General features: G+C 35.9%; 4 protein-coding genes and 1 pseudogene across 22 annotated transcripts; 2 read left to right on the top strand and 3 right to left on the bottom strand.

Annotated features, from left to right (window-relative positions):
• Positions 1 to 19,089: 19,089 nt before the first annotated feature.
• LOC18426352 (heat stress transcription factor A-4c) lies at positions 19,090 to 50,891 on the top strand. Its single transcript, XM_006833005.4, has 2 exons — positions 19,090 to 19,429; positions 49,524 to 50,891. The coding sequence occupies exons 1-2, from the start codon at positions 19,211 to 19,213 to the stop codon at positions 50,733 to 50,735; spliced, it is 1,431 nt and encodes a 476-aa protein (XP_006833068.3). The 5' UTR covers positions 19,090 to 19,210; the 3' UTR covers positions 50,736 to 50,891.
• Positions 50,892 to 61,869: 10,978 nt separating this feature from the next.
• LOC18426350 (gamma-glutamyl hydrolase 2) lies at positions 61,870 to 99,421 on the top strand. 18 transcript variants are annotated; one of them, XR_016054563.1, is made up of 11 exons: positions 61,870 to 62,597; positions 69,627 to 69,713; positions 77,815 to 77,904; positions 78,722 to 78,816; positions 81,775 to 81,835; positions 82,796 to 82,885; positions 83,048 to 83,110; positions 90,511 to 90,555; positions 97,957 to 98,055; positions 98,820 to 98,912; positions 99,117 to 99,421. XR_016054563.1 is itself a non-coding variant. In XM_088865335.1 (11 exons), exons 1-11 carry the CDS (start codon positions 62,151 to 62,153, stop codon positions 99,148 to 99,150), a joined length of 1,194 nt encoding a protein of 397 aa, XP_088721461.1. In that variant the 5' UTR covers positions 61,870 to 62,150; the 3' UTR covers positions 99,151 to 99,421. The 18 variants fall into 18 exon arrangements, 10 of the variants coding, with proteins under 10 accessions (XP_088721461.1, XP_006833066.2, XP_088721474.1 ...); XM_088865335.1 differs by having other exon boundaries at positions 97,967 to 98,055; XM_088865392.1 differs by having other exon boundaries at positions 62,053 to 62,597; positions 78,722 to 78,833; positions 97,967 to 98,055.
• Positions 99,422 to 100,369: 948 nt separating this feature from the next.
• Positions 100,370 to 102,678, bottom strand: LOC110006571 (uncharacterized). The gene is made up of 2 exons (XM_020662445.2): positions 101,562 to 102,678; positions 100,370 to 101,395 (listed from the first exon to the last, which is right to left on the bottom strand). Exons 1-2 carry the CDS (start codon positions 102,529 to 102,531, stop codon positions 100,479 to 100,481), a joined length of 1,887 nt encoding a protein of 628 aa, XP_020518104.2. The 5' UTR covers positions 102,532 to 102,678; the 3' UTR covers positions 100,370 to 100,478.
• Positions 102,679 to 105,853: 3,175 nt separating this feature from the next.
• Positions 105,854 to 114,918, bottom strand: LOC18426349 (pre-mRNA splicing factor SR-like 1; annotated as a pseudogene). The gene is made up of 4 exons (XR_016040220.1): positions 114,823 to 114,918; positions 113,322 to 113,402; positions 110,783 to 110,854; positions 105,854 to 106,505 (listed from the first exon to the last, which is right to left on the bottom strand). The product of XR_016040220.1 is annotated as a pre-mRNA splicing factor SR-like 1 (transcript).
• LOC110006570 (uncharacterized) lies at positions 114,504 to 117,583 on the bottom strand. Its single transcript, XM_020662444.2, has one exon. It carries the CDS (start codon positions 117,395 to 117,397, stop codon positions 114,959 to 114,961), a length of 2,439 nt encoding a protein of 812 aa, XP_020518103.2. The 5' UTR covers positions 117,398 to 117,583; the 3' UTR covers positions 114,504 to 114,958.
• Positions 117,584 to 144,179: the final 26,596 nt, after the last annotated feature.

Consider the following 144,179-nt stretch of genomic DNA (forward strand, 5'->3'; position numbering starts at 1 on the left):
CAAAAATATGAAGATGTAGATCTCGATATAAAAGATGACGCAAATAACCCAAAAGAGGTAGATCTTGATACAAAAGATGATATTAATAACCCAAAAGAGGTAGATCTTGATACAAAAGATGATGCCAATAACCCAAATGTGCCAGAAATTTTAAAAATCAATTATGAAGAAGATGATATGTGTGATGCAGTATTCAAAATCCAACACGAGATTCTAGTATTCTACTTCGAGGTAAGCACAAAGCATTTGATAAATTGGTTTATTGAAGAAATTGAAGGAAAAATATCAAGGAGAATGGTGGAATTTCATCACCAACTTTTGAGAATGCCTTTAAAAGATTTGAGTTCCATATGCTCGAGGTCGACCGTCTCCCAACCCGGGGAGAATGATGTAGAAAGATATTTGAAAAATTCAAAATTTTAGTTTTATTAATATTTTTTCCTTTTTTTTCTTATGAATAAAAAGTGTGCTAGGCTAAGTTAGGTGGAAGGATTTTTATGCGTGAGTTTTAATAGGGGCATGAGTTGTCACCCAAGAATGCCTATATTTCAATTTAGAAAATAAGTTATCTTTTAAGATAAGTAGAAATTATTTTTTATTATTTCTTAGAAAGAGAAGATAACATCATATTTAGAGAGATAGATGAAGATAGAGATATGTGTGGGGGAGATAGAGAAGAAATTTATGTGGAAGTTGAAGAGAGATACGGGAGGGAGATGGAGAAGATATTGGAATTGAGTAAAATTAATCTTGTGAAAAGATCTTTTTGAAGTGGATTACCTTGGAGACTTTGAGATAGGTTATATTCTCTCAACTTTTTTTACTTTATATTTTTATTTTTCGGGTTTATTATTTCTATATGCATCAATTTTTTAAGCCGTAAAACTTTCCTAAGCAATACCTCACAAACTAAGGTTTTTATGAGAGCATAATACACTTAAGGTTTCTTGAACCCCTTAGGGTATCCCACTGTTAGCGTTTCTTGAACCCTTTAAGGTATTCCACTGTATAGCACCTCCTCATGATCTAATCCAAGACTCAGTGTGCCCCTATCTCTCAATCTTATACAGTGGTGCATGCCACCACTATGTCTTTATGAGGTGACGTGGCCACCTAGAGAGAGAGAGAGAGAGAGAGAGAGAGAGAGATGAGATAAGAGAGTGAGTGGGTTGTGGAGGTGAGAGAGAGAAAGATAGGCTAGAAAAAATTGTGTAGAGAACGAGGGGGTTCCCTCCTTATCTAAGTCTAAAGGGCCTTAGGTATACCTATCCAAAATTGTGACTCATCATAACCAATAAGATTTAAGAAATATGTGGGAACGAGGATTAGATCTAAGTTATTTATCTCATAAATCAGTCATCATGATCTAAGGAGGAATTCTATGAACTTAATCCCCAGAATCTTTAACTCATACCCACTTTTAGTTAAAATATGTTAAGACCAATCTAAAATAATTTTCAAGAATTTTTTTATCTCTTACAAAATTGTAGGAAGTTAAAAATATAATATAGCAAAAATTTTGTACTAACCCCCAATTTTCACTTCAATTTCATATTAGCCCCTTCCCACATTTTTCTTTCGAATGGCATAAATTGTTGGGAAAACAAAACACCCCATAGTCCCATCTCTCTCATCTTTTTTCACTTTTTTATCATAAAATTACCATCAACAATTTTGTACTACCAAACATGGGCTTCTAATTTCCCTTTTCTCTTTTGTTTCACATCCTACCCATTTCTTCACCCCCCACTCTCTCTTATCTCTCCCTCTCTCTCACCATGGGTCACTCACGTGAGCTGGTAACTCTCTCTCTTTCTTTGTTTCTCTTCCCCATGGGCTCCTACCTCTCTCTCTTTCTCTCTATCTCTCTTCCCCATGGGCTCCTCTCTCTCTCTCTCTCTCTCTCTCTCTCTCTCAATACCCAGGTCCATATACTATCATAATACCAATATCTCTATTCCAAGTTATTTTATGTATACATTTAGGTTTTAGTCTTGGATTTATACGTCTTTTGGATTTATTCAAGATTTGAACTCAACTTGTCAAAGAACATTGTAAGCTAGGCTATGGAAAATGTTTTAGATGTGCTTTGAACCTATATTATTTTAGCATTTAATAGCCTCTTAGATGAGGAAGTAGGAATCCCAAAAGTTGGATCGCACCAGGAACGTGTACTTATCAAACTAAAAACAAAATAGGCGAAAATACAAGCCATAATAGAAAGGGTGGCAACCCGGTGCTGGTCCCACCTACGCAGGGTCTCAGAAGGGGTGAGCTGAAAACGGTCATAACCTTTGGTTTTTTATGCACAAAATGGCCACTATCAAGACTCGAACCAGCACTCTTGTGCTGGCTACCTGAGCGTTTTACCATCACACCCGAGAGTGGAAGCCATAATATGAAAAATAAAGAATGAAACACACATACCACAAGAACACAAATATTTACGTTGTTCATCCCATAACAGCTACATCCACAGGCACGACAAATTGAAATCCATATTACCAATGAAAGTTACATCACATATTTTGAAACATAGAACTACCTCTCTAACCCTTGACAAAACCCAGTCGAGGAATACCCTTTTAGACCTATTCTCTTGATCAACACCACTACTAATCTATCATCTCTATTCCACAGCTAAACCAATGTTCCTGAAGGGAACATTGAGAGCAACCAAGACTTTTTATCACAAAAAATGGAAGCCATTCAAAATATTCATGAGATATCATAGTAGTGTTTCTCTATATAGGAAGCTTCATTCTCTCTAAGGGGAAGCCTTGCCTCTCATGCACAAGAGGCCCTTGCCTCTCTCTTTAGAGGAAGCAACATTTCCCATATGGTGACTCAAATAGAGCATACATATTTTTTCATCTTTCATCCCATATATAAGGTTATGAATCCAAACAAAATACAAAATTTTGTATAGATGTTACATATATCTCAAAAACAAAGAGATATCCCTAAGAGTCTTAATTTATTTTGATTTCTATTTCTTTTAAAAACTCATCAATATCAATCTCAATCCTATATAATATAGAATTTATTTATATGGGTGATTTTGGATATCACTATATCCAACAAATTGGATCATGATGGATTGCAAAGAGAAGGAGATACATGAACTCTACCATAGTATTTTTTGATGAAGGAAGATGTTTGATATTTACTTTTTTGTGGAACCAGTTGATGTTAAAAACTGTATTTCTGTATATTTGGGCATTAAGCTCCCATGGAAGATTATTTCATAATACTGCAGAGAACTCTCTCTTTATTGATTAATTAAGAATATACAAGACCTGGATAAATATACAGCTTGTAACAGTTAAAGATAAATACTAATGATTATGGATAGACATCACCTAAACTTATCAAGAGATATGTATCCATGCAGATGCATATCTGTACTGATATGTATCAGTATGATACATATTCTAATCTTATCAAGAGATATATTGATATGTAGCCATAATGATGTATCAATCGATATTAACACGAGATATCCATGTCCTAACACTCCCCATCAAATTAAAGATACATTGATATAAAGCAGCTGGAGTTTAAATAATGCTAAGTTGCCAAAAACGAATAGTGATCTTTAGATTGCTCGGGCAACAAACATATATAGCTTGAACAACAAGCACATAAAAGTGGTAGATCTCAGGAGCAGACGACCTCAAGAACATCCGGGATCGAGTAGCGAAAAACTCCATCAACAATAGAGCCTAGGAAACATTCGGGATAGAGTAACGAAAAACTCGATCAACAGACATGATCCAATAGCAGAAAATACGATCATTAAACATGATGGAGTAACGAAAAACTTCATCATTCAATAGAATTGAGCAACGAAAGAACTCAATCATTAAACGTAAGTATCCATAACATACAAGATCAAGTAAACCTCACACAAGATTGAGTAACTAAAAACTCCATCATCCAATAGGATTGAGTAACAAAAAACTCAATCATCAAACATGATCAAGTAACGAAAAACTTAATCATCAATTCTGGATCGAGAAACTCGATCATTAAACAGGAGGAATTTGGAATAGCCAACAAAACTCGATTTGGATATGAGACCGATTCAACAGCTCGCAGACTAGAAGATGCATAATCGAGTAACGAAAAGCTCGATAAAAAAATATCATTCCAAAGAGGTGTTTTAAGTTGATAGAGAACATACATGATCGAGTAACGAAAAACTCGATGAAAAAAAATCATTCCAGATGGGTCTTTTTAGGTTGACGGAAATGGTCAATGACAATATCATATCAGAGTGGCTGGTGAAACTCAGATGGATCTAAAACCTGAGATCAAGATCCATAAGCAAAAGAAGGAGAGGAGCAACCAACTCTCTCTTTCTCTAGTGAGAAGACCTCTTAAACTGTGACTCATGGCATTGGGGTCAAGCCAATTTCAAGGAGAAGTCTTTGACATAGCGGCCCTTACCTTATTACTCCCACCAACTATCTCTCAAATCTACTCGACCTTGTTTTCATGACCAACACCAGAAAATTTGTTATCCGCATCTTTAAGTTTATGCTTGAGTCGTTGCTTCCGACTTGAGGCACTTAGTTCTTCTTGCTTAGTGAGAGAGGGAGGAGACCCTGCGTAGATGGGACCAGCACCGGATTGCCACCCTTGCTATTATGGCTTGTATAAACGGTCATAACCTTTGGTTTTTTATGCACAAAATGGCCACTCTCAAGACTCGAACCAGCACTCTTGTGCTGGCTACTCGAGCGTTTTACCATCACACTCGAGAGTGTAAGCCATAATATGAGAAATAAAGAATGAAACACACATACCACAAGAACACAAAGATTTACGTTGTTCATCCCATAACAGCTACATCCACAGGCACGACAAACTGAAATCCATATTACCAATGAAAGTTACATCACATATTTTGAAACATAGAACTACCTCTCTAACCCACAACAAAACCAAGTCGAGGAATACCCTTTTAGACCTATTCTCTCGATCAATACCACTGCTAATCTATCATCTCTATTCCACAGCTAAACCAATGTTCATGAAGAGAACATTGAGAGCAACCAAGACTTTCTATCACTAAAAAGGGAAGCTATTCAAAATCTTCGGGAGACATCATAGTAGTGTTTCTCTTTATAGGAAGCTTCATTCTCTCTAAGGGGAAGCCTTGCCTCTCATGCACAAGAGGCCTCTGCCTCTCTCTTTTGAGGAAGCAACATTTCCCATATGGTGACTCAAATAGAGCATACATATTCTTTCATCTTTCATCCCATATATAAGGTTATGAATCCAAACAAAATACAAAATTTTATATATATGTTACATATATCTCAAAAACCAAGAGATATACCTAAGAGTCTTAATCTGTTTTTATTTCTATTTCTTTTAAAAACTTATAGATATCAATCTCAATCCTACATAATAGAGAATTTATTTATATGGGTGATTTTGGATATCACTATATCCAACAGATTGGATCATGATGGATTGCAAAGAGAAGGAGATGCATGAACTCTACCATAGTATTTTTTGATGAAGGAAGATGTTTGATACTTATTTTCTTGTGAACCAGTTGTGTTAGAAACTGTATTTCTGTATATTTGAGCATTAAGCTCCCATGGAAGATTATTTCATAATACTGCAGAGAACTCTCTCTTTATTGATTAATTCAGAATATACCAGACCCTGGATAAATATACAGCTTGTAACAGTTAAAGATAAATACTAATGATTATGGATAGACATCACCTAAACTTATCAAGAGATACGTATCCATGCAGATGCATATCGGTACTGATATGTATCAATATGATACATATCCTAGTCTTATCAAGAGATATTTTGATATGTATCCATAATGATGTATCAATCAATATTAACACGAGATATCCATGTCCTAACACTCCCCATCAAATTAAAGATACATTGACACAAAGCAGCTGGAGTTTAAATAATGCTAAGTTGCCAAAAATGAATAGTGATCTTTAGATTGCTCGGACAACAAACATATATAGCTTGAACAACAAACACATAAAAGTGGTAGATCTCAAGATCGGACGACCTCAAGAACATCCGGGTTCGAGTTGCAAAAAACTCTATCAACAATAGAGCCTCAGGAGCATTCGGGATAGAGTAATGAAAAAGTCGATCAACAGACATGATCCAATAGCAGAAAATACGATCATTAAACATGATGGAGTAACGAAAAACTCCATCATTCAATTGGATTGAGCAACAAAAGAACTCAATCATTAAACGTAAGTATCCATAACATACAAGATCAAGTAAGCCTCACACAAGATTGAGTAACTAAAAACTCCATCATCCAATAGGATTGAGTAACAAAAAGCCCAATCATCAAACATGATCAAGTAACGAAAAACTTAATCATCAATTCTGGATCGAGAAACTCGATCATTAAACAGGAGGCACTTGGAATAGCCAACAAAACTCGATTTGGAAATGAGATCGATTCAACAGCTCGCAGACTAGAAGATTCATAATCGAGTAACAAAAAGCTCGATAAAAAAATATCATTCCAAAAGGGGTGTTTTTAGGTTGATAGAGAACGTACATGATCGAGTAACGAAAAACTTGATAAAAAAATCATTCCAGATGGGTCTTTTTAGGTTGACGGAGATGGTCAATAACAATATCATATCAGAGTGGCTGGTGAGACTCAGATGGATCTAAAACCTGAGATCAAGATCCATAAGCAAAAGAAGGAGAGGAGCAACCAACTCTCTCTTTCTCTAGTGAGAAGACCTCTCAAACTGTGACTCATGGCAGTGGGGTCAAGCCAATCTCGAGGAGAAGTCTTTGACATAGCGGCACTTACCTTATTACTCCCACCAACTATCTCTCTAATCTGCTCGACCTTGTTTTCCATACCAAAACCAAAAAATTTATTATCAACATCTTTAAGTTTATGCTTGAGTCCTTGCTTCCGCCTTGAGGCACTTAGTTCTTCTTGCTTAGTGAGAGAGGGAGGAGACCCTGCGTAGGTGGGACCAGCATCGGGTTGCCACCCTTTCTATTATGGCTTGTATAAACAGTCATAACATTTGGTTTTTTATATACAAAATGGCTACTCTCAAGACTCGAACCAGTACTCTTGTGCTCGCTACTCGAACATTTTACCATCACACCCGAGAGTGGAAGCCATAATATGAAAAATAAAGAATGAAACACACATACCACAAGAACACAAAGATTTACGTTGTTCATCCCATAACAGCTACATCCACAGGCACGACAAATTGAAATCCATATTACCAATGAAAGTTACATCACATATTTTGAAACATAGAACTACCTCTCTAACCCTCGACAAAACCTAGTCTAGGAATACCCTTTTAGACCTATTCTCTTGATCAACACCACTACTAATCTATCATCTCTATTCCACAGCTAAACCAATGTTCATGAAGAGAACATTGAGAGCAACCAAGACTTTCTATCACAAAAAAGAGAAGCCATTCAAAATCTTCATGAGACATCATAGTAGTGTTTCTCTATATAGGAAGCTTCATTCTCTCTAAGAGGAAGCATTGCCTCTCATGCACAAGAGGCCCCTGCCTCTCTCTTTAGAGGAAGCAACATTTCCCATTTCTTCACCCCCCACTCTCTCTTATCTCTCCCTCTCTCTCACAATGGGTCACTCACGTGAGATGGTAACTCTCTCTCTTTCTTTGTCTCTCTTCCCCATGGGCTCCTACCTCTCTCTCTTTCTCTCTATCTCTCTTCCCCATGGGCTGCTCTCTCTCTCTCTCTCTCTCTCTCTCTCAATACCCAGATCCATATACTATCATAATACCAATATCTCTATTCCAAGTTATTTTATGTATACATTTAGGTTTTAGTCTTGGATTTATACGTCTTTTGGATTTATTCAAGATTTGAACTCAACTTGTCAAAGAACATTGTAAGCTAGGCTATGGAAAATGTTTTAGATGTGCTTTGAACCTATATTATTTTAGCATTTAATAGCCTCTTAGATGAGGAAGTAGGAATCCCAAAAGTTGGATCGCACTAGGATCGTGTACTTATCAAACTAAAAACAAAATAGGCTAAAATACAAGCCATAATAGAAAGGGTGGCAACCCGGTGCTGGTCCCACCTACGCAGGTTCTCGGAAGGGGTGAGCTGAAAACGGTCATAACCTTTGGTTTTTTATGCACAAAATGGCCACTCTCAAGACTCGAACCAGCACTCTTGTGCTGGCTACCTGAGCGTTTTACCATCACACCCGAGAGTGGAAGCCATAATATGAAAAATAAAGAATGAAACACACATATCACAAGAACACAAAGATTTACGTTGTTCATCCCATAACAGCTACATCCACAGGCACGACAAAGTGAAATCCATATTACCAATGAAAGTTACATCACATATTTTGAAACATAGAACTACCTCTCTAACCCTCGACAAAACCCAGTCGAAGAATACCCTTTTAGACCTATTCTCTTGATCAACACCACTACTAATCTATCATCTCTATTCCACAACTAAACCAATGTTCATGAAGAGAACATTGAGAGCAACCAAGACTTTCTATCACAAAAAAGGGAAGCCATTCAAAATCTTCATGAGACATCATAATAGTGTTTCTCTATATAGGAAGCTTCATTCTCTCTAAGGGGAAGCCTTGCCTCTCATGCACAAGAGGCCCTTGCCTCTCTCTTTAGAGGAAGCAACATTTCCCATATGGTGACTCAAGTAGAGCATACATATTTTTTCATCTTTCATCCCATATATAAGGTTATGAATCCAAACAAAATACAAAATTTTGTATAGATGTTACATATATCTAAAAAACAAAGAGATATCCGTAAGAGTCTTAATCTATTTTGATTTCTATTTCTTTTAAAAACTTATCAATATCAATCTCAATCCTATATAATATAGAATTTATTTATATGGGTGATTTTGGATATCAATATATCCAACAAATTGGATGATGATGGATTGCAAAGAGAAGGAGATGCATGAACTCTACCATTGTACTTTTTGATGAAGGAAGATGTTTGATATTTACTTTTTTGTGGAACCAGTTGATGTTAGAAACTGTATTTCTGTATATTTGGGCATTAAGCTCCCATGGAAGATTATTTCATAATACTGCGGAGAACTCTCTCTTTATTGATTAATTAAGAATATACCAGACCCTAAATAAATATACAGCTTGTAACAGTTAAAGATAAATACTAATGATTATGGATAGACATCACTTAAACTTATCAAAAGATATGTATCCATGCAAATGCATATCCGTATTGATATGTATCAGTATAATACATATCCTAATCTTGTCAAGAGATATATTGAGATGTATCCATAATGATGTATCAATCAATATTTACACGAGATATCCATGTTCTAACACTCCCCATCAAATTAAAGATACATTGACACAAAGCAGCTGGAGTTTAAATAATGCTAAGTTGCCAAAAATGAATAGTGATCTTTAGATTGCTCGGACAACAAACATATATTGCTTGAACAACAAGCACATAAAAGTAGTAGATCTCAGGAGCAGACGACCTCAAGAACATTCGGGATCGAGTAGCAAAAAACTCCCTCAACAATAGAGCCTCAGAAACATTCGGGATAGAGTAACGAAAAACTCGATCAATAGACATGATCCAATAGCAGAAAATACGATCATTAAACATGATGGAGTAACGAAAAACTCCATCATTAAATAGTATTGAGCAACGAAAGAACTCAATCATTAAACGTAAGTATCCATAACATACAACCAAACTCGATTTGGATATGAGACCTATTCAACAGCTCACAGACTAGAAGATGCATAATTGAGTAACGAAAAGCTCGATAAAAAAATATCATTTCAAAGGGGTATTTTTAGGTTGATAGAGAACTTACATGATCGAGTAACGAAAAACTCGATAAAAAAAATCATTCCAGATGGGTCTCTTTAGGTTGACGGAGATGGTCAATGACAATATCATATCTAAGTGGTTGGTGAGACTCCGATGGATCTAAAACCTGAGATCAAGATCCATAAGCAAAAGAAGGAGAGGAGCAACCTACTCTCTCTTTCTCTAGTGAGAAGACCTCTCAAACTGTGACTCATGACAGTGGGGTCAAGCCAATCTCGAGGAGAAGTCTTTGACATAGCGGCACTTACCTTATTACTCCCACCAACTATCTCACAAATCTGCTCGACCTTGTTTTCCATACCAACACCAGAAAATTTATTATCAACATCTTTAAGTTTATGCTTGAGTCGTTGCTTCCGCCTTGAGGCACTTAGTTCTTCTTGCTTAGTGAGAGAGGGAGGAGCGCAGTGTGGACCCAAGTATATCTTCTCTTTCTTGTTTATCTTTAGAGATGAAGGCTTTGAATCACTTGTAGTAGGTTCATCCGGCTCACTCAACTCCTTTTGTCCCAATCACAAGCTTGGAATCCCAAAACTATTTTCATCTCATTCATCTTCTTCAATGGGAAAAGGGGCATGGGCAGAAGATGGATCCATTCGGTGCAGAAGCTCATAGATTTATTGCATACAAGGCAAAGGCCCAACACTTGCAGAGCTCTCACACCCTAGTATCAAAACCTCGCCTTTGGGATAAGCCTCAGGTATCCGAAATACAGGTAATGTTGTTTCGCTCTCTCTCTTCTTCTAAGCTCTCTCTTCAACTTGCAAACTTGCACCATCAGAAGCAAACTTGTTGCTTTGCAAATTAAACGAAACTTATTAAGACACTTGTTGCTTTGCAAACTTGTAGAGCAGGTGGAAAACTTGCACCATGAGAAGCAAACAAAGCAAAACTGGAAGCAAATTTTGTCATGGTATTTGCCGAGCAAACCAGAGCTTTCGAACAATCCAATAGTAGGGTACTAAAATTCCTGACCTCAAATCTGAGGTTAGGGTATCAAGGTTTTAGAGGGCATTTTTCAGATGCAGATTTAGAGGAGGGTTTCAGATTCGGCTCACCAAGTGTCTGGCATCAGAGGAGAGTATGACCGCAATAGTTTACCTAGGTTTCGATGCTAGATGAACAAAGACACACAATCAGATTGAGGGCCTCACTGATAAGAGAAACTGGAAACAGAAGCTCGATGCTTGAGAGACGAAAGTGGTTTTGGGAATAGAAAAATTAACACACAAACCTGGGTTTTCGTTTTTTTTCAGGTTGCGGTAATTTTGGAGCGCAATGATAAGAAACGAAGGACGAAAAAAATGGTAAAGTTACTGAATATGCTTCAAAAGCTTCAGACATCGAACATGATCTGAATACCTAAATAGAGGATTAGTTTATTGCAATGGAAGCGCTTTATGAGGGCAGTGGTCAACACATAAAGTTATATGAGGTTAATGGGGAGAACATGATGGGGAGAAACAATGTGTTAAGATGAGAGAGAAAGTAACCAAAAAGATTGCTTCAAGAGAAAACAATAGATGGTATGAAAAAATCGAGAAGGAAGCAAGAGGTGGCTCACTCCAAGAGATGGAATGATAAAAAAATTCCGATGCAAGAAATGTAAGCAAAATACCATATCAGAAAATACAATGAAGGAACTTTTTGCTCAAAGAATACCTTATTGGAAAGAGAACAAGTACTTGAGTAACCAGATTTTTGCAAGATTGTAGATTTCTGAAAATTGTTTCCGGTGGAGTCACAAAAAATTGTAGATTCCTGAGTCACAAAAAATCGATCGATATTGAACCTCGCTCTAATACCATGTTAGAAATTATATTTTTGTATATTTGGCCCTTAGGCCCCCATGGAAGATTCTTTCATAATATTGTAGAGAACTCTTTCTTTATTGATTAATTAAGAATATATAAGACTCCGTATAAATATACGGCTAGTAATAGTTAAAGATAAATACCAATGGTTATGGATAGATACCACCTAATCTTATCAAGATATATGTATCCATACATATGCATATCCATACTGATATGTATCAGTATGATACATGTCCTAATATTATCAAGAGATATACTGATATGTATCCATAATATGTATTAATCAATACTAACATGAGATATCCATATCCTAACAGTTGATACCTCCTTTGGTATCACTTTTTGTCGTTTAAGAAGCCCGAGATCATATCTCGGTTGTGTACATCTTCTTATTAGACATGTATCCGCCTCATCATCTTATTTCATAGATTTACATAATACGCTGCTTTCATCCATTTGGAGATCAATTAAAAATCGAATGAGCGTGGATTTGTCATTAGCTCTTTAGCTTTCTCCAACTCGTGTATCAATTCCTTTGTGTGCAAAGCTATATTAAAGCAACTTTGCACACTCTTGAATCCATTTCTAATGTCTCAGTGGGTTGTTACGTAGATGAATTTATATTGAGAGAAAATAAGAATTACAAACAAACTTAAATGGGTTTTAGAAAGTGGGTTTGAAGAGAAAGAGGGATTGGGTAGAGAGATATGGAGAGAGAGGGATCCATTATTGGAAGAAAAGAGGGGTTAGGGCATAAGAGAGAGTGAAAGGGGGATCCATCGTAGGGAGAAAAGAGAGGGGTTAGGGCATGATAGAGAGAGAGATAGAGCACTAGCTCTTATGAGTGAGGAGAGAGAAAGATCACTAACTCTTGTAAGTGACCCACAGTGAGGACGGGTGAGAAAGGGGAGAGAGAAGATGTCCTCATCTGAGATAAGGAGAGAATAGTTGGCCCACTACCCTTGCCCATTACATGAGAGAGAGAGAGATCAAGATGAGAGAGAAGGGGGTGAAGAAATGGGTTAGTGTGTGGTGCCAAGAAATACAATACGAGTAATTAGAGGTCGTCCCTGTTTGGTATATGCAATATTATTGATGACAATTTTATGATAAAAATGTGAAAAAAGAGGGGAAAGATGGGATGGGGGAGGGGGGGAGGGATGCTATGAAATGCTTGCAACAAATTTTATGGCATCCCAAAGAAAAATATGGGAAGGGGCTAACATGAAATTGAAGAGAAACTTGGGGGTTAGTACAAAATGTTTTTTAAAATATATGGTCAAATTTACAGATAATATTTTAAATAACCAACTCCCAGATAACAAGGGCAAAATATCATTTTCAAAAAAAAATTGGGAAAATTATAGATACCCTCCCAAAATCAACTATGTAGACATCCTACCCCCAATACTTTTTGTACCACATTGTTCTTTATTGTATTCACCCATCAGTAAAAATAAAATAAAATTTTGGACAAAAATATCCTTTTCAATAGTTTTTCCTATATTTTGTATTTTTTACGTTTTAGGTATCTCCTCTCTCTAGATGCCTTAACTCTCTCTCTTTGTCCGCAAACTCTCTCTCTACTGAAATCTCACTTTTTCTCCTACCCAAAATCTCTCTCTTTTAGAATATTTTTCACTCTCACTATATACCTGTAATCTCTCTCTGAGAACATCTTATTCTCTGTCTCTCTATGCCCAAAATCACTCTCTCTATGAGAATATCTCTTGCTCTTTCTCCCTCTCTACAAAATCTTTCTAAAATCTCTTGTAGGTTATTTTTTTTATCTCACTCTCTCCCAAAATCTCTCTTTGTCCCAATCTCTTGTCCTATTCCCCCCCTCCTTCTCTCTTGAAATATCTCTGTACATTTTTCTGCTCTCTGTCTCTGTCAATGTCTCATCCTATTTTCTCCTCTCTCTCCATAAATCTCTCTGTCCATTTTTTTGCTCCCTCTCTACCAAAAACTCAGCCCATTATTTTCTTTGTCTCTCTTGAAATATCTCTCTGTCCATTTTTTTTGCTCTCTCTCTCTCTCTCCCCCCCCCCCCCCCCCCCCCCCCCCCCCCCGATTAGTTCTGGTTATTGTCACTTCAATTATAACAAATACTAAGCTATTCTCAAATATTTTCTGGTCTTACTCATATTACTTACATCATTTGGAAGGTTTTTATTTGGTTGCTTACTATGTATTGATGCTTGGATGTTATGGCATTGATACATTTTTATGCAAATTGTTCGTCATGCTTCTTTCGACTGAAACAAGATTGAATCTGCTACATAAATTGGCATTCTTGAAAGTGCTACACTTGGTTTTAACATTGTTGTCATTAGTATACAAAGGCAGCTATATTCTTTGAATTTTAGTTATTTGATGATTAAAACTGTGAAATACATCTTTGATAAATAGAATGAAAAATGAAAGCGCTACCATTTGTAAGTTAAATGAATCTATGTTTAACAGGCTGGTGATTCTTCATCCAAAGTGTTACCATTTGTTTGTAATGGAAGCTGCCTATGTTAAGCCAGGTGGTCTGGCACAATTATGTACCAGACCTAAAAAGTTTTGGTGTTGAGCCACAAAAAGATTTCGGTCCGACACCCAGTATGTTGGACTGGTTAGTGTTCCACAAGTAATGCGGTCTAGCACATTAGGTGCCGGACCGGTGAGTATTTTAGAAGATTAAGCCTATATAATGTGGTTTCGCACTCATTGTACTAGACCGGTTAAATATTTCAGAGTCTAGAAATAGAGAAAAAGGGAGAGAGGGTGGGCAGAGAGAGAGAAGGCAAGTAGAGAGAGGGAGAGAGGGCGAGTGGAGAGAGTGATGGTGGTTAGAGAGAGGGAGAAAGAGAGAGGGCAAGTAGAGAGAAAGAGAGAGAGAAAGTTTTGCCATAACAACATGTGACTCCAAAAACATAGGGGAAAGGAAAATAAAAGGGCATTTTAGTCTTAAATTTTTTGACTGGGGGTAAATATAAGATAAAACAATGTTGGGGTCTAGCGTATGGTACAAAAAGTATTAGTGGTAGGATTTGCAAAGTTGATTTTGAGGGTATCTATAATTTTTCCAATAGTTTTTTACTAATAAAGTAAAACACTTGTCAAAATTAATAAATAAAGACGAGAGGACGGGTGAGGATTGGGCCCCATGGGCTCCATGCCCTACACATGTGGGCGTGGTATTCATGTATGCTGGATTCAAAGGCCCCCACGTGTTTCACTCCGCCCCTCTACAGTTTTAGAATTCTGAAACGCCCTCTCTAGGTTCTTTATTGCTAAAATTAAATTAAAAAATTTCTAAAATTCATAAAACATTCATTTCACTTAAAAACATAATATCTAGAAGTGAATTGGTACTAATAGACCAAAATAACTGACTGCTAGGATAATCCAATTGACATAATAATTGTGATCCTTGACTATCTTCTCAAACCACCCAAACGAGACCCATTAACTATAGTTTCATGCAAATGCTCACAATTGGCTAGTCAAAGTTGGATAATAAATTGTAGAACCACATTCATATAATGTAGATTACATGTTTCTCTTAAGTGCAAATAACATGCAAACATCGCTATAGTGCAAGAGGGACTACCTCTATACATATGCACACATAAATCTTCTATAGGTGGCTTCCTTGTAATGTAACTGCCATGTGTACAAGTCATTTAGAAGTTTATTGATATTTTAGCTATTGCTCTTACATGTATACATCCCACACACAGGAAACCATTAACCTCTTCTCACCTACACACTACCCATAAGCATCTCTTCGACCTCAATAAGGGATGATTTTTTTAAAGCCTTTTTTGTAGTGTCATATGCTCACGGGGTAAGAGTTTGTATATGACTAATACTGTATATAGCCTAACACTAGGTCAGTCAACTAACATGCACACTCGCATTATTTTGTATAGTCCATTAGAATTCTTATTTACAGATTCTCAAGGATTTTAAAGGCCACAATACCCCTATAGCCTTAGGTAGGTTTTAGGTTTCGGATTTTCATAATAATTTCAAGAAAACTTGAGATTTGTGATATTTATTATGTTATTTTTATTTTTTTGGTTATTGGTTGACATAAGTAGGGTTTAGATAATCTTCAATAATGTTTGCATTTATTTATTTTTAGAATAAAGAAAATTAGAAGATTTTTTGTAAATTAAAAATTTAGAAACTTGTTTTGTTCTAGGTTGAATTGGGTAGTTTTAGATAGTTTTATATTTGTATTCATTTAAAAAAATTTGTCTTGATTTGGGATTTCCCTAATAAGTTTTGAGAATATGCTAATTTTCTATAAATATAATTGTTTTTGGTTTTCTAGTCTCTCTTAGGTAGAGTATTGTTAATTTTTAAATAGCAACTATATTTATTTTATTTTATATGTCTCTATATGGGGTTTCCTTGAATAATTTTGAGAAAAATTGAGTTCTTTTATGGATATTCTGTTAATATTTTTCTTATAAATTTATAATTTACGTTTTATTTTTTGGGAAAAGTTTATTTAAGGTTGCAACCTTAAAATGTAGAATCCCAGATGCAACTCAAAAATCTATCGGAAAGGATGTTTTAATGTTGAAAAACCCTCTAATTGATCATCTCGACATCGAGATGTATGAATATTAAAAAAAAATGTTTTTGAATACCAAAAAATAGTGCATCTTGCAACACATTATCTAGACCGTCCATTTTCAAGTTTTTCATATGTTTATAGATCTACTTGATTTTAACCATTTTTGGAGTTTAAAATTTTCTAATTAGATATAAAAATAGTTTTTAAGATAATCCTAAAAACTTTTTACAACAAAATTACATGTTATGATAAAATTTGGAGGTGCGCTTTAATTGGATTGTTTAAGGTTGCAATCTTACAGAAACGCACCCTTATGTTTTCTTTTCTATTTTTAGATTAATTGTACTTTAAATTGTGAAATGACTGTGTAGCACTCATAAAACAACCAAACTCTCGGTATTCACACCTTTCCTATTACTTCATCAAAATATATAATGATTCATCATTTCTTTTATAAATATACTCAGCTTATTGTTTAGCATTTTTAATTTTTTTTTCCATTTCAGTGGTGCAAAACTCATCGAACTGGTATGAGTCGATTGACTGAACGGGTCGATTACGATATGGTGGGTGACCGATTTGGCCATCCAATCTAGTTTTTAAACTTGATTATGGATTAGAGATAAATTTGATCTCAAAATATCAGTTCTCTCTAAAAACCGCCGACAGTGCCAACAGTGCTTTATACACCAAAACAAATTTAAAGGCTAAATCATACTAATCGAGCTAGAAATTAGACTTAAATCATACTAATTGAGCTAGAAATTAGACTTAAAATAGGAAAGAAATAGCTAACTAAAATAAAAGAGGAAAAATAGTTACTTGGAAAAGCAATCCAAGTAAGGTGCACTTCCAAAAGTTATCATAAGAAACAATTTTCGTGTCAAAATTTTCTTAAGATGGCCTTATCATCGATTTTATTCTTTAATTATGAATTTTTAAACTCTAAAAATAATTCAAATCAAGTAGATCTATAAACACATGGAAATCTTGAAAATGGACGGTATAGACAATGTGTTATAAGATGCACTATTTTCGGGGACTCATTTTTTTTTTTTCAAATATTCATACATCTCGATGTCAGGATGATCAATTAGAGGGTTTGCCAATATCAAAACAACATTTTTTCAATTAATTTTTGTTGTGCATCTTAATTCTACATTTTAAGATTACAACCTTATATTAACTTTTTCATTTAGATTTTGAACTAGATAGTTAAACAATTATCTAGCAGTGTTGAATTCTTAGATCTAGGGTTTCTATGAATTCTATGGCTTCCGTGATTTCTAGGGCTTTGAGATTACAAAGAGAGTTAGGTTCCTTGGTCTAGGTGTTCATACATTTCTTTTTGGGTTGCATTTGTTCCACATGAATCTAATAAGATTCAGATCCATTTCTATCATGTTTAGGATTCAGGACAATTCCAAGGCTATCTTAGGTCTACGAACTCTATTTTGGATATGTTTAGTTAATTTGGGATTGAATATGGATAACAACACTTGTTTTCATGTGGGTTGGACTGCATTTCTACAATGGTAACTAACGGTCCAAAATGTTTTATTTAATATAATTATTATTTTTAATTTTTAAAATTTATTTATTTTTTCATATTCATGATCTCCATGTTAAAGATTATATATTTTATAAAGGGTGTGGTTTCTACGGGGTTGCAACCTTAAACAATCCAATTAAGGCGCACATCCAAATTTTATCATAACATGTAATTTTGGTGTAAAAAATACTTAGGATTATATGAAATTCTATTTTTTTATATTTAATTGTAAATTTTTAAACTCAAAAAATATTTAAAATCAAGTAGATCTATAAACATATGAATATTAAAAATGAATGGTCTAGATTTGCAATATGCACTATTTCTAAGACTCAAAATATTTTTTTTTTCATATTCATACATCTCGATGTTGATATGATCAATCGGAGGGTTTTTCAATACTAAAACAACCTTTTTTGATGGATTTTTGAGGTGCATCTTTATTTCTACATTTTAACCTTGCAACCTTATATAAACTTTTTTTAAATTAAGATCAAATTATTTTTAAAAACTATATTTATTGCCAAACCCTTATATGCGGGCTGGCCTCGTGCTAACCGTATCCTTTGGATAATCCTACATGTTCTAGGATGAATTTAGGTTAGACTTGGTGGCTATGGAATATTCTCCAAAGATTTTAGGGATTATGGACTACTGGACTATGGTGCACAAAGGTCTACTTAGCTAGTACGGTCCCTAATGTGTAGAAGGATCAATTTTCATGCAAAATGGACCCGATGGCATGACTATATACGCCGTTCAACAAGGATAAAGTATCCATCTTTAGGTGTGTCATCTAAAAACAAAACTAGAATTATTATTTCTAAATTTTAAAAATTATTTATTTTTTCATATTCATGATCTGCATGAGAAGATTGCATGTACTTAAAAATTAAGTCCAAAAATCCATCACAAAACTTGTTTTTATCAACAAGCCCATATTTGTACACCTATGTGCTTGGCCATGGTAACCGGGTCTTTCCAGAAAAAAAAAAAAAAAAAAAAAAAAAAAAGAAAAAAAGAAAAAAAAAAAAGAAAAGAGAAAAAACCACCACGCGTTCAGACCGTTCCAAATGCCGAAATGGCAAATTCCAGCGTACACAGAGAGAGAAGGGACACAGTGAGGTCTTAAGTTTAGGGAGAGGGGAGAGACAAGGAGTTTTAATTTTAGTGTAATCAATGGGCTTCCGATTCGAACGGATCAGTGAATTATGCCAGAGAATGAGAATGGCTCGAATGTTTCTTTGTTGTTAAAAGAGAGAGGGAGAACGGTTCAGTGAATTCTGCCAGCTTGGATGTTTCTTTGTTGTTAAAAGAGAGAGGGAGAGAGTTCTAGGGTTTTTATTTAGCGGGGATTATGGATGGGGCTCAGGCTCCTGGTACCAATGCCCCTGCACCTTTCCTCTCAAAGACTTATGATATGGTGGATGATTCAACAACAGATTCAATAGTGTCATGGAGTTCATCAAATAACAGTTTCATCGTATGGAGCCCTCCTGAATTTGCCAGAGATTTGCTCCCCAAATACTTCAAGCACAATAATTTCTCCAGTTTCGTTCGCCAACTTAACACTTATGTGAGCTCTCCCCCTCTTTCTTTTTACTTCCCCTTGTTCTCGTAAGGCTGAAAAACCATATTATTTTTCCTTTTGAATATGTGAAAATAATTCTGGATTGGAGCTTAGTTTTATTCACAAAATCAATCATATGTGCGAATAAGTTCTATTCACAAAATCAACAGACGTGTGGATTTGATTTTCTGTTGAGTTCCATATAGAAAACAATAGCCGATTTGGGGTTGGGTTCTTTACTGCCGGTATAGATTTGGCTGATTTTATTAAGTTATTGCCTGTCGAGGAGGTCTTAGTTGGGAAGATTTTTAGTTGATTTTATTAAATTATTGCCTGCCGAGGAGGTCTTAGCTGGGAAGATTTTTAGTTCATTTGTTTTGATCATTTTGAGCTGGTTGCCTTGGATGAGTTTTGGAACATGGGAAGTGTTTATTTATAGATAAATTTTCTCCTATCTTCTTCACTCTTTGGAAGTATTGAAAGGAGAAATGATGCTTTTATCTTGGATTATGATGGGGTTTTGCTAAACAGAGGACAATTTCTTCTGTGGTTACAATTCACAATCACCTTATCTTGCGTTCTATCCTCATTAATTGTGATAATTTTTAGTGGGTTTTTCGTAGGAAAGAAAGGGTAAACACAAAATTATCAAATACTGATTTTTTTAGCTGCAAGTACTGATTTTTTTAGCTGCAAGGATGCTGGCTATCTATCATTAAATCATTATGTTAAATTATACTAGAGATTATACTGACTACCATTAAGCATAAACTTATTGTCAGTGGTAATATTCGTAACCGTTGTTATTTGATAAATTATTTCATACTGTGATGGGTGAAGATCCCTTATCTAAATAAGGTGGCAGCTTCAATTCATTCTGACACCTGTACTTGTACGCCATACGGGATACAGTGGGGATATAACTGAGCTGTACACTGCTTGTTACTTTGAAGTTAAGACAATATTTTGAGTCTGCAATATTTATCTTAACTTATCCAAAATTACTTATTATCTTCAATATAACCTAGCTAATACTAAGGATCATGGGCAAATATCATAATACCTATTGAGGATGATGAATGCTTACTTTGTTATTCTCCTTGTTAATTATCTAAGCTAGGTCATATTTCAGGTAGAAATTAGAATAATTACATTGTGATTATATATACTTGTAGATTTACGTGCACGTGTAAGAAGAAAAAGGAAAATAAAAAAACTATACTCAAAAGAAAAAAAATCAATACTACTGTTTGATTATACAAATACACATGAACATTCATCTAGAACTTAGGCTTCTATCCATGTTTCTCTCTCTACATGTCCTGTTAATTTTTGTCATCAGCTCAAAGTGCCATCTAAATAGGAGAATAATGCTATTAGGAAAAGATTTGACTTATCTTCATTCTAAAATGGATAAATTAACCCCATTATCTCCTAGTGAAATCCCTGGGAAATGGGATTGGGCACAAGACTTAGCCATCTATCATTCATGGAGGTGGCTCTTACATCCAAGAACCCATTAAGTTAATTTCCAAAATCAAGCATGTGGTCCCTCGTATAAGGATCCTTTCGTCAACATGTGCCAAAACTACATTAAATAATAGAAATTTCTCTGTCTTTGTTAGGAAAATCATATATTTAGAAATGGCGCTCTCTCTCCACACAAATATTTTTTGATATATATCTCTTGAGAACTCCTTTAGATAGAGACTTACCTGTAACCCTACATGATCTGCCTTAAATATGTGTTTGCAGATCCTAAAATATAACACATGAAATCTAGCGATTGGGACAACGCAATAGGAAATTAATGTACGATGCAAACAATTGTAAACTTCTTGGAAAACGTTTATATAAGGTTCTAACCTTAAAATGTTGAATTAAGTTGCACCTCAAAAGTCCATCATAGAAGGTTGTTTTGATGTTGGAAAGCCCTCTAAATGATCATCTCAACATCGAGATATATGAATATGAGAAGAACAAAAAAGATTTTGAGTCCTAAAAATAGTGTATCTTGCAACAAATTATCTAGACCATCTATTTTCAAGATTTTCAAATGTTTATAGGTCTATTTGATTTGAACCACTTTTGGAGTTGAAGATTTTATTTTTAGAGATGAAAATAGGTTCTCAAGCCATCCTATAAATTTTTGACTCCAAAATAAAAATTTATGATATGATTTGGAGGTGCGCTTTAATTTGATTGTTGAAGGTTGCAACCTTATACAAACCGTACCTTTTTTTTTTACATTATAAAATGTTAGGTAAAAGCTTTGTACGTATTTACTATTTCAATGTAAACTATTTTTACATGGCGTGGTAATGTTATTTACCATATTTGGAATAAATATTTTTACATGGTATTTTATTTGTGGAATAAAGCATAAAGTCCTTCCTCATGGAAGCATAATTAAGCGGTTTTTTATACACTTTAATATGTTTTTAGAAACTTAGTATAGCATATCTCTTTCAATTTGGGAGCATCTATCTTTAGGTCACCACACAAATATTTTTCTTTCTATTGAGAGAGAAACTCCTCAAAAGTCTCCTACGAAGTAGGCTCTATCCACACCTCTTTCCCTCTCTCCCTTCCCAAAAAGCTCCCTCACCATCAAATATATGGGTGTGTCTCTATATAAGACTATCCTAAAAACACGGGATCTAATGGTTTAAAACATAGAAAAGTACCCCATACAGACTATTATAACTTTTCTCTATTTTTAGGGTACTTACCCTATGTTCTCTCTAGAGATAAGGACCATTTTATTCTTGTAACATGTATCCACCTCTTAACTCTAGCTTAATAATATAGTGTCTGTGTATCTATATATATATATATCTTTATCAAACCCAATGACCATTTTAAAGCCTTCTTGTTCAAGATACATCTTTATCAGACCCAATGACCATTTTAAAGCCTTCTTGTTCAAGATACATCCCAAAACAAGGTTTTTTCTCATGTCCTCCGGACCTTTTGGCTGATCTTTTGTTTATATACCACTGCATATATGACGTGATTATATTTTAAGGTTCCTAGTTGCTGCACTGAGCCAGTGTCCTCCAGTTGTCTTCAATATGATCAAATCTAGATTGCAAGCTGAAATCATTAGGTTAGTGCGTGTGGGCTTCAAGACCTGAGCCTCGTGTGAAGGATTTGTTAAGGGAGATTAAAGGGAAGGCTCCCATGGTCGAGGGTGATCGTATGCACATGGTCGTTGTGCGGCGAAATAATTGAGTTTTTCGACATTGTTGCATGTTTAATTGCCTTTTGGTTGCCTGTGTTAGGGGAAGCAGCAGGTGTAAAGTTTTCTGACCTTGAAATGTTGCCTGGTTTAAGTCTGTGGGCCCCCTAATGTCAACTATTCCTTATATGGTAAAGATCTGACCTTGCCATTAATTGAAGGGATTAAGTAGGAAGAGAGAGAAAGAGTGGGAGGTAGAGAGAGAAGGAGAAATGGCAAAGTGAGGAGCTAGGGAGGGTTATTTGAAATGGCTCCTTTTGATGAATGACAGTGTGCCTTATTCCTTTTTGTACATTTAGCTTGTATTTTCTTTTTATAAGCAATAAAATTTAGTTGCTTTGCTAAAAAAAGGTTCTTCATAAAATTCGATATTAACGTGTTAAACACTATTCGTTCGCAAAGCTCAGTGGTGTTCGCACTTGTGGCAAGCGTTATGCACCGTGCGATTTGCTCTACATTCCCCCAAACATGCACTCACACTGATTAATTTGAAAAACCAAATTAATCTCAAGCCCTAAAATAGTATATTATTGTATTGTATTATCTGGACCATCTATTTTCAAGTGTTTGCAGATATATATATATATATATATATATATATATATATATATATATATATATATATATATATATATATATATATATATATATAATCATTATGTTAGCCTACAAGCTAAATTGTGCAAAGCTACCCTCCCATTCTTGTTCTCTGTGTTAGGTGTGTTCTTTTAGGGCCAGTTTTTTGGAGATCCCCCTAAAAGCATCAGATGAACGATTTCGAATAAAATGGAAAGTTGAGCATGCATCATATTCTCTCTTCAAAAAACCATATTTTACGGGTTTTGTTTACAATTGTTTTTCATGGGGACATTTGCTATGGTCAAGAGGATGTGTGGGTAAACAAACAAAACCCTAAAACAATACAACTAATACCGAAATTTTTTTTTTTTTTTGGGGGGGTGGGGGTAGGTAGTAGGTGAATGATAGCTTAATCTTCTTCCAATATGTGGTGTGTGCGCAAGCTCACATTTGCATGCATGTGCACATGGTATGTGCGTGTGGGTGGGTGGGTGGGCGTGCTTCTGTTCATGCGCGTGTGTGTGGTTGGGCGTGCTTGTGTTCATGCGCGTGCGTGTGGGTGGGCGTGCGTGTCTATTTTTGTAGCATTGAAATTTTTTGCACTGTAATCTAGAACATGGATAATCCCACTTGATTCCTTTGAGCTGCACTCTGAATGTCTTAATCATTGAATGTAAGAGGGTGTGTGTGTGTGTGTTTGTATTAGTTCTTGTCTATTTTATTGAATTTTTTGTATTTTAAGTTAGAACCCGTACAATCCATTTTTACATTTAGTGTCTTAATTTGTTGAACGTAATGTTCTCACTAATCCTTTTCTATGCTTAGTAATTGTTATTGGGATATTATAGACTTGGAAATATGTCGCGATTTAGCTTCTTTTTACACTGAATTTATCCAAAATTTACTGAATTTAATAATTAAAATTACATATTTTGGTAAACTAAAGATTGTATTTTAAGAATGGTAATGCATGAATTTTAGTTTTGTAAAATAATTATCTAGAAAATATAAATGTGAAAACATGAAAATGTTAATAAGTATGTCATGAGAAGATAAATATGATAATTATATTGCCCATATTTGGTTTTTAAAGTAATAAATGTTGAGAATTGATTCTCCAACATAATATATATGGCCGAAAATTTTACTTTTAGATATAAAGTTCAGGATCTTTGGGTATGTTATAAGTACCTATCAAAATGGGAAAGAAAAGATATTTTAGCGCTAGTTATTGTTTATCAATACCTATCATAGTTTTGGCAAGTAATTATATTCACAACTCAAAGGCTTTTCTTAGGCATTGACATTAATGCCACGATTGGAGGCCCTAAAATGTCACGATAATTTCAAATGTATTGGAATTGAACTGGAGTTTTGATTGGAGCAGATATAGCAATAAATACTTGGTATAATCATTTTTCTGGGTTAAATCTTTATCTTTTGGTTTTGTGATGTTTATTGTGTTCCCATCTTATCTTATTTATGGTTTGAACATGTCAGATAGGATCCCTGTACCCATATCTGTGTCCTGGAGTTTGTGGAAAGCTGAGTCATATCTCCATTTTCATATCTGTCCTGTATTAACTGAGATTGAAGCTTGATTGTTATTCTTTTTTTTTTCAATGAATAATTCAGATTGAAGCTTTTAAAACCTAGACTATTATTCTATAGCAGTTCCTGGAATTCAATGTAACCACTTTTGATTTCTTGTAACTGTTGGGTGGAAATTTTGTTTTAATCCTTTTGTGTGACAAGGATGATTGCTAAAGTATCTTGTGTGTTTTTGGTGCCTCTTAATGGTTGGTTGTTTTGATGGATTATTATTTACTGCAAAAGAATAAGTGAGATTGGCATAGGAGCTTATTTGGAAGGTCTGGTGGTGGTTCCATGCTGGTAGTGGATACAAAACTCCGGCAAACAATCTTGTGGGTACCAAGGTTAGAAGTATAGTCATGTAGCTTGTGGGGTAAGTTAGGAGTAGCAATGAGCATCACCCTACTGTAGAGAGACTTCAAAGATTTGTATCTCATGAGAAGTAATCCCATATTCTCAATGAAAAAGCGTCCTTGTAGATACCTGTTCATATACGAAGCATCTAAAGCTTGCTCCTTAGGGACGTTGCCAGTTTATAGCTTTTGTAGTCTAGCAAGGGCCAAGGACAACCCCAATACCTCTTCATAGATCTACCCTGGAAAAAGGGCTATTACATTTGAAACAAAGTTGGTAGATTGCTTACTCATGTTGGGGCTAGTCACTAGTGATTTAAGTAATTTTAGTGAAAACATAAATGTGACTGGATTTTCCTGTATACTGCGATGGAGCTTCAATTGGGTTTGAAGGAATGATTCTGTAATAGCATCAAAGAACATAGTTCATATCCTGTTTGGTCGAGTAGTCGTTACTTCTTATGTGGTTGGATTTTAATGTACACCGGTTGCTCTTTGCTTCAGAATAATTGTAATTTTGGTGATCCATTTTGAATAGATTGTTTTATTATTTGTTTGAAGGCTTTGACTTGGTTAATGAGGTACTCAGTTTGTATTTGCAATTTTGGAAAGGTGAAGGTCTCCCCTTAATCATGCTTGATTCTTGTGTTAATTGGTAAATTGTTTTTGTATTCTTTCATGTTTTTAAGGATTTATGGATATTTTAAATTGACTCTTCATCTTTATCTCACCAAGTTTGATGAATTATCAATAGAAATAGTAACTTATTACAAAAGAAGATTTCCTTGAATCTCCGCTTTAAAGCTTCAGTTGGTCTTTCCCTAATCATTTGTGTTACATCTCAGAGTATGTTATTTATTTTATTTTGGCACTGGTAACTGTATTTCATAAGTAAAAGCAGTAAATGCATGTTTAAGGGAAGTATAAAAGAATACCAGACCAAAAAAATAAAATTAGGGAGATGTTGACAGAACATCTCAAATGGATAAAGGTATGAAATTTGCATATGAGAACTGCAAGTGGCAACCTTGTTCTTGGCTAGTGAGTCTATAGCCCCTTACCTTCTCTAGGGACACTTCTATAAGAAACTGAAAGTAAGTCTCTTAGCTGAAAGGATTTTGACAAAGATACTACTGAAGTGCTATGTAATTGGGGCTTCATGGTCGTTCCTTTTGGTTACAATAAGGGCGGGTCTCTTGAGGAATCCCCCTGGTGCTGGTTTTCTTGGAAACTTGGAGAAAGTGACAACTGGTGGCTTGAAGGCACATAAGGATTGAGGGAGGAATTGAATGAGGATGGGAATTCCTAGGTTGAGGCCGGACTGCACAACGCAAGCCAACACAAGCAGAACGCTTCTTCGCCGCAGAGTGAGATCAGATCAGGAGGAGGAAGCAATGGCACTCGGAGCTGCACCTCATCGATATGCTACACTATGCTCACTCTCCACGGTAGACAAAGATAGATGTAGGACAAGTGCTCACCCACTCAAACACAAGCAGAGCGATACACCACACTCCACTCACCGCAGCTGATGAGAAAGAGTGCAGCTACACTCACAGTCAGCAGGGAAGGATCAATGCGACGGCTAGGCCAGGACAAGTATCGAGGAAGCCTTAGAAGCAAGGATGTATGGACCTAATAAATGCAACAACACAAACACAATCTAGCGGAACTACTTACAAAACTGCGATCAATTAGGCGGAATAGCTGAAGGTAGTTGTACCACCTTGTCCTAGGCTAGTGAGTCTATAGGCCCTTACCTTCTCTAGGGACACTTCTTAAGAAACTGAAACTAAGTTGCTCAACTCAAAGGCTTTTGACAAAGATACTATTGAAGTGCTATGTAATTGGGGCTTCATGGTTGTTCCTTTTGGTTACAATAAGGGCGGGTCTCTTGAGGAATCCTCCTGGTGCTGGTTTACTTGGAAACTTGGAGAAAGTGAAAACTGGTGGCTTAAAAGCTGGGAACCCCTATTTGGTAACATGTCTGATTTCCCTGGTGCTGGGAGTCTGAGTGATAATTATCATTATCGGAATATTAATGATGGGGGGCTTTTATTAGGCATTATTGCATCTATCTCTTCTTGTGAATCTAGCGAATAATTATTGGTACTTTAATATACTAAATTAAATGCATTTATTATGAAATAAATTCTTACTGAGATTGATGAATTTGAAATCAAAGTAAACATCATAAGAAAATATAAATATATTAAAATTTTTGTAAATTTACGTTGAAATATAGTTTTTAATGTAAATCAAAATTAAAATATCAAAAGTTGTTACCCACCTTAACAACTTTAACTAGAATAGTGGAATGCTCGTGCTTTGCACGTGTTTAAATGTGCTAAGCATCAAAACACTAAAAGCTTTTTAAATTGAAATTTTATTAAATTAATAAATAAATATCGATAGAGCACATATGCCTAGATCAAGAAGCATATTTGTATGTCCATCTAATCAATAATGGATCCAGTGGTACCAATAGCATTACCAAATAATTAACAATAATAACAAAATTATAAATGAATGCAATGCTAAATGAGCGGATGCGTTTATAGAAATGCACAAAACCTCTACTATAAGGACAAAAATAAATTACAAAACAACAATAACGTTGGATGTTTAAAGGTACGAGAGACGCTCATGAGATCAGTTCTCTTATAAAGTTTCTCTTTAAGAACTTTTTTTTGGTTGGTCGAGGGATGGGTATCGAACTTGGAATATAGTGTTCCAATCATGAATAGCTAACCTCTTAAGCCCAAGCACAATTCGATTTCTCTACCAACTTATCGCTTCTTCCATTGTATATTTCTAAATAAACTTATCCCTTTAAGGGAACTATATCTTAAATAGGAAAAGTTTATATAGAGCCTAGGCTCTAAACAATCAAATTAGTGCCTACCTCAAAACTTTCACTAGAAGATGTTGTTTTGATGCCCAAAGATCATCAAATTGATCATCTTGACATCAAGATGTATGGACATGAGAAAATTTTGGATTTCAAGTTTTGGAAATAGTGCATCTTGTAACGCATTTTTTGGACTGTCAATTTTCAAGATTTTCATAGATCTGCGATCTACACTATTTTTGAAGCTTTAAATTTTATAACTAAAGATGAAAATATAATTTAAGGCTATCACAAAACTTTCCAGTATTGAAACCATATTTCTCGACACTATTTGAAGGTGGGCTGAAATTTGATTATTTAGAGCCTCGGTCTATAAAAACCGCACGCATCTAACATATCTCCCCTATATATTTGAATATATAAACAAAAATTTGTCCTACAATCTATCCCTCATATTTTGTCTAAAGACAAAATACATAATATATCACGATCTCTCCCTCTCATCTTTATTTTGAATTACTACTCCAGCCTTAAACTCCCCAAGCCGAAACTTGCGCTCTTAACCACTTACCTTAGACCCTCTATTACTATAAAATTCTTTTTCAATGAAATATATGCTGCCGCCTTTGTTCTCTCTAGAATAGGGTTGTGGAGAATAAAGGGATATATGGAATCCCAATTCCTGTTTGATATGATTCGATCAGGTCTTGAATAATCAGAAACCCTCCCCCTTTTTTTAATTCCCACACAAACAATTTGTGTCTTCCTTGATCATTATTCATTGAGAAGTCAAAAATATATTGCTCTTTGACATGAGATTGAACATTTATTTGATCTTGATCCTTGTGAAGCGAAAAAGGTACTATACTAGATCTGCATGGACTTCTCGGTAATACCCGTAAATGACTTGTTTTGGGTAAGAGATGAACATTAATGCATCTCTCCCTTTGAGTCAGAATAAATATGTTTTTGAACCTTCTCCTTTAAAGTGGATGTTCCAGCTCGAATCTCAGCAATCACTTGTTATGATTCTACATATTGATCATCTTGAACCAAAAGAAAATTTTTTGGTGGAATATTCACTAGAAATTCTTTGGATTTAAAGATAATTAAATAAAATAAACGACTTTCTTGAAAGTTACCTAGTCGGAAGAGCCCTCTGGGGATCCTAGTCTTGTATCAGTTTCGATATCTTAGAAGACGAAGAGAGTGCGTAGACTCATTAAAAAATACAGGAGTGTCCCATAAGTAATTGAGCGTGAGCCAAATGAATCAAAAGACTCATGTTCGGTTGGGGAATAGATCATAGAAGTTGTGAGCGGTGCAATGCATGGAGATTGGAAGGAACACCAACGATGAAAGAACTATGCTACGCTGACACCGACACCGAGAGACGAAAGCTAAGGGAGCGAATGGTATTAGATACCCTAGTAGTCGCAACCGTAAATGATGGATACTTGGCACTTTGTGTAGGAGCCATTTGATAATCATTTATTCAAAGATATAATGACAAAAAATCCAAAGAAATATTTATCCCTTAGTAGAAATAAGCTCACTTTGGAAAAAAAAATAGTCGTTTGAATTATGAATATATCTTTTAGAAATTATTTTTGAGCCCGGTCACGAAGTCTGAATAAAAAAATAAGTATGAATCAAAATTCAAAAATTTCTTTATCTGTCCCATATAAAAGAGTTTCTTTTCCAGATACTAGATTGAATATCCGACTGAGAACCTTTTGGTTTTTAGGGACTTCGGTGAATCATTGTGGTTTTAATATGAATCTAAGCTTTGAAATGATTTGTAGGGTCTCAACAAGAGAATTCCTATCAATTATATGGTACTTAGTAAATTTGTATTACGCACCAAAACGAAAAAAACAAATCAAATAGGGTAAGAGAACATTCAAGAGGCCTGTAACGATTGACATAAAGACAAGATGCGCCAACTTGATATTTTGGCATTATACACCTCAAATCCCCTTATTCTTGCAACACATGCCCACTCTTTAATTATGACATAACAATATAAAGTACAAATATAATTGATACAAAATAAATACATTACAATAATATTAAAACTATATTTGAAAACAAAAACTATATTCGAAAACATGGTTCAAATTCAAACAATGTTAAAAAAAAAGGATTGCCCAGCGCCTAAGCAGTCCAGAAGGCCTGGGTTCATTGCCCAGGCCTAGGCGGTCAAACTGGGCGGTAGTCCTTGGGCAGCCGCCTAGGCGTTACGGAACCCGGCTAAGCAGGCGCCCAACTCCCAGCCTTGGGCCGCCACCCAGGGCCTGTGCCCCCACTTAGGGGCGAAAATTTTTTTTTGTTTTTTTCTATTGCTTTTTTTTGAAACATATAGGCTTTTAAGGATGAGTTTTAGGTTCATTTGAAATCTAAACCCACAAGAACCCATTTTAGAGAGAAAGAAACTTCAAAGAAACTAAATTTTGTGATTTTCATTGGATTGATTGTTTCTCAAAGTTATGAAAAACGGATCCAAACATCACCCAGGTAGATTAGATTTAGTTTTGGAGTTTTGTGGTCCTATTACAGGGTGTTTTTGATTATTTTAGTATCTGAAAATATCTCAGAGGTGGGAGTTTTGAGTTCGAGCAATCAAAGTAAGTGCAAAGTTTTATTTTTTAGATTGGTTGCTTTATTTTAAGATGTCTTTTTCAGGATCTAGTCGAAGTGGAGATCCGGGTTGGAAATATGGATATTACCCGAGTCCAAATGACAAAAATTGTATTAAATGCAATTATTATGAAAAAATACAAAAGGGGGCATAAACCGGTTTAAGAAACATCTTGCTGGAATTAAGGGGAATGTTGCCTCTTGTAAAATGTTCCTGAAGCTATCAGAGAGGAGATTAAGCACTATATGAGTTATGTAAGACAAAAATAGGAGCAAAATCCTTGTCATTTGAATAGATCTATTTCTGCTTCTTCTAGAAGAAGTGATCCGGGTTGGAAGTATGGTTATAACCCAAAACTAAACGATAAAAATTGTATAAAGTGTAATTTTTTGTGAAAAAGATACCAATGGGGGTATTAACCGATTCAAGAAACACCTTGCTGGTATTAAAAGGAATGTTGCTTCTTGTAAAAAAGTTCCTGAAGCTATTTGGGATGAGATTAGACAATTTCTGAATTTAAAAGAATAAAAAAATGATGAAAATGAGCCTTGTTCTATGGAAATATCTTCTCCAGGTTCTTCTAGAAGTGGTGATCCAGGTTGGAAGCATGATTATAACCTGAATCCGAATGACAAAAATTGTATTAAATGTAATTATTATGGAAAGGAATCAAAGGATACTAATGGGCCATTTACCGGTTTAAAAAACACCTTGCCGGTATTAAGGGGGAGGTTGCCTCGTGTAAAAATGTTCTTGATGCTACCAGGGAGGAGATTATACAATATTTGAATTCAGAGAGCACAAAAAGATAGAAAATAGTAGAGCAGCCAAGACTCATAGGGCCTCATCTGCACATACTAGTAAGAGAGAGGTAGAAGAAGAGGAGGATGAAGATGCAGATTCAAAAGAAACAGAGGAGGACGAGCGTTATATTGAAGAGAGAGATGACTCTGATGATGATGACCTCGAATCTGATGCATATGATGAGGCTTATCCTATTCCTTCTGATGATGATGATGACTGAAGACTCTTGGTGTTGAGTGTTGACTGTTGTGTCTTAGACTGTAGTTTGTATATTTTCTGAATTTCTGTCTATTTTCTTTTTCTTAGTTTTAGTTTCTACTTTCTAGTTTCTAGTTCTACCATCTAACTTTTGTGTGTACAATCTACAGTGTATCAGACTATTAGTGTATGCTTGTATGGTTTTACTGTTTTAGGCTTTTAGCATTGTATCAAAATATGGATTATGGTCTTATGGATTATCAAAATTCTTTTCTCGACTTCTGTCTTTTTGTTTTCAACTGGGATTCTAGTCAAATGGGTTATCAAAATTCTTATGGATTATCAAAATTCTTATGGATTATGGTTATATGGATTATCAAAATTCTTATGGATTATTAGAATTAGACTTTTTTTTTTTTTCAACTGGGCGGCCCAGGTTCTGGATGCCTGCCTAGGTGCTGGGCTTCCTGGACCCCCTTGGCCGCCTGGGTGCCGCCTAGCACTTTTTGAAACTATTGAATTCAAATATCATTGAAGTAGAGATCCAGATTCACATTTGAGTTTCTTTATAATAATAAAATTTATAAATATCAAATTACTATATGTTACTAGTAAAATAATTATAACTAATCAAAATAATTAATTAATATTGTATGCAGAACTATATAATTATAAATATTAATCAATGTTCAAGAAAACGAGTGCGGCTGCCCATGGGCAGGGGGTCCAATTGCCTAGGTGGCCATTGTGTATGAAGTTTTTTTTTTTTTTGGGGGGGGCATGTGGCAGGGGGAATCTAATTACTTATAAACTAAAATTTACATGTTTAAAAATATAAAACTTTAAAATTTCTTAAAATTTGACATCCATTAGCCATTTAAGTAAAAATACAAAGTCACATAACATAAATGTACATCTATAAGCATTTCACACATTACTTGAAACTTTAAAATTTATAAATTCAACTTCAACACATTCTATTACCTAAAAGAATTCAATACATTTCAGAGTTCCAAAATTCAAAGTTCCAATCTACAAACTTGACATTACAAAGAATTATATCATGAACGCAAAAAGGGCTCAATTGGGTTTCATTATTACTTCCAACAATGTTATCTCTTGTCTCTTGGATGAGGATGATGATGATGCCATGCCATCATCTTCAAGATCATCTACCTCTGATACATATCGTTCTTCTCATTGGTCTCTTCTGAGTCTTGTAGCTCTGGCTCCTCTTTCTCGTCCCTCACTCTTTTAAGTTGTCTCGTCCTCTTGGACTTCTACCCCTTCCTTTGAGATTGGGACCCTTTCCTTTGAGATCGAGACCCCCTCCTTTGAGATTGGGATCATGTGGTCCTCAAGGGTTCCAACTGGGTTCCCATAGCTTGCCTCACTTGATTTCATGTCAAGTCCTCTCTAGCATGTACAAAATCCTCATCTTCAGACTCGATCACCCACTCACATGAATCATCCAACCCTTTAACTTCAATAGGATCGATGGAATCTCGATTCATGCAACGGTCCCTCACTTCTTGATTGTACTAAACATACATGACGTTGTTCAGTCTCTTTTGCTTTTGTCTGTTTGGTGTATATCTGTTTCATAAATCATAATGCATAAATAGCTTAGAATCTAAATAAATTTACGTTATAAAAAACTTGGAAATTAGGTTAGGATAAGACATTACCAGATTAAAAGAACTAAAAATTGCGGTTGCATCTGGATGAGCTATATGTCGAACTTAGTATTCATATAGCCATTTGTTGCAAGTGCTTAGCACTTGACCCATGGCTGGTCCACCATGTACCTACATCACAATATTACATTATAAAAAATTAAATAATAAAGAATATAATAAAATTGTCTTAAACTCTTAACAAAGAATATAATGTAGCTTACCCGCCTTGAGAGTTTTCCTTTACCTTATGGTAAATTCAGTGCCAAGTGATCCCATTGCCATTCTATACTTCTCTACATCTATTGACACTTGGTCTTGCTCTTGTAAAGTTGGTACGAGTCTAACCACACAAGTATTGATTGCATCTATAAAAGAACTTTGAGTTTCAATCTGCGGATTATTATAAATATAAGCAGGGTTTAGATAGTAGCCTGCCAAGTGGGCGGGCCTTCAAGCTTTGAGTCCCACCTACCTCCTACAACATCCAAAATAGGCTCATAGAACTTTTCATTTCTATCGAAATTTGCCTAATCTCCTCCTTGGCAACTTCCATAGCCTTGTAAATATGACTCATAGGTGGCTCTATTTCTCTATCCACTGAGCGCAAAACTTCAACAAGTGGCTCGTAGGCTGTAATGGACAACCAACTTTCTTCCAACAGCTTCTTGATATGATAATATCAACTCATCAGAAACGACACACTTCATTTGGTTCCACTTTTCAGAAACAAACATTTTTCTTAAATTAAACATTTTTTTAAAATTATCTTTTTTGCTCTAAAGCGACTTCAAGCACAAATAAGAGGTGGCAAGTCTATTCCCCTGTGGTCTCACCAACTCATTCTCACAAAAATTCCTCATCAAATCCAAGGCACGTGTGTGGTTGTAAATGAAACCTCTGACTGTCTTGGCATTCCTCGTAGCTAATGCCCCTACTGCTTTCGTATCAATGGTCTCGAACATGCGGTCAACGCAATGTGCTGCATGAAGTCCAAATATGTGAGGCATTCTTTTCTCAAGCTCCCTACCAGCTATCATATTATGGGTAGCATGTCAGTAACCATCTGAACTACATGATACTCCCCACCTACTCTATGCATTTCTCCACCAACTCCAAAATGAATGAAGCATCATGTTCTTTATCAGATGCATCAATTGCGTGCAAAAACATTGTTTCCAATGGACAATTTACCGTCAAATTTATTAAGCTCCTACGCCCATCCATCAGTCATTATGGTAACCCCAAACCTATCCCGAACATCCCTATGAGTCGTGAAATGCTTATCAGTCAGTTCTACCTTGTTTTTCAGTAGAGGGCCCTTGAACTCGTATGAGGCAGGAACTGCATATCCAGGCCCAAATTGGCACATTGCACCATGGGTTGGAAGCTCGTCAATGTAGTGGCATTGAAAGAGATGCCTGCTTGAAAAGTCCACGTGGCCACATATTGATCTACTCTTTCTTTTCTTTCATTTTTTAGTTGGCTATCAATTGTAGTTTGGCACTTTCCTCGAGCAATAATTGTAGGATCAGAGGGGCAAAGTAAGTATCCATAGGCCTTACATTTTGTGGCCTACTATGGCCGATCTCGACTTCTGTCATTGGCTTAGCCTTATTTTCATACTCCTTTTCCTCTTCTCTTTGTATTTTCGCTTAAATGGCTAATGGATTTCAAATTTTGGGCAATTTTACAGTTTTATATTTTTAAACATGTTAATTTGTCCATAAGTAATTAGAATGCATAATTGAAAACCCACACCCGCACTTTTCTCACCCCACCCCACTTCCTCCCTCCGGAAAACAAAAAACATTGGCTTCCTTGTGCCGAGGAGGTCACCCAGGCAGTTGCCTCCTGGGTGACCGTTTCTATCTTCTTGAACCTTATTTGGGCTTATCCTATATGCTACCTTGTTTGATAGGCTAGACTCAAGAACAAGGTCTATGTGATGTTGGATGTCTTGCATTGGGGACAATGCCTTTGCAAGCTCATTTGGGATGACACCATGATAGTCTCTCATTAATGGCTCCAATTCTGGTGGAACCGAATTGGTAGGCTGCTCCTCCACAAGAATCACTGCATGCAACATATTGGCCTCCATACATAATTTTCTATAATCTAGGTCTCCCCTATCTCCTTCATATACTTCTTTCATCTATTTGAATATGTGAAAGTACATGTGATGGTGATGATGGTGGTGAAGAGGTGGAAGAGGATTTTTCAGGTGAAAAATATAATGGAGGACAATGTTTCGTAGTTGAACCGATCTTCGATGAAGAAAAAGATGAAGAATTAGGAGAATCGATAGGTGAGGTTGCTGGTTTGATCAACAAATCTAATGCTCATTGCGAAGATGCTTTCTTGATTTGTTTTAGGATTGAGCCAAGGCAATTACAACAGGGCTATGTGGCTAAACTGAGGCAATTGCAGCATGTTAATGTGGCTAAACCGACGCAAATCCAGCAAGCTTTTGTGGGTGAACCGAACGTATATCATAATTACTCAATCAAGATACAATGACCCTTACTTCAAGGTGTTCTCAAAAGAGTTTATGTGCTTCTGAACTATGTTTTAAAGCCTCAGCCTCAATGCACGTTCATTATGTTTTCGTTGAGGTTACAACCCACAGGTCCTAGGATTTGGAGCATAATATTTGGGGTGAAGAAGTTTGGGGGACTAACACAAAATTTGTCTTAGCACATTTTAAAACTCGAGGAGGAGTTTTCTCCTACTATGGGAGTCTGATGCAGGACAAGATGCTTCTAATTTTTTAACTTTTCTCATTAAATTTTAGGGGATGTATTTTTGGGATTATCTAGGGTCTATTTTTAGGGTTTTTAAATTTCTTTATGGGATATAGGGCTTTCTTATATTTTTTAGGATTTAAGAGTTGTTTAGAGAAGTAATTTGAGTTTGCATGAAATTGCTCCTTTTAAAAAGGACACGAATTTTATTTTAATTGTGACCTTTATTTCGTTTATAATTATTTTAATTAGGACTGATCGAGAAGTTTAGGGAGACGGAAGGAGACCTCCACATGGCCTTTATTGATTTAGAGAAAGAATACAACAAGGTCCCTAGGGACTTAATTTGAGGGATGTTGGAAAAGAAATGAGTCTCTAGAAGATATATGGACGTAGTGAGAGATATGTATGTGGGGACGCGACCTAGTGTGAGGACAAGACAAGTGAGTTTTAAGTTTTTAGTGACAGGCTTACATCAGGGGCTAGCGTTGAGCCCATATCTCTTTATTTTGGTTATGGACGAGTTAACTAAGCATCTACAAGATGAAGTACTATGGTGTATGTTGTTCGCAAGTGATATAATTTTGATTGATGAGACTAGAAGCCGCGTCGATATAAAATTAGAACTTTGGAGGGATGTCTTAGAATCTAAAGGTTTTAAAATTAGTTGTGCTAAGACATAATATAGGAATGCAAGTTTTGTAATAATAGGAGTAGAAACAAGGAAGTAGTTAAGAATGATGACCAAGAAATACTTAAAAGAAATTATTTTGATATCCTGGGTCAATAATCCAAGAGAATGGAGAGATTAAGGAAGATGTAATGCAGAGAATTAGAGTTGGGAAAGCAAAGTGGAGTGTACATCCGAAGTTTTATGTGATTGCTGCATGCCGATGAAACTTAAGGGGAAGCTTTATAGGACACTTGTAAGACCAGCCATGCTTACAGGATGGAATGTTGCGCAGTCAAGAAATAACATATCCAATAGGTGGTAAGACATGAAATGAGATGAGGATATTGAGATGGATGAGTGGCAAGACATGAAATGATAAAATTTGGAATCAATACATACGAGGGAAAGTGGATCCAATAGGTGGTAAGATGAGGGAAAATAGACTTAGTTGGGTTGGCCATGTGCAGTGTAGACCTAATACAATACCGGTTAGGAAGGGGAATTGGTTTGAGTTTTAAAAGGTAAGGGGAAGGCCCGAATGGACTTGGATGGAAATAATGAGAAGAAATATTGTAACTTATGGTATGTCTGAGGGTATGGTGGCTATGGCTCTTGATAGAGCAGAATGGTGGAACATGATTTTTGTAGTCAAACCCAAATAGTTGGGATAAGGCTTGGATGATGATGATGATGATTATGATTTCAATTAGAATTAGGATTTCTTGAGCTCTAAGTTAGTACTTTTATGATAAGTGAGGGTTTTGTATTTCCTTGAATTTTTGTGAATTCTGCAAAGCCATTGAAGCTAGGCTTGTTAGCTTCCTTTAAATTCGAATCAATTCATCAATTTTTTTTAATGAAATCTTTGTGTTTTCCTCGTACGAATTTGCATGAGAGAGAGAGAGAGAGAGAGAGAGAGAGAGAGAGAGAGGCTCTGGCTCTAGGTTTTACCCACTAGTCTTTGGGTAGACCCTAGGGTTCGTGCTACCCTTTTACTGAGAGAGAGATAGAGAGAGGCTCTTGCTCTAGGGTTTACCCACATGGGACTAGCCAATGGGGGTAGGCCCTAGTTCATGCTGCCCTTGTATTTAATGTGATATGCGTTTGCCCAAAAACATATGGTATAATTTGAGTTTGGTGTTTGTATAAGTATTCCCAACCTTTCTAGGGAAGCTGCAGCTTACCCTTGAGGGTGGGATGCAGCTTTCCCCATCAAAATACTGAAGTGGGGAAAGTGGGGGTCAGGACTTTCCCCTCTTTCCTGTAGCTCTCCCCCGAAACAAATGTGAGAAAGTTAGTCATTGGGAAAGTTGGGGCTTTCCCATTTATCAAACACTACCTTAGTGAATTGCTGTTCACCACAATAGGCTGTGAGAGGAACTCGGAGAATTGCTTTAAGCCTAAGGGTTATGATCTAGCCTTTGCCTTGTTGGAGTTGCATATCTCAAATTTCCCTTGAAGGCTTTCAGGAACGCGCCCACCTTGACTCTCTTGAGAGAGGCCTCCTATCCTTTTCAAAACAGTGTCATGGAAGGAGCTGGCTGGATGCTTTTGCCAACATATCATGGTTCCAGAAAAGAATGACTTTCTGAAGGTGATTGTCATTTCAATCTTAAATTAGATCCTTTTCTTTTGTGCCCTAAAATTTTTTCCTCATAAGGTCCCAAGAAATGATTGAACCTTTCTTCTTGATTTTGTAGTGACAGACCACCAACAGCAGTTCCTCTTCTGAAATGCATTCCTTGTAAATAGTGAGGTGAAAAATCATTAAAAGGGAGCTTCTTTTCCTTTTAGATCCTTTAGTAAATAGCGAGGTGAAAAATCTTTCAGAGGGAGCTGCCCTAGTCTAGAATGGTTATAGGGACTAACTCACTAATAAAGATGCTAGCAACTTGAAAATCACCCAATTAATGCAGAGAGCCTCTACCAAGAAACTCCAAACTGATCTGACAAATCTTCCTTTGGTTAAGGTGATGGTAATCCTCATGGTGTACGACGCAAGTATAAGGGAAATGGAATCATGGATGTTGATAAGTGGCCCATGATGGGAAGCTTCGCTATACAAGCCCACCAACCAAAAGCCTAATTCTTTCACGAAGTGCCTGGGAATTGAAACTCAGCGAATAGGTGATGGTCTAGCTCATGTAGACCCCGAAATGAGGTGAAAATACTCAATGTAGAAAGCACCCTTTCTGTTCCTGTTGCTCAAGCCAGAATCAATTACTGGGATAGACGCACTAAACCCACTTAGCTTGCAACTAAGCTTAACAATCTCTACATCCTCAAGAATTAGCAGACACACGAGTATCACACTACCTTGCCCCTTGACTTAACGGTTAGATACCAAAGCAAAGGGGTCTGAAGAATCCTCGAGGTCAGGAGAAAAACTCGTAGAGGTCACTACTGGCAGTTACACTTTAACTCTGAATATTATCTTGCTTCCAATATCTATCCAAAATACAATGCGCTTGCTTAACTTCTACACCCGAATAATCCCCCCAAACTTACTAATTCCATAATTTTCACTTGACACCTCATGTGTCCCCAAAACTTATCACTTGCCTCATTTTTCAGATGTTATATTGTCAATTGGTTAGCTACTTCTACCTTTCAGAAGCTATCATTAATACAAGGATATATTTGCAAGCAACGGATAATTAGTTCGCTCAGAATTATGGGTGCACATGCTCTATCCACTTTCCAGAGAACTGCAAGTGATGAAATGAATTTGAGATCTGATACGTGATGAGTTTTTCATGATAGTCTGCTCCCTAGACAGATATACATTTTGACTTGGTGTTATTACTACTCGTGCTAATTCTCAGATGGTCTGCTTCCTTGAGGATTTACCTTAATTCTCAGATGTTAAAGAGTGCTTCCTTGATCAAAATTAGGGAATCGAGCCACCAATTACATCAATATACCTGCCTTAAAGCTTCTCACAATGTGCAATTCCCAATTTTACCTGATCTCATGCATAATGATGAAAGTGTTACCAAGAAATCACTGTTACTCACTGTGGACATAACCCAATAATTGGAGGTAGTGCATGATCCCTCTCCAAGATCGTTCCCCAACTTCATACTCCAACTTAGGTGCACCTCCTATTTATTTGGATTCACCTAATCATTTAGCATTTGCCTGTACGAATGTAATTGCAACTATGTGCTGGATCGATGGTTTAGAAATGCCAATAAATGTAACAATTTGGATCTGATGACAAATATTTTGGTTAACAAGATAATAGTCATTTTCACGTTATTGTCTTTTATGGAAATTATGAATCATTTTTTGATACAGCTAAATTTCATTCTGGTTTTTTTAGTTCTATTTCCATAGGACTTAAGAAAAAGATGATTCATTTGTTTAGTGTGATGGGTCGTGGTGATAATCAATCATCATGTTATAATATATGGTTGGACAATATTGGACTTTTGTATCTCATGTTTGAGTATGATTTGATTTTCTTGTTATGCAGCACAAAGTAAAGACACACCAGTTTGGATAGTAAATAGGGCTAGAAAATCAATAGAGAGTAACATGGAAGCTAAATAAGCTTCAAAGGAGAAAAGTCTCTCTACACTGATAAAATCTGCAAAATTACTCTCTAAACTCTTACAGAGTTTCAAATAGGCACTCTTATAAACCCAAAAATATAATAAAATGCCAACCTACCCCAGCTGATTAATAAATTCTAAACAATTCTCAAAAGCTCCACAGTCCACACCACCCCTAATTAAAAATCCTGGAAATTCCCTTGTGAACAGTAACTTTGACCAGTAAATAAATGCTAGAGATGACATCAACATCAACATGATGTTAGGAGGACTGCATCAATCTCCCTGGTTAGAAGAAGAACTCGCCCTCGAGTTCTGGACGATATATTGCTTCCAGTTGTCAGGATCTACCTTTTGGAACTCCTCCGAAATCTTTGAATCTTTTGCTTCAGATATATCTTTCCAGTGCACAAGGTAATGTGTATACGATCCATGCCTTGTGCTAATTATCTTGGTATCAAGCACAAGATAATGTGTATATGATCCATGCCTCATGCTAATTATCTTGGTATCAAGCACATAATTAATCACTTTCGTTTCAAGTTCTAGCGAGTGGTCCTGCCAATCAATCTCCATCTCTTCGTCATTCTCATCATGATAATCATAATACCATTAATGTTGAATCTCGGTAAAATATCCTAAGCTGCCTGAAGCTTGACTTTGTATGCTTTCTCTCCCAATCTCTTCATAACACAACAAGGCCCAGTGCGCCTAACCTTCAACTTATGGACTATGGTACTGCCCCGATGAAATCTCTCTTTCCTTAGGTAAGACTATAACTAGATCACCCTCATTAAATTCTTTTGCGGTGTTTGTATTGATTGTTACTCTCTTGGTAATGTGTTGTGTTCCCCTTAAGCTTTTTTATGACCTTCAACTGGATGTCTCGATTGTGTTTTGCCCAAGCCTCTGTGTCATTACTAACTCGCTCCATATCAAGCAAATTCACCGGAGCCAATCCCTCCTTTGCATTCCTGCCGTAAACTACTTGAAAAGGTGATCACCCTGTGATTCTTTTTCTAGCACTGTTATATGCGAACTCCATTTGAGACAAGTAAAAATCCCACTGTTGTAGTCATCCTCTCAAACAGTGCAAAAGATTGTCCAAAGTCCTATTAACTACCCTCATCTGACCATTTATTTGATTGCAGCTCTGCCCCCATCTTTTGCCACAAGGTCCTCCAAAAGTGGCTCTTTAAGCGCATATATTGAATTATAACGTCCAATTACCATGAAGGTAACGTCCAATTACCATGAAGCTATAAAATGCATCATCTTCAAGTAACCTCCAATTACCATGGAGGTAGAGTCCATTCCCTGGGCTGTTTGTCCATGCATCTTTCTAGGGCTGTTGTGGTACCGGTAATGGAGTGTACAACCCAGTGCTCTGAGTCCTTCCTTTTGCGAGCTGGCATATATGGCAACATCCTTCCTCAGTCGCTGCCAAAAATAATTGTCCTCCACCAAAGCTAAAGTACGGTCTCTGCCAAAGTGAGCTCCTAGTCCACCACCATGCAATTCAGAAAGTATCTTCAACTTCAAGGAGCCATCTGGTATGCAGAGGCGATTCCCCTGAAAAGAAAACCATCATGCAACCTATCCAACAATTTCAGCGAAATATGTGTCAGTAGCATATTGTTGCGGGATCGTTTCAAAGTCCACAACTGATGATGGAAGAACACTCAACACCATGGATCTCCTGCTCAATGCTATGCTACTTGATTTTGACTTCCCGCCTTATGCTAGATTACAAATGTGAATTCTTGCAAGTGTGAATCCCATTTGGCATGCCTTCAATTCAAACTTAAGAGTACCCGGGAACCTCAAGGCATCATGATCGAAATACAATACAATCTCCCGCTGAGTCAAATAGCTCCTCTAGTGCCTGCACTAGCGCTTAGAATTCCAAATCACATGTTGAATATTGTGACTTACAGTTACTTAACTTTTTACTAAAGAAAGCAACAGGTCTATTAACTCAGAGCAACATGGGATACATCACAACCCACCTGATAAACTTTGTCACAATTTGGCAAAGCCAAGATGATGATGAGGCCTATGTAATCTTTTCTTTAGTCAGCTGGAAGCTATCATTGGCTACATCTCATCCAAACAAAGTTGCCTTTTATCATATGATCTATAACGGGGCTACCAAACTGAATTTTTTTTTAATGAACTGCCGATACGACATAGCTAGCCCGTGAAAACTTCGTACATCCCCAAAGTCGGTGTGGGCCAGTCAATGATTGCTTGAACCTTAATCGATCCACTCTAGTCCCATCAGTAGATAGCACATAACCCAAGAAGACAAGACTATCTGCCAAGAAAGACCAATTCTTAAGATTGATAAATAACTTTTCTGCCTGTAAGATTGCCATAATCTACGGCAAATGAATCAAATGTTACTCAGTTGTACTGCTGTAAATAAAAATATTATTAAAATATACTAAACAAACTTCCCTATGAATAGTTTGGGAACTCCATTTGTAACCTGCATAAGGGTACTGGTACGTTAGACAAGCCAAAAGGCATCCCTAACAATTCATATAGCCCCTCTAGATTCTTGAATGTTGTTCTTCATTCATCTTCCACTTTAATTCTGATATGATGCTACTGCTTCGTAAGTCGAAATTAAAGAACACATTAGATCTGGATAACATGCCCAACATATCATCTAAGCAGGGTGTAAGGAATCTATGCTTGATTGTGATCTTGTTCATGGCCCTGCTGTCCACACATATTCGCCAGGCGCTGTCTTTCTTGGGAGCCAATAGTGCTGGGACAACACTAGGACATAATCTCTTATGAATCAACCCCTTGGCTAATAGGTCTGAAAACTTGCCTATGTAGCTCATCATGCTCATAGGGACTCATGCGGTAGTGTGGTAGATTTAGTAAACTCAGTGTTTCAAAAAGCGCTAGGCGGCATCTAGGCAGTCGGGGGGGTCCAGGCCGCCCAATGCCCAGGCAGGCGTCCAGAACCTGGGCAGTCTAGTAGAATTTTTTTTTTTTTTGGGTTTTCTCTCTCAAAAATAGCCTCAAATGGGTTTTAGGTTTCAAATGAACCTAAAACCCACAATTTTGCCCCTTGAGTATTAAAAAAATGACCCAAAAATACCCTCGAGGAGCCGCATTTCCGCCCCTAGGTGAGGCACAGGCCTTGGGCTGGCGCCAGGGCGGGTGCCTTGGCGGGTTCAGGCGGGCGCTTAGGCGGGTTACCGGGTGCCTAGGAGGGTTCAGGTGGGCGCCTAGGCGGGTTCCCGGACGCTTAGGCGGGCGCCCAGGGATATCCGCCTAGTTTGGCCGCCTAGGCCTGGGCGATGCGCCCAGGCCTTCTGGACTGCTTAGGCACTGGGCGGTCCGCTTTTTAAAACTATGAGTAAACTAGTTCTAGGAACCAAGTCTTTGAGTTCTGGATATCTCTCATGGGAGGTAACCCACTGGCTAATTCTTACAGGGCATCAAAGCCTGAAATTCATCAAAAAGCAATTCTTACAGGGCATCAAAGCCTGGAATTCATCAAAAAGCAGCTTAACTGCCTCATTCCCCACCTCAACACCACATTTTCCTTCATTATTAAGAGAAACATAATCCCTTTTTCACTATCTTCAGCCAAACAACTATGCATGGACAAAAGAACTTCTTTCTCTTCCACTTTAACGCTCTGTTTATCTTTGTCTCTTAAAGGGTGTAATTTCACATTGACACCATCCTTGTTAAACGAATATGTATTGTTCGGGCAATCATGAATCATGAAATTGTAGTACTGCCAAGGACTACCCAACAGCAAGTGAAAGGCGTTCGTCGGTAATGCGTTTACACCATATAGGGTTGTCACACTGTTTACTGATAGAAAAAAGAAACCAAACAACTAGAATCAATAGGAGCTCCGATACCTTGTTTGAATATCTTATAGGGTTTGGGTTGCTTCTCCTTCTTCAACTTACAATTTGTTCACCATCTCTTGGAAAGCAATGTTCCCTCAGCCCCCCGCTATCAATAACGATCGTGCATACCTTTCTTGCACTATGCATCTTGTGTGAACAATGTCAGTGTGCAGCCATGGCTCAACAACAACCATGCAGCTAACATGGATCGAATCACTAAGAGCTTGCCATTATCAGAGGTATGTGTCCTCTTCACTTCCCTCGATGTTAGCCTCACTCCCATTGTCAATGTGCACACTTTCCTCCTCATTACCCTCCATGTCTTCCCCTTGTAAGTGTACACTTGCTTGGCACTTCCGGCAATCATAAGACCTATGTCCTGGCTTGCCACACTTGAAGCATGTTGCTGATTTACTACTGTTTTGGGGGCACTTGTTCTATGATAGGCCTGCATTGGTAGGTTTGTTGCTTAAATCAATCTCCTTCCTCACCACAAGACTAATTAGAACTTTGCCCCACTGCCTCCTTGGACTTTGTAGTGGCTGTTCCCTTATCTATAAAGCAATTGGGCCCAGATCTGCACAACTGGGTCTCAGCTTTGAAAGTGAGCTTATATGCCTGATCCAAAGTAAATATCTGATGCATAGACACCTAACCTTATATCGCACCGCACAATCAACTGGTCATCAGTCTCCCAAATATCATTCCGACACAACAATTGATATAAAGCTTTTGTATAATCCTACATTGAACCATCTTTCCGCTGTAAATGGACTCGCTGGTAAAGATCTTGCATTTGATCTGTGGGCTGAAATTTTCCCTTCAAATACCTCTTCGTCTTCTCCTAATTTTGGATCTCTTGCTATCCTTTTCTTGTGCGATCAGCCTATATTTACTGCCACAACAACAAATCATGTCCATTCAATCTAGTACCAATGAATTGTAACTTTTTATGCTGTGCCATATCCTTCCACTGAAAAAATTGATCGACATTTTCAAGCTAGCTAAGGAAGTCATCTCCCTGTGGAATCAGGAGCATCAACCTTAATACTTCATTTAGAGCCTTCAAGCACATAGACCAATAGATCCTTGAATGGTATAGGGTCTCTTTCGTGTGACAATGTGATCTTAGGCTATCTGAGTCTGAATCATAGTTGTTAGAAAAGATTCTGAATCCACATTGTTTTAGGAATCGGAATTGCAGAATCGTGGCCGGCTAGAAGATTCATGTTTTCTTAATCGACGATTGTCGAAGAGGAATCATGAGAAACGAGATTCCTATTTTATAAGAATCGATATTCGACCAAAATGAAATCGAGATCGCTACCTAGATGGTATCGAGATTCCCAGCTCTATGGAATTGAGTTTCTGACCTTTTTGGAATTGAACAGTATGGAATGAAGATTCCTTTATTTATGGAATCGAGATTCCAACATCTTTGGAGTCGAGAGTCCTAGGCATTCCGAATTGGGAATCATACTAGCTTGGAATCGAGATCGACCTAAATTGGAATCGATATTGTTAACAGTTTGGATTCGAGTTTCGACCCATGTGGCGATCGAGATTTGTAACCCCTTTATAATCAAGCATCAAGCAGGTACATTGATAGAGATTATAGAGATTCTGACATTAAATGATAGCTAAAGATTACATATTGTGTGTCATTAAAAAATAAAACATACAACGCCTTTGATACACAACTGTACACATTAATGGGATTAAACACTAGGGGTGGGTGTATGTGACAGCTGGCTTTGGAGACAATCGTCTCCACTCCCATTTCCAAATAGCTCATATTTGAACTATGGGAGACAATTGTCTTCAGTCCAATTTCTAAATAATTCAAGTCTAAAACCATAAATATTTAATGTGCACCTGAAATTTTAGTATTTGATTTTTAGGTATTAGGATTCAAGAATAAAATGAGATCGAGATTCTATGATGGTGGAAGCGAGATTCGATGTTTCATTAACTTGTGGTTTCTTGCATCTACGAACTATGGTGCTTGATGTTTAGGAATCTGGATTCGAGAACAATCGAGTTGAGTATCATTACATGTGGAATCCAGATTGAACAAGTGAAGAATCGAGATTCAACAAATGCGAAATCAAGAATCAATAATAATAGAAGTGAGATTCTTTAAAAATATTAATAAAAAGTTAAACAGTTTTAAAAAAAAGTATTCCTTACTTCACAGAAATGGGTTTTGTGAACATTCCTTGTCGAAACCACATAATTGGGTTCCATATTATTATCGCGACCTTGGATGAGAGATTCTAGTAACTATGGTCTGAATCATCCTCGGAATTCAGATTTGGTCTGTGTCCTAAACCCGGGGACACACATAATCACCTCTGCATTCATTGCTTTACTGATGCAAATCTAGGGTGATGTCTTTGATATGGGGCCCATATGCAGCCAATGTGTAGAATCTTTGATGACCAATCTCCAAGTCTGCCATCTTGAGTCCAACTCCTGCACCTCAACGACAACCTCCTCTTACATAACTTCTTCCTCGCAACCCTTGTGCAACCATCCTTGTGTTTTCAAGGAAACTTAATGTCATGGTGTGAGAAGAAAATTGATATGCTCTGATACCTATTGTTGCGGCTAGTGTTTTGGATCCCGACTATTTCTAATAGGGGTGGCCATGGATCAAGTTGGGGTTCGGGTCGACTGCACCCTTCACCCGACCCAATTAGGTTTCACTTGGACCCAGACCTGACCCGAAGCCAGGTCGGGTCCAAGTGACTCAGACCCAAACCTAACTTGGATCCAGGTCGAGTCCAAGTCATTTCGACTCAAACCCAGACCCAACCTGGACCTGGATCTAGAAATTAAAAAAAATAAAATTTTTATTTTATATATTATTGTGCATATATATATATATATATATGTATATATATATATATATTCTAAACTAGGTCGTGTTGGGTTGACTTGGACCCAGCCTGACCCAACCCGATAGGGTCCATGCCGGACCCGGCCACTACTCGGACCCAGTTCGAGTCAACCTGCTATGTTGGCGGGTCGACCCGACTCGATTGCCACCCTTGATTTCCGATCGGGATGGGAACTAGTAGAGACTGAACCAGTTCTGGTGTGGTATGGGTCCCGGCTTGGTTCCCCCCCTAAAATCCCCCTTACATATATTAAACTTATCTAATGTTTTCATAAGGCCCCTCTAAATCTCCACCGTATAAACCCAATTTTATTTTTTATTTTATTTCATTTATTTTTTAATGTTTTCTAGATCATTGATTCAAACCAATCGAGATCTGATCCGAATTGTATATGCAGTGATCCAACACGGATTTGTGGGTGAATGATCCTTCCGTCCCATTGATCAGTGTTTTGACACTAGCTGGAGCACAAAGTAAAGACAAGCCAATTTGAGCAGGAAATAGGGCTAGAAAATGCATAGATTCAGTAATATCGAAGTGAAGAAGTTTTAATGGAGGAAAGTCTCTCTATAATGATAAAATCAGCAAAACCTCGAACCTCTTTACAAAGTTTTAAGTAGCCACTCTTCGAAACCCTAAATTAGAATAGAACACCCAACTACTACTAATTAATCCAAACAATTCTCAAAAGCTTCACATCGCCCCTAAACAATATTAAAAATCCTAGAAATGCCTTTGTGCAGAATAACCTATGAGCAGAATGATGTCAGCATGACAGCAGCAGGACTGCATCTTGTTTACATGTGCTTCCACATATCCCCCATGTCATGTTCTCTCTGTTGAAGAGCACAATTGCTCTTGTTCAAGAAGGTGACATGGATTCTTTATTATACTGCCTCCACATTGGCCCATTCATTGAGTTTTGGAGATTATTGGCCTTTTGGAAGTGAAAGTCTCTACACTGGTGGGAGATCACTTTGATTAAGTCCACTGTATGGAATTTTCCTTTTGCCTATTTATTTCTCATCAATCTATAAAATATTGATTGCCTTTGAAGGGACTTCTTTTGGAGAAAAGTGAGACGGCTCCAAATTTTCACCTGGTTGGAGATATGCTACCTGAAGTAGTTGGATGGACTTGGCATCACGCAGGATGCTGACTTGGCCTTTGGGTTTGGGCAAATGATCTGGGAGCTTGTGCTAATTTGGGTTTCATGCCCATGACTGTGTTGTGAAATCCTTGAACTGTCCAACTAGGCCCTCAAGCATCTGGAGGGGTGTGGGTGGTGTTTCAAAGGAGTTCCTTAAAGATCTTAGAGTTTTAAGTTCATCGTTGGAGACTGTAAGTGCCTTAGATTTTGGAGCATGCTTGGGGCAGCCGAAGTTCCTTCTTTTGATGTATTTATATGGCTTTGGTGGAGCATGCTTGGGGGGGGGTCTTTTTTCCTTGTCATCCTATGGCCAGATGAACAACATGAGATCATTTATAAGATTCTTACTTGGATTTCTAGTTCTTCAATCCCTAACTTGTTTTACTTGAGAACTCTCACCCCATTGAGGTAGTCCTATAGGAGGTTCACTTATCCCCTCACGTGATTAGGTGGAACTCCAATGACACAATGCCTAACATCACGTTTTTTGTGAGATAATGACATTTGCCAGCCTCTCATTGTTTCCTAAACCTATTTTTGTAGGAAGGACAATGAGATGGCAAAATTCTTTGGTTAAGGTGGGCACACTATTCCCCTCACTTGTGATATGTGAATCCGTGTGTATGGATATCCATTTATAAATTATAATTTTTTACACTCATAAATTTTGGCTAATAATAGTGCATTTTAGTCAACTATGTTCTAATAAGGGTGAGGTGAAGGCTACTTTTGTTTGTGATTGTTTGAGATGATACTTGTTGCTTACACATATTACTGGGTTTTGATTAGCTATAAAAAATGTGGTCACTGATTATTGTTTGACTGATTAGGGTAAGATGAAGCTTCATTGCTTTGTGATTCTCTTATGGGAGAAGCTTATGATATCTGTGGAATTTGGTCAAATATTAAAGGCGAATAGAACTTTGCCTTAATATTGGTTTAGTCTTGGTCTGAAACTGAATGCTCCAAGAGCTGAAACTGGTAATGTGGCTGTTAGTATTGGTTGAAATTTTGTTTTGGACTCAGTTTGGAAATATAGTGCGTGGATGCACTAAGTATTTGAATAACAAATTGTGCCTGTTTTTTCTTCTAATCAAACAAATTCTTATTTCCAGATCATATATTTGCTGCTTCATTTGGATCTGAAAGCCATATTTGAACCTTACCTTATGCTTTGACTAGCTGGCCATTTGTTGGTTGCCATTTTTGTTCTTATGTTTGAACTTACAATGTATTTTTTGCACAATCAGGGCTTTCGAAAAATAGATCCTGACCAGTGGGAATTTGGAAACGAGGAATTCATTAGAGGACAGCGTCATTTGCTAAAGAACATCCACAGACGTAAGCCAATACACAGCCATTCACAGCATCACCACCAAGCACAAGGGAATTCTTCAGGGGCACCATCCGAACCTGGGAAACAGGAACTAGAGGATACAATTGAGAGACTCAAACGTGAGAAAACTGGGATCTTGGCTGACCTACAAAGGCGCATGCAGCAACGGCATGGGATGGAATCACAGGTGCAAGATTTAGAGGACCGTTTGCATCGAATGGAGAACCGTCAAAAGCAAATGATTGCTCTCTTGAGCCAGCGAGTGCAAAAGCCTGGATTTTCCTCTTACATAGGAGAGCAGATTGAGTCCCATAAGTTCATCTCCTCGGCTAACAAAAAGAGAAGATTGCCCAAACCGGATTCTACTTATGCACGGGTAGATATTCAAGATGGTCGCTTGATTGCTTTCCAATCTGCAAGGGATAACTCTGATGGAGTTTCAACACAATTAATTAACATTGAGCCTTTTGAAAAAATGGAATCCTCTTTAGATTCATGGGAGAGTTTCTTCTGTGATGTGGGCCATGCTTGTGGAGAGGAAATGGATATCGGTTCCATCACCAATCGCCCATCCACTGTAATTTTGACCGAATTGCATGCAACATCGGAAGAGCAAGGAGTGCTTCCCGGGCCTGAATCACCTAAGCAAAATGCCTCATCTCTTAGATTAATTGATCTCCATTCTTCTCCAGAATTGGCAGAGTCTACTAATCATGTGGAAAGCCCAGATCCAGGGCCTCCTCGTTTTGAATATCAGGAATTAGCTAACCATGCTATAAGAGTTGGGAATTCTGAAGCCATTCCAGACTCTCAGACTAAGGGTTGTGGGATCGATGTGAACTCTGAGCCGGCCTCCGTCGAGGTTCATTCTTCTAATCAAAGGGTAGTGGGTACGGTGACTAGTAGTGCAGTACAAACTGGGGTAAATGATGTATTTTGGGAGCAGTTTCTTACAGAGACTCCAGGTTCAACTGATACACAGGAGGTCCAATCGGCTATGAGAGATGGTGCCTACCGTAAATTGGAGAGCAAACAGGGAGAAATTGGGGGCTTCTGGTGGAGCAAGAAGAATGTGGATCACCTTACTGAGCAGATGGGGCAGCTCACCCCTGCTGAGAGAACCTAATGATGGATGATGCTCAGGTACTATGATTAATCATTAAGTTAATTATGTAACAATTAGTTAGACTCATGAGAAATGTTGTTTGATGTTTCTTTTTTGACTCATGGGACGGCTCTTTTCACGTACAATACAACCTATCAGTGAGCTCTTAGTGCGTAATTCCTAGTAGCATAAAGAGTTTTTATATTTCGCAATTGAAATGACTCCATGCCTCCGGAACAATAGCGGTCGTTTTTGTACGTTGGGGAAGAATAGAAAGAAAATTACAAATAAGCCCCAAGCCTAGACTTTTTATGCAAGTTGCTCCCAACCAAATTTTTTTTCTCATTTTTTTCTGCAAAATACACTTTGCTAGCAAATGCATTTTTTGACGAAAATGCCTTCTCTTGTATATAAAATTTAATTTTGGCCAGACAATCACGTGGGCTTATATGGGCTGTCGGACTGCTCTTTGACGTTGTCGGACCCCGTTAAACTAAAAAAATTGTCGGACATTGCCAGACCACACTTTGGGCCTGTTGTCGGGCCGCTCTTTGGTAATACCAGACTGCATGGGTAGACCGTTTTTTGTTAGTATCGGACCGCCACTTGTACTGTCGGACCGCCACTATTTTTTACCGGATTGACATTACACTGTCGGACCGCCCTATGAATACGCTGGACCACCTTTTCGTGGAAAAGAGGAGAGAGAGGCCTGGGTAAGAGTAAGGGAGGGTCGTTTAGACTTTTTTTTATGTTTTTTTGAGTTGGGGTATTTGTTAAGAAAATGTATTTTAAGGTAAACTTGCATAGAAATTTTAGTCTTCAGGTTATTTGTAATTTTTCCAAGAATAAAACCGCAAAAAGTAACGGTTGTAGGGCATGCTCCTCTTGCACATGCGGGCCGTCACGGCAGTCCCGAATGACCACATGGTGCGGTGGTCAAGTGTGATCATGGAGTTCTATAGTCCAGTGGACCACTGCAAGGAGATGGTCTTGTTGTCTAGTGTATTGAAGAAGGGAAAATAAAAAAGTGTCACGTGTGGCAGACACAAGCGGCTCACTCGTGTGCCATGGCATGTGTGGCCCCACAGGTTTGCCATTACATGTGTGAGTCATCCATCTGATGCCACACGGATGATCACACGCCCTGGACTGTCGCGCTGTTACACAAAGTTAGTGAGGCTGCACCTGTAAGGCTGCGGCTACACCGAAGAGCACAGGTGCAACTACATGATATGTGGTTTTGCCTCATGGAAACTATGTGCTGCCTCAGCCTTATAGGGACTATACAACCTCAGAGAAGCAAAATTACGTATTTACCTTTCGAAGGGCGTAATTTTGCCTCTAATGTCAATTTTTGGCATACTATATATGTTTTGAGAAAAGTTTATATAGAGCCTACCTCAAAACGTTTAACAGAAGAGGTTGTTTTGATGCTCAATTATCATCAAATTGATCATCTCGACATCAAGATGCATGGACATGAGAAAAAAATGGATTTCAAGTTTTGAAAATAGCGCATCTTGTAAAGCATTTTTGAACCATCAATTTTCAAGATTTTTAAGTTTTCATAGATCTGATCAATCTACACTGTCTTTGAAGCTTAAATTTTATAATTAAAGATGAAGATCTATTTTAAGGCTATCACAAAAATTTCCAATACCCATATTTCTCGACACTATTTTAAGGTGGACCCTAATTTGATTGTTTAGAGCATCGACTCTATACAAACCGCACCCATACATTTTTGGGATAACTCAATAAGTAAGATGCAACCTGTAGGATCCCATCTACTGGTTGCACCCTTATGTTTTGGGCCATAGGATGCAAACTAATCATAGTACACTCGTAGGTATAATCTGCTTTGGAGCATTGTTATCTTCCCGTTGGACCATGTTACTCCATTATATGCTCTACACTTCTAGGACGAGGAGCATCCCATTCTTGGAGTCCATACCCTATTTAATAAGACATTCAGTTGTCTTAAGGGGATTGATATAGAAAATAAAATATAAATTGTGTGCCCTTTCAATTGATTTTCTTGTAGATGGACCATTTTCGCCCTTGTCTTCCCTTTTACTTTTCTCTCCATGATTAGATTTTTGTTTCTTCGCTATGAATTCTTATATAGGATGGGATGCGAAGCTTTTTTAGGATCATTAACCAAAATGAAGCTACCCATTCTAAAACCTTGTTCAATGAAAGTATCTACAAGAAAATTTCTTCGTAAGGCACAAAGAGCGAAAGAGCTATTAAATATCTTTCATCTGGCCATATGTGGTCCCTATAATGTGAAGGCTTTGCGACAAATCGCAATAGAAATGATCACTTAGTACTTCATTACATTTAAGTTGGAAGTTAAGCAACAGGAAAGAGAATTATGGATCTCAGAAAGTAATAAAGGGCGCAAGCACAATCTGAACAATTTTCTCGAGATCATAGGATTCATCGGCAAATAATGAATGATACATCAACAAAACATGATATCCAACACTCCGCAACAATATTGCATTACAAAGAGAAGGGATCGTATGAAGCAATTCTCTACCTGAGCTCCTGGAGATGCTTTATCGACTGATGTGTACATCTTGAATAGGGTGCCTTCATGATTTGTATCTAAAACCGTTTTGAGAGCTATGGATCAGTAAGGAATCCGACGTATATCATTTTGGGTCGTTGAGTGTCAGGTGGTTCTTGTCATCTGAGTTGACAATGAATTAAATTTGTGGTCCACAATATGAGGCTTCATTTTATGTTTCGAGAACTGTAATGGGTATATCCTTGGTTATGAGTCTCAAGAGAGTTCCCCTGAAAGAAGTTGAATCATACGATGTGATTAAAGTTCCTAAGCGTAAGGAGGTCTTGGATAATTTTAATTTATGTAAGATGTTTAGATCTCAAATGAGGAATGAGGAGATTCCTCCGCTAGAGAACGATAGTGAAGTATTCCCATGGTCGTTGAGGAAAATGGGAGCAAACCACTATTGATTCCCAAACCATCATTAGAAAAGTGGGTTTAACCTTTAATGGGTAGGGTCGGGGCCGATTAGGCAGGTTTTAATGAGGATTGGTGAATTAGGGTTTTACTAGTGATGGACTTCTATGGTATTTTGAGGATATTTCTTAGGGTGAATGGACTATGATTTGTAGTTTACTAGGCTAGTATGGTCCCTAGTGTTTCAAGGTTGTGGGCTCTTAGATATTCCTTTAGCCGAAGTAAGAGGATATACCTACATTTATGATGGGGACGAACTTCTTTTTGTGCAACTACTGCTGATATTGGATTTGGAATCCGTTCCTTGTCGGTGTAAGGATCTCCGGATTTTTTTTTATTATTAATTTTTTATGTTTTTAGTGGTTATTGGAGAGAAAGACATCTACACTATTTTTGGATTTCTTAATGGTAAGAGATAGAAAGAAAAGGGCGGCATCACATGAGATATGCATTTCTAATTGGGAATAGAGTTGGCTAGGTATAATATTATTCAAATTAAAAAATACCACTATTTTTTTTTTTTGTTTGGGTACGATTCTCTCGTTAGATATTCCTATATAAAAGGATCAAAAGATAAATGAAAAGTATTCTTCATATAAGAAAAATTAATAATCACATATATCTCTAACTGAAAAGTATTCCTCATATAAGAAAAATTGATAGTCACATGTATCTCTAAAAAAGCTTCTCTCTCCTCTCCTAGTTTTCTCTCACTAAAAACCCTAGGAGCATAAAAATTGCATCAGCATAATGACTCCTGGGTTGTCCATCATTACCCGGAATATCAGTTGTGTATATTGTGTTTTTAGTTCTCGTAATTAAATGTCGGCCTGCAATTACAGGTATAGAATTCTCACTAGAAAGAACTGCGTACCATAAAAGAGAAAGATTGATACCAACCGTAAAAAGAAAATCGGATTAAAAAACCATGTGTAATCTCTATCCAATCTTAAATTTTTGTGTTTTTCCTGCATTAAGATACTTCCCATGACTCCAACATTCACTAACTTTGGAACAAAACTAATAATAGTTTAGACTTAAAAGCTACAAGTTTTTCGCAAAATTCACACAAATGTATTTGATCTAGTGATGCAAAAATAGCGATCGAATCTTATTCGTCCATCTCAGCCTGAAAAAGAGCGTCTTCTGTCAAATTTATGTGATCCTAGAATTACTCAAGACTGTGAACCACCAATTGAGTTAGAGAAGACCATGGTTTTATATCAAAGCAATCTGAATTGGAAATTGCCAACCCATATCAAATCTCCCCCAATGACTTGATATTAACTTCTTTTTTCTTTTCTTTTTTCAACTGATCCACCCAATCTGGATTGCCAATCTGAATTGGTTGGTGGAAAATTCAAGATCTGATTCTAGGTTTTAAAACACTAACTATAGGTTTGCACCGTGGGGGATATCCTCAATCATTTCCCCGTGGGGCGAGGTGCAGCAAAAATTAACTGCAGTGACTCCCTCACGACATTCATCCATATAGATTTTGTTGATTGCACTGCAGTAAATAATCTTTTGCTCTTTCGAGGGAATTTATGATAATGGTAATACATCTAATCTCCCAACTGTGCAACCAAAGTTTTATGTGATTGCCGTATCTAAGAAAATGGAGAGATTGAGAAAGATATCCCACATAGAATTAGAGTTGAGTGGGGGAACTGAAGATGTGCAACTAAAGTTTTATGTAATTGCCGCATAACAATGAAGATAAAAGGCAAGTTTTATAGGACAACTGTGAGACCAACTTTGCCAGATATAGCGATATGTTGGACGATCAAGAAATAACATGCTCATAGGATGAGTGTAGCTAAGATGATGATATTTAAGATGGATGAATAGCAAGACAAAAAGGGGTAAAACTTGAAATGAATACATTTAAGAGAACTTAGGTGTGGATCCAATAGGCGATAAAATAATAGAAAGGAAACTTAGGTGGGTCAATGTGCAATGCAGATCTAGTACATCACCTCTTAGGAGGTGCGAGTTTTCAAGTGGAAGGCTAAAAACAAGCATGGGGTATGCCCAAAAGGGCATGGTTGGAAGTAGTTGAAAAATATATCGGGAGTTATGACGATGTGACCCTTAATAGAGTATAATAACAGATCAGGATTTGTGTAGTCAATCCTAAATAGTTGGAAAAATACCCTGATGATGATGATTATCATCTAAGCTCACAACTAGGATTGGGCATGGGCCAGGGCCAGCCAGGCCAAACATGATTGATTTTGGTCAAGTTTGAGTCGAGTAGTACCTAGGCCTGGAGAAGTCGGGTTAAAGATCTTGACTTGATTGTTAAATGGGCTAGGCTCAGGATCAAGGGGCTTGGCTTGGAAAAGCTTGATCACTATGGATGGTTAGTTTGAGTCTTGCCCATTTTAAATAAAATATTTGCACCCATTCGGAGCCCTAGCGCTATGAATGGGGGGGCTTGGACCGACTTGATTACATTAGTCAACCCAGCTTTGGGTCTTGACCGACTTCTAGCAAGTCTCGAGAACTACCTGAATTGTAAAGGCAAGAAGTAGAAACTAGTGTTCGACTGCTTGGGCGAGTCTGCCCGAGTAATAGGTAGTGAGCCTGAGTATCCCCGAGTTGCTGTCCAACTCAAGGATTTTGAAAAATAAAATTCAAAACCATTATAAAAACCTAAAAAAAAGAAGAAAAGAAATCTATTTGTGACATGTTTTTCATGTGTGATATCATTTTGGCAGCGATTGAAAAATATTTTGGCCATGAATATTTATTTTTACATTTTTCATCTTTTTTTTATTATTTCAAAATCTATAGTTTTAGTACTTTTTTACTTGATTTAGATGTGTTTTGTTTAATCTTACTTTAAACATATATTTTCCATTTTTTTTCGATTTTTTAACTTTTTGTAGCATTAAATACCTAAATTGTGGTCAACAACTGAGGCTATTTTCCTATTTAGGCAACTGATTGAGAAGTTTAGGGCAAGAAAAAAGACTTCCACATGGTCTTTATTGATCTAGAGAAAGCTTATGATAGAGTACCTCAAGATTTGATTTGGCGGGTTTTAGAAAAGAGGAGTCTCTAGATACTACATCGACTTGGCGAGAGATATGTACGATGGAGCGCTAACTAGTGTACGAACAACTAGTGGAGAGATGAATGAGTTTTCAGTGATAATAAGTCTACATCAAGGGTCAGCATTGAGCTCGCACTTCTTTATCTTAGTTATGGACGACTTAACTGGACACCTACAAGATGAGATATCATGGTACATGTTGTTCGTAGATGATATAGTTTTGATCAATGAGACCTCAAACGACATCAATACAAAGTTAGAACATTGGAGGGATGCTCTAGAATCCAAATGTTTTAAAATTAATCGGACTAAGACAGAGTATATGGAATGCAAGTTTAGTAATAGAGAGATGAAGTAATTAGGATCGACGGTTAGAAAGTACAAAAAGAGATCGCACTTTTGATATCTTGGGTCGATAATCCAAAAAAATAGAGAGATTAAGGAAGATACCGCACACATAATTAGAATTGGGTAGACAAAGTAGAGATGTGCAACTAGAATTTTATCTGATCGCTGCATACCAATGAAGCTGAAGGGCAAGTTCTATAGGAAGGCTGTGAGATTGGCTTTGCTCTATGGGGCTGCTGAATGTTGGGCAGACAAAACCAATATACCCATAGAATGAGTGTAGCGGAGATGGGGATGTTGAGATGGATGAGTGGCAAGACAAGAAGGGATAGAATTCGAAATGAATTCATTCATGAAAATTTAGGTATCACACCAATAGGCAATAAGATGAAAAAAAGTAGATACGCTGGCCATGTGTGGCACCGACCAAGTACAACACTTGTTAAAAGTTGCAAGTTAGTTCAAGTGGAAGTACTTAAAAGGGCAAGGGGTAAGCCGAAAGGATGTGGTTGGAAATAGTTCGGAAAGATACGAGGACTTATGGCCTCACTAAGAGCATAGCCTTTAATAGATCAGGATTCATGAAGCCAACTCTAGTTAATTAGAAAAAGACTGTGCTGACGATGAAGATGATGATTTAACTTGAACTGTACTCGGCCCAAATCGGGCCTAGTACTCAGCTCGAGCCTAGGCCGAGTACCCGGTCCGAGTCGTTCAACCGAACACTAGGATAAACTGATTGGATTGGGTCATGGCCAAACGGCGAGGCCAATTACGTGGTCAGATCGTGGCCTAGCTTGGGCAAGTCTAGCCCAAGCTCAACCCTATCTCAATAAGTTTTCATGAACAATTTGTCCATCAAAAGAAATGTTTACAAAACTGCCAAGACGAATATGAATAACAAGTGGAACGTACTGGTTTTAGGGAGCCCCATTATTGCCAAACGAATTAAAAAAAACATCGAAATGATTAAAAATAGAATTGTTTTGGTTTGTGCAAAATATTGACCACTAGATGATATATTTTGATGATACTATCGAGAACACCTAAATACTGAGAGTTTTGATCATGTACGAGTGCCAAACATATGAATATAGCATTTATTTTTAAAATAAATTATAAAATTGCAGAGAAAAGCCAAGAAAAAGCGCAAACAAATCATAAAAATAAAAATTTTCCTTATAAATAAAATCATTATTCATGAAAAGTCAAGAAAAAGCATGAAAAAACAAACTATGACTAAAGAAAATAGAAAAATAAAACTATACTCAAATAGAAAAAATTGCATACTAAGTTAAAATGCATATTTTCATAAAGAATGATAAATCTATGAAAAACATTCATAATCTAGTTGTTCAACAATAGAAAATGTCTAGCATCTAAATCTAGCATTAGAGTAACTCTAATAATAGTTAGCAAGTCTCCGTTTTAAACATGATTTTTTGAAATACATTAAGAGCTCCAAGTTTTTCAAAAGATATTAAAAAAAACACGTTTTTCTAATGGAACCGATATAAATCCGTATTTTATTTTTTTCCAAAAAAAACTTTTCCAAAAAACTTCTTCCCTATAGATGATTGCTTCATTAACTTAATATTATTGAATTTTGGTTTAAAGATAAGTACATTAACAGTAGGAGTAAATTAGGAATCTTGATTTTACAAAAAATTCCATAATTTTTTTTACCAACGAGTTCCCTTAAAAAAAAATGTACGAAAAAATACAAGCAATATATTCCTACAAAAAAGGTAATTAAAACCATAGCAAATCTTAAAATAATAGGCAGAATTAGAAGAAGAGGACTCTAATGAAACATCTATTCTTTTTTTCTTTAAACCCATTGCGTCCTTCTAAAGAGCAATAGAGAGATTCAATGATACTAAAGATTTAGGCGGCTAGGAATTCAGTGCGAGATTCAAATTTTCTTAAGCTTTTTGTTTTTTTGTTTTATGCATAGAGAAGTTTGATTAATTTCATATTGTATTTTTGTATTGTATTGGTGTATACAACATAGCATTTTATTTATGAATCTGATAGAGGGCACAAAGATGAAGATTTTAAAATGAGTTTCAAAAAAATGCAGAAAAATGAAGACAATACAAAAGGGTGGACCGAAGTTATTGAGCTTTAAAGAGTGGTTATATGACCGATTTTAGGTATGCCGGGCAAAATTCCGGTTCCACCCGTCGATTTTCAAAACACTGGTTCGAAGTGATGTCCATGGTAATCTAAGTTGAGACCAGGCAAATATAGCAACATGAATTAAAGGTAAAAGATAGGGAAATATGAGAAGCCATGGTTTTCCTGATCTTTGTCTATAGCCATTTCATGAACAGTGGTAGGAAGTGAAGGAAAAGGATAGGCCATGGTTTCCCTGAACTTTGTCTATCCTGTCTTTAGGAACTAAAGGCAAAAGATAGAGACCAAAGGCAAAATATAGGGAAATATTGTCAGCCTCAAGTCATGTTTAGGATTCATGTGAATGCTTATGTTTTTTCTTGTTTTAAGGGATTTGATGTATTTTGTCTCTCTTGGATTTTTCTCTTTATGAAAGATCCATTTTTGTAGAGAGAGAGATGTAAAAGGAAAGAGGATTAATTCTTGTAGTCTTTTGGGTGGGTGTTCTAGAGAGAAAGATCATGTTTTAGAGCTTGTGGAAAAGAACTTATAATCCTTAGATTCTCCATGTTTATATGGTATTTTTTTTATTGGTAGAAGAGCTTCGCTGTCCTAGATGTAAGTAATTTGCTAAATCATGTAAATCTTTGATTGTGCCTTTTTTAATTTTGTGTACTGTTTTTTTTTCCTTTTTATATTTTTTCAAGCCATGATTTTTATCTTTTACAAAATAAGAGCAACCATGGTTATTCCTGACCATGCTGTCCATAGTCATTTAATGGAGAATGGTGGGAATTGAAGGTAAAATATGAGGACATTTGTCTTTGCTATCTGAAATTGTTTAGACATGCTTGTTGACACGAGTAAAAATCTTCCCATTTCTAACAAAATGAAGTTTTTTTTCACGTGAATATATTTATTTCTTAAAAGATATTTTCACACCAACCAAACATGCCTTTTGTGCACAATGGAAGTTCAAAGATAGGAAACCATGTGCAGTCTTGGTTTTTCTAGCATTTGTCCATATATATATATATACAGTCTATCTAATTATGTAAAAAGTTTATATAAGGATGCAACCTTATCTCTACAACTACGGATGCACCTCAAAAATATATCGAAAAAGATAGTTTTAATGTTTAAAAACCCTTTGATTGATCATCTCGACATCGAGGTGTATGACCATGAAAAATAAAAAGATTTTAAATTTTATAAATAGTGCATTTTACAACATATTATCTACACCGTCAATTTTCAAGATTTTCATATGTTTATAGATCTACTTGATTTTAACCATTTTTTAAATTTAAAATTTTATAATTAGATATAGAAATAGATTTTGAGATGATCTTAAGAACATTTTACATCAAAATTAGACACCATGATAAAATTTGAGGGTTCACCTTACCTCTACCGCTACGGATGCATTCGTATGCTACCTGCACCCGTCTATTATTGCTGTTGTGATGAAAATAGGAATTATTTTAACCTTAAAAAAATGATGTGTCACCGGTTGGACCTGGAAATATGAATATTTATTTTATTGGGCCCGTGAGGTCACATGCACTTCACGCGTGGCCCACCATCTGCACGAATGAATTGCATCCTGGCCCGTATCGGATACCATTATATGGGTATCTGCCACAAATGGTATGATCATGACTACTGATTCCAAGACTACAATGGTTTTGTATGCATCATAGATAAACCCGGTATCTTAAAATCCAGCAATTTCCAATTTGGACTCCCAATAAGGGTGGGAATAAGTCCGCCGGTATTTTAAAATCCAGCAATTTCCAATTTGGACTCCCAATAGGGATGGGAATAAGTCCGGAACAAATTGTTTTCAGGTAGTGTGGGTCCCATTTCAATATTTTATTTATATTATCATCGTAATGGTCGGATCGGGTTTGAATCCACGGGATTTGGATTCGGATCTGAAAAGGTGTGCATGGGACTCAGATCTAGATCTGGATCTAGGATATTTCGATCTATATCTAAAAAGTATTATAAGGGATTTGGATCCAGATCTGGATCCAAAAAAAAAAATTTCTATATTATTTTATATCTATTTAATGTAACATAATACATAACAAAAAATACTATGTAATGTATATGTATATATAAAAAATAACATATAGTGTTTAAATAATTCTGTCAGATTTGGATTAGATCCACCTATACTCAGATCTTGTTCGAAGTACTACTTGGATTCAAATTTTGGATCTGGGTCCGACATGATCTTGGATCTGTACTAGGATACGGATAAGGTCTGAAATTTGGGTTTCGAATCCAAACCTGGTAAATTCTCAACCTTAGATCATCGTTAAAACTTTTTTCCAACTAATTGGAAAATATTATATATTATAAATAATATAATAAATACATATTATATAATAGTTCATATATTATATTATATTATAAAGTAATACAATAAATATTATATAATGTTATTTTATACTAATATTATATATTATATTTTACTAATATGTTATATAATATAGTGCAATATAAACTAATATACTGTTTAATATAAAATATTGTGTTTATATTACATATTAAATATTGCTTAAATAGAATTTATATATTAAATAAATATAAATATTATAATATAAATAATATATAGTGAATTAGTGGGTCAAAATAAAACCCGAGAAGTACTTCCTTATGGGTTGAGGTGGTGTTTTGTTTTGATACAAGGTGCACCATTTTATGGCAAAATACTATCCCACCAGTTTTCTTTTCACCAACCAAATGTCCGATAAGTCACAAATAAAAGGGAAAATAAAACCCAGCGGCAAAACCATAATGTTTTCAAGTCTCAAAGTGCCTCTTGCACAGAGCCCTCGACCTGTGCAACAGGAGAAAGAAAGGGCCTAATCAGCCTCCTTCGCAACCGTCGATTCTACAGAGAATGGCTGACGCCTCAAATATCCGCCGTCCATTACTACCCCGAGATCAACAAACCAAAATCATGCAGCACGATAATGGGTGCTTAAGGCTCTCATCCTCTGACTTATGGAACTTCCTCTGCGTCAATCTCCTCTTTTCTTCCTCAAATCGAACGGCTATCAACGCAAACGCACAGTGCCTTCTCCTCCCCTCCGATTCTGATGGTGAAATTCCGGCAGAAGTCTCCGCCAAATCTGCCGAAATTCAGAGTTGTCCGGCGCCGGATCCGGCGCTGTATTATCAGCCTGTGATCGGAATCCTGACACATCCCGGCGACGGTGCGAGCGGAAGGCTGATGAACGGTTCGCATGTGTCCTATATCGCGGCGTCATATGTCAAGTTTTGTGAGGCGGCAGGTGCTCGTGTGATTCCCCTCATTTACAACGAGCGCCGTGAGGTCCTTTTAGAGGTAGGGATGGGCTCTAACAGTAAAACATTTTATTTTCTGATAATTGATTGTTCATGGCATTGCTTTTAAAAACTAAAAGAAAAACATTTTATTTTCTGATAATTTATTGTTTATGGCATTGCTTTTAATGACCATCATTTTAACACAAGCACCCAGTTTTTTCTCACGCCTATTTTGGGTGGTAATCATTGATGGCAAAACCCGCCGGGTCGACCCTGCAGGGTTATCCCGACCATAGTCAGTAAGTCGGGAGCTATTAGTAAATTGGCTTCCAATAAAATAAAAAAAAAAGTATTTTTATTTTAAAAATCGGATCAAAAAATCAAATAAAAAATTCGGATAGGCAAAACTACTTTAGATAAAGATATCGCCGGGACTAAACTCAAAAAATCGGAATAAAAAAATCGAACAAGTTAAATGCTTTACAAATATCATACCTACTTAAGTGCACCCAAATAAAAGACACGAGTTTTTTTATCACTAAATACTTTATCTATGTATAACTACTTTAACTATGATTAATGATTAGGATATAGGTAACTATGATATACTTACTTTATAATTTATATACACGATCCTGTTTAGCAGGGCTTGTTAAAGAAGATCTCAGGCTTGTTAAAAGGGATCGCAAGGCTTGATAAAATAGGGGAATAAGGGCATTTGCTCAACAACGGCCAACAACATAGCATTGGGCATAAATAAGTGACTTTAAATAATGGAGGAAAGTGAGTAAGAAATGACTATTGATATAATCATATAAATCTGGTTTTTGCGTCTATATGATTTTTTTTTTATTCCGCATCTATATGATTTTTTTCATACAATAATTTTCTTTACACAATGATTTGTAAGTAAATAATGTTTTCTTTATTCAATAACTACTTAAATCTGCATCGATAAGTTTAAATTAAAAAGAAAAAAAAAAAAAAATCGTACCTTCAATTTGTAAATGAAAAAGAAGAACATAGTATAAAACCTAAGATAATAAACCTAAATCCTAACAATACATGAATCCATTGGGATAAAAATTTTCATTTTCGTATGTTTTTGTAGCAATAATATGTTTTTTTTAGAAATTACACATATTTAGAAAAAGTTTTCTCTTTCTAAAAAATTTTACAAGTAAAAAAATAAAAATAAGCGTTTCTTTGGTCTTTTCTTCATTCTTCGTAAAAACAAGTTTTTAACGGTATTACGAAAAAAGTGTTTTTTGATGAACTTTAAAAGAAAACAGCGTTTAAAACGTTTTTAAAAACAACTCCGATTTTTTGAAAAAGTCTGGATTATTAGTTGCTGATTTGCTAACAATGATCCGGACCGACTCATTGGAGGACCCGATGTTGGTAGTCAAGCTGGGGATTTTTGAAAAAAAAAGGAAAAAAAGGTTTAAAATTGAAAAAAATAAGATATTATTTTAGTGTGTTTTTTATGTTTTTCTAATATTTTGGCAAACATTGGAAAGTATTTTAACTTATTTTTATATTTTATTATTTTTTAGATTATTTCTAAAATATCTAGTCACAAATTGATTGGTAAGTGTTTTTGGAGAGTGTTTTAACTATGAATACTTATTTTTATGTATTTTTTTCTTTTTTGGATTATTTCTAAAATATTCCTGGTCACAAATTGATTATTCAAAATTATTTTTTCACTAATATTTTAACCACATTTAGATGTGTTTTGTTTAATTTTATTTTAAACATAATTGTCATATATTTTGAGATCTTTTATATTTTATTTTTCTAACAGGTTTTTGGCCTAGCCAGGACCATAGTTAGCAAATCCACAACTAATCGTCGACTTTTTCAAAAAATCGGAGCTTTTTTTAAAAACGTTTTAAACGCCGTGTTTTGACAACGTGTTATTTTCATAATACCTTTAAAAACGTGGTTTTATGAAGAACAAAAAAAAGGGACCAAAAAAATAAATTTTTTTTTTACTTGTAATATTTTTTAAGGAGAAACAACTTTTTTCCTAATATGTGTAATTTCTAAAAAAACATTATTTCCACATAAAAAATTTATCTCAAATGGATTTATGTATTGTTAGGATTTAGGGTTTATTATCTTAGGGTTTATGCTATGTTCTTTTTCTTCTTCACAACCGCATTTTCAGATTGAAGGTATGATATTTTTTTTTTCTTTTTAATTTAAACATGTCGATGCAAATTTCAGTAGTTATTATGTAAAGAAAATACTGTTTACTTGCAAATCATTGTGTAAAGGAAATTATTGTATGAAAAAAATCATATAAATGCAGAGTAAAGAAAATCATATAGATGTAAAAACCAGATTTATTAGATTGTTTCAGTCGCCATTTGTTGCTGACTTTGCTCTATTCCTTGAAGTCGCTGATGCATGGTCTGGAGCAGGTAGTTATTGTGCAAAGAAAATATTGTTTACTTGCAAATCATTGTGTAAAAGAAATTATTGTGTGAAGAAAATCATATAGATGCAGAGTAAATGAAATCATATAGATGCAAAAACCAGATTTATGTGATTATTTCAGTTGCCATTTGTTGCTTGCTTTGCTCTATTCCTTGAAGTCGCTGATTCATGGTCTCCAACTGATAGTTATTGTGCAAAAAAAATACTGTTTACTTGCAAAACATTGTGTAAAGAATATTATTGTGTGAAGAAAATCATATAGATGCAGAGTAAATAAAATCATATAGATGCAAAAACCAGATTTATGTGATTACTTCAGTATCCATTTGTTGCTGGCTTTGCTTTATTCCTTGAAGTCGCTAATTCATGGTCTGGAGCTGGTGATCGATGCTACGTTGTTATTGAGCCCCTATTTTAACAAAGCCTGCGATCCCCTTTAACAAGGCTTCTTTCTCGAAGAGATAGAATGAGAGGACCTATATAAACTATAAAGTAGCTATTTCATAGTTTAGCTATACCCTAATCATTAACCATAGTTAAAGTAGCTATACCATATAGTTAAAGTATTTATTGATAAAAAAATTGTTTTATTTTTGGGTGTACTTAAGTAGGTGTGATATTTGCTAAAGTATTTAACTTATCCAAATTTTTTACTCTGATTTTTTGAGCCTAGTCCGATATATTGGCGCTATCTTTACATAAAATATTTTTGCCGATCCATTTTATCCAATTTTTTAAAATAAAAACAATTTTTTCCCGATTTTATTGTAAGCCGATTTATTGATAGTCCCCGACTTGCTAACTATGGCCAGGACATACCTGACCTGGGCTGCGTTACCTGGACCCGATCTAGGTTACCCATCCCGGCCCAGGGCTGGGTTCCATTGGCAATAGCATATCGATATCTGCCAATAGCAATTCATTCTCATTTTCTTTTTTTTTTCGGAAAATGATTTGATAGAGCTGCAGCCATATCAAAATAAATAAAGCATCACCTCATGATTCATCAAAAATTACAATTCAAGCATTGGAAAACCGTTACATCGATCATCTCGGCTTGAACATATAGTTATAATAAAAGAAAACTATTTTGAGCTCTAAAAATCGTATATTATAACAAATTATGTAGATCATCCATTTCACCCTAAATTTAGGTGTTTATAGATCCGTAAGATCTATCTCTTTTTTTTGAGTTTCAAATTTATTATTGGTTTTGAAAATCGATTTTGATCCATCATGCAGATTTCTGTTGCCGAAAGTGCTTTCTAGACAAGCATTTACGTCTAGGCTTTTTTTTTGTTTCCAAAAAGCCTAAGCCTTATAGAAAATTCATCCTTTTTTTTTTCTCTTACCAATAGCATGTGGTAGGTCTGCGGTGTACGGGGGAATTTAAGATGCACTGTTGATGTATAATGTGTTGCAGTTGTACTGTGGCCACATTTTGTTTTAGAGTGGTGGTGAATATTAACGCATACTCTTATGAAGGGTGGATGGTCATATAATTAACGTACCCCCTTCATCTGTGTCTGTCCTATGGTGTACCATGTACTGTATACACCACCATTGCTTTTTATGCCTTATAGGCTGGAAAGCACACTGTTCTAGGACTGTCTTCAGGGTACTTGCGCCCTTGGGGCGAGTTACTCGGCTCGAGCATGGGCCTTTTGGTTCTAATTTATTTATTTAAAAAAGAAGTTTTGAAAAAAAAAAAAATTTCTATTCGAAGTAAATTGAAACTTGGAGCAATTTTAAAAAGTTAAAACAGGTTAAAAAAAGTAAAAAAGGAAACTAGTTTATGGTTTGGGATATTTTCTAAAGGAAAATTGTTTCATGCGAGCTGGACCGCATTTCTACAATATATTGTCCAGAAGTATAAAGCATCTATCTAAAAGATGGATGCAAATAGGTGGTCCATCTAAAAACAATTGTAACTGATGGTCCAAATGTTTTTTAATATAATTATTAGTTTTAGTTTTCAAAATTTTATTTTATTTTCATATTCACGATCTCCATTTTAAAGATTATATATTCTCTAAACGTTAAGATCGAATTATATTTTAAAAAAAATATTTATTGCGAAGCCTGCATTTCTACAATGGTCAGGCTGGTCGCATAGAAACCATGTCCTTCTCGAAAAGTCTATAAAATGGACTTGGCCTTGGTGAGCAGCCAAGCTTGACCACCAAGGCGTTTGAAGGCTATCCCATTGTGCCAAGGCCAAGCCAACAACACATCAACGAGGTCGTTAAATAAATACTTTTACTATTATTTTTAAAAGATCTTTTAATTTTGGGAAAATTACCGCATCTCCTAGAGACATCAGACATTGGAATAAAGAAGCCCCAAGCAAGTTACGGATATTTGCTTAGTGCCCATTTTGTGGTGTTTCTTTATTTCTCATTTCACCCTCAGTTCAGACCAACAACTTGTTTTGTTTTTTATGGGAAATTTATCAAAATATTCTTAATATATCAACTATCTAAATTTTACCAATTCTGAACTATTCCAATTTATGATCATATATAATTTGATGGTTTTTTTTTAGTGGGTAAAATGTTAGATAGTTTATCTCTTGCGTGAATTTTAATAAATTTTGATAATTTTCTAATGAAAAAGTGGTTCAGATAAATTTTGATAATTTTTTTTAATTAAAAAGCGGTTTAGATATTGGATGTCTGAAATGTTTTTTTATTTAGGTGGGCATCACAATTTCACCAAAGAAATTACACCATTGGCGTTCGAACCCCTCTTTTGTGCTCGAACGCCACTTACTTTTCATGTGAAAATGTTTTCTAGAAAACAATTTCACGTGAACCAAACGTGCCTAAAGGAAAGAGCGCTTTTGGACATTAGATGTCCGGCTGTCCTAGTTATAAAAAGAGAACAGGTTGGACATCTAATGTTTTCATCAGGTTTCTAACAAAAAGGAAAAAATTTAAAAAGAAATATAGACATAATGTCTCAACTGCCTGTAAAATAGAAAATTAAAAATTATGAAAAAGGGCCTTGCGTCCGTGTGAAATATTTAGTTTCTAAATGTAAAATTCACTTTTATTTGAGTACTTCTTCAATGATTATGTTAGAAATTACTCAAATTGTCCTTATTTCCATGCTTAAATTGGGTTTTATTTTTTCTAATTAAAAAAATCTTATTTCAGACTAGGACATTTTGTATTTGGGTCCACTTTTTTATGTAATTAACGTGTTTGTTATATGTTGCAACACCCAAACATGATTAGTTAATAAAAATGTTTTCCAAGTTTGGTGTTTATTTTGGTCACTTCGTTTGAGAAAATTAAATAGTTAAATTATCAAAATACCTTCACTTGTTCAAGGTTTCAAAGTGGCATGGAACATGCATAATTTTTCAAACAAAATAAATAACGAGCATAAATTGAAATAGTTTCTTATAAGTAGCATAAATTAAATTGTTTTGAGGTTGTTTGACTATTTTATTGATATTTTATCAAAAAATTTAAAAAATCCCTTGATTAACCCGTTTAAACATTAGAGCACCCACATTTGCTACTTTCAAATCAAGGGAGAGAAGAGGAGGGTTGAGCTAGGATTAAAAGAAGGTTGAGGTTTGCGTAAAGCTGCAACCTTAAACAATCAAAGTAAGGCGCATCTCTGAAATTTGTCATAAGATGCAGTTTTGGTGTTGGAAATTTTTAGGATAGCCCAATAATCTATTTTTATCTCTAATTATATAATTTTAAACTTTAAACACATGAAAATCTTGAAAATGGGGGGTCTAGATAATTTCTTGCAAGATGTACTATTTTTGGGACTTGAAATCTTTTTATTTTTTATTTTTTCAAATCCATACATCTTGATGTGAAGATGATCAATTAGATGGCGTTTCAACATCAAATAGCCTTTTCCGATGGATTTTTGAGGTGCGCCTTAATTCTAAAATTTAAGGTGAATATTTGTCACTCCTGTTGGTATCTAGTTTATTGTCTATCCAATCATGAACTCGATCTTGAGTTGCTTTGTAGAATTCTCGAGTTCCAATAACCTTTTATTTAGAAAAAGAAAGTCCAGCAACTAGACCTTTTTCTTTTTTTATTTTATTTTACTCTTATGCTCCTACCTTTCTTCTTTAAATTCAAGGGTAACTCTTCAAAGTCCATATCTGTTTTTGCTAAGGAAATTTATCAACTTACCCATAAAAGATTAACAATTTAATACTTTACATATATCTTTTGGTTTAATTGGAAAATACTCACAAAATAATATATGATCTTGAGCTGGAATAGTTCCAATAAAAAGATCATCATTATCATCATAGCCTTTTTCCAAACTATTTGGAGTTGGCAGTACGAGTCTTGATCTGCCATTCTGCACTCTCAAGGGAAGCAGATAACTGGATTTGGGATTTATGGAAAGTTTTAGTATGTTGCTTGCCTGCTTAACACAACCCATTTCCTTTATCGATAGTTAAAAAAAAAAAAAATCAGTTCATTTATTCAATCCTAGGACTTCTCTTACTATAGATCTATTGAATCTATCATCATCTTCGTCAAGGGTCTCTTCTCATATTATTTGGGTCCGCTACCATAAATCTAGCTATAACTACTTCCAAATACATTGTGAAGTAGTACAAGTTTACAAACAAATTGACATGTTATCCTTACAGAAACTCAATTTGGTCAATGGTATGCTTTTAACCGGAGGATGGTGTAAACGAGGTTTATACTATGATACAGTTGAGATGATCTTCAAGGTAACTTTACACATTCATGTGCTATGAGAAGAGTAGTTAGTTTAATCTTCAGCAATTTATTGTCATATTATAGCTTTTTAATATTTCAGTTCTTCTTACAACGATTTATTAGGTCCCACTCTATATATTTTAATATCAGAGTCTAATCATTCGCTTATGTGTGGATATTAATTCTTTAAATAATTCCTGTTAAATTTTATCCTTCGTTGTTTCTTGTTTCTAATCAACTTCAATATTGTCTTTGGGGTGGTAATCCTATGGCATCTCCCCATTTCTTTTTTGTCTTTTGTTTTCCTCAAATTTGAGTTTGCCCTACTCCTTAATTGTTTTATTTTTTCTTTTTTACATAGACATCTATTTACTTTGCTTTGACCTAATATGCATTTTCCTTTTATAATGTTTATTTTGAAATTTTGATTAATCCACCTTTCTGACACATAATTAGACTTACCAATTCATCCTGGATCGACTTTGAACATTGGATGTTATTTGTTGATTTGTGGAAGTTAATGTGTTAATTTGTTTCATGGCCTGCAGTGAATTAATAATACATCTTGTTTTTTAGCATGAGACTTGGTGCTATTCATATGTCATGCATCTTATTTCTCAGCAGTTCGTTTAACTCTGTTTGAGATGTTAGCTTTTCATGTGAAGACCATGACATGAGGTGGGAGAATTTTTTTTTGCATTTCTGAATGAGCAATGTCATAGCAGGGAAATAGAAATTTTGTTCCAATGAATGGATATTTTCATCATACTCCAATGAAGTCGAGTTTACCTGACCATGAGCTTCTTTGATCATATGTGAAATAGTAATTGACCTCCCTTTTTTAGATGTGAGCATCTTTTCCATTACTTTCTATATTTCATTAGCATTCCCTACCTCTCCATCCTCATTTGATAACATGAGTAATCATGAGGAGGATTATTAAAAGAAAAATAAATGAAAAATAAATCAAAGAAAGACGTCTGAAAAGACAATCACCCATCTGACCATTCTCATTTCAACTACACTCATGCTATGGGTTGTTTCTTGACCGTCTAATATTCTGTCCCATAAAGCATGGTTGGTCTTGCAATCGTCCTATAGGACTTCCCTTTTAGTTTCATATGCGATAAACACATAAGACACTGGAAGAACATAAGACTCTGGAAGCACATAGGACTTTGGAAGCGCATCTCCGTTTCATCCACCTAGATCAAATTCTATGCACGACATCCTCTGCAATTTCCCAATACATGGATTATTGACCCCAAGATATTGATAATAATTTCTAAGGTACTTCTAAATGACCAAATTAGAAATGCCACTGCTGAATCCAAGTTGTATTGACACTGGTGTCGGGTTGAAGGACTTGAGAAGTAGTTGTTGCCGCATTTAGAATGTAGAGGCCACTATCTTCATGACCACTGCCAGTCGTCTTCCTTGTATTCATACACTAAAAAATATAGTGGGAAGGAATGGCGGTTACACTAGAATTTGTACTCTTGGTAATGCATCTGATAAACATTAAGCTTGTAACAAAGTTGGGAACATGACGAACAAAGAATTGGTGACAATGACATTTGAGAAAAAAATATTTATAGTTCCTTTTCTAGTGATAGAAAAAAATGATTCATTAGCAATCTGAACTTTTTCCCTCCCGTAACAAAGGGAATTAGAAGAAAAGAAGGAAGACATATTAGTCATGTGATTTGGGGCTCCAGAATCAATAATCTAGGATTGTCCAGACGGAGTAAGAGACATGATGAAAATTGAAGCATGAATACTTGAGTCTGTAAAAGATGAAGTAGTACTGGTGGATGGGTCATCGAATTGAGCGAACAACAGGCAAAGGGTCTAAATCTCCACTTTAAGAATTGATATCATCTCCTTTGGCTCAGAACTTAGAGGCTAGATTGTATTGGGTAAGGGTTGATCAATACTAACAATAGCTGACCCCTAATGGATGAAGCATTCTGAGCACTAAACTTTCCTGGACTATTGAAGTTGAAAGAAGTGGCTATGTGCTGGATTCCAATTACAAGTGCTACATAACACTGCTGTAAACAAGAAATAAAACCCTAAATACAACCTAGGATTTTTCTTTTTACTGTCAAAGGAATAGACACAATCCATGATTGAATTTTCTGATCGGTGGAGCACTCTGATCTTATTAGCCTTGCTGAATTTTCTGGATTGGGAAGCTTTCTTTGGCAATACCTCACAAATCTATGGGTTTGAGGGCATAAATTGGGGTTTCAAGCCTCGTTTTGGACCTTTGGGGCATGCTATTGTGTGGTACCTTCCCTTATCCTAGAGTAGGGCTGGGTGTTCCTCCTTTCTCTCTATCTAAAGGGTGGTGCGTGCCACCCCTAGAAACTTATGGGTGCAGCGTACCACCTAGAGAGAAGAGAGAGAGATAGAGAGAAACCGAGGGAGTAGAGGAGAGAGAAGGAATAGATAGAGAGGCTAGAAAACAATTGTGTTGGAAAAAAAGGGTCCCCTCATATGGGCCTCAAGTGCCCTAGATATGCCTATCCATAATTGTGATTCATCATGACTAATAGGATTTTGTAGAATATGTGAGGTGAGAGGATTAAATCTAAGCCATCCGTCCCATGAAATCAACCATCCTGATCTAAGGAGGAATTTAGGAAACTTATCCCCTGGATATTTAACCACATATAACGAGGATAAAACCAATTTAAACTTAAATCTTTTAAAATTCCCATATATCTTAAGATTGTAGGAATTTAGAGAAAAAATAAAAAACTTTCGTCAAAGATCTATTAAAAAATTAACTCCCACAGAATGAAGACAATTTTTTTCAAAATATTTTCTAACCAACCAAGAAAAACACCTTCTATTTATCTTTTAAAACAAAAAAATGAGAGTAGGGGGGTGTGCCACCTCCATATGTGAAGTGTGGGCCGCATGGGTTTAACGCCCTATCCATGTGGTGTGGCACGCAAGTGGGCTGGATACAAAGGCCCCCACGTGTTCCACTCTACTTCCACAGTTCCAAAATTTAAGAAATGCTATTTTAAGGTTTTTACATACTAAAAATGATTTTAAAACCTGATCTAGTAATGGGTTAAGAAATTACTGTCATGACACTACACTGAAAACAATATATTATGAAGTGGACTGGTACTAATTGGTTAAGAAAAGTTACCATTAAGGCACTCCTCCTGATTTAGCAATTGTGATCCTCGACTATCTTCTCAAACCAGGCCGACAGGAACCATGAGCTATAGTCTCATGCAGGGGCTCATGATTGGCTCGTCAAAGTTAGCCAATAAATAGTGGAACTACAGTTCCAGAATGCAGATTAGAGGTTCTCCCCCTTAAGAGCAAGTCAGACACATATCACTATGGTGTAAGGGGACTCTCCATGCACATGTATACATATCCCTTTTCAGAGTTGTTTCCTTGAAATGCAACTTTCATGTACACATGTTGTGAAGAAATTTGTTGGGGATTAACCGTCGCTATGACAAGCCTACATCCGCATATAGGAGACCACAAAGTGCTCCTGACCTACAAACCATTCTTGGGTATCTTTCCAACCTCAACAAGGGATGACCTTTTGGAAACCATTTTCGGTAGTTCTATATGCCAGGGGTACGGGTTTTGGAAATGACTAGGATTATAGCCCACCTAAACCTAGGTGAGTTAACTAATGGACACACTCCCATTAAAGTGTATAATCTACTATAATTCTTATTTACATGCTCTCACAGCCTTTAAAGGCCACAAAACTAGATCCTAACAAGTTTCTTTAATATGACCATTTATCCCATAATGATCACATTGTAACTTACTTTTCTCCTTGATTGGGACTCCATTTTCGAAATTTTTGAGGCCCATGCCCTTATTGTTCTTAGGAGTTAATGAGGTTGAGGCAAGGGTAGAACGATCAATTACTTGAGCCGGATGCATGGCACTTTGTCTACTCTCCTCACTTCATACAAAGGAATATGCTTGGTTGAGCGATGAAAGAGCATCCCAATTGAGTATTTGAACCCAAGCTAACTAAAAGTTAGGGTGCAATCCTTATAAGGACTAAAACATATGATTTTGTTCTGGAAGCTGCTTGTATTTCTCCCCTCTTCCTTACAAGCTGGTTTAAACAATTAATAGTGGGCCAACTTCTCCTACATGCTATATAATAAGGAGAAATATGTAGTAAGAGAATCTCCCCTTCTCGAAGGCAAGAAATTTCCTCTCTCAGTTGGTACACTTGAGCCACAATTTTGCTTGAGGAGTAAGTTTTGTATACTGAGACCCAAACTCTCACACAGTCCGAAGGAACAAGAAGCCCTTACTAATTGATGGTTGCATGGAGTGTAATAACTAAGACATTATGATCAGGTTCTCAGTTTCCCACTTCTCATGTTAGGGATTTGTTTTTGTTCAATAATCTTGTCATTGATGTACCCGAATTTCCCCCTTCCACCAATGAATATTTTAGTAGGCTGTGACCACTTTAAATCATTTGTCCCATCAAGTTTGATAGTCGTAATCTGCAGTATGGGGTTATCCTCATAGATGCCTGTATGGGAGGCTCCCCGTGGAGTACTAGAGCTGATAGAAGAGAGCTTTAAATAACTAATGCTGGACATGTCGACGACGAAACAAGTCGTACACACCAAGAAAACATGTTGATCAACATAAGCAGCCATTCAAATTCCCTTCCACATCCAAGACCTTCCATACATGAGATCTCGATAATGAATGAGTCTCACAATTCAAAGACAAGGGTTGCCACACATTTAAGGGATAATGAACTTAAACATGATCGAATCATCCCAACTAGATCTAGGTTTTTAACCCATTATCAAGAACTTGAATAAGATTAGAAAGCAACTGTGGAATCACAGTTTTACATTCCATACCTATTTTTCAGGTTTAGGGCTTCTGCTTGTACATTGTCAGATCACATCATTAGGGTTTCAAAAAAAATGTTGAAGTCTTCTTGCTCTGATACCAAATCAAAATGTATAGTAGCAATCAAGGAGAAAAAGAGGAGAAAGAGAATGAGGGAGAAGAATATCCTGAGAGGAAAAAAGAGGTTAAGGCAGAGAAAAAGAGAGTCTCACATTGCGTTGGGTTTCTAACACTCACATGTCCCTCTTCCATTATGTATAGTATTAATTTTACAATCCTAGAATAATGGCCTTAAGGGAAAAGACAAATAAGTTCTTAGGGTACAACAGAAAGAACCATAACTTTAAATAGAGACTCCCGCTCATTTAGCATACATATCATCAATCTGCATCTGTCTATTATGTGGTTCATACATTTCTGCTAGATTGGCCCTCCTTGCCTGCTCCATTTGGGCCAAAAACTCCACATCCTCATCCTCTCTATTAAGTGCATAGTATTCACTCAATCACCCTCAGCCTTTGGACCTTCTCTCCTTTGCTATCTCTAATGATTTCTGAATATGCTCTTTAAATGCCGTTTGCCCCTTCCTACATGTCTGGACATCACTCCTGATTTTTGTGTGATGATGGTTTTGGTGGTTAATTCTACTTGTCATATCCCTCTCACTAAAATTATACCTCACCCATCCCTTCCCCTTCTTAGTCAATTTCTCCTCCTACTCCCATGCTGGATCTTTTCCCATCATCTTCTAAACCCATAGAAGCAAGTTGCATAAATGATTAAACAACTCACCCATTTAATTATTATAGCAAATATATTTCTATTAGGGCAAAGTTCTTCCTAATAAAACAATAGTACCAAAATAGTCCCTAAGTGCAAAGCAAAGTAGTTCTATGATTTTGTAAAGGATATATCCGACTATAATAAATTATTTCCTACTAGCAAAATATATTAGTTAAGAAGCAATATAGAATAACATAAAAAGAGGTAATTCATATTATTAAAAAACTTGGTTTCTTCTACCCAAAAACAGATCCTAGATGCAGTACAAATAGTCCATATTACAGAACAAAGATCACATTAGCCAAAAATTAGTTCCTTTTACTCGAAGAAGAATTCTTAAATGCGAATAATAGGTCCTAGATGCAACAGCAATAGAAAAAAAATGTAATTCCCGAAATTGAGTTTTAACAAACCATTGAGTATGCATAAAAAAAATCGATGGCTTTGAAATGCTTGTTATTTTGAGATAAAATTTTTACTTCCAACATAAAGAAAGCGAGCTAAATGCATATATAATTATATGAAACCGATATTATCAATGTTATAACATTATATAAAACGCCAAAACTAAAATTTGTAACACTCTAATGATTAAAATGTATCGTTGAGTACAAGGAAATTGAGAAAAGGTATAACCAATATTTGTTTTTGCTAAAATGCAACAAAAACTGCAACAAAACGCATGAATACTGCCAATAATACAATAACAATTGATAATACCATAGTTATAGGAATCTTTCACCTCGGGTGATGAATCCGGTTTGGAATCTCGTTTTGGCCCTTTGACAAACGAATCTTCATAGAATCAGGTTCTTTAAATTTAGGAATCTCCAACTGAGTTGTTTGGAGTCCAGATTCCACAATATCGAATCCCATGGTTCATAGGTGCACTAAACCGTGATTCCTTCGACTTGGAATCTTGCTTCCAATTTTCAGTAATACTGATCCAAAATAATATTTGGAATCCAAACATGAATTTCCTAGTGGACCATGCTAACCTGCTTTAACAAGTTTTGGGTTCAAGATAAACTTTATTATTCCCTTGTTGTAGAATGGTTGCAAAAATATAATGGAATGCTTGGAATCTTTCAGACATTATTTAAAACATTAATATGTAAATTGTAATTTTTTTATTCAACAAGGATGAGTTTCTAGAAACTCTACTTAACATTAGGATGAATGTCTAGAAGCTCTACTTGTGGTCATTGTTAATGTGTAGAACTCAAAATGAATTTCTCATTTTTAAATTAATTATTAATAAATAAAATAATTTTACTTTCTTTATTTGATGTAGAAACTCCAGTAAACCTCAACTCTTGTACTTACAGAACTCCAATTAAGGGCACTCGATGACCTGGATTCCAATTCTTGTGGGGAACTGTAATTGAGGGCATTCAATACACCAATTCCAACAGGGGAACCCTTATTTAGGGTAGTCGAGGATCTTGAATCCAATACTAAGGGAACCCTGGCTATGCATTGCTCAATATATCGATTCTACTACTAAGGGATTCATGGTTAAAATACACTAGGACCTCGAACCTTTGCCCCATATGGAACTTGTTCTTTGATAATTACTTGCCCGCTTTTAATCTATTGGGATCCCAATTCCCAAAACATAGGAATCTCGATTCTTGAGTTTTTTCATCTACAGTGCTTGAGTGAGTCTGTAAACTACTTGCCCTGTTTCATACAGTACTTGCCCAAGGACATGTTCCCATGTACTCGGGTTTGTATGAGTGAACTCACCTCAGCAACTTGCTGAGGCCAAGTAACTCGGTCGAGTTTTTAAACATTAATTATAGTCACATGTATTTTGTGCTCACATTATTACAAGCCACATGCCCCATGCATTATATTTTTCCTTGGTATTTGTAAATGTTTCGTGGGGGCTGCTAACTTAGTCTGTAGATCTGTTGAAAATATCACTCAATTTCACTTGTGCTGTATGTAAAAAGTGCTACAAAAGTAGACAATGTTTAATCTGTTATTGGGCAAGAAAGTGATGAATAAATGGTAAATTTTCTTTTCATACCTTATATGACATGATGTACAAATTTTAGGCATTCGTACAAACTTTGTTTCTGGTTATAATATGTGTCATTTATGTTTTGGTTCTATCTTTAATTTATTTTTTATTTTTATTTTCTTGACAACAACAATGGTGAATTAGAAAGGATAGTCCAAGTTTATTTGAGATTAAACTAAAGGGATTGCATCATAAAAACAAGAAAGATTGTGCGTGTATAAGACTGTTCCCATTGGCGTAAGAAACATTGACCTTTTCATGAACATTGCTTGATGCCCCCTTCATTATGCTTCCTCTAGTATTCCTGACCTCCAAGTATAATTTGCCTCTTGCTTGTTGTAGAACTATCTTAATCGTATATTTTCTAGTTAGCATGCATATCCCCCTCTAAATGAAGAGCTTTTGTGCTTATGCAGCATGTGTTGGAGAGAAATGATGCTGGTGATCACTTTCCTTTGGTAGCAATTTGCTTAAACTTTGAGTTAATAAGCATAATTGTCAGCCAGGTAAAATTGATGTTTCTGTCTTGCTAAATAAATAAATAATTAATTATGAGCCAATGATCTAATAAATGTAGAGATACAATGAATTTGATTCGGTCACACTTACTTTCTGTAAAAATGGTAAACCATTGCCCTTTGTCCAATAAGGGTGGCCAGATCTTACCAATGCAACTTGATTGCTTTCGTAGGAGTTACTCTTCTTTATTGATGAATCAAAATTATTATTTCATTCTATATCTATTGGGGCCCCTAGTGTTCATGTAAATGTTATCTTCATAAGCTTGTAGCTTTTTATGTATAATGAAGATTACTTCAAGGGTGTGTTTTCAATAAGGTTGCAAACTTAAACAATCCATTAAGGAGCACCTCTAAATTTTATCATAAATGTAATTTTGGTATAAATAATCTTAGGATGGCTTGAGAGTCTATTTTCATATTTAATTATAAAACTTTAAACTCTAAAAATTGTTCAAATAAGTAGATCTATAAACACATAAAAATCTTGAAAATGGATGTCCAGATAATGTGTTGCAAGATACACTATTTCTCGGACTTGAAATCTTCTTTTCTTTTCATATTCATACATCTAGATGTCGAGATGATCAATTAGAGGGTTTTCCAACATCAAAACAACCTTTTATGATGGACTTTTGAGGTACACCTTAATTCTACATTTTAAGATTGCAACCTTATATAAACTTTCTCCTTACTTCAAACCAAATACTTCTTCATATAAGTTCATACATTTGAATGGTTGTTCACATAATGTAAAACTTGTTTCTAATCTATCTTGGGTTTCATTTGTGCATTGTGGTTTTAGGACAGAAGTATTTTTGAAAGATATAGTGCATTGGATCTACCATCTACTCTTCAATTTAAACAAAATATTGAGCTAAATAATACAGTCTTTCGGAGGTAAGTTTTGTTCGGAGGTAAGTTCTTCTAGAGAGGCAGATAATTCATATAAATAGGTTTTGATTATCGTCATATTAATCTTGAAAGTTCACCTTGACCTGTTTTATCTCTAATTCTTCCTCTGGTTCACAGGAAAATATGGACGCTTATTGACATTATATGTTTTTGTCTATCTTCTCATGCACTCATTTATGGAGATCCATATGTACATTCGTGTATGATTATCTTTATGTAGATTTATTTGTGTTCCGTACCTGTGTTCATTTATAACATGTAATTTGAAAGGGGGGACACTGCTTGAAGTGTTCCTTTCAGCCAGAATTGTGACTTTCTTGTGAAGCTAGAACAAGTTCACAAAATGTCTATTTTCTTTATTGAAGAACTGTTTTATGCCCTTTGGTAAAGGAAAACATGCTATGAAGACACTGAGATTTTCAGTGGTTCTTTTTTTTACCAAAGTCAAACAGTAAGCTTGTAGGTTGGATGGAGTGGATGTCTATAGAAAACGGCCATAAAAGTTCTCTATAGAGTGTCCATGATTAAAGGGTCATATAGGTTCTTTTTGGAGTCAATTAACTAGCCATCTACTTGATTACTCGATAGTGTTCAACTCATGGAAGCTTAAACCTTTGAAATGAACCTTAGGCACATCCTACTTAGCATGAGAGAGGGTTTGAACTCTTGAAGTTTGTCCTAAAATAAATCAAGCTGACCTAAAAAAAAAAAGGCACCTGCCTTTTACTGGGGTTAGACTAGTCCTTTCTCCACGAAACCCTAATTTGGGTTAAACGTGCCACCCCATTTAATTTGTCTCTGGGTTGTGTGCCACTAATGTTGAGAGGGAGGAGAGAGATGGGCAGCATAGAGATGAGAGAGAGAGGAAGAAGCGTATTAGGGTGTGGAGGAGAGAGAGTGGCTCCAAAATTATATGTAATGAGAGGGAGTACAACTCCCAATAGAGGCCTCAAGACCCCCCTAAGTATACCTATCCAATGATTCACTTTGACCAATAGTAAATTAGGAAATTAGGCAAGAGAAGAAATTAGAGTCATCCATTCTACATATCAGCCATCATGATTTTGGGAGGCACATTAGGAATTTTATCTTTTTAATATTTGACCCATATCCACTTCTAGTTTAATTGGGAGTAACAAATTCAAAAACCTTCTAGAGCTTCTTAATTTATCTCTAATTGTCAGAAGTCAAAATAATATCTTTTGGTCAACTAACTTCCACAAAAATAGGCCCATATAATCTTCCCTTTTATTTTTTTAAAAGCATATCGAGCTAACCATACTAAAAAACAATTTAATTAAAACAAGAACTAAAAGAATAAAGATGTGGGGTGTGCCACCTTATGGGTAGCCCATTCGGGCCCCACGCCCCACCGTGGGGTGTGTGGCACATATGTGGGGTTGGATCCAAGGGCTCCATGTGCCCTTCATACTCATATAATTTCGATAATACCCGTTTTCAAGGAAATTACAGAAGAAATAATATAAAAAATTCTAAAAAAATTCTAAAATCTGCATAACCAAATTTGATACCAAAAATAAAATATCTTAAACTACATTGGTATTAATGGGTCAAAACCAAGTGACTATAAGGGTACTCCACCCGATTCAGTGGCTGCGATCCACAATTTTCTTAAACCAACCCAACAAAACTCATGACCCATAGTCTCATGCAGGGGTTCATGATTGGCTCATCAAAGCTGGCCAACAAACATCAGAACCACATTCTTGGAATGCAGATTATAGTCATCCCTTTAAGAGCAAGTCAAACACTTATCACTATAATGCAGGGGGTCTATCTCTATGCACATGTACACGTAGCCCATTTTAGGATTGTTTCCTGGTAATACGACTGTTATATGTACACGTCATGTGGAAGTTTGTTGAAGATTTAGCCCTTGCTCTTATAGGCCTACTTCCGCACACAGGAGACCACACAACTCTCTTGACCTACAAACTATCCCGGGTATCTCTTCGACCTCAACGAGAGATGACCCTCTGTAAACTCTTTTCAATGCCACATGCTCAGGGTAAGGGTTTTGGACATGATTAGGGCCATAGACCGCCTAACCCTTGGTCAATCAAACAATACACACTTCCACTGAAGTGTATAATCCACTATAAATGTCTTTTACATGATCTCAAGCCTTTAAAGCCCACAAACCACACCAGGCGTAGGGTATACAGTTAGTTTTACCTAGTGTTTCAAGGGCCGTATCTGTCGGTTGAACCAACCTCTCAGAAATCTGGTCTAGTTTAGTGAAGCAGACTGATTCTCCATTTTGAGAATCGGTCCCCAAGATGGAATTGACATGGATATAGACACTATAATGCACAATCTAAACTTGTTTCTCGTGAATTTCCACTTAATTTTAGTTCACTATTTGTTCATATGCATGTATAAGAGAAAGTTTGATATTTCCTATGTGCTGACTTATGAGTGCCTTGTGTTCTATATTGTACATACCGGAATCAATAATTGATTCAACATATTTACTTCAATTGCACTCTCCAATCTAAGATGAACGATAAATTGGATCTTAGTTTTATTTATGGCACTCTTGCCCTACCGAAGAATAGGAATTGCAAACTCCCCATCACTTGATTAATTCCAATTGAATAGTCTTACAGTCTAGGTCTTATGTTCACAGGCTCTTCTGTTTGGTTTTGGCTTGTAGATACAATAACAATGCCGGGTTTCCTTAATAGCCAGAGGCCCCAAATTTCCTTATTGCGCTTATGTGTTGTTTGAATCTGAAAGGCTTGTAGATGCAGTGGCAATGTGATGGACCTCAACTGCTGAACATCTTAATTTTTTCATTTTTAATCAATTATGTATTCTTTTTGTTCATTTATTCTGGAAGTCATTCTCAGTTATAACGAAATTTGTTTTCTTATGGCTTTTCTCTACCAGAATACATAAAATCTCTTTTTGATTGCACAGGTTTTCTTCAGAATTACTTAAAAAAGTGAGCACAGAATGCCTTATTATGCAAAGTCATCGAGTACGTTCTGTGTGCTGGAAATCATGATATCTTGCGGAGCTTACTAATAGTATTGGAAATTCCGTTATTTATAGATTATTACTGAAATTTGCCCTTGATTTATTTTGTTACTCATTATTCCCTATAAGTGCTCAGTTGTGCATTATTGTGATTTTTTCTCTTTAGTCATCAGCGAGCGGTTGACTGAAAATGCATTCTACTTTGAAATTTACTGCTCTGCTATCATACTCTATTTTTTCTGTAATGTAGTTTGCACTTTTGGATCTGTTATTCCCTTTTGAGAAGCATGTTAGACTATATTAGTAGTCAAACAAACTAAAGCATACAAGTACTTCTAAACAGTGATAGGTGACTTTTCGTAAATGATTAGGTTTCACTTTTATAGAAGACAAAGAACCTAAAATAACTTAAAATGAACGATGTGGGACTAATTGAACTCCTATCCCAAGCAGTTTCTCTCTCTTTTTCTCTCTCTCTCTTGATTTCTTTTCTCTCTAATATCTAATAATTCCAAGTGTATAGTTTTCTATTTAAGCATTTTTTAATTGTTTATTTGATTTCTATGTTTTATATTTCTCTTGTTTCTGTAAAAACTGTACTGGACACTTTTCATGTTCCATGTCTTGGATCGGCTCTGATAACACCAATTAAACTTACACTTAAATAACCATAAACCACTGAGGACCATTGTGGAAATGAGAATTGGAGAAGCTAAGGATATGATTTTCCCATAGGAATATCCATACGTGTCTATGTTTGAGAGCAGGAGAGTTGAACAATTACGAGGTTCCCAAGCGTGTCCAAGTGACGTTAGAATCTCCTAGATGGTACTAATGTTAGGCTTCTTTAAGTTTCTGATAGAGTTATAATATCATTGTTTTCACTGCACATGCTTGTGGCGCTATTCAACTTGAACAATTGCACTTCTATCCAGCTAACTCTATTCAACTTCTATGACAGTTCGGTGTATCACCTGAAACATTTGAATCAAACCATGCACTCTCGAATTTCTTCAAGATATTGACAACATGTGCAGATAAAAATGGAAAGGTATTGGAAAAATCCTAAAGCATCTCATGTGCTGCATTTCTTGCATGTGATTATTACGTGAATAAGCCTCCATGAAGAAGAAAATGTTTTTGATGTCATTGAAGTATAATACTGAATAGTGTAAAGAATCTTATATACTGATGCTATAAGTTGCTTTATTAGGTCTATGTCTCGACTACTCAAGCTTACAGATATCCAATATTTGGCTTCCAATGGCATCCAGAGGTATGATGTCCATCTAAGTGTACAATTACTTCAGATTCAAGGGGTATATCAACCTACTGATAAGGAGAGGTCATGGCCATAGTTTTTCATGTATAAACTAATTTCATTTGTCAAAAGATTTGCTTATTCACATTGATGAAATATTTAAGAGTGGGACATAAATTGCATGGAAGGTCTTCAACAAATATAGATTGATTTATGACATCGTATTCCACAAGATCCATTGGAGTTTCTATTCGGGATTAGGTTGTCAATGAACAGTCTCCACATGGACAACTGTGTCTGAAACAAAGGTGTCCAATTTCTTGTCGTACCGTCTGGAAAATTGGTTGGGAGAGTATGCTATAACTCTATGGACCATGGAAAAATTAGTCTTTACGGCCATGACTGTCCATGTAATGATGGATGGCAATGGGGACTGGGACCCACCATAAAATAACGACATAAATCACTTAACCCCACCGGTGGATCCTGTTCTCTCTCCATCACCATATATGATTCCACTGGACAGTGATGCCTCTAGGGGATATGGTGGTGGTGCTTTCCCTATTTGGCTAGGTCCTGTTTTGAAAAGAATCTAGCCGAACCTCTGCCCATCACAGTACTCATGGAGGTCAATCTCATTAAACCCCCAGCCTACATAGTGCTCAGGGGGACTGATCTCGCCATACCCCAGTTGTCATAGTGGTCAAGGAGGTTGTTAGGTGTGTTTTTAGTCATAATACAAGACTAAAAGCACCTAGGAAAATCAGCTCGAGAACCTGAAGATGTGATACAAAAGATGAGCATTAAGCGGATGCCAAGCCTATATATCTAGGAAGACAATGTGTTACTATACACGACCAATGGATATGATTTCTGGAATATATTTGCAAGGCATACCCCGAATATAATAATGGGGTATGGTGAACCTAAGACTCATCATATAAAGGCCCCTATGCCTTAAGAGTCCTAGTTGTCGATCAACTCGTAGTGATCAATCATAGAAAGACTATCAAAAGAAAAAAAAATAAAATAAAAAGAAGCTAAATTTGGAAGTGGAAGCACCAAAGTAAAGCACATCCAAACAATTAGAGTCATGAGTAACTATGATGTATATAAGGGTATAAGAGATTGCGCTTAACCCCAACACATATATATTTATATATATGGATCTCCATATCAATTGAGCACAAGGGCCCAACCTCCTCTTCCATGCGGTTGTTCCTTTTCTTCATCTTCTTCTCCTCTTTTGGTATAGTTTCACATGGTACCAAAGCAAGAGGTGTAGAAAACCCTAAAAGCAATCCACGGAAACAAGAAAGAAGAAACAAACACAAAAGAAAGAGACAACCAACCACAACGCAAAGATATACGTGGTTCGGCAACGTGCCTACGTCAATGGGAGATGAAAGTTTCTTTACTGGCAATGGAGAATAGGGTTACAATAACTCTCCTCCTCATGCCTCTCTGTTCTCTCTGATTACAAAGAGATCTGCGTAAAACAAGAAAGAGGAAACAAACACAGAAGAAAGAGACAACCAACCACAACGCAAAGATATACGTGGTTCGGCAATGTGCTTACGTCCACGGAGATGAGAGCTTCTTTACTGGCAATGGAGAATAGGGTTACAATAGCTCTCTTCCTCAAGCCTCTCTATTCTCTCTGATTACAAAGAGATCTGTATTTTTCCCTTAATCCAAAAAAAAAACCCCATTGCAACAATATATATTGAGTACCAGATAGATGGTACAAATTACTGAAATACCTCATGTACAGATATATATCGAATCCCAGATATATCGAATCTCCATGTATGGATATCCGAAATTTTCCGCCGAACCCCCACAGTCGTCGAGTCAATCAAGTCTACCTGGCCGGACACTCCTCCTGGCCTCAAGCCCTTCGGGCTTTTAACAACCCTCTAAAGTCATCCTTTTAACTCCATCTTAGCAAATCTATTTTCTCAGAATACAAGACATCAATCCTCAATAATCTTCACCTTGCCTTGAATTCTGTCGAGCCACTCTGAAGATGTCTTCGTCCCCATACCTCCATAAAGGTACATGACTACACGTCCACCTGCCATGGGGTGCTTCCCCTCACTCTCAACAATGAGTGACATTAAGCAAGTTCAAATAAAGCTTGAACTTCTTCATAGTGATTGGCTTTGTAAGTATATCTGCAGGGTTGTCATTCATATGAATTTTCTTCCAGCGAATGATTCCTTTTGACACAAGCTCCCTGGTATTGTGATATCTCACATCAATGTGTTTTGTCTTTATATGAAACACTTGATTCTTTACAAGATTTATGGCACTCTGACTATCACAATGAAGCACAGTACCTTCTTGCTCCACCCCCAACTCACGAGCCAAACCAATCGACTAGATCGCCTCATTTGCAGCCTCAACTGCTGCCATGTACTCTGCCTCTGTCGTAGACAAGGCAATCATAGGTTGAAGCATTGCCTTTCATGAAATAGGTCCACCCGCTGGTGTGAATACATACCCTGTAGTAGACCTTCGTTTGTCTAAATCACCGGCATAGTCGGGATCGACATATCCCACCAGTTCTGTAGAGCTTCTCTTCCTGCTGAACATAATTCTGAGATCTGACATCTCGCTCAAATATCTGAAAATCCACTTGATTGCATCCAATGCTTCCTGCCAGAATTACTCATGTATAGACTAACAACACTGACAGCATGAGATAAATCCGGCCTGCTACAAATCATAGCATACATGAGGCTTCCGACTGTGCTAGCATAAGGCACCAGAGACATTTGCTCTCATTCGTAGTGGGACACTACCATTTAGATAACTTGAAATGACTCGCCAATGGAGTGCTAACTAACTTGGCATTTTCCATGTTGAAACGCTCCAGCACCTTTTCAACATACCTTTTCTGAGTTACCCAGAGTTTTCTTCTTGAATAGCCAATCTACACCATGAAAGAGTCAAAGCGCTTGTACCACTGCTTGGGAGATTGCTTAAGACCATAAAGTGATCTCTTGAGCAAGCAAACTTGATCTTCCTTTCCATGCACCTTGAAGCCTTCAGGTTGCTCTATAAAGATTTGTTTCTCTAGATCACCATGTAAAAACGTTGTCTTCACATCAAGCTGTTCTAGTTCCAAATCAAATATGGCTACTAAAGCAAGTAATAACCTTATTGAAGTGTGCTTGACAACCGGAGATAATATTTCATTGTAGTTCACTCCCTCCTTCTGAGCGTAGCCCTTTGCTACGAGCCTAGCCTTGAATCTCTCACATTCCCTTTCTGTTGCTGTCACTTTTTTTCGAAAGATCTACTTGCACCCAATCTCTTTCGTTCCTTTGGGCCTCTTGACAAGCTCCCAAGTCTTGTTCTTTTTCAGAGACTCTATCTCCTCCATTATGGTTGTCATCCATTTATCATTTTGTACATCATTTGGAGCATCTTTGAAAGAATCGATTTCCCCAGTACTAACTGTTAGAGCAAAAACTACCATGTCCTCAGAGCCGTATCTCGCAAGGGCTTTGTGAACATGTTTTTCCTGCCTTTGGCCAGATTATAGGGTTCACCATGTGGTTGCTGCTGTTCTGGTGTGTAGCCGGATGATTCTTTCTTTTTTGGTATTTCAGACTCTTCTAGCTCCACCTGGACTGTCGATCTTTCTCCATCACTTTCTACTTGCATTTTGTCATCTTGCATGTTGATTGACTTCACCATGTGAGATTCATTAAGCACAACAAGAGGATCTAAGTTTAATATCAGTATTTCTAGTCATGGTACTCATCTTTTAAACTCTTTTTCTTCAAACCTTAATCTGTTGTCCCTCTTCTTCCTTCTACCTTTCTTCTTGCACAATGTAAAATCTCGTCCCTTCCTTTCATTTCTTCTACTTTCTTATTAACTTACCATTCAAGTCAGATTCAAGGACCTCAGATGAGATCAGGGACTTTACAAATCCTAAGTTCATCTATCCTAAGTACATCTATATCTCTTCTCTCATAATCGGTATCTCTCTCTCTCTCTTCAAACCCTACTTTTTCTATTTCTTTCCTCCCTAGTTTTCTATTCAATCCCTTCTCTTTCTCTCAAACTTTAATAAAAGAAATAATGTCTATCTATAAGAATCTATTTTCTCCCATTTGGAATCAAATCTGATTTCAGAAACCAGCAACGTAATTTTACCCCTAAAAAATCTCTATAAATCTCCCTTTCTATCGCCAAAAATTCCTTTTCTCCCACTTGAGCTTAAATCTGATTTCAGAAATTTATTAGCTTAAGCATGTCTTTCTATCCTTAAAAATCTCTCACTTTCGTCCATATTGAACTCTTCTTGTAGAGAAAGGGCCTATCCTTTGTCTCTATACATTGGATCTAATAGTGAAGTAGAGAAAGGGCCTACACTTTGTCTTTGTAAAGAAACGGTGTTTTGTTCTTTTGATTTCGTGCCGAAAGGTGACAAATCTTCTCCAATCCATTTTCACTCCAAACCTGTTGTATCTCTCGCACTTGAACTCAAAAAAAAAAAAAAAAAAATTCTCTCTCTCGCTCTTTTCAATACCGTTTCTTTCCTCAAATTTCTTTTTTACCTGTTCCCTACTTTTCTCCTACATCTCTTTACCATCCATTTTGAAAAAAGGAAAAGAAAGAATAAAAGCCCTAGAGTATCCTCAACAAGTTACATCATGGCTAGATCTTCTTATTGTTCCTCCTTTCTTCTCTATATCATCTAACTGGACTCTACAAACTTTCTTATGCGGAAACATTAAATATCTCACTTCATTCGTAGTCAAACTGATGGGTCATCTTGATGGAACGAGTTGATGCCTCTAGAATTTCACAATGAAGAAACAAATGACAAAGGGAATTGAAAACTGATTTCCACTCAGAATCCCGCATTCCCTACATGAAATGCTTTGGGCCAAGCCCTTGTTTCTTGAATCACCACAACCCTTGTTAATTTACTTATGCTGACAAGATCTTGCACCTGGAACATAGAAGAGGAAGACAAGGGAGAGAAGACAAAAGAGGCATGTTGGGCTTTGGCATGAACGAAACTGGGCTGTTGTGGCATGCCCAAGATAACGAGTTGTTATATTAAATGAATGGTGTTACATTAGGGCAACAACTTTACGAAAATTCCCTTGTACAAATACAAGCAAAAACAAGAAGATTATACATAAAACAAGACTTCTAACACTCCCCCTCAAGTTGTACATTGTGTTAAACACGTACAACTTGCTTCACAAGTATATATACCTGCGATTTGATTTTATTTACCCATGAATTTTGCTTCAACCTCTTTAGGCTCTATCTTTTCTCTAATAAAATGATAATTTATCTCAATATGTTTTGTTGTATTATGAAATCTTGGGTTTGCAGCAAGTGCTTAGGCACTTTTATTATTGCAATAGATGGACGATCGACCATCTTTTTATAACCCAACCAAGATATGAGACTACCAATCCATAAAATCTCTGCTGCCATTCCAGCAAGAACCCTGTATTTTGCATCAATGCTTGATCTGGCAATCGTTCTCTGCTTTCTGCTCTTCCAAGATATTACATTCTCCCAGAGAAACACAATAACCTGAAACTGATTTTCTAGAATCAGGATCTAGGGCCCAATCTGCATGTGAATATCCAATTACAAACCCCAAATCCAGACTCACTTGTTTTTTTTTCTTATATAACAAACTATTGGCAATGGAACCTTTCACATATTTCATAATCCTTTCCAATGCCTCCTTGTGTGTAGTGGTTGGCGCATGCATGTACTGACATATCTTATTAACAACATATGGAAATGTTAGTCACCCCTGCCAAACTTTTGTATTTTCTTGCTCTAACAATGGGTCTCCTTGATCGGCATATAATGTTCTGTTTAAGGCTACTGGAGTGCAACAAGGTTTACAATTCAACATATTGGCCTTTTCTAGCATATCTAAAGCATATTTTTACTGTGAAAGGTGACTCTCACTAGAAGAACGATCCGCTTCAATTCCAAGGGAATACCTTAGTTCTAGGTCCTTCATTTGAAACCTTTCATTGAGGAACTCCTTTATTTATCCTTCTCATATTGTTTTCTATAACAATAATGATATCCACATATAACAAGATAATAACATGGCCTTTCTTACCTTTCAGAAGGAATAGAGAATTATCATTGGCTAATAAAAAAAAATCTCTCCCCTTTATTGCATCATAAAAATTATGGAACCACGTTCTGGATATTTGCTTTAGTCCATACATAGATCTCTTTAATTTACAAACATATTCAACTGGGTTTGCTTTATTGAGCCACATGGTTGTTCCATATACACTTCCTCCTTTAATTCTCTATTTAAGAAAGTATTTTTTAACATCCAATTGAGAAAATGGTCAATCGTCCATGAGAGGATGGGATATAACAACCATTACCGTAACAAATTTAATAATTGGACTAAAAGTTTCCTAGTAGTCTAAGCCACGTCGTTGGTTAAATCCTCTTGCCACAAGTCTTGCCTTAAACCTTTGAATGCTCCCATCAGGTTTATATTTTACTTTGTACACCCATTGACGACTCACCACATTCTTGTCTCTCGGTGAATGCATGGCTTGTATTTCTTCCGCCATTGCTCAAGTCCACCTCTCACCTCTTCTGGCTACAAAGAAATTTCTAAGTTCTTTTATCTTGATTGTTTCACATATGTATACCTGAGAATTATGTGAGAAACATTCATATTGACCCATCTATCAATAGGATATTTCACTCTTGCTGATCTTCTCAAACTGACTTCATCTTGCTGCTCATTCTCGTGTTCTCTCTATCTTGAGGCTGTTGGAAATCTTGTGAAGTTGGCTGTAAATTAAGAGGCTGTTGTCCAATCTTTGACCTTCTTTGATATAAATTATGTCTTGTCTGATTTGTTTGTTTTGCACTTCTTCATTGGTATCTAAGAAGGGTGGAATATCTTCTCCTGGGTCATACGGTGCCTCTTCATGGATGCTTTCTTCAATCTGGCCGCTAATTTCTTGATTTTGGTCAGTCATGTCTCCATCAACCCTTTTGATTTCAGCATCATCTACAATATGTTCCGCATCGTTTCTCTTCTGTCTTTGCTGTTTTCCCATAGAATTTTTTAATTTTCCATCTACCATAGGCTGGTGATGAGCTGTGTCATCCTGAATTTTATTTCCTTTAAAACGTGCATCACTTGTAAACATTTCCTTTAGAGGATACTGTAAGCGCCTTTCATAGAAAACATGCCTGGAAACCAATATCCTTTTCAATCTAGTATTGTAACATCCATATCCTTTATACTCATCAGCATAACCAACAAATGTGCACACTTTAGCCTTAGGGGAGAGCTTATTTCTTTGGTGGTTGTCTATTGCACATATGCATAGCATCTAATGGTCTTTGACATAGAACAATCTATTTTACAGGGGCTTGATCCCATTAAGAGCACTTGGTGGCATCCTATTAATAAGGTATATGGCTATTGAAATACCTCGGTCTATAAGTACTTGGGTACACCACTAGAAAAGATAAGAGACGATGCTTATCCTTCTTTTTCTTAGCAACTTTGTCTTGGGCTGGAGTATGTGGACAAGAGATCTGTTGTTCTATCCCATCATTCCTTAAGTAGTTTTTGAAAGCATGAGAAGAGAATTCTTCCCCTCCATCACTTCAGAAAAAAAAAAAAAAAAAAGGTTTTCGGTAATGTTTTTCAACAAATGACTTTAACTTCATGAACACCCTGAATACATCAGATTTTGTTTTTGGAAAAAAAAAACACCCATGTATAAAATGAGTAATTATCAACGAATGTAACATAATAACAAGAATAAGAAGAACAACAAACAGGTACAGGACCCCACACATCAGAATGAATTAACTCAAATGGTGAAGCTCTTTTATTGCTTAAAGAAAAGGGAAGTTCAGGATTTTTGTCGAACTGACATTCATAGAAATCAACTAAGTTCTGTGACATTTGAGGATACAACATGTTGGAAATAATTAATTATTGTTACAGTTGAGGGGTATAAATGTCTTTTATTTTTCCTTAGGACGTGTCCTATTTCATTGTGCCATGGGCAGTATTGTAATTGGTTACTTGTATTAATATAAAAGGAGGTGCATGCTGGTCATTTCATACCATCATGTCACTCTCTCTTCTCTTGTCTCGCTCTTCCTCATGCCTTTCTTGCTCTTCTCCTCTTTCTCTTTCCCTCTTTTACTACTCTCTAATCTCCTACTTTTATTTGTTCCTCCTTTTTTCTCCTTTAATTAGATTTTTTTTTCAACTTGGTATCGTAGTAGGCTAAAATATCAAAGAAAAGGTGTGTGGAGATATGATTTAAAGCTGATGTCATCTGTATGATTAGATGACGACATCATGCCTTGAAAGCTTAGCTTCTTTGTTTTTTAGCAATGATTGTGTTGATCAAGGTGAGCTCTTTTGGTTTCTTGATATAGATCTTGTGTCTGATAGAAAACTTAAATCACAGATGGATTGGGGTTTTTATACCCTAATCAAGAAAGCATTGGCAGTGCTGTTTTTCATGTTCTTTTGAGTAGAAAAGAGTTGTGATCAAATTTGAAGGGATAACCAGATCTGTAAATCCTTTTTCAGAAGAGATCTAAGATGTTCTTTTGAAAAGAAAAGAAGTGTGATCAAATCTGAGGGTCTAACCAGATTTGTAAATCTCTTTTGGTAAAAAATCTGAGGGTGTAACTTAATCTCAATTGTCGATTAGATCCGAGGGTGTAACTAGATCTCAAACACAGTAGAAGATGTCTCAACAAATGTCAGATTTGGAGTACAAGCCTTTTCACTTTTGTGCTTCTCGTGGAGAGTCGAGTGAAGAGGATAGTAACAAAAGACCTTGATGTGGAGAATATCACTCAAGGATTTTTATTTGAAGGATGAGATTCTTGATTTTAACACAAATTACATCGAAAATTAGCAAGTCATAGATTGAGATTCACTACCAATCTTCAATATATACTAAGATGAACAACAAAATTTCTTAGGAGATCTGATCTATGACAAGGATCGGGATGATGATGATGAGATTTTCGGAGAGGGTGAAGGATATGACTAGAAGGCAACAAGACTATTCCAAATCATGGCATTTAAATTGTCATTAATATCAAAGAGGTAAAGCATTCAAGAAATTTAGGGTATTGAAATAAGAGTAGCATAGATGAAATATAGCCAACTCATAAGCTACAAATTGTGGCCCTAATTTCATAAAGTAATGAAATAGATGTCCAAAACACCTTTAAAGGCCAGAAATAGGGTTTCAAGTTGCTTACATGATTTTTAATGGGAATTCAAGAATAGCCGAATCTGATAAATTTTCATATGTTCCTCAATATGCATATCAAGGTCCATTTCTTGAGGAATTATCTTTACCATGAATAATCTTTGAGCCAACAAAGAAGAAGAAGGTTGAAGAAGGTGGTTTTGACGCTTGATTCATCTTGGCACAATTCACGATGAGTTTTATCCAACCAAGGGAGAATAATGGAGGGTAAAATTATTCTTAATTTTTATTTTTATTCAATTTTAAAAGATGTATACTACAGTTTTAGTTTTAAAGTTTATTTCTAAGGTTTTTATTTATTTTTATTTACTTCATGAGTACTGTTTACAAGTACTTTTCACGAGTACTGTTTATAGGTATTATTCGTAAAGGTAAAATTGCCATTACAAAATTTAAGTTTAAGTTAGGATATATGGGTAAAAGTATTATTTGTTTGAAAACTTTTTGTACTTGGTACTGTTCATAGGTATTATTCATAATTTAAGTTTAAGTTAGGATATATGGGTGAATGATTATTTGTTTGAAAACTTTTTGTTCTTGGAACATTAAATCATAATATATAAGAGGTGTGTGGGGCCTTGAGGGGGTCATTCCACATGATTTTTAGAAATTAAAAGAGAGAAAAGCATAGGCTTTTGGAGCCCTAGTGTGGAGAAGAAACCATAGGTTTCTTTGAATTGTGCTTGTGTTTGGTTTTGTTTCTTGCTGATTTTACTATTCCCTTCAATTTTTCTACATCAGTATTGCACCTTGTCTTTATTTTCAACTGGATGAAATACTCATTCTCTCCCAGCATAAGAGTACACCTTGGATTTACTTTCACAAAAGGCTTGAAGGTTGCAAGTCATCATGACCCTTGAACCTATTAACCGATTCATCAAACACTTGAGCAAAAGAAGGTGAACTTGTGTCTAATACATGGTAATAGCTCAGTGGAGCACTACAATACCTGCCATTCACTTGATCAGACACTGCTTTTGTGGTGAACCAGGTCTCCTAATTTATGCATGCTTCGTACTTTACTCATTTTGAAGTGGTGAAACACTTCGCTATATTAAAATAACAACTAGTGATGACCTACTATATAGTAGAGGAGATTCTTATTCCAATCCTCTCACCAATGTGGCTTATTACTATAACTGATTGGGCTGGAGATCCTGAATTCTGTCGCTCCATATTTGGTTATAGTGTTTTCTTGGGACAAAATCTTGTTCATCAAGTAGTAGAAAACAAAGAACCTCACTAGTATGAGCATGGAAGTCGAATTCTGATCTATGGCAGTAGTAGCTGCTGAAGTTACTTGGATTCGGCATCTTTTGATCTCCCATGCTTAGAACATCTCACAGTTGTTACATAATTGTGATAATCGTAGCACCATTTTAATTTCTCTCATCCCAGTCCATCATGGGAGGACTAAGAACATTGAAATTGATCAACTCTTCATCGGAGAAAAGACTGAAGATCAAGTTGTGGCGAGAATCATCGGTTCTGAAAATCAAGTTGCGGATATATTTCTGATGCAGGGAAGATGGAGGGAATAAATAATTAAAATAAAACTGATAATAAAGGGTGAGAAATTATACTCTCTTTCTTGGTCGGCAAAGGAGTCTACCCCAAAAGATCTTTTCACAAGATCAACTTTACTCAATTCCAATCTCTTCTTTACAGTGAGGGACTCTTCCCTTTAAATACACTTGGAAGGAAATAAATAGATAAATAAAACAATCCGCAAAAAATAGACTCTCTCTTATCTCTTTCTCTCTAACTCCCACGTAAGTTTCTATTTCTATCTATATCTCTAAATCTCATGTGATCTTCTCTTTCTAAAAAGATAATAAAATGTAATTTTTAGTTATCGTAAAAGATAAGCTATTTCTTAAATCAAAAGATAGGCATTCCTGGGTGACAACCCATGCCCCTACTAATACTCACGCACAGAAATCTTCCCACCTAACTTATCTCAGAGCATTCCTATTCTTAAGAAAAATAAGCAAAAAAATAATAACACTAAAATTTTGACAAATCTCCTTCCGTACCATTCTCCCCGGGTTGGGAGAAGCTCGACTTCGATCTTATCGAACTCAAATCCTTTAGAGGCCTTCTCTAAAGTTGGTGATGAAGTCCCACCATACGCATCAACACTTGTTCTTTAATAAATTGATTTGATTCATAGAATACTTTTTGCTCATATTTAAGTAAAACACTGGGACCTCATGCTCTTATGATTTCTTTTTCTTTTTCAAGGTTATTGTAAAATATGGGAAGATCAAGTTGAATACAAAGATTATGAGGATGCTCCTCAGATCGTGGTTCTTGCATCACAATATGATCATCACATTTAGGATCGGCACAGTTAGTTAGTCGTGGGTCTCAATTCATCTCTACCACGAAATCTGATGTCAGATCTTCATGGTTGCAAGTACCCTCTTCACGATGAACATTGGTCTCCAACCGTTGTAACCGCTGATTCATTTCATGAAATTTGGTTCGAACATCCTCCATAACTTTAGTCAAATTTTCTAAAACTTGTCTCAGGCGATCATCTATTGCAGGATTAGCTTTTGGTGGTATTGCAATTGTTGGATCTTACTTGCTCTGATACCAACTAATGTTAGGGAAGATGGAGGGAAGAAATAATTAAAATAATAATAATAATAAAGAATGAGAGATTATACCCTCTCTGGGTCTGCAAGGAGTCCACCCCAAAAGATCTTTTCACAAGATCAACTTTACTTAATTCCAATTTCTTCTTTACAGTGAGGGACTTCTTTCCTTTAAATACACTTAGAACGTAATAAATAAAACGCAAAAAATAAACTCTCTTATCTCTTTCTCTAACTCCTACGTAAGTTTCTATTTCTCTAAATCTCATGTTAACTTCTCTTTCTAAAGAAGATAATAAAATATAATTTCTACTTATCTTAAAAGATAAGCTATTTCCTAAACCAAAAGATAGGCAATCTTGGGTGACAACCCAGGCCTCTATTAAAACTCACGCCTAAAAATCCTCCCACCTAACTTATTCCCGAGCGATTCCTATCCTTAAGAAAAATAAACAAAAAAAATAATAAAACTAAATTTTGACAAATCTCTTTCTGCATGAGTTTCACCTAAGTCCTCATACAGAAAGGATATTGGTTTCTTAAAGCCAAGTCATTGATGGTTCAGACAAGTGTTTTAAACATTGGTGACCCGATCCGAAATCAGGCTATCCGGATCCGGTATTGCCCATCCCGTCCCGGATCTCTTTTAAAAACGGGATTTGTTTGTGTCAATATAGTAGATCGGTTGCAGGATGTCATCAACTAGACCCGTCACCGATTCTAACGTCATGAGACCGGTTTTCTTTGTTAGGAAACTAGTTTTGACATCACATTTTTCTGATCCAGTTCACAAAGGGCACTCTCAAATTTTTTTATAAAACTAAAGGTACAACTATCGACCATAAACGTACTTCCTCGCCACATCGCGTGGCAAACTTCGGCCATGCCCGCCAGCCAGCTGTTCATCCACCTGTCATCCGTATTCCCTACTATGGTTTCCCGCACCCTATAGCTGTCTATTATGAACCTTTTACACACGATTAAACTTTTGTAATTTCTGGATGTGGGACAAATTGTCCCTTTCTCCCATAACAAAATCACTCGTGCTATTGTCTTCCATAACATTAGCGTCTCTCTCTCTCTACTATAGTATTTTAATTATGTAAATATGACCACATTAAAGTTATATTGTTGAATGAATATGATTATGTAAAAATTGTTAACTTCTTTAATATAATTATATTAAAATTGTTATTGCTATATTGAAATTTTTATTGTTATAAATGCATTAAAACATCACATAATTTAATATATGAAATTGCTATATTATGTAATAAATTATTATTGTCATACAGATTATGTGAGTTTCATGTTTAGTCTAGATTATAATTTTAAATAATATTTATAATTTTTACAACGATTAACAAATAACTTATTTTTAAATTTTTATTATTACAATAACTTACTTTATACAGCAATAAAATTTAAGATAATTATGAATTTTATTAAGTTATGTAGAAATTCTTAAATCGTGTTTATTATAATATTATAATTAATAATTATACATTGATAAAAAAATCTTATATTTGATTTAGAATTTATTTTCATTATAAATTACGTAATGTATTATTTTTTCTTATAGTTGTAAATAATGTTTTTTAATTTAGATGATATTATACAGGGAAAAGTTTATATAGAGCCAAGGCTCCAAACAATCAAATTTGAGCCTACTTCAAAAATTTCACCAAAAGATGTTTTGATGCCCAAATATCTTCAAATGGATCATCTTGACATCAAGATGCGTGGACATCAGAAAAAAATGGATTTCAAATTTTGGAAATAGTGCATTTTGTAACGCATATTTGGACTGTCAATTTTCAAGATTTTATAGATTTGTCGATCTACACTATTTTTAAAGTTTTAAACTTTATAAATACATATGAAAATATATTTTAAGGCTATCACAAAGATTTCCAATATTGAAACCACATTTCTCGATACTATTTGAAGGTAGGCTCTAATTTGATTGTTTAGAGCCTAGGCTCTATACAAACCGAATTTTTTGTTATTTTTATAGAAAATAATTATAAAATATACACCAACAACTTCAATTTCAATTTCAATATATAATATTATAGGTAGTTAGGTTGTGATAATTTTGGACGAGTAAAGAGAAATAATAAATGTTTGATATAATACTAATTTTACTTTATATGGGATTTTTTTTTAATCGTATAATATAGAAGTATTTTCTAATATTTTTAAATTATTTGTTGTAATATTATAATATTTATTATAATTAATAATTATACAGACATCCAGACAGGAAAATAACGTCTCAGTATTTACCTATTTTTACAAATTAATGAAAGTACATAATATACCACTCCTAATTTTTTTAAAAACTAAAAGCACACTATTTTTAGAGATTTATAGTGATTTTTCAAAATAAAATTGGGACAAAAACTGCCGATTAGCCCGATTCTCCGAATCGATCTACCGATCTGACACAAGTATGGATGTAAATGATTTGAGTCACCAATCCATTTTTTTAAACACTGTTTCAGACCATGACACAACTTTGCCCTTAGGGAGAGAAAAAAGGAAAAAGAAAGGGGGGGTATTAGCAATACGAGATATTTTGTCCTTTTATGGGCATAGTTGTAATTTACTATTTTTGTTTCTATTATTCCTATAAATGTCCCTGATTGTAATCTCTTGTGTGCATATGAGTCTCCACATCAATTGAGTGGACAGACTCATGCTCCTTCTCTTCCACCCACTATTTCTTTTCTCTTATGTTCTTTGCTGTCGACAAGTTTCACACTATGAACTGTCCGTGACCAAATGTAGTGCAGATTAACTGATCTTGAGAGGTCGATAATAGAGAAAAGTAAAAATCTATCAATTGAATTTGGTTACCAATGTAATCATTTACTTTTGTTATGCCATAGATAGAGTAAACTAGTATTTCTTTTGTTTATCATCACTTGAACTAATTTTATATTTTACCTAGTTAACTACAGAAGAATGCATTTGAATGGGGGTTACCAAATATTCCTCACTCTGAAGATGCTGTGCAAGTGACTCAACATGTTGCCAACTTTTTCATCAGGTGTGGTTTCTTCCTTTATCAGGTGGTGTTCATTGTAAATGATTAATCATCTGGTACACATGTTACTGACATCAAATCTTGTAAAACCACATACTATACCCATGTACAGCATATAATGATGGGATGTCTCTTGTTTTTCAAAACCTTACTCTTTTCTGTTTCAATATTTCCATATTACTACTTTGATGGGACAACCCTGAAATCTGAAATGAGATAACTGCTTTGATTTCTTCAGAATGACATAAATATTCTATTTCTTTTGAATGGATATGTGATCAAAGATGTATCTAAATGTTCTGAATTTGACTGGAAATCCTGGAATATGCTGCCCATAGATAGTTTTTTGTGGATATTGAATCACTATTTTGAGTTGATATTGCTACTTATGTTTTGTCAACGTACTAAATTATTCTGGCCATGGTTTTACAACAATTGAAGAGATGGATTCTCTATCTCACTAGAAAATGACAATTTGTACTATTTTCCTTTCAATTTACAATGTTCTTTCTAGCAGCTCACCCCACACATTATCGGTTAAAAATATGTAACCAATCATGTGTTTACCTTCAAATCTTATATTCCTTTCTGAAGAATTTATCAATTGTAGAGCTCATAGTCATTTAATTTATTTAAAATACATGGTTACTGCATTTCTTTGTCTTTTCAAAGCACCAAAATGTTTCATTCAATTAATGGAATAAAATGGATCTTCATTTTGTCCTTGACCCACTGTCACCATATTTCATGTCAAATATTGGTCGCAGTGAAGCACGAAAGTCCTCAAACAGGCCACCTACGACAAGAGTACTGGATAACCTCATTTACAATCACAGTCCCACTTATTGTGGGAAGGCTGGGTGAGCCCATTACTTTCTTTTTGTCCAATTATATTGGGGAACATCTATCCTACTTGTTTTTTTCCGCTTTCTTGCTCCTACTGCTACTACTACTATTAGTATTTTTTTAATCTATGTTCAATAGTATTACTTCCATGGCTATTATTAGTCTTAGCTTTTCAATTAATTTCCTTACTCTTATCTTTGTGCTTGGTTGAATTTCAGGAAAGGATATGATGAGGTTTATCTATTTCCATGAACTTCAAGTAGCTGAAAATCAAAAATGAGGAAAAGATGGCAGAAACTTGGTCAAATATTTTGAAATTGATGCATTCCTTCTGTAAAATATGTGCTCTGAGTGTCAATTCATCAGCCCTGTTGAGGACTCTATTCTTATTGTGAAGCATTATGCTTCTTGTATGTTCTGTAAATATGCGTTGCTGTAAACTGAATAAAACCTTCTTGAACTCAATACTTGCAGTAATGCAACTATTCCATAAGTAGAACACTTGCTGTTTTTAAATCTAAAATAATGTTATTATTATTATTATATTTTTTGGATATATAATATTAAACTCTAGTAAAACTAAGTCCAGGTAGTTGTTTAACTATCTTGTCCACTTTCTTGTTTAGTTTCCTAGATCGCATCCAATTTAGGAGCCATACTTGCAAAATTCTAAACAAAGCAGTAACCTTGACAGGTACGGTGGTGGTTGTTATCTGATGAAGTTTGAGGTAATTAATCTTGAAAAGATGGCTAAGGTTTGATTGTAAAATGTCTCATGTCTGGCCCCCACTCTTTGAAGCCCGTGGCAAACCTCTTTGATCTGCAAATTATCTTTATTCAAATGTAAATAAGGGCAGTTACATTGCAAGTTACTCTGGTCCCCCCTCTTTGATGCCTGTGGCACACCTCTTTGATCTGCAAATTATCTTTATTCAAATGTAAATAAGGGCAGTTACATTGTGAGTTACGTGGAATGTGATTTTCAGGCATGAGAAATACCAAGAAGTTGTACTCTTCATGTTCCTCATGCTGGAAATGCATACCCCTAATATTTGCATAAAAGCATCATTCTCCATGTTCTTTTATTTTATATATTGTGATCTTATCCATAGATTTTCATCTAGGGCCAATATGTTCAAGTGCAAATTATACTTCAATAAATAGATAATATGACTCGAACTTATTTGACTGGAACATAATGTGGAACACCTATCTATGCCTATGTGTATGTGAGATGCTTGCATACACAAAAAAATTGCAATTTGTTATTGTTGTTTTTTCTTTCTTCAACTTGGAGCCTGTGGAGCCCTTGAAGTTAAAGGAACGTCATTGTGTTCCTGATTTCTGGCTAGGCAACCTGTTGCTAGTTTGCAGAAAACAGAGAAAGGTTCTAGAAAAAAACATAATCTCTTTACCCAAAATGGTAAATGAAAGTGTTATGGAATAAGGCATAAGGCCCATGACACAGGGATAAAGTAATGCATTTGTATTGGCATTGAACCCTTAGTCTAGTGCAATACAAATCTGATTCTTCACCATCGATTGCAATTGTTTGAGATTAAAGAAAAGATCGATACATTTCAGTTGTTTCGTGATATTTCAAGGACTTGTAACCAAACCTGCCTGAAAGCCCTAATAATGACGTCCTGGTATTCATCTGGGTTCAGGTATAAATATGAGGCCAGCAGTTCCTCAAGCTCTTCTGGATTTCCAATCTCATTCTGAGAGATCATCTCCACCATCGATTCTCTAAAGTCTCCTTCTGCATCCATTGTTCTCTTCACCACTGCCTCGCTCTCTGCAACTCCTTTTCCTTTGATAGTTCCCTGTGTCAAATGGTTATTTCTAACCTTAGGTATCATGCTTCCTTCGAGCCCTTCCTCTCTCTCCAAGGGTGGCTCTTTAATTATGTGATTTTTTACTGCCATTAGTTCTGGACTCCCATTAATATCTTTTGTTCCTTTGGAATGTGCATCTGTGATCCTCTTGCCTTTCACTGCTTGTAATTTTTGGCATTTCTTGAACTCTTCTTCTCTCTTCAATGGTGGTTCCTTGATCCTCTGATCTTTTTGGTGTGGTACTTTTGGGCTCTTCTTTAAATTTTCTGCTTTCCTTGATGGTGGAACTCGGACCCTCTGATTGTTTACACGTGGTTTATTGGTCCTTCTAGAAGTGAAGCGTGTTGTCATGATATCTTCCTCCGCAAATCTTTGTTCTACTTTTCTTGATTGAGTTCTTGTAGGTTTCCAATGTTCTGTTAGATGTATTGGGTCTTCTTTTATGGTACATACGTGATTCTCTTCGTCAGTTTGTATATTTGCTTCAAAAGATTGAAAATCTCCAAATTCTGGTTCGCCTTTTGCCTCTCTTTGATCTGCTTTTTTGGAAGTTGACCTCCTGAAATTATTGCTCGAGTTCACGCAATTTTCATTAACGCTTCTTAGGGCTTTGCGATCTTCTTGTTGCAATCTTTGATCACCCTTTTCCGATGCAAGATCTGTAACCAAGTAAAAAACAGGGCACAATGTACTAAATAATAAAATATTTACTTGCCAACAAACTCCTAAAAATTAATCCTAAATAAACTGAGTTTCTCTGCAAATTTAAGTTTTCTTTTGCATATAAATGTATGTTCTTTATAACAATTGTAATCCAATACTTACAGCTTCTTTCTTTTATGGGAGGACCAGGAGATTCAAAACTAAAGTTTTTGCATGCTTCCTTTGTCGAAAAGTTCTGAGAGTTTCCGTTTGTAACATATATATAGAAACCCTTCTTCACCGCTCTTTCGTCGTTGACTGTTCTATGTCGAGTACCAGATCCATGGCTTTTCAAACTCCTATTTTCTTTGTAGTACACATCTGTTCTTTCCTTATCTAGAAACTGTAAAGTGAGTGTTCCACAATCCTCTGCCTTAAGAATTTCATTCTTTTTATTAATAGCATCAACTTCTATTGTTTCTGATGCTTTTGGCTCTTTAAAACTTTTTCTACTGTGATTTCTTCCTTCTATGCTTCTTAAGCATGAATTGGACCAACTTTTCCTTTGATCTGTGCATTTAGCAGATTTTTCTTCATTGTCCTTTGCTTGAAAACTGTTTCCCTCTCCGTTTGAATGTTTTCTGGCCAAATGATAAGATTTTCCAGTGGACTCATCAGCAGAATCCCACCCATTATGCAGAGATGTTCCTGCAACATTCACCAGAATTTGCTGTCCACCTCCACCCAAAGTTCTTGAAGAAACACTTGATCTGGGACTATCACAGCCATCACTCAAACTCCTTCTAAAATTCACAGATTCAGAAGAACCATCAATATTTGCTTTAAAGGATTCATTCTCGTCAAGAAGAGGAAGCAATGAATTGTTTATCAGTTCTTCTGATCCATCTTGTTCTGGACTGATGTCACTGTTGATATTAACCGGAGACAGATTTGAACTTGAAAATTCAGAGAGAACGGCGCTTTCACTGGAATTGTAGAATCCATCATTAACCAACTTTCTTCTGCAAGTAAATTTCTGGTTATTAGAGCAATTTGTACGTTTGCTGGTTAGATCGGCTGCATTCTTGAACTTGAGGAACCAGTCGTAGGGGTTGGGTAGAGAGGCAAAACAGCGAGATTTCTTCTTCCCCATTTTGGTCCTTAAAGAGGAGGACTCTTCTGATGCTTTGCACTGTCTCTCCAAATCTTCAGAAAAAAATCAATCTCTGTCTCTCTCTCTCTCCAAGTATTGAGTAAGAGAGGGAAGACTTGGAGAGCCGTTTTAGCAGTTACAAGACGTGGGTTTGAATTATGCCAAGCCATTGTAGTTCAAAATTATTGGAAAAGGAAAGCAAATGGACCCAAAAAAATTCAAAAATACTAAAAAATTTATACGAGATACCGGAAAATTAGTTGTAAACTATTTTTGAACCGTAAAAAAATTAAGTAAAATTTCTCATCTTGTACTAACCATTGTTCACCTGGTGTTTCTTACTTTCTATTTTTGTGAAGAATAAGCATCATTATATTCATTGTAAAAATCTAGAAATGGTTCACCTACTAATGCTAGAGGATGAAGTTTTTGGAACGATAATACTAATTTTTATAAATAATTTAAAATTCTTAAAAACATTGCAGGACTAGACTCAGCCAAGGGAGTCCAGTAGGGCCAAACGCCCTATAAATTTTTTAAAAAATATAAAAATGGAAAAATAAAATAAAGATAGGAAAAGTAAAATAAAACAAAAAGAAGTCTTAAAAAGTCCATATAAGCTTAAAATATATAGAAAACGGATTAAAGTGATTATGGTTGGTGACATTGAAAAAATCCAAAAAGGGAAAAATGTAAAAGGAAAAAGTTTATATAAGGCTGCAACTTTACAATTATAATGTAGAACTATAGATGCACCTTCAAAATCCATCGGAACAGGTAGTTTTAATGTTGAAACATCCGTTGGTTGATCATCTCGACATCGAGATGTATGAGCATGAAAAAATAAAAAGATTTAAGTCTCAGAAATAATGCATTTTACAACATATTATCTCCTCTGTCGGTTTTCAAGATTTTCATATGTTTATAGATCTACTTGATTTTAACTATTTTTAAAATTTAAATTTTATAATTAGATATAAAAATAGATTTCGAGATAATCCAAAAGACATTTTACATTAAAATTATATACAGTGATAAAATTTGAAGGTGCACCTTACTCTACACCTACGGATGCATCTGTATGCCAACTGCATCCAATATAAAAATAGGAATTGTAGCAAAAAATACTCACCAATCTTTGCCAAAAACAACAAAACAAAAATTTTATACGACATTCCATATTTTTACTATTTCTTGTATTTTTTAAATTTTTTTATGTACATTAATTGTACACACAAAGGGTAACTCTAAGGCAAGGCCAAGTTACTCGCTCGAATCGAGTGAACTTGGGAGAGTTCTGTAACACTGTTTGAGAATAAATCATAAATGTAAATAAAAACAATAAAATTTAGAATTTAGGGACAAAGGATTTCAAAACTGGTATTCATTTTTTATAGTAAAAGAATGTATTTTCTTAATATAATAACTATTAATTGAAATTAATTGTATTTAAAAATTTTATAAATTCGTTACAAATAATTTTTTAGAACCTAAAACTTATTAAAAAATATTGAGTTATTTAATTTATAAGGAAGAAAAAGGGAAAAAAAGAAGAGTTTCATATTTCTTGTTTCTTAAGAAAACTCAGCACAATTTCTAAGAAGCATTAAAAAAGTCATTATGAAAAATTTGAAAATTACTCAAACTATTTTCAAAGAGTGATAATATTTGATTAATACAACATTAAAATTTTATATTTGGGAAACTGGTAAAACAAAAAGGAGTAATCAATGAAAATTTAAAAAACCATTTAAATTTTAGAATTAAGAAAATTAAAAGAATTTAAAACATGTTTGCTATTTTATAGTAAAGGTACCATAAATTATTTTAGATATTTCAAAACTATTAATTTAAATCTGCTAGAAATGTTAATTTTTAATCGCCATAGTTTAGTGCAAGAACGTTTTGCGTCTTGGCCTCGCTCCATGGACAAGGCAAGTTTTAGACGCGTAGGTTGTATATTATGTCTTTTAACTTAATTATACTAATATCCCAAATCTAAATTAGATGTGCTAGAATGCCTTTTTGTTTGTACTATTGTATAAAGTTCATCGCTGGTAGGGTTCAAATCTTGTACTAGACAACTTTTTACATCACTTTTAAAAACGTCCTTTTTTATTTTTTGGAATTTTTAAAAAAATAGCCCTTACCATAATGGAACTCACATCACTTTTAAAAACGTCCTATTTATTTATTTATTTTTTTTTTTTTTTGTGGAGTTTAACAAAAAAAAGTACTCTCTACCAAAATGTAACTCAGAGGTCTATTTACAGGGAGCACTACCCATCACACCAATCTGTTGCTTGATGATAAAAAGGCGCTCATATTATAGCTATATTTGATCTTCATTTTCTTTAAAGAAAATGAGCTGGACTTGAGTGAGTTACTCGGACTTGCCCGAGTAAACCACCTCAACTAGAGCCTGAGGATCAATTTTCTAAACAATGGTATTGGCATTTTCGTTATTTATTAATTTTATTTATTTTTAAATATTTTTATAGGCAGGTGATGATGTCATGTACAAACATATCAAATCTAAACTTAATCCGATAAATAGAAAAAAATAAAAATTAAAATACACTTTATGTTTTTAAAAAGTGGGCTTATCATACTTTGGATTTGTGAATTTGGAAAAAATTAAAAATTTTATTGAATGGAACTCCCTCATAGATTAAAATATGGATATAACTGAACTTTGGGAACCTCGATAATAACATTGTGGAATACGATCCCATACTAGGGATCTGCACCTTTGTAGATATGAAACTCGATCCCTAAATATCAAGGATCTCAATCTCTTCATTTGCCCATATACAGAACTCGTTCCCTCCACCACGGATGGAACTAGATCCTAGAGCTTCTTTCGCTTCTGCCCCTAGTAACTATGGTTTCCCTATCCATCCATTCAAAATGGACAGTCCACAACTTATTTTTCATATTGTCATAGATAATATTCATGGGCCCCATTACAGTTTCTCTTCATGAGATTATTTTCTAAGCCGGTTAAGCTATTATAAAGTTCTAACCCCTTTTCTACGCTACCCATCCAAATGGACGGCACACATTTGAGTTTGGCAGTGGCAATGGATTTGAAGAATCTCCCACTTTTCTTATTCAAGGAGACTGCTTTTTTTAAGACCAGACCCTGGTAAGGATGTTTCTCGATCCCCGTAGGCTAGAAAAGGTAAATCTCAATGTGGGGGAACATTACAGTCTAACCAAAGTGTTTGTTTTTTCAACCAACAAAAAAAAAAGTGTCATGATCAAACTTTGATTTAAAGTTCGGCTTGGATTCGAGTTTATATGATACTGGGGGAAGCCCTTGATGCAAAAAAGTGATTTAAAATTCCACATACCTATCGATTCTTCTCGTTTATTTCACCAATTTTTCACATAAGCATATGGGCCCACCATTGCGATGTGGGTGGGGCCCATGAGTGCCACCTAAGGTGGCATGATTTCCAATTTTTTTGGATCAAGCTTTGGCTTGAAGAAAAAAATTTGTAATGTTTTGAAAAGCCTTTGCCTTAAGGAAGCTTTAAATGGATATTTTAGAAAGCATGAGAGCTATCTCTATCCCTGACTTGGTCTTGGCTGCTCCTCTCGTAATCATGCCGGTCACTTTCTCTCTCTAGGTGCCTCGACTTGTACAAGTCTCTATTGTCTCGGTCATCATTCTCATGCCTTCAATCTCGGTCTCGATCGCTCTCGTTCCGATCTCGCGGTGGGGGCAACGTTTAATGAACTGGTGAGGAGTCACGGGTCGAGGTTCGATGTGGGGCTCGTTGACCAAAAGAGACAGAGGGAGATGCTTTCACAGAGGGGGGCCTTCGTGCAGTGTCATCAGAGCCATGGCAGTGTGATTCACCAGTTAACCCCAAGTGCTTTGTGTGGAGCTTGAGCCTCTCCAGGTGGGCCACCATTTGGCGCATGACGGGGACTGGGGTGCGGGGAAAGAGGGTGTCGAAGTAGTACTGCAAAATCAGATGAGGTCAGATAGGCCAAGACATGGGCTCTACAAAGAATGGATCTACTAAAGTTGTTGAAGTTGCTCTCTCTCTCTCTCTCCTTATCCAATGGGTAATTGCTCATGGAATATCATATAAGCTACAAGAGATGCACTAGGCAGATCCAACCTCACAGATATTCATCAAAGACACATGAAAGAAGTTCATTAGCCAGGGAAAGCTAGACAGATATTCGTACTCATTCAGGAGCACAGACAACACCACAGCAAACAGTTGGGATGTCAGGTCACATTTTCTGTATACTAAAATTCCCATTCACGATCATCTTAAACGCATACTCATCCATGTAGTCTAATACCTGGTCAGGCTCTCAGTCAAAACAGGCATCAAAAGATCAGTCAATAATATGGCAGAAGAAAATTGCCAATTTTTGAGCAACAGGTGCGCCTCAGTTCTGTTACGTACAAATGTGAACTGGGAAGAATTCAAGCAATCCTAATAAAGCCAAAAATGATTGTGAATAAGAATTATGTTCAATATAGTAGACTTCTTCCTTGCCATAGATGAGGAAGAAGTCTATAACATTCTACCATCAAGAAATTTTTTTGAAGAGGACTAATGTAGAAAATGAGGCATTCTACTTGATGCATGGGAATCAGCATGCTTCATTTGAAAATGACATGGGAGAAACATTTGAGAAAGAGTACTAATTTAGAAAAGGGTGCGGTTTGTATCGAGCCGAGGCACTAAACAATCAAATTGGAGCCCACTTTCAAATAGTGTCGAAAAATGTGGTTTTAATACTGAAAATCTTTGACTGGCCTTAAAACATATTTTTATCTTTTATTATAAAATTTAAAGCTTCAAAAATAATATAGATCGAGCAGATCTATGAAAACTTGAACAACTCAAAAATTGACGGTCCAAAAATGCGTTACAAGATGCACTATTTCCAAAACTTGAAATCCATTTTTTTCTCATTCCATGCATCTTGATGTCGAGATGATCGATTTGACGATATTTGACTAAGCTCTATGTCAACTTTTCCCTTTAGAAAATGAGGTGTTTAGCTTGATGCATGGGGTTCATGAAGTTGAAGCTGAAGGCAGTGCTTCATTTGAAAATGGGGGGGGTGGGGAGAGAGTCCTCGGCAGAACTGCTAGAGTGGGTAAATTGCAATTTTAGAAGGCATGGTTCCGCAGGAATCGAATGTTGAATTGGTATCCAGGTTGTTGAGGTGGTACGAGATGTGAGGAATTTCACCTTCAATATTTCTTATAAAAAAAAGCCTCAACAGCAACAGTAAATATTTCTTAGCCTCAGCAGCAACAGTAAACATTTCTATCAAATCCAAAGATTCAACAGCAAAAGCATAACCGATCTTATAGACTGGTGGCTTCTTGTTCTCTTTCAACTGTAGACCTAAATGTGGGCATTTGCAAAAATGAACTATAGGATCTTAGTAGGGCTTTATTCAAGTACAGAACAGTGTGACTCCATATATGATTAATTTGCAGGTTAAGCAAAAGAAACTATTGTGTTGTTCTTCTGATCAATAACATATCAAGCATTCTATCTGAGCAACTCTTAAAGGTGTTCTTTTGCCATTTTTTATTTCTAATCAAATCTAAGATTACAATCGCAACAGTGTACTTTTCACATTGGATTTAAATGGGGCAATCGGGAAAAGGACAATATGATATTAGGGTTTGGCATATTTGAGTATAAAACAATGTGACTGGATATATGACAAACTTGTAAGATGAGAGAAGCACACTCTTAACTTGTATTTTTATCATAATAAAGAACATTTCAAACACTATATGAGTAGCTCTCATAATTGATCTTAGCCAAAGATTTCAAGCAATGCCAAATGGGGCAGATACACTATAATCCAATGGAATATGGTATATCGTACTCCAAAGGGATATACCATGTGTTCCTGCGGACAGAAACTAGAGATTAATAGTGCGCCCACCTGGGCATTCACCCAGCTATAGTTGATTTGTGGATTGGTGGATGGGCCTTTGTAGTAACATCATTGTTCAAAAAAACGGACCACCTAGGGCCTGCACCCCTCCCAAAGGCGAAAAAGAAATTTTTTTTTTTTTTTTTTCGTTTTTTTCAAGATACAAAAGTTTAGAACGATGGGTTTTAGGTTCATTTGAAACCTAAACCCACAATAACCCCTTTTAGAGAGAAAGAAACCTCCAAAAAACAACATTTCATTGGATCAAAATGTTTCTCAAAGTTTGGAGTTCGAGCAACCAAAGTAAGTGCTAAGCTTTATTTTTTAGATTGCTTGTTTTATTTTGAGATGTCTTCTTTAGGAGTTAGTCGGAGTGGAGATCCGGGTTGGAAATATGGATACAACCCGAATCCAAATGACAAAAATTGCGTTGGATGCAATTTTTGTAAAAAAAATACAAAAAGAGGCATAAACCAGTTTAAGAAACATCTTGCCGGAATTAAGGGGGATGTTACCCCTTGTAAAAATGTTCTTGAAGTTATCAGAGATGAGATTAAGCAATATACAAGTTCTGTAAAACAAAAACATGAACAAAATCCTCGTCATAGATCTATTTCTTTTACTTCTAGAAGAAGTGATCCGAGTTGGAAGTATAGGTACAACCAAAAACCAAATGATAGAAATTATATAAGGTGTAATTTTTGTGAAAAAGATACCAATGCGGGTATTAGCCGATTCAAAGAACACCTAGCTGGTGTTAGAGGTAATGTTGCTTCTTGTACAAAGGTTCCTGATGCAGTTCAGGATGAGATTAGATTAGAAGAACAAGAAAAAGATGAAAATAAGCCTTGTTCTATTGAAGTATCTTCTCCAGGTTCTAGTCAGAGTTGTGATCCGGGTTGGAAGAATAGTTATAACCCGAATCCAAGTGATAAAAATCGTATTAAATGTAATTATTGTGGAAATGATACTAATGGGGGCATTTACCGGTTTAAAAATACCTTGTCGATATTAAGGGGGATGTTGCCCCGTCTAAAAATATTCCTGAGGCTACTAGGGAGGAAATTATACAATATTTGAGTTCAGAGAAGTACAAAAAAAATGGTAGAGCAGCCAAGACTCCTAGGGCCTCATCTGTATAGACTGCACGTACTAGTAAGAGGAAGGTAGAAAAAGAGGAGGATGAAGCAGATTCAGAAGAAACAGAGGAGGATGAGCATTATATTGAAGAGGGAGATAACTCTGACGATGATAGCCTCGACTCTGATGCATATGATGAGGCTTGCCCTATTGATATTCCTTCTGATGATGATGATGATGATGATGATGAATGATGACGACGACTGAAGACTCTTGCCTCTTGGTGCTGAGTGTTCACTATTGACTGTTGTGTCGAGTCATGAGTGTTGACTTTTGTTAGACTGTATATTTCCTAAATTTCTGTATATTTCTGTTGTGTTGAGTGTTGACTTTTATATCCTACACACTTGTATGGTTTTACAGTTTACTGTTTTAACAATATAGATTATGAAAATTCTCTTCTCGATGTCCACCTTTTTCTTTTTTTTTTTCAACTTGGATTTGGAATATTGTATATTGGTAATTTGGTATAATGGTATATTTTTTTCAACTGGGCAGTCGCCCAGGTTCTGGGCGCCCACCTAGGCGCTGGGCGGCCTGGACACACCCCAGGCCGCCTAGGACCCGCCTAGTGCTTTTTGATACACGAGTAACATAAACCATGCCCCTCATATTATGTGACACCTTTCCGGACAATATTCCATTTCAATGGTGTAATATATTCTATGGTTTCCATACCCAGAATATACGTTCCTAAAGAGACCACTACACTATGCAAAATGAACAAATATAGCACAGCTACAAGGATCAGATTGCAACATGAAGGCATAATAAGAAAAATCGAAAAGGAAGCATCGTCTTAAGACAGTCGAATCAACATTCTATATCATGTAAAGAAAACTGCCTTGTACGATGCTTTGCTTCAAATTCAAGATCAACATTACAAACCTTTTACTTAGTTGCAGCAGATAGAGATGTTTATCCTCTTTCAGTATCCTCCAAAGGGCGACCCATGCAGAGGATCTCAAATGAAAAATTTATGAGTGGCAAATCACAGACCAAGATCAGTGGTAGCTTTACTTGCGCATTCACCACAGAGATTTTAATAAATTTCTGTCAATTTAAGGGAAGATATATACTATAATCAGGCAAATAGCCTGCCTTTACCAGGTGATGAAATTAAACTTAAAATTAACAAGCCAAAAATGGCAAGCATGAAAAGATATGTACTCACCTGTCCAAGAAGCAGATCACACACATAGACTCCCATTGTCTTCATTCGATCATATGAACCCAGAGAAAATTCCTGGGGGATATTGAACCAGTGATCAGAGGGTAAGTGACATGCACATCCCTCTACATGTATCAATTAGGAGTGAAGAACCTTAAGTGAAGTACACATCACTCTACATGCATCAATTAGGAGTGGAGAATCTTAAGTGAAGCTTACATCCCTCTACATGCATCAATTAGGAATGAAGAATCTTAAGTATAAATCTGTCAACATGCCAATTAGGAGAGAATCTGTGTGTGTGTGAGCATGCACACATGTGCAGGTTCAAATATGTAGATGTTTGCACCCAATATTTTCTAAAGATTCTGCTGAATGTTCTCTGCTAAATCATTCCCACCATTCACTGAAGAAAAGTAGATTCATATCATCATCATCATCCAAGCCTTAACCCATATTTGGGGTTGGCTACATAAATCATGTTCTGTCATTCTACTCTATCAAGGGCCATACCCTCAGTCAAACCATAAATAACAAAGATTCAGGATTCATGAAAAGATGTAGCAGAGTTTTAAGCTGGCTGCGCTACCTAACACAACCCCTCCTCGATTATTTGAGCTTGGGACCAGTATGACCAGCTTGGGACTGGCCATGGTGGAGTTGACAAGTAGATTCATATACTTGCTAACAAATTGTCAAACTATTCAGACAATTTGTTGAGGAACAGTTATAAAACTTGTATTTTTCCTAAAAGAATTTACAAGCAATAGAAGATCAGTCAAATTTGGCATCAAAATGCCACCGAACTCAAAGAACTAGGCAACATATGACCTTAAAAATGTAATGCCACCAATAAGGATGATGCACGCAACTGTCTTACTAGAACACCATTTCGAGATGATTAAACAGTACATGTAACAAACTTATTGCAAGCTAACAAGATACCATCCTCAACTTGCTGCCCAATGGTCAAAAAAAGGGGGGGAAAAGAAAAAAAGAACTTAAAGTTCCCAAGTTTTTTACGTCAATTACGCATAGATAAGACTGAGCATTGTTTAATCCCAAATCCCACTTCAACCTAATTCACATAACCAAACACCATTTCTTCTCACAAATGAACAGGTTGTCCATTCATATGGTACTCTAACATAGATAACAAATATTTGATAAGTTGTAGAACTTTTACTTTTTTGACAGGCATAGAATTTGTAAAATATTGCAAATATTTTAAAGGAACTTGTGGATTAATAGAAACGTTGGGCCATTATATAGTTTCCCTATCAATTCAAAATTAAAACATTGTGTTTAACATATTTCAAGCTCACTTCATATGCATTTTTAAACATCTCTAAAAATTACCACGGTCATGGACACACTTGAGAGAAAAAATATGGTGAATATCAAATTTGAGAAATATGTGTGTGTGCACACAGTAAAATCTACAGTAAATTTGTCAAATATTGTGACACATAACAAATTAAATCACCCATTTTAAATTTCTTAGGAATTCATTTGCTTCTTCGAAAAGCAAGACATAATCTACTATTCATACAATAAAATCTACAGTAAATTTGTCACAGTGAGATGCATAACAAATTAATCACCGATTTTAAATTTCCTAGAAATTCATTTGCTTCTTTGAAAAGCAGGACATAATCTACCATTCAAGGACATGGCATACAAGTTCATAACAAAACTATGTCAACAAATTGTTTGGCTTCATGAACTCCTTTGGCACTCTCAAACTGTTCGTATGCTCATAACATCAGTGCTACTCCAGTATCCTGGGTTGCAGAAAACACACCAAAAACAAGCAAGTGCATTACTACCAAGAGATAGAATCTCCCATCAGATATTATTAACCTGCCTCTGCCCCTCATATACCATCCAAACATCGAAGCAAATCTTATCATCAAGTAGATGAGGATGGTTAGACCTGTTTACCAATTTGGTATACGATTGGGTAGCACTCTTCTATTTCAAACTTAATGGGGTATGATATAACTGCCGTGCCATTGGGGATCCCATACAGTGCAAGCTTAATGAGGAGATATTAAATAGATGGTTGTATATAAAAAAGGGTAATATGGTTATATTGAACCTGAACCTTCGATCTCACTTTTTCACCATGAGGTTGTTGTAGATACTAGCACAGCAGAACTATTTTAATGTAGTGCAAGGATGTATATGATAGAGATTAAGATTGATTTAGGCAATCATTATATTTCATATCCCATTTAGATGCTTTATATACCAGATTGGTCTTGAATGTACACCTCAATTTTTTAAATGATGCCATCAAATAAAAAACTCAGATCTCTCCATAACAAAGAAGATTTGATTCATGTGATGTATCAGCTCTGCAATAACTCTTCCAACAAGTATATTTATAGAGGTGGAAGATCATCGTGTAGCTATAAAGAAAGCTTGCAACTCCTAAACAAAATAAATTTATCTTTATAAGAACTAATGGAGAATTGATCCACATCTCATACATACTGAGCAACGAAAAGCATATTAACAATATCAATAGAATGGGTACCTCTTCATCTTTGACGTAGGGCTAGAACCAACCCCATAAGGTCTTTGGCTCTGCAGCATAATGCAGGTAGAGGAAACCAATCTGCATATATGAGCACCTGTAACTTAGAAACTACAATCTAGACAATACACCATCATAATCATATGCATAAAATAGCAATACTATAATTATCGACAAGTAATGTTATACATATTTATACCAATGAAATTGAACAAAACTGGGCAAGCCAAATTATCAGAAGCACTCCCTTGAAGGAGCTCAGGGAAGGACAATGAGGAATGGACACCGCCACTGCAATGGATGGAAAGGAGAACAAGTATGACCCGTCTGCTAATGGCCTCACTCGAGCTGAGGTTCCTTCCAAAAATCCTTAGCCCATCTATCTACTCCTTTGTGGTCTTGGCGCTGGGGTGGAAGACGCCGACCAGAGAGGATTTGTACAGGTTAGGGAGGTTGGGGCCAGAAGAGGTGGGGAGGGAGATGAGGGGTGGCATCTTATCTTAGGGCCAACTATGGGGACCATGTTGATATTCAAGAATACTACACATAGTTTTGACAGATTTACCTGGATATTCTATATGATTTTGACAGCCTATTTTGGACAGGTTGAACAGCCTCTTATACAAGTTAATTCCAGGTGTATGGTGTATGAAATAGTGTCATATGTACAATGTCTTAGTGCTTCTTAGGCATACTATGACTCAGTTATCCATATGTCTATCATGTCTTTTCTTTTTCACATAAGTTGGGATCTGAAAGTGGCATTCAGCCCTCAGCTCATGATCAAAATTCCATAAAAAACTTGTTGAACAGGGGCAAGGCTGTCCTAAAACTTCTGGCACAAAGCAACACAGCAGTGATATGGGCCCGGGGGCTACTCTTGTCCCAAATCAGCCACTGCCCTACGGTCTCATCTTTTGTCAATGGTATATCTAGCCACTTCACCCGCTCTCCAGATAAGGATTGCAGAGTGAGTAATAATGCTCTGCCTAGCCTGTTTTTGGCCAGGGAAAAAAGAAGAGTGTTTTGACTGGGCAAAAACACTATAGGGTACAAAATGTGCAATCAACCATCATCCCCATTTTATAACATTCAACAATTCCAGTGCATGTTTAGACCCAAATCTTTAAACAGATATTTAACAGATTAAATCATAGTGCATGGAAATTTAGGAGACAAGGGTTTCAAGAGTGTATGAGAGATATCACATTATCCTTAAAAGGGCAATTAAATATATTTACAATTTCAATCATGTGGACTGATTTCATATACACAGATCAGCCCATATTAAATTACATTTATGGCTTTACCAAAAATAGATTACAATAATACGTAGCATGCAGACAATGACAAAAATGCCCCTGTACAACCACCAGTATGACCACTGCTCCATACACCATTTATGTGATAGCATTAGACCGAAGCCCGCCTCACCATTTAACGTTTATGTAGCTTTCTGGCAAGATTCACTCTTCTAGAGAACATGAATTAAATATTGTACCTGTATAGGGAAAATTCCCTTTTCGAACATGCTAAGGACCAAATTTACAGCGTTATCAGCTAAACCCAAGTCATAAAGGCCATTATGTGGGAGCATAATTTTACTTTTTTCAATAATATGCTATGGCATTTTAAATTCAGCCTTTTTGGCATCTCTCCTCTAACAAACTCTTCAATTCTTCCAATCTCCCACACCTGCAAAGGCCATATATGAGTGCATTGTTCATGACAATATCAGGGTGACACCCTCTTTTTTCCATTTCTTTACATAATTCCAAGGCTCTTTCCACACTATCAGCCTTTAAGAGAACGATTATAAGAGTGGTATATGTAACAACATCTGGGTTAATGCCATTGTGGTACAATTTGTCCAACAGCTCCATTGCCTCCGTCATTCTTCCATTCTTGCAAAGACCATCTATAAGTGTGTTATATGTTACAATGTTTGGTGGACATCCTCTTCTTCCTATATCATTGTGTGATGACAAGGTTTCTTCCCCATTATTGGCATTGTTAAACCTGTTATACTTATACATGACAGAATCTTGGCTTATGTCATAAAACAATTTTACTGCCTCCTTTAATCTCCCATTCTTACAAAGACCATCAATGAGTGCATTATAAAAGATGATGTTTGGTTGACACCCACTTTTTCTCATTCTTTTGGATAATGCCAAAGCTCCCTCCACATTATTGGCTTTACAGAATATGTTAATAAGAGTGGTATACGTAACAACATTTGGATCCATGCCAATATGGTACATCTCCTCTAACAAAGTCAATGCCTCGTCTACTCTCCCACCTCTGCTAAGACCATCTATGAGCGTATTATACGTAATAACATCTAGATAACACCCTCTCCTCCTCATTTCTTCGCATAATGCGAAGGCCTCTTTTACTTTATGAGCTTTGCAAAGCCCATTTACGAGAGTGTTATATGTAACAACATCGGGGTACAGACCACTCTGGTGCATCTGAAAGAAAAAAGCTATTCCCTCTTCTATTTTCCCAACTTTGCTAAGACCATCTATCAATGTGTTGTATGTGACAACATTTGGGTGAAACCCTCTCTTTCCCATTTCTTTATGTATTGCCAAAGCATCTTCCACTTTATTGGCTTTGCATAGCCTATTTATCAGAGTGTTATATGTAACAACATTTGGGCTCAAGCCATTGCTGTACATCTCCTCTAACAAAGCCATTGTCTCCTCCATTCTCCCAACCTTGCCAAGATAATTTATGAGTATGCTGTAGATGGCAACATCTAGGTGACACCCCCTCTTTCTCATTTTCTTGCATAATTTCAAGGCTTCCTCTACCTCATTAGCTTGGCAGAGCCCATTTATAAGAGGGATAAGTGTGAATTTATCTACTTTCAGGCCAATGTGACGCATTTCCTCCAACAAAGCCACTGCCTCCTCCATTCTCCCAGCATTGCTAAGACCATCTATCAGTGCGTTATATGTGACAATGTTTGGGAAACACCCTCTTTTCCTCATTTCTTTCGATACTGCCAACGCTCCACTTGCATTGTTCATTTTGCAGAACCTGTTTATAAGAGTAGTATATGTAATAACATTAGGTTTCAAGCCACTTTTGCACATATCCTCTAACAAACCCATTGCCCCCTCTACTCTCCCATCCTTACAGAGGCCATCAATGAGTACATTATAGGTAACAACATTCAGCTTACACCCTATCTTCGCCATTTTTCGGTATAATTTCAGAGCCCCTTCCACATCATTGGTTTTGCAGAGCCTGTTTATAAGAGTGGTATAAGTAACAACATCGGGGTTCATGCCATTATGGTACATCTCCTCTACCAAACCCGCCGCCTCCACTATTCTCCCACCCTTGCAAAGGGCATCAATGAGGGTGTTACACATTACAATATTTAAACACAACCCTCTCTTCGCCATATCTCTGTACAAATCCAGGGCTTCTTCCACCTTATTGATTTTACAGAGCCCATTCAAAAGAGTGTTAAAAGTAACAAAATCAGGCCAAATTTTTTGGTTTTCCATAGCACGGAGGAGCTCCATGGCCCCTGCAACCCCCCCCTCCTTGCAAAACCCTCCTATCACAATTGTCAATAAGGTAACAGAGAGAGGATAACCTAATTTCTGAATAAGACCAACAACACCAAGTGCGAAACGGGTTTTACGCGAGCCGCAAAAACAATCAACTAAGGTGTGGAGGATGTAAACATCATGTGACAGTTCCAGTTCAGCCATGGATGCATAAAGACACAAAGCCAATTCTTGCTGGCCAGCTCTAGAGAGAGCCAGAAACAAGAAATTGCAAGTGGAAAGAGAGGGCTTGGAGCATGAATGGAGCATACCTTTGAAGAGAGAGACTGCTTCTTCCAACCCACCATGGTTCCTCTTACAGAGAGCTCGAATACGAATCTCTAACTCTCTTGGTTCAATGGGATCAGAATCCCCAATCTCATCAAGTACAGCAGAAGAGAAGTAGGGCAGAGCCTGCGAAGAGCGAGAAGAGGACAGAGACTGTGAAGAGAGAGAAAAGGGGCAGGGTCGTGGTAATTTACATAGGATCCTCTCCAGGGCGGGCATGAGCTAGGGTTCCACGAGTTTCTCGTATAAAGAGATCGATCTCTCTCTCTCTCTAGTCTATGTTCATGGATTTCTCGCGCGGGCATTCAATTTTATTTAGCGCTCTCTCTCTCTAAATTCAGGCATTCAATTTTATTTAGCTCCCTCTCTCTCTCTAAATTCAGGCATTCAATTTTATTTAGCGCTCTCTTTCTCTACATTTCAGGCATTCAATTTAATTTAGTGCGCTCTCTCTCTAAATTCAGGCATTCAATTTTCTTCAGCTCGCTCTCTCTCTAAATTAGGCAATTCAGTTTTATTTAGCACTCTTTCTCTCTCTCTCCGAATTCAGGCATTCAATTTTACCTCTTTATTTATGTAGTATGGTTATTGGAGTGTGGTTTTTTTTTTTTTTTGACAATTATTATCCTTTTTATATATATATATAAAGTACACGAATGGATTGCTGTTGGGTAATGAAAAACATTTATTATAGTGGAAATAAATTCAGTAGGAGTGTAGTCTCTCGAGAATCATACTAAGTAAATGATGTTTACTGATTCCGGACTGTGCTTGACGATCTAAGTCAGTTGGTTGGAAAACCCAAAGTATCTCGGTATAAAGAATAAATTGAGAAGAGTTTTAGATTAGCCCTTGATAAGGTCGGAGCTTATGTCTGGATGAGTAAGCTGAGGGACTGTGTAACTCTTGTGTATGATGGTAGGCCTACAGCGACGAGGGCCAAATCCTCATCAATGTTCCATCACACGGCATGCATATCGATAGATTGTTCGGGAAAGTCAGTTATCCACCTCTGGATGAAGCGTATGCACGTACGAGAGAGATACCCCTATGCACCATAGAGCTGTGGGCGCATCAGGTCGTGGTGACCTTGACTCGTCTCTAAGGGGGACGTGTAATCTACAGACTGGGATTGCGACCCCTTGGCTCATCGGCCAGACTTTGGTGACCCGTTAATGAGCCATTGCTGGGACTGTGGGTCATGGGAAACACTGAGTCGGTTTGATAAAACAAGTGTGGTCTGTAGTCCATAGTTGAAGGTGGAGTACCCCATGATCGTTGATAGAAGATCAATTTCCCACCATTTTAATTTAATTGTGTTCATTTTATTATAGAAATTATTTAGATTTATTATTTGAATTTTTATTAATCCTTTAAAATATTTTATTTGTGATTTTTTAATTTATAAAAATAAAGTTATTGATTTTACAAAGTTATAAAAATTCAAATAAAAGTTTTAAAAATTATTTTTGTTATTTTAAAATTACATGAGGGCCCATAGTGCACATGAGCCCACCATATGACATGTGGGTGGGGACCATAGGTGCCACATGACGGTGGCACGCACTACCCATTGGATTCTCTTTTTGTTTCTTTATGTTCAAGAAATTTGTATTATGGAAAGTATGTTTTAAGGGATATGGTCAATTTGGGTATATAATAAACATTGACCCTATCTTATTTAAATATAGAAGCATATATTAACTTGATAATATTTGACATATGCTTATGGAATATATGAGATGGAACATGCTACTTTATGAAATGAATAATATTTTATTAAATTTAATTTATTTGAACATATTGATTGGGAAATAGTTTAAGAAAAAAGGGATAATTGTTCATACATCTTCCATAATGTTAATGGCTCATCTATAGAATAGATGACTCAGATCACTCACCCCACAAGTCATTTTGATCAACGGTCCATATTCAATCTAAACAAAGAGGCAAACTATTAGAAACCCTAAAAAAATCTAAAACCTAAAATTTATTATAAATAGGGGTGCACACTTCTCTCTCCCATAAACTCTCTCTCTCCTCCCTAAGGGCCATGCCCCTCTCTCTCCTATCAGGCTTTCTCTCTCTAACTCTCTCTCTTCTCTAAGACCCATAGGGGGCACGCCCTAACCCTAGGTCTCATTCTCTCTCTCTTGACCTAAAGATACTAAGGGTTGGGAAAATTAAGATTTGAGCCTAATTATTTTGGAGTTAGGGTTTTGTAGAGATTTAAGGATGGTCTCCTAGTTTGGCCGAAATTTAGCTTTTCCGGTTCAAGAATGAAGCTAGACCGATGATCCCGTGCCATTGGATGTGGTGACTCGGTGTGAGCTATAATAAGCCCGATTGAGGTAATCTCCGGCATCTTCTCTTTTACTTTCTTGCTCTTTCATTTTATATTATTAAGCATAGTATTAAGTTGTAAAAATGACATCAAGTAGTTGAGTTTTATTTTATTATTGTGCTGCTTTATTTTGAAATATTTATTGATTATAAAAAGGCCATCTGTAAGTGATCCTTTTTCCAAAATACAAAAGGGGTGATAGTTATCATTAAAAAAAAAATTATATTCCCCGGCAAAAAGATTACATAGGCTTTATTTTCATTGGTATCAGAGCTAGTTTTACTTGATTGCCATTATGAGTCTTTTCCTCTTTTCTTTTTTTCTCTTTGCTTGAGAATACAAAAGGTATGGCAGCTCGTACTTTCATCTTAGTGATTATGAAAGCCGAAACGCTTAATGGGACCAACTTTGTTTCATGGAAAAGAAAAATCAAATTTGTGCTTTATGAGGAAAACTTGCATGAGGTACTTTTTGAGGACCGACCTCGTCGTCCAACTAACGACTCATATCAAGAAATCAAAGATAAGTATGCCAATTGGAAGAGGAGGAATCTGAGATGCAAACACATTCTTTATTTGTCATGATTGACTCATATGCTTTTGAGTATGAATCAATCTATACTGCAAAATAATTTATGATAAACTTGAGAAAGTGTATGCTTAATCTCTTATGAAGCAAACCATAGCTATGAGGAGGTATAATGAGTTAATGTTGGCAGAAAGTACCAAGTTTGCAGATCATGTGCACGTCTTTCCCACGTTAGTCAGAGAGCAAGAAGACACATGCATGAAACCCAATAAATAAGTGATTCATCTGATGAATTTATTTCCTAATTCATGGGAGACCTTTACATCTTCCATCTCAGCCAGAAGGAAAGCACCAAAACTGGAGGAGCGCATCACTACAATCAAAGCAGAAGAGGAGAGGAAAAATTCAAGGCAACTACTGACAACAACTCCAAGGGAAGCCGTGTATATGGTAAAATCTCCACTTTCTTTTAAATTTAAGAAAGGAAATGGAAGAAATAATTTTGAAAAGAAAAGATATTTCAAAAAGAGAGGTTTTGGAAATAAGAGAGCAATGAGAGAGACTCAAACTTGCTTTATTTGCAAGAAGGTGGGCCTCATAGCCAATGGTTGTCGGTTCACCAAATCGAGAGGGACCAATAAAGAATTGGCATGTGTGGTTTTTGAATCTATGCTGGCTGACCCAAGGGAGCTTCTTGGTGTTTTGACTCGAGGGCTACGGCTCATGTCACAAACACTAAGGATGGTTTCCGTTCTTTCACTCCTATGGGGCCAGGACAGCAGTATATTTACATGGGAGAAAATCAGAAGATTGATGTACTTGTAGTTGGAGATTTCGAGTTGAAACTGAAGAGTGGGAGCACATTGATCCTAAAGTAAGCACTTTATGCTCCTGATATGAGGATGTGCTTGGTTTCGGTTCCTAAGATGTCTATGGCTGAATTCATTACCACTTTCATTGAGGAGAAAGTGATGGTCAAGAAAGGTAAAGATGTGATCATGACTGAACGACTTGTAGATGTGCTACTTATTATTGAAATAAAAGAGAATGTTATTTATGTCTCGTTCCCTAATGAATTATATGTTACCTTATGGCATATGAGGTTAGAACATATTAATATCAAACGAATGGAAAGATTAAAAAAGGATATGACTCTTCAAAATTATAAGGGAGATTTATCGAAAGTGTGTGTCTTGTGTGCAAGAAAAACTAATAAGAAAAAATACCACAAGGGCAAAAAGAGCTACTAGCATATTGGAAATTATTCATAGTGATATATGTGGACTTATGAATGTGACCATCAAAGTGAAAAAAGATATTTTATCTCTTTTATAGATGACCACTCGCAATTTGACCATGTGTACCTTATTCAAATAAAATCGGAAGCTCTAGAAAAATTCAAAGAATATAAGGCCGAGGTAGATAATCAAATCAGCTTGAAAATCAAAGTTCTTAGAACCGATAGAGGGGGAGAATATTCATCTGACATTTTCAAAGAAATCTATTTTGAAAATAGAATTATCCATCAATACACCATGCTTTATACTCCCAAACAAAATGGTGTCGTTGAGAGACGGAATAGGACCTTAGTTGAAATGATAAGAAGTATGATGTGGTATGAAATTCTCTCCTTAGACTTTTGAAAAGAAGCCGTGTTGACGACATGCTACATCCTTAATCGGACTCCCACAAAAGCTGCCTCACTTACTCCTCACGAAATTTTCACAAGTCGTACTCCCTCCCTTGAACACCTGAGAGTTTGGGGTTGCTCAACCCATGTCCTTATCCCACATCAAAATATAACTAAATTGCAACTCAAAACTGTCAAAATCATCTTCATTGGTTGCCCATGTCATGGTAAGGGGTATCAATTCTACAACCTTGAAACATAAGCGGTTAATGAAAGCCACGATGCTCACTTCTTCGAGGAAGAGTTCTTTAAAACAATGGTGAGTAGAAAACAAGCCAACTTTTATGAGGAGACCAAAAACAAGGATGTAATTCAAGATCCTGAAACTGAAACTTCTAAACCAACCTAACCTGAATCTGAACTACCTAAAGAAAGTGAACATTTACCTGAATCAAGACGAAGTAACCGAGTCAGTAGACCACCTCTATACCTAAAACAATTTGTCTACCTTGGAGAACATTTTGATAGGGTTGAGGAAGATCTAGATTCAAAACCTAAAACTTACCGTGAAGCCTTGACCTGTCTTGAAAGGGAATACTGGATAGAAGCCATGAAAGATGAGTATGCATCCATTAACCAAAACCATATATGGGAATTAATACCTCTACCTCAAAAGCGTAAGGTCATTGGTTGTAAGTGGATTTTCAAGAAAAAGTTGAATTATAAAGGGAAAATAGAAAAATACAAAGCTAGGTTGGTTGCAAAGGGTTTTACGCAGAAAGAAGGGATAGATTATGAGAAAACATTTTCCCTTGTTGTCAAATTTCCATCCATTCGAATCCTTATAGCTATAGCAGCCCATTTTGACTTCTAGGTTCATCAAATGGATGTCAAAACAACCTTTCTAAATGAGGATTTAGAAGAAGAAATTTACATGAACCAACCTGAGGGATTTGAGGAGAAAGGGAAAGAGAACCTAGTGTGCAAACTTAATAAATCCCTTTATAGCCTGAAACAAGCATCGCGATAGTGATACATAAAATTTCAAGAGACATTTACTCTTACGGGGTTCTCTACAATTAATGAGGATTATTGCATATATCAAAATGTCAGTGGGAGTGATGTAATCTTTATATCGTTATATGTAGATGATATGCTAATTGTTAGTAGTTCAATTGCCTTAGTAGTAGAGACGAAAATTTTTCTTGCACAACACTTCGATATAAAAGATATTGGAGAAGCTTCATATGTGCTGGGCATCAAGATAATAAGAAACAGGAGAGAAAAGACTATCCAACTTTCCAAGGCAACCTACTGTAAGATGATACTAGAAAGGTTTGATATGAGTGTGTGTAAGCCCATATCTACCCCAATTGACAAAAAGACGAAGCTTAGTAATAAAATGTGTCATACCGAAGACATGGATATAAGAGCTATGGAGAGACTGCCATACATGAGCGCAATTGGGTCCCTTATGTATGTCATAACGGGAACAAGGCCTGACTTTTCATTCGTTATGAGTCTGGTGAGCCGTTTCCAAAGCAATTCAGGAGATGAACTTTGAAAAGCAGTTAAAAGATTTCTAAGATATTTAAAAGGGACCATGAACTATACGTTTACATACACTGAAATAACAATAAAGAGATATTCAGATGCAAGCTATCTTGCAGATTCAGATGATGCGAAATTTACATCTGGGTATGTGTTTATGCTTGGAGAAGGTACGGTTTCTTCGAAGTCAAAGAAACAAGATATTGTGGCTTTGTCCACCATGGACTCCGAGTATGTGGCATGCTGTTTAGCATCCAAGGAGGCCGTGTGGATTAAGATGCTGAATCAACTTAATTTTCATCATGTGTGTTATGAGGCAGTATGAATTTTCTAGGACAACACGGCAGCTATTTGTGTCTCTAATGAGCCTCTGTTTCACAAGAATTCTAAGCATATCATGTTATACTTCTATCACTTGATAAATGAGGTGAGATAGAAAAAGATCGAGATCAGCTACATATCTACAGATTTGATGATTGCATACCATATGACTAAGGGAGTTGTCCCTAATGTTTTTGTAGGACATGTGAGAGATATGGGATGATATAAAGTGAGGAAGAGACAATATAAGGCCTTCAAAGGCCAAGTGAGAGATGTTGGGTTTATGTGGCCTTTAAAGGCCTTATGAGTGTGGAACATAAACTCAGTGAAAGTGTGGTTCCTCGAGGATCATACTAAGCAAGTGATGTTTGCTGATATCGAACTGTGCTTGATGATCTAGGTCAGTCGGTTGGAAAACCCAATGTACTTGGGCATAAAGAATAAACCGAGAAGAATTTTAAGTTAGCCCTTGATGAGGTCGGAGCTCATGCCTAGATGAGTGAGCCAAGGGACTGTATGACCCTTGTGGGTGATGGTAGGCCTACAGCGACGGGGGTCAAATCCTCATTCATGTTCCATCACACGATATGCATATCGATAGATCGTTAGCGAAAACCAGTTATCCACCTTTGGATGAAGTGTATGCATGTGCGAGAGAAATACCCCTATGCACTATAGAGTTGTGGGCGCATCAGGTCGTAATGACTTTGACTCGTCTCTAAGGGAGGATCTGTAATCCACAGACTGGGATTGCGACCCCTTAGCTCATCGATCAGACTTTGGTGACCCGCTAATGAGCCCCTACTTGGACTATGGGTCATGGGAAATACTGGGTTGGTTTGATAAAACAAGTGTGGTCTGTAGTCCACAGTTGAAGGTGGAGTACCCCATGATCGTTGATAGAATTCCTAAACCATATGGATCAACTTCCCATCATATTAATTTAATTGTATTCATTTTATTATAGAAATTATTTTAGATTTATTATTTGAATTTTTATGAATCTTTTAAAATATTTTATTTGTAATTTTTGAACTTATAAAAATAAAGTTATTGATTTTACAAAGTTATAAACATTCAAATAAAAGTTTTAAAATTTGGTTTGTTATTTTAAAATTACATGGGGGCCCATAGTGTACATGGGCTCACAATGTGGCATGTGGGTGGGGACCACATGTGCCACATGAGGGTGGCACGCCCCACCCATTGGATTCTCTTTTGGTTTCTTTATGTTCAATAAATTTGTATTATATTTTAAGGGATATGGTCAATTTGAGTATGTAGTAAACATTGACCCTATCTTATGGTAGCATATATAGTCAATTTGAGTATATAGTAAACATTGACCTTATCTTATGGTAGCATATACGGTCAATTTGAGTATATATAGTAAACATTGACCCTATCGTATGGTAGCATATATTAACTTGATGATATTTGACATATTCTTATGAAATATATGAGATGGAACATGTTACTTTATGGAATGAACAATATCTTATTAAATTTAATTTATTTGAATATATTGATGGGAAAGTGGTTTAAGGAAAGAGGGATAATGGTTCATGCAACTTTTATAATGTTGATGGCCTATCTATGGAATGGATGGCTCAGATCTCTCATCCCACAAGTCACCTTGATCAATAGTCCATATTCAATTTTAAAAAAGAGGCAAATTATGGGAAATCCTAAAGAAACCCGAAACCTAAAATTCACTATAAATAGCGGTGCTCTCCCCCATCTGCATACACCTCTCTCTCCCATAAACACTCTCTCTCCTCCCTAGGGGCCACACCCCTCTCTCTCCTATTAGGCTTTCTCTCTCTAACCCTCTCTCTCTCCTAAGACCCATTGGGGGTACGTCCTAACCCTAGGTCTCCTTTTCTCTCTCTCTTGATCCAAAGATGGTAAAATTAGAGTTTGAGCCTAATTATTTTGGAATTAGGGTTTTGTAGAGATTCAAGGGTGGTTACCTAGTTTGGCCGTAATTAGTTTTCCCGATTAGAGGTTGAAGCTAGACCACTGATCTCACATCATTTGATGTGGTGACTCGGTGTGGGGTGTAATAAGCCCGATTGAGGTAATCTCCGACATCTTCTATTTTACTTTCTTGCTCTTTTATTTTATATTCTCAAGCATAATATTAAGTTGTAAAAATGACATCAATTAGTTGAGTTTTATTTTATTGTTGTTCTGCTTTATTTTGAAATATTTATTGATTGTAAAAAGACCATCTGTAAGTGACCCTTTTGCCAAAATACAAAAGGGGTGATTATTATCATTAAAAAAAAAATTTGTATTTCCTGGCAAAAATATTACATAGGTCTTAATTTCAATTGCATCGTCAGAAACCATAAGAGAGCGCAACCAAACCCCACCCTTAGCAACAGAATCACCCAAAGCATTAGCTTCTCTATAGACATGAAAAAATCCAAAATATGCAACCACACTGACTTAGGTTCCCAAGGGACCTTCAGAGCAGCGTTTAATTTTGAGAACGTACACTATGTTCCTTTGGGAGTATTATTTACTTTTGCTCCTAAAAACCTACTTTGGAAGAATTTTAGAACCAATAAAGAATCACTAGATGATTATTCCCAAGAGAAAAAATCTGAAATTTATGTTGTCTAGCACTTAGATCTTACCATCTAAAAATTGGATGGTCTTTTTTCACACTCGAGACATTTTTTTTAAAGTGCATAGAAATGTATAATTAGATAAGTTTTTAGTATAACCTACGAAATGAAAAAGCTACATCACCAAATTTTGGGGCCTTAAAATTAATTTTAAGGGTATGTTTGGTTCTTGCGTAAATATTTCCCAGGAAATATTGACATATGTAAATTGTGTTTCACGCGTTTGGTTCGTTCCAAATGCATATACAAATATTTTACCATGGTAAAATATTTTACCATGAAAGGGCCAAAATATGGTAAAATGAAACCACACCTCTTGAGGTGTGGAAATATTCCCCAGGGAATTTTTGCAAGCTGAACTATTTTATGATATCCAATTTATATTATATTTATAATATGTAATATGTATATTATATTATATATTGTATATATAATATTTGTACATATTTATATTATATGATATATAATAATAAAGTATATATATATATATATATATATATATATATATATATATATATATATATAATTCACATTATTTATGTAAATATATATGTATCATATATTATATTATCATAAATATAAAGTATATTATATTGTATATTATATTATATTGCACTATATTGCATCTTATGCATAATATTTATATTATATTATATATTATATAATAATATATTATATAAATAATATATGTAAATATGTATAATATATATTATTTATTTATTATTCACATTATTTATAAATATATATCATATATTATATTATATATTACATATTATATATAATATTTGAGTAATGATCCTATAGGATCTTGTCACACCCAATGGCATGGGACCTCAAAGGATCACCATCAAATCCTGATTCTAATCTCAAGAAAAAGAAGGGGCTTTATAGGTTAACCTACTTCCAAGCAGGTAACCGTGACCCACAAGAACTCTGCCCCAGTCTATTAAAAGAGTCTTTGTCTCTACACGAGCAGTGCTCTCTCATAAAAAATGGTGAGTTAGAGTTCTCTCTCTGCCAATGAAGGAAAAACCAAGACAAATCTTCCCTACCATCACAACAAGAGTATCTTTCCCTCTACAAGATCAGAGAGTTATCTCTATAAAAACTAGGATAAAAGAGAAAGAAAATAAAATTTCTCTCTCTAAAAGCAGCGCAGAGGAGTGGAAGTTCTCTCTTTACAAGAGCAACTTTCTCTCTCTCTCTCTCTCTCTCTATGGATGTACAGTCGCAATGCAAGGCGCATACAAGTTGTCTCTCTAAAAACTAAGGGAAATGAGAAAAGTAATATCTTTCTTTCTCTACAAACCAGGGCAAAGAAAAAAATGGTGAATCTCCCTTTTTAAAAACCAAGGCAAATGTATTATCTATCTCTCTCTTAATATTATGATTTTTTTTATTTAGTTTCAATGAATTACTAATATGTGAAAGTGAAACAAGCAAGGTGCCTTCTTCTTCGGTAGAGCTAAAAGAAAGACTAATATGATTTTGCTAGAGAATACATATATTTATATATTTTCACCCCTCTTTCTTGTGGCAAAGATCACTTACAAATAGCCTTATTATAATAACGTTTTTGCTTCAAAGAAAAATAAAACCAACAAATCCATGATCTTAAAACCTTGATGCCACTAAATCATTTTTCTTTAAACAAATAAAATAACTACTACTTCTTATGCTTGGGAATGTAAAGACAATATAATTAAATATGCAAGAAACAAATAGAAGATGTCGGAGATTACTTCAATCATACTTATTACACCTATACCAAGTCACCACTATCCGATGGTACGGGATCAACGATCAACATTTAATCTCAACCGAGAAAACAAATTTAGGCCAAGTCCTCCAATGGAACTATGAACTCATTTTGATCATAAAAACAAATTTAGGTCCAAACCCCCAAGACCTAATCTAAGTAAGATAACATGTTCTTACTACAACCCAACCCTTAGGTTCATCAAGGCAAGATAAGAGAGAAAGAGAAACCATCATCTAGGTGGGGTGTGCCCCTTAGTATGATCTAGAGAGAGAGAGACTTCTAGGGTTGGGGCGTGCCCCTTAGTATGATCTAGAGAGAGAGACCTCAAGGGTTGGGGCGTGCCCCTTAGTATGATCTAAAGAGAGAGAGACTTCTAGGGTTGGGGCGTGCCCTCTAGCCACCAAGAGAGAGAGAGAAATACTTAGAGAGAGAAGAGAGATTTTGGTGTAGATATTTTATGGGCAAGAGGACCTCTATTTATAATGCAAAAATAGGATTAGGGTTTTGTAGGATATTCCATGACTTGTCTCTTCTTGTGAGATTGAACATGAATCATTGATCTTGGGTAACTTGTAGGGTGAGAGATTTGAGCCATCCATTTCATAGATGGGCTATCAACATTATAGAAGGTGCTAGAACATTTATCTCTCTTTCCTAAGCCATTTTCCTATCAATAGCAATTAAGTAAATAATTTCAAATATAATATTGTGCCTACCAAAATAATGCACAACCTTCTCATGCTTTCCAAAAATTCAGTCAAAGCTTCCTCAAACCAATACTTTTCCAACACACATAGCAACTTGGCTTACAAGCCAAAGTCACTTATTACAAAAAATAGAAAACTTCTAAATGAGTGGGTGTGCTACCCATGCGATGATCTCATAGACCCCACCATCTAGGTCATGGTGGTCCCATATGCATAATAGGCCCATGTGTAAATTTAAATATTTTTAAAACTCAATAAAATAATTTTAGAATTTATTTGAATATTTAAATCAATATAAATCAAAATTTGATAAATAAAATATTCAAAGATCTAGACAAATTCAAATAAGAATTCTAAAATCATATGTATCATAAAACAAACATAACTAAATTTATTAGATGGGAAAATGATTCGTATGTTCTAGGAATTAAATCAATAAAACACTAGGGCACTCCACCTTCAATTGTGGACTACGGATCACACTTGCTTTATCAAAACCGACACAGTGTTTCTCATGACCCATAGTCCATGTAGGGGCTCATTAGTGAGTCACCAAAGTCTAGTTGAGCCAAGGGATCATAATTCCAATTTGTGGATTTCAGGTTCTCCCCTAGAGACATACAAAAGTCACCTAAACTTGATGCGACCACAGCTCCTATGGTGCATAGAGGTATCTTTTGCACATGCATAAGCTTCACCCTGAAAGGTGGTACGCTTTCACGAAATGACTATCATATACGTATGCCGTGTGATGGTATATGGATGAGGCTTTGGCTCCTGTCTCGGAAGGCCACCATCACACACAAGGATCACACAGTCTTTTGGCTCACTCATCCGAACATACTTGGACCTCATCAAGGAATGATTTATTAGAATCCTTATCGGATAGTTTATATGCCCAGGTAACATAAGTTTTCTCAACCGACTGACCTAGTTCGTAAAGTTCAGTTCGGTATCAGTAAATGTAATTTGCTTAGTATAATCCACGAGAGACCACACTCCCACTGAGTTCATGCTCCATTACATCAAAATATTTTATTACAAACACTCATAAAGCCATTAATGGCCACACACATCCAACAAGAGCCACATGTTTTAGAGATAGATATACCTTCTCTCTCTATGAATGTACATGAGCAAGACCTGTATTTTGGGTAAAAAATGGTTATGTTTTTTATAAGATATAAAACCTAATCATGATATTTGTAATGTGTATTCTAAAAAAAGGGTTATAACAAGTGGGCTGTGGATCTCTTTTTTTTTTTTTTTTTTGTTGACTTTTTATGTTGTGGATTTCTGAGCTTCTTTATCAAAAAAATTGAGAAGTTCCTTGGATCCAAAAAGAGACACTATCAGTTGCAGCTTAGCTGATTTTGAATGGTAAAGTATGGGTTGTTGGTTGGAATTTTTGTACGTTCTCCAAGTGCCTTACAGTAGAGGTCCAAGAAGTTGAGCAAGACAAGGTCTTTTTTAGAAGAAACTGAGCTAATCATATGTCAATCCAAAAAAATTGCTAAGGATATCTTGTGTTTTGCTTGCTTCTTAATTTGTAGCAGTCCATAATGCATGACTTGATGATTATCAGATATAGAAATTTGGTTTTATGCTTTCTATGTGCCAAAATTTCCTTGGCATTCTTCTTGTTGATGTGTTTCTGGGTACGAGAGAGAGAGAGTGAGAGAGAGATGAGCTGAAAACTAGTTGTTTATATGTGTATTTGAGAGAGAAAGAGAGTTGCCAAATGCCCTTTGTATGGCCCTGTATGGGCCATTGTGCATAAGTGCTTATGCCTTCTGCACTGATGCTCATTAATTTGGCGGTTGGCATGAATTTGGATGTTTGTCGTGGTGACATTTCTCATGGTGACTGCATCAAACATGAAGTCCAATGCCATGCCCACAATGATGCAACCAAGCTTGGCGCCATTCCAATCCCTTGATTGTTTGGTGCCCAAAATTTACAAGGAAACACGCGGATGAAGAAACCAATGAATTTTGTGCCTTGCTGACATTCCCTAATGCCTTTTTTTTATACAACATAAATCCCAAATCTTGTACACAACTTCTAAATCGATGTATAATAATTTGAACAAACGAAATCTGGCTTTGTTAAGTCATAACACAAGTAGTTCATCAACATTGCACAAACTAATTACCGAGAGAGCACAGATTACATGAGATGAATGTGGGATCCATCCACAAGGGTGGGAATAAAATATTGTAGTTGCATCAAACTGCATGTAAAGAGTTAAAAATAATCACCACCCATCAAAATAATAATAAACTATCATTAAGGAGTTCCAAATTTCATGACCAAAATAAATCGTAGACATATACAAAAAAATGATCACGTAAAACAAAAGACATTTATGTAGCTTGCATGTATGTCATTGGGAAGAGTACCATAATATTTAAAGTTATTCCATTATGACATTTAACTCGCTTGCAAGTATCTCCATCTATTCTCTTTTTTTCTCTATAGACAAATTTAGAATTTGAACTCCAATTCGAGTCACACATATTTAGTAATAAAAAACAGGCTAGGGTATGTTTCTCTTCTTCAAGAAGAAAGAAGCAAAGATGATCTTAGTAATAATAATAATAAAAAACGTCGTTTTCGTTGATGATTTGGAACTTACAAAAGGAACATCACAATAGAAAATAGGTGACCAAATTTAATTATAATACGATAGAAAAAATTTAAGCAAAAGGATAGCAAATCTTCCACTATCAAGAGGAAAAATTGAATTGCTAGAAAACCTCTTAACTTCAACCCAAGAGATATTTCTCAACATTGTATCATTCATTTTACATTAAGCCCATTTCACTTGCAGCAGAAGTTATGGTACTCGACAATGACTAGAAGTCTACAACTACAGTTGTGCCACTAGCTCAAGAATTTGTTGATTGGGAACTAGAAGAATTTTAGGGGTGAATAAGAATTTAGCAACAAACATAATCAGATTTTGTGAACTATCAAAATAGACATAAAACACTTAAAAAATAATTCATATGAGCTGTAAGAAGCTCTATAACCACTCTTCAAATAAAAATTAAGCAGTCCTTCAATTAAAATACAATCATCAGAGGAATAGAATCAAATACAATGTTGTTCATCCGCTGCCACTAATCCAATAATACAATCAAATGCACAATATTCAAAGATGGTCATTAGCAGCCACTAATCCAAACACCCCTTCGATTTCAACGATATCTAATCTTGTTCATTTTCCATAAATTTCACACCAAGAAAACAAACTGTATCGACGATATATCAATAATAAATAAAAAAAACCTTAATTGCAAATTGCAATTACTATCTTTCACGGGTGAAAAATCCCTTAAATTTTGAAATAAAATTTGTGCGTATGAGTTTTTTTGGCAGATTCATCACACCACATCTTGCTGGCTAATTCACAAGTGCATGTTTTGAATAGAATGGGACAAAGTTCTTGTGGATCACTGGTTACTTGCTTCGGAGTAATTTAACCGGTAAGGTCTCATGCCATTGGGTATGGCAAGGTCCTATAGGATCATTACTCATCATAATAGCATCCTTTCTTATTTTATATAGAAGCATTCTCATACATACCAAAATATCATTCAAAATTTTCTCAAGGCTTAAGCTTTTTTGAAACAATACAAACTTATCTCTCAAGCTTTAAAGTTTGATTGAAAAAATAAAAAGTTTCTCAAAGTAAGGCGTGCCACTATTGGTGGCATATAATGGGCCCCACCCAATATGCAATGGTGGGCCCAAAAGACATATTGGGTCTCCAATGCAATTAAGTTATATTTTATATTTTTAGAAATACACAAAATTATTATTTGAATAATTAAATCATTATAAAATCAATATCTATGTTTTTATAAATCCAAATTTGATAAATAAAATATCCAAAGATTTAAAAAAATTCAAATAACAATTTTAAAAATCATATATTATTAAAACAAACAAAATTAAATACTTTGATGGGAAAATGATCCATATGGTCTAGGAATAAATATCCACTGGGGCAGTCTATCTCCAACCGCGAACTGCGAACCACACATGCTTTCTCAAACCGACCCAGCATTGCCCATGACCCACAGTCCATGCAGGGGATCATTAGTGGGTCACCAAAGTCTAGCCAATAGGCAAAGGGATCGTAGTCCCAATATATTGATTTTTCAGTCCCCTTAGAGACGAAACCAATGTCATCTTGACCTGATACAATCCATAGCTCGATGGTGCACAATGGGTATCTCTCGCATATGCACGTGCTTCACCTTGAACGGTGGTACACTTTCCCGAAAACGTCTATCGGTGTTCATGCCGTGTGATGGTACAAATGATGAGGTTTTGGCCTCATCTCTGAAGGCATGCATCACACATAAAGGTCACACAATCCCTCGGTTCGCTCATTCAGACGTACTCCAACTTCATCAAGGGATAACTCATATCATCGGTTTGTTTCTTTTAGCCCATGTAACATGGTTTTCCCCAACCAGACTAACCTAGCACGTCAAGCACAACCAGTATCAGCAAACATCGTTTGCTTAGTATGTTCCATAAGGGACCACACTCCCATTGAGATTATGTTTCATTATATAATTTTAAAACTGCTCTTAGGTAAATTATGTATGAATTCATGGGGGCAAAATAAACGCATATTTGTGGAAAATTGGTGAAATAAGACGGAAGAATTGATAGGTATGTGGAATTTTAAATCACTTTTTTGTGGAAAATTGGTGAAATAAGCAAGAAGAATTGATAGGTATGTGGAATTTTAAATCACTTTTTTGCACCAAGGGCTTCCCCTAGTATCATGTAAACTCGGATCCAAGCCCAATTTTAAATCAATGTTTGATCATGAACATTTTGCAGGCTACATAATATGTCATGTGACATGTATAACGTGCTGATATAGTGCAGCGCGGAGTGCACGGTTTGTTGACCAAAAGAAATCACCGCCCTTTGGAAAAACGTGTTCAATTTTCAGCAGTACGTACACACATGAACACACCATCCTAATTCCCAATGCAACGAAACCGTGCCTGCAGATTTCAATCATCAATGGAAACCAAGAAAAGTGGGGCTTTGAAATTGGGCTGCCATCTCCATTTTGGGGAGCCAGCCGGTGGGGAATGAGGTTTGTATAAGGTATTTACCTTACACTACTGAACTATGTCGAAAAATGTAGTTTCGGAGCCATAAAGCATGGCGATGATATGAAAATTTATTGTTGTCCCCAATTATGAAACTTAAAGCATATAAAAATCTTGAAAATGGACGGTCCAGATAATATATTAAAAGATGAATTATTTTTAGACTACAAATCCTCTTTTTTTGTTGTTTATGAATCTCGAGGTCGAGATGATCTATTTGAGGGTTTTCCAGCATAGAACAATAGTTATGTAGTGGGTTTTTTAAGTGCACATTACTCGTACAGTATAAAGTTCACACCTTATACATAAACTTTTTGCGAATGGGAATGCTGTGATCAAAGTATTTGAGTGGTCAAAGACACCTTCACGCACTTTTCAGGTGAGGGAAGGCATTTTTTTTTTTCTTTTGGGTGAAAAAACAAGGGACACTTTTATTAGACAGTAATGTTCCCACACATTGAGATTTACCTTTTTTTAGCCTGCTGGGATCCAGAAACATCTGTCTTGTGTTAAAAAAAGCAGTCTCCTTGGATAAGAAAAGTGGGAGATTCTTCAAATCTATTGCCACTACCAAACTCAAATGTATGCCGTCCATTTGATGGGTAATGTAGAAAAGGGGTTAGAACTTTATAAGAGCTTAACCGACTAAGAAAATAATCTCATGAAGAAAAACTGGCATGGGGCTATGAATATTATCTATGACAAAATGAAAAATCAGTTGTGGACTGTCCATTTGAATGGATAGTGAAACTAGTTACTGGGGGCGGAAGCGAAAGAAGCTCTAGGATCGGGCACCTAAGCACGGAGCAAGGAAGCTAGAAAGTTCCGTAGTCGAGGGAACGAGTTTTGTATATGGGCCAATGAAGAGATTGAGATATCTGGTTTTTTGGTATTGAGTTTCATATGGCAGATCCCTTACCGTATGAGATCACCTTCCACTATGTTATTGTTGAGGTTCTCAAAGTTCAATTATATCCATATTTTAATTTGTAAGGGAGTTCCATTTAATAGAATTTTTAATTTTTTCTAGATTCACAAATACAAAGTATCGATACAAATAAGAATCACATCATTGAAAATTTCTTGGACTTTTTGCTATCAAGCAATTAGTGATAATAAAAAGCACAATGGTGATGTAGTCCCTAATGAATCCTTAGGCCCTAATGGAGCTGTGTGTCCTCAGAGTGATCTCTCTTTTTCTTTTCGTTAGCTTTCTCGTCAAGTGGTGAAGAAATGCATTCATTGGGGATCTATTTCCCTCACAACATTGTCAAGAATAAACTCTCTCAACCCCCCTATTGTAGATGCATTGAAACCGGCACAAAAAAAACAAGAATCAAGACCAAGCATTTCTCATAGGCAAAGAATCCTTTTTCAGCTACCAAATTCAATATACCTATAATTTTTATCTTTTTTTCTTCATGACATTAGTACTAATGGCTAACCTTTTTTGAGTGATAATTGACTAATATAATGTGGATCCAAATCGCCGATTCGATACGGTTTTTGGGGTGGCCAATTCGGGTCACCGATTTTTTTTTTTTTAAACCTTGGGTCAAACACATCGTTTGTCCTTTGCAAAATATTCAAGGGGTATGGTTTCTATATTCCTGAAGCTCTAAATAATCAAAGTAAGGCCACCTTCAAATAGTATTTAAAGATGCCATTTCAACACCAAAAATATTTATGATGGATTGAAATTTTATTTTCATCTCCAATTATAGAATTTAAAGCTTAAGAAAAAGTGTAGATCAAGCAGATCTATTAACACTTGACAACTTTGAAAATTGACGGTCTAGATAATGCATTACAAGATGCAATATTTTCAAGACTTGAAGTCCATTTCTTTTTATGTCTATGTATCTCAAGGTCAAGATGATCATACTTGATGATTTTTTGACATCGAAACGACTTCTTCTAATGAATTTTGGTGGTGTGCATACGTTTGATTGTTTAGGCCCTCAACCGTATATAAATTTTTTCCATATTCAAAAGGATCGCTCTTATCTAAAATTCCGAATCAAAATTCATAAGCTACATGCCAAAATAGAAAAAGATGACTCCTCATTATTCTTCCATATACTACAAATATTAACTATTTTACGACCTCTCTTCCTCAACTTGTCCCTATGAGAGTCCCATTCAAAGCAAGAACCTGAGAACTCTATGGAATACGTGTAGGATAAAACATGTCATAAAATTTGGAAAATTGTTTCATGCGGGCTGGACCGCATATCTACATTTGCGGTCGAGAAAGTGTAAAGCATCCATCTTAAAGATGGTGCAAGTAGGTGCTCGATCTAAAAACAATGAAAACTAAATGTCCAAAAGTTTTCTTACTAAAATTATTATTCTAATTTTTAAAATTTATTTATTTTTTCATGTTCATGATCTTGAACGTCATGTTAGAGATTCCATGTCCTTAAAAATTAAGTCTTAAAATTCATCTCAAAAATAGATTTATTAAGAGGCCCACATTTTCTACATGTGCGGGTTTAACCGCATAGAATCCAGGTCGCATAAAACTTTTGTCATACATATTATTCTCACGCCATCACCGACGAACCGGTTGACGGGACGGTTAGATACGCAGATCATACTCCAAGAGGGAGAAAATCGTAATAGTTGGAGCCATAAATTTCTATGGCTATGGCGGGCCACTTAAGTTTGAAAAAATTGTGAACATGCCCCGATTTTATAGCTGTTTGGTCATCGTGTAATGACACGCATGCATTCAAAAAATAAAGTGGTATTTGCCTTCAACTTAAAGGTTAAATATGATATGTCCACGTCAAACCCAATTCAATCCAAAAAAACGCAAATAGTCGGCCGTGCTTAGGCCACAAACCGTTGTTAGGGCCTAAGCAACAAACGACCGGCCAGGCTAAGTCAACGTCAGTTTGATGCAGCTTAGCCCGTCGTTTTTTTTTTTCTTTTTCTCTTTATTTGCTTATAGCTTGGCCCGGCCAAGCCCAGCCCTATGGAAACCAAGGACATGCCAGGGCTAGGGCTATTGCGACTCTTTTCTTTTTTACTTGCATTTAAACAAGAAAAGGGAGAGTTCCAGTTAGCTATCACCATGGTTTTCAAGAAACATGAAGCCTTATACTCTTTAATGAGAGAGAAAATGGGCCAAAATTCCATGTTCAAAAAGGAAAATGGGTGGTTTTTTAGAAACAGGAAGCCTTATACTCTTTAAAGAAAGAGAAAATGGGCGAAAATTCCATGGAAAGGAAAATGGATCTGTAGGAGTGTTGGAAAATTCGGGCGGTTAAAATTCTAACAGTCTGGTTAGATCAGAACAGAGCATTGGCTGGTTTCGATTTTGGTGTTTATAAAAAAATAAAAAAATAATATATATATATATATATATATATATATATATATATATAATTTCAAAAAACAAAGGATTCTATTTGCAATATTTTTTAAATTTTTTTATCATTTGGCAAAGATTGGGAATTGTTTCAGCCATTAATACTTAATTCTACATTTTCCCATCTTTTTTTAAAAAAATTCAAAAATACCTATAGGCACAAATCAATTATTTAAAATCCATTTTTCATTAATTTTTGTTTTTCATCATGCTTTTAATATATATTTTATATTTTATTAAATTTTTTTTGTATTTTTTATTTTTTTTTAAATTTTTTTTGCCACCCAGGATTTGCCCAGTTAGGCCAATTGAACCGGCCAGTTTACCGTTTAGGCCGATTAAACTGCTTCCACACCCATATTCGATTAATCGTTCCGGTTAGATTTTTCCTACACTGATCGATAGACTAATAGCTCACCCACCAAATATCAAAACATTGTTTATTTTTATTTATTTTTGGATAATTCAATAGGAAAGACAAGCCCCTACCACCAGACCCAGCCCCTTTCCGATCGAGGGCACTTATGGAGGTCTAATTTTGGGTCTGTTTTGTAATTCTTACTATAATAGAAGGCCTTTTGGATGGATTTGCATAATAGAGGAGAAAGACAAAAAGAAACAAACAGAACCGGAGGTGAGCAGTTTGGTGCATGTAAATGGGAAGTGGTTCCTTGTCAAGAATCCAAATTCAACTCATAACTGGGATTCTCCTGGCTTCTGACCCTTTCTTTAACTTGGCTCCATGCTAGCTCCAACTAAAAGAGTTTTTAAAGGATTTATTTTTTAAGTATTTCAGATGCTTACTGTGCGTAATTTTTGTAAACAAGGTTTTTCCCTATTTAAACGGGATGGAGATAACAATTAATCCTGGTCTTAAATAAACACCAATTTAAAAATAGGCCTCAGGTTCCTTTAATTTCGCTCCTCTTGCTTTTCTTTTTAATGGTAATTTGATTCTCTTTTATTGATACTCATATTTTCTGGTGTACCAACTGACAGTAGCACAGTAATCAATATATATTAACTAAAAATTAGGGGACCAGAGTGCATCAGCCTCCATGTTCAATTCTACGAGAATGGAAAATTTATATATACTATTCTCTAGTGATTTCAGGTAAAGACTGTGGGCCATTCGGTGTTCTTTCAGACTCGACGGAGTAACTCGGTTGCGAGGCAAGTTTGGGCAAGTTGGGTTTCTAACTCGTCCCTCAAAAAAAGCATAAAAAAATGTTTAAAAATAAAAATAGAAGTAAGCAGTATATTGCTTAGAAATAGCTTTTAGATGATTTTGATAGGTTTTAGGATGCTTCAAGATCTTTCATATTTTGTTTGTTGTTTAATATTTTGAAGCATTAGTTTAAATCAAAAATTCCAATAGCTCATATTTTATGCTTTTTTTCATCTTCTTTCACCTCCTAGTGATTTCTATTAACTCTAATTACAATTGAATGATTTTTTAATATTTTTTATAAATTTTTTATTTTATTTTTTAGACCACGCATAATTTGGTAATATGGAATACAAGTTTAGTAATAAGAAAGAATATATGGAATGTAAGTTTAATAATAATATAGTAAAAATGAGAAACAATTAATATTAATAGTCAATAAACACCTAAAAGAGATGGTTTCCCATGTCCGAAGGTTTTAACATTGGAAAAAGTTTATATAAGGTTGCAACCTTAAAATGTAGAAATAAAGATGCACAGTAAAAATCCATCAGGAATATTATTTTAATATTAAAAACATCGTCTAATTGATCATCTTGACATCGAGATATATGAGTATGAAAGAAAAAAATGGTTTTGAGTCTCAGATATAATTCATCTTACAACATATTATCTGGACCATCCATTTTCAAGATTGTCATATATTTATCGATCTACTTGATTTTAACCATTTTTGGAGTTTTAAATTTTATAATTAGATATAAAAATAGATTTTCAGATAATCCTAATGATGTTTTACACTAGAAGTACATGTTGTGATAAAATTTGGAGGTGTGCCTTAATTGGATTGTTTAAGGTTGCAACCTTATAGAAATCCACACCCTTTAAAATTAGCTGGACCAAGACAGAATATATGAAATATAAGTTTAATAATAACATGAGTAGAAATGAGGAAGTAGTTAATATTGATCATCAAGTAATACCTAAAACGATTGTTTCTGATATCTACATTGATAATCCATGAGAATTGATAGATTGGGGAAGATTTCGTGCATACAATTAAAGTTCCATAGGCAAAGTGGAGCTGTGCAATTGGAGCTTTATGTGATCACTGCATACCATTGAAACCAATGGTTTAAAAAACGGATCGGTGACTGGATCGGGCTTCCAAAAAACCGATCCGGATCAGTGAATCGGCGATCCGGATCGGGAATCAGGTGAATCGGTCAGAATAAAGCTTAAAAAAAATCCGAAAAAATTATTAAAATTCATTATAAATATTGTTTTTTAGGAATTCAATAAGAAATGAGGGTACTCCATTAAGAATTTTCATGTTTTTGAATGAATATGCGAATATTGATATGTTCTTTCCCTGCATGAACTGCCATTCAGCATTTAATTTACATCACACAAAAGGATAAACATATAATTATCATGGAATAAGTATATCAACATACATGGACTACAATAAAGCATAAAATTAGTAACATATGATCTAAAAATAAAATGATAGACGACGTTATTGTTCTTCTTGGTCACGCTGGTGCCATTGATTGAATTCGTTTAACAATTCATTGATTCGATCTAAAAACGAATCATTGATATTAGCAGGCGTCTGACTATTCCCAAATCCCTGAGTGTTAGTGTTTTGTTGTGTTCTCAATCTAAAATCCCCGAAGATTGTCCATCCTTCGTGCCCACCTGCACTGTCGTGCTCATCCCTACATTGTTGCTGTTGGGACTCGATATGTGAATAATATGGCTGGGATAGGGTGGCCTTAGAATCATCATCTCTCTCATTTTCTATTTGAATAATATGGATTAAAAAAAAAATAACAAATTTTCAAAAAAATCGATCATGGATTAAAAAAAAAAATCACAAAATTTCAAAAAATTCTATCATGGATTACAAAAAAAAATTCGATCATGGATTAAAAAAAAAAAATCACAAATTTTCCAAAAATTCTATCATGGATTACAAAAAAAAATTCGATCATGGATTAAAAAAAAAAATCACAAATTTTCAAAAAATTCAATCATGGATTACAAAAAATTCGATCATGGATTACATAAAATTCGATCATGGATTACGTAAAATTCGATCATGGATTACATAAAATTCAATCATGGATTACAAAAAAAAACAAACAAAAAAAAACAAAAAATTCAATCGTGGATTATAAAAAAAGGAAAAAACAATTCGATCATGGATTACAAAAAATTCAATCATGGATTACAAAAAACTCTATCATGGGTTACAAAAAAGGCAAAAAACAAAAAATTCAATCATGGATTACAAAAAAACAAACAAACATTTCGATCATGGATTACAAAAAAAAAACAAACATTTCGATCATGTATTACAAAACATTCGATCATGGATTACAAAAAATTCTATCATGGGTTACAAAAAAAAAAAAAAAAACAAAAAATTTGATCATGGATTACAAGAAAAAAAAACAAACATTTCGATCATGGATTACAAAAAATTCGATCATGGATTACAAAAAATTCTATCATGGGTTACAAAAAAACAAAAAATTCGATCATGGATTACAAAAAAACAAAAACAATTTGATCATGGATTACAAAAAAATCGATCAAGTATTACAAAAAAATCTATCATGGATTACAAAAACAAACAAAAAAAAAAAAAAATTCCGTACGGGACTCGCCGATTCACTGTTCGGACTCGCCGATTCCGTACAGTGAATCGGCGAGTCACTGTACAGAATCGTCCGGTTCTCTCTAGAACAGGACGATTTCTGATTTTTTAGCCGATACGATCCACTTTTTGCGATTTTCGAGTCAAACCGGGCGAGTCTGGTTCGACTCGGCATTTTTTAAAACACTGATTGAAACTGAAGGGAAAGTTCTATAGGACGAATGTAAGACAATATATACTTTTATGAGACGAAATGTTGAATGGTCAAGAAATAGCATATTCATTTGATGTATATATCTGAGATGAAGATATTGAAATAGATACATGATAAGACAATAAATGATAGAACTTAGAATAATTATATACAAGGGAACTTAGGTGTTAGGTGATACGATGAGTGAAAGTAGACTTATGTGGGATGGTCATGTGTTGCACAAACCTAATGCAACACTAGTTAGGATGTGTAATTTGGTTCAAGTGGAAGGCTCTAAAAGGGTAAGAGGAATGTCCAAAAGGACATAGATAGAAGTACTAAGGAAAAATATGACGCCTTTTGATCTTACTGAGGGTATGACCCTTGATAAAGAAGAATGAAGGAATATGATTCATGTAACCGACATCATATAATGGGGATAAGACTTGGATGATGATAATGATGATAGAGTACATAGAGATTTGACTTGGTTGGAGTTGGAAAAGAAAGACGTCTCTAGATACTACATTGACTTGGTAAGAGATATATACGATGGAGCGGTTACTAGTATATGAGCAACTAGAGGAGAGACGAGTGAGTTTTCAATGACAATAGGTCTACATCAAGGGTCAACATGGAGCCCATATCTCTTTGTCTTAGTTATTGATGACTTAACTAGGCACCTACAGGATGAGGTACCGTGGAGCATGTTATTCGCAGATGACATACTTTTGATTGATGAGGCCCAAGACGACGTCAACACAAAGTTAGAATTTTGGAGGGATGCTCTAGAGTCTAAAGGTTTTAAATTAGTTGGACTAAAACAAAGTATATAGAATGCAAATTTAGTAATAATAGGAGTAAAGACCGCATTGTCGATATCTTGGGACGATAAATACAGGAAAATAGAGAGATCGAGAACGATGTTGCACACAAGATTAGAACTAGGTGGGCAAAGTAGGCATATGCAACTGCAGGCTAAAGGGCAAGTTCTATAGGACAAATGGTGAGACTAGTTTTGCTCTATGGGGCAGAATGTTGGGGGAAAAAAAAAAAAAACCATAGAATGAGTGTGGCATATGTCAGGATGTTGAGATAGATGAGTGGCAAGACAAGAAGAGATATAATTTGTAATAAGTCTATTCGAGAGAATTTAGGCGTGGCACCAATAGGCGATAAAATAAGATAATAGGCTTAGTTGGGTTGGTCATGTATAGTGCATACCAAGTACAACACATGTTAGGAGGTGCGAATCAGTTCACATGAAAGGACTGAAAAAGACAGGGAGTAGGGCCAAAAAGACATGATTGAAAGTAGTCCGAAAATAAATTTATTTTTCAAACTATCCTTATTTGGGATTGGGAAGCCATAACAATTTGGGGTACTTTGATAAGTTTACTCCCAAATCTGTTACTTGGTTAAGGCCTTTTTTGGGGCAAAATTGCTGAATCACCTAGCTTCCCAACACTAAATAGGGGTGATTTGAGAATTTTTGTTCAACATTCTTTTTTATAATGAAAGTACCACATTGATATATCAATCTAATACTCTTAAATGCAATTTGAGATCTTTTAACCCTTCAAACTTTTTTTAATAATCTCCTTTATAATTTTTTTTTTTGCTGCATGTTCCTCCATGTTTCCCCAAGAGTCGGCTTCCCTTACCATTATCTCTCTTTTCATAAGAGGCTCAATCCATTCCCAATGTAGCATAGTGGGGTAGCACAACCCTACCCCACGCTTCTGTTTTTCTTTGGAAAAAGTTTCACCAAAGAAATGGGCGAACCAATCCCTCTCAAGGACTTGTAGCATCCATAGAGCCGGCTTCTTTAGAGAGAGAGAAACATAGAGAGAGAGAGAGAGAGAGAGAGAGAGAGATTTGTTAGTCAAATTTCTTAAACCATTCTTCATTCATTGAATTCCTCTCTTAGTGATAAGTGGGGCATTTTAAGTCACTTTTTGAGATCGTTAGAAGAGAGATTCTAACTTCATAACAAAGAATTCCCTTTGCTATTAAAACTATAATTTATGGACACTATCCAAAATGAAGCAATTAAAAAAATATTACGAGATCTAAGTGCATGTACAACCTTGCTTTAAAAATTGGGGAAATTTACGTGCCATAGGCTATTGGAAATGGGGGCAATTTGATTAAGAAATAGTTAATGGGAATTAAGTGTCATGGTCCCATTTATTGAATGCCCTCAACTTCTACGTTATGTGACTCAACCAAAATCGGACAAAAGAAAAAGACAAAAAAGAAAAAAAGAGTAGAAAATTATGGCAAAAAGAGAATATTGTTTTGAGCATCAATTCTCATGAAAAAACCTCATTTGCTTTGCCTTTGTTTATTACCGGGCCGTTTGGGTGGGAACGAAGAAAAGCTATCATACCCCTCAAATGCGTAGATAGGGGTGGCAATGGGGGTCGGCTCTATATGGACCCGGATCTAAATAGTATTTATGTCTAAAATTTGGACTCGTATCTGGACCCATCAAGTCTCGGGTCTGGTCAGATCCATTTCCACCTTGTGACTTTGAGCCTTCTTTTTTTTTCTTTTTTCTTTTTTTTTTTTGCCTTTTTTTCTACAATCATACACCTTATGACTACGAGTTTTTTTTATTATTTACCAATAATACAGTAGGTTGCCAATATTGTGACAATATGAATACCTAGTGTGCGCTTAAAGATACACGATTGCCATCATATGCTCTATGAGTATGGGTACAGGTCGGGTCCGGCTAGATTAGGACTCAAACCAGAGTCCAAAATTTGGAGCCATACTTGGACTCGAGATCGGGTATACCCATCAGGTACCAAACCTAATCGGGTCCATTGCCACCCCTAAGCATAGAGAGTAGAGTTAGCAGCCCGACTTGCTTGGCTCAGCCGTCAAAAAGTAGGGTTAGGGCTACAAAATGTGGCAGGAGGGCTGGGATAGAGTCAAGGCCGACCCGGTTCGGTCCAGCCCAGC

This window comes from Amborella trichopoda, chromosome 1, assembly GCF_054954075.1.
Source record: "Amborella trichopoda isolate Santa Cruz 75 chromosome 1, AtrichopodaSantaCruz75HAP2 v2.0, whole genome shotgun sequence".
Lineage (NCBI taxonomy): Eukaryota > Viridiplantae > Streptophyta > Magnoliopsida > Amborellales > Amborellaceae > Amborella > Amborella trichopoda.

Excerpts from the sequence above, each read along its gene's own strand:
- LOC18426352 (XM_006833005.4), top strand. The coding sequence starts at position 19,211 with ATGGATGGGGCTCAGGCTCCTGGTACCAATGCCCCTGCACCTTTCCTC. Across the intron at positions 19,430-49,523 it reads TTCGCCAACTTAACACTTAT|GGCTTTCGAAAAATAGATCC; the intron begins GTGAGCTCTCCC and ends TTGCACAATCAG.
- LOC110006571 (XM_020662445.2), bottom strand. The coding sequence starts at position 102,531 with ATGGGGAAGAAGAAATCTCGCTGTTTTGCCTCTCTACCCAACCCCTAC. Across the intron at positions 101,396-101,561 it reads TCCCATAAAAGAAAGAAGCT|ATCTTGCATCGGAAAAGGGT; the intron begins GTAAGTATTGGA and ends ACTTGGTTACAG.
- LOC18426350 (XM_088865335.1), top strand. The coding sequence starts at position 62,151 with ATGGCTGACGCCTCAAATATCCGCCGTCCATTACTACCCCGAGATCAA. Across the intron at positions 77,905-78,721 it reads TAAGCATAATTGTCAGCCAG|GACAGAAGTATTTTTGAAAG; the intron begins GTAAAATTGATG and ends TTGTGGTTTTAG. Across the intron at positions 98,056-98,819 it reads GTTGCCAACTTTTTCATCAG|TGAAGCACGAAAGTCCTCAA; the intron begins GTGTGGTTTCTT and ends TATTGGTCGCAG.
- LOC110006570 (XM_020662444.2), bottom strand. The coding sequence starts at position 117,397 with ATGCCCGCCCTGGAGAGGATCCTATGTAAATTACCACGACCCTGCCCC.